The sequence below is a fragment of the Lissotriton helveticus genome, chromosome 2_1, assembly GCF_964261635.1.
Source record: "Lissotriton helveticus chromosome 2_1, aLisHel1.1, whole genome shotgun sequence".
In the NCBI taxonomy this organism is placed as follows: Eukaryota; Metazoa; Chordata; class Amphibia; order Caudata; family Salamandridae; genus Lissotriton; species Lissotriton helveticus.
Window position 1 is genome coordinate 1,296,076,211 of NC_136059.1, and position 144,179 is coordinate 1,296,220,389.

The following is a 144,179-nucleotide window of genomic DNA, read 5'->3' on the forward strand; positions in this document are numbered from 1 at the left end:
AGGGTAAGAATGGAAATAGGCGCGGTAAAAACAGTGGTTGGTAAATAAGCAAAGAGCATTGGGTAATGGTATTCTTTGCCTTTATAGGATGTTGGAGCAGATGTTTAAAATGGGTTCATTTTGATACTTCTGGATGGTGATTGTGCTAAGTGAGACTAAGAAAATAGGTTATCCTGTGGATTGGGAGAACCCAAGGTGAGTTAGTTAAAGGGACTTGGGCGATTTCTTATGGCTTGATTGACTTTGAATAGCATATAAGACACGGGGAGTTAAAGTGGCGTTTACCATTGCTTACAGATAAGATACTGGTTACTGGATCGCACTAATGAGATTGCTAGTTGGAAGGTCACAGATCTTGGAGGAGTAGTGGCCATTGCAGTTCTACTTTGGAGTATTATAAAGTTTTTTTTAGGTAAGTGTAGAAGTGTGATAGCACATTTTTAAGAAGAGATTTATTTTTGCCAATTGGTGTAATTTTTTTTTTTTTTTTTTTCGTCTTTGGCTCGTTTTGTTTTTTGCTACAGTGTCTCGGTCACTGAATATTAGACCTAATGAAGCAATCCTAGAAATCAGAAGTTGGGACTGGAGTTAGGAGATTGACATTGTGAAGGTGAGATAGGATGTTTTGATGATACCGATTGAGTATCTTTGATGTTTTAAGCTTGATAGTTGAATATTCCCTTACCTAGCACAAACCAATCAGATTCATGGTTAAGTGTCCATTAGGATAGGCCACCCTATGGGAGATGCTTTTTGTTTTTTATGCTTTCATGTACAAGGGTATTAAAATGTAATAACTTAGATTGTTATATAGGCAGGCAAAGTCAATGATAATTAGAACGTTGTGTAGAATGGTATATGGGCAGTATATGTTCAAGAGTATGATCTGAATATTGTGTAAATGGCAGAATATATTAGTTATATTATGTTCTTTTATTTTTACAGCCCTGATGATGTCCCTGATGGGACGAAACACGTAGGCTGTTGCAGTAGAAATTATATAGAACATACAACATTGATTTGGAATGTGCCAATGAACAAGCGGCATATCAAATTGCTTTCATCTAATGAAACATTAAAAATTGATTATAAGAAGAACGTAAGCCTGCTTTTGAAAATGTTTTCATCGCTTATTTCGGATCACTGATAAATGGCAAAATCATTGCTAGAATTGTTTTTGTATAATAGATGCTCCTTTATATAAATTATCAAGTATTATGTTGGTATTATTCTTATTGTTAGTAGATATAATGGGGCCCTCTGCAGTATTGATTTTATCAGGATTCATGGCCTCTTCTACATTTAAAATGTGTTTTTCAATTGCACCCATTGCACCAGTCAGATAGTTCAATAGAGATAAACAAGGCCCTTCACCTGTTTTGCTCTGCTTCTTTTTTTGTGGTGCACTTGATGTTTTTCGTTTCCCCGTACTAAACCGATTATGGACTAAACAAGTCTAAACTATCACTATTACCATTTTAGTCCAGCTCAAGTCTGTCCCATGCAGGAACCCTTTAACAAGTTCCTAATCCAGGCGTGAAAATCATATGCACAGTACCTTCAACAATGGTATCAAGGCACACAGCCAAGAGCCGTGGCCCAGCCCAGCCTCTTCCGGGAAATGACGGGCCCGCCCTTGGTCCGGGTTTTGCCTGGGCGAGCCCGCACGCTTCCCGCGCCGTGGGAGGCCCAGCACGGCTTTATGGGCCGGCTGTTCTCCTGCCACGAAAAGTGCCTGATGCGGCTCCTGCCACACAAGTGCACTGGCCCCCCGGGAGATGTAGTCCTGGAGCAGTCCGTGCTCAGGTCTCGGCGTCAAGGCAGGCAAAGTACCCAGATGGGTTGTGGCTGGTAGCTGGTGGTGACAAGTAATGTAGCAGGGCTTGTGGCAAAAACAAACAGGTAAGGGTGTCCCGCCCCGCCGGAGGCCCAGCAAGGCTTTATGGGCCAGCTGTTCCCCTGCCGCGAGAAGTGCCTGGCGCGGCTCCTGCGGCGAGAGCACACCGGCCCCCTGGGAGATGTAGTCCTGGGGAAATCCGTGCTCAGGTCTCGGCGTCAAGACAGGCAAAATCCCCAGATGGGTTGTGGCCGGTAGCTGGTGGTGACAAGTAATGTAGCAGGGCTTGTGGCAAAAAAAAAAGTTAAGGGTGTCATGGGCCAGCTGTTCTCCTGCTGCGAGAAGTGCCTGATGGGGCTCCTGCCACGCGAGCGCACCTGCCCCCTGGGAGATGTAGTCCTGGGGCAGTCCGCGCTTGGGTCTCGGCGTCAAGGCAGGCAAAATCCCCAGATGGGTTGTGGCTGGTAGCTGGTGGCGACAAGTAATGTAGCAGGGCTTGTGGCTACATTTCCAATAATTGATAGGCTGACCTTAGACTTTGGTCAAATATTTGGATATGCTGTTAACAGTGATAAAACAGAAATCATGGCCTGGAAGATGAAGGAAGGGAATGAGTTGATCAAGAAGGAGATGAGGCATTTAGGAGTCAAAATAACACAAGACATCATGAGACTCTCCGTGGAGAATTTTCTAAAGGTAACAAAAGAAGTATGTAATTTAATGTCGAGCTGGTCCCATTTACCATTAACTATATTTGGAAAGGCAAATTTGGGTAAAATGATTATTCTGTCAAAGCTTACCTTTTTATTTCTTGCAACACCACTACCAATTAAGATTGAGTGGTTAGTCAAACTACGGGGGAAAGTCAACAGCTTCATGTGTGCCTCAAGGGGCAACATATAGCATGGAAGGAGCTATGGAGAAAACAAAATGAAGGCGGTCTAGCTCTTCCAGACTTGAGATAGCATGCTTGGGAATTCTTGTTGAAGAATAGGAAAATGTTATTAGATAGCCCAGACACTTAATAAATAGGCACAATGTTTAGAGCCATGTTGAAAGACACTCATGCATAATTCTGGTTTTATGTACAAATTTGGCAATCCCAAATACTATAAAAGGTTGAAACTGAAATTACTACAGTCCATGGCGGATATGTGATATCGTATTCACAAAACCACAAAATGTATTTTTGCCCTTATTTGTGAATTTCCGGGCTCTCCTGGACAGCCTAAGGATCTATTGCTAATTCCGCTAGAAGAGGCTGGCTTTCAAAAATGGGGCCATCTAGTCAAAGAAGATAGGTTGATAACATGGGATGTGCTATGTGATTTAAGGGATAATAGAATCTCAAAATGTAAATACCTTCAAATACAAAGCTGGTTTCTGACTCTCAGTACAAAGATTGGTGGATCGAACAAACTGGAAAAAAGCTGATTGAGGGTGTACCAAAGGTCAAGGAAATATCAACATGGTATTGGCTGATGATCGACCGGGCAGATGGGGTTTTTACGTTGCCAGAAGAGCTGTGGAAAAATCACTTGCCGGAGTCCAAACTGGATCGCTTATGGCAAGTAACATTGAGTTTGCTTTATTGTGTGGTTAAGTATGCAAATTTAAGAGGAACCACCTTTTCTCTCTCCATATGGTGTATTTGACTCCCTGCAGGCTGTTGAAGATGGGAAAAGGTGGAGTGGTAGCCTGTGCAAAATGTGTGTTAGAAAAAGCAGATGATGTGCATATGTTTGCAGAATGCCCAGGAGTGCAAATATTTTGAGAGGATGTGAGTAAGACTTTATCTGTCATCTTTGGCATACAAATAAGATAAGCCTGTCTCTTGTCTTCTTTTGGATTTTGGAAAAGCAAACAAAAGTTAGCAGAGATTAGATGAAATTTTTGTTTTATTTGATTCTGTTCATTCGCAGGGAGATTTGTAAAACATGGGCATGCGATCAACCTCTTTTGTTCATTGATTGGTTACAGTCCATAAAAGTTACTGTAAAAAAGAATGCACTGGATCTGGGTAAAAAAATATACAGATATTGGTCACCCTTGGAAAATTGCTGCAATTAGAGGGCTAAGTGTTCTAGGAGATATATCCCATGTTTATGTCTACACGGCTCTTGATGCACTTCATTACCTGGTCAATGATAACCATGGTATAAAAAGAAGAATGCAGGAAGTAAGCTATGGGCCAAGGGCCCCCTTCCTAGGCAAATGGCAAAAAAACAGTACTAAATAATCTATGGAAGGCAAAACTGTAGCAAATGAGGACAATAAAAAAAGAATTATTAATCTTTCTAAGTTCAGCAAAAGGGTTTCTGACAAAGCCCACATTAAGAAAAAAGATGAAAACTCAGCAACTGGCTCATATCTGGTTGGATGTTCAGAAAGACATTACATTTCCTTAATTTGTATATATTCACTGTTCTTCAGGAAGCCACCAGTTAACCTCAATACACATATTACAATATTTTACTTGTAGGTATGCTTGATAATGATGGGGCCATTAGTCCAAATAACTATTGCATAACCCAAATAATCAATGCAATAATTTTTTGTACTACTGATTAAAAATACACATTGAGGTAGATTAATGCTTTAGACTGTATTAGAAAAGGCCCCCATGTCATTGTAAAAGCTAGGGACCCATTCTGATTTGTATATGGTGGGGTCTAATGTGAGATGGCATGTTAGGTAAAAAAAAAATGGACTGGGCTGAGACCCTGATGAATTACTAGTGGCTAAAGTTAACTAATGTTATATGTACAGAGTCTCCCGTGGTGCTCTTTGTATGAAGTAGGAATCTTTTTGTGTAAATCTGGGGAAAACAACAGTGAATGTATTGCTCAGCTACAGAACAACTGTTCCCAACATTGGATGGTGTTGAACATTGATACTGCCCTTGGGGAACTTATCATACTCAAAGGACAGATAGCTAATCTAGAGGAAAAGATTAGAAAACGTGGGTTACTGGACAATGCCAAGGCAGCACTAGACTCGCTTCAGAAAACAATTCAATTGAGGAAGAAAATAGACAAAATACAGAAAGACAAATATAAATTCAGTATTGGGTCTGTATATCCCTATCTGAGACTAGATTTCTAGACTGCACTAAACAACGAGTACGAACAACATAAACCATAGAGCAGTGATACTCGAAGTGCGGCTCGGGGGCCGCATGCAGCCCTCCTGACCTTTAGATGTGGTCCCCTGGTAAACAGCACTACTGGGCTGCTGTTTACTCGAATCAGCCCTAAAAATTTTAAAATTAAATAACGGGGCAAGCATTTGTTTTCAGGTTAGTTGCAGTTATAGGAAGAAAGTAACTAAGTTTTCCTGCAACAATTAACTTTAGGAACACTTTCATTTTTAACCGCATGCGCGCTAGCGGTTTTCCCGCTGCGCGCTGCGATTTTAAAAATCCCGCGTTACGTGACAAAGTCAGCTCGTCATCCGCGTAGCGCAGGTTACGCCCATGACGAGCTGAGCTCGTCATGAGCGTAGAAGGGGTTAAAGACATCTTGCAACAAACCTTCTTCACAATTTCAAAAGTGTCTTTCGGTAACATGCAGCTCAACTGATGACACCAGATTATGTCAGTACATTTAGAAGTGTTTTTTAAGAGATGTTTTTCAAACATGAATTTTAGAAACATTCATGGTTCCCTCCACCCAAACTGACAAAACGCAATAGTGAACTACGAGGCAAGTTACTTGTTATCTGCACTCTTTGGGTGGCCTTGGTTGTTATTATACATGTCAAGGAAAGAGAGATGACCTCACTAGTTCCAGGGAACAGGGTGCTTAAGACAAATAAAGTCAAAAAGGGAAATCCCTGGAACCCACAATAGATCCTGATTCACATCATTCTCTCAATCTTTCATCCACCGTATTGTAGAACCAAATTGCCGTCCCCAATATATTTGCCAACTAAAATGTAGCGTTTACAATATCTTTTATTAAATTTTTTTAATCTTTTCTGCCAATTTTAAAATTCCGGAAATATTCCGAAAACATCTACAGCAACAATAAACAATAAAATACAGTACATGTCATAGGTACAGTTTATCCATTACATTTCATCATAAAAAGCATTTATAAAAGAACATTTTCAACATAAAAATATACGACACAAAATCACAGTTGATTCTAGTTACCCCCTTCATTAAGCAATTCTAATGCTCTTACTAGATCTTGCTCAGATCCAATAGCCCTCTGTACTTTGTATGAAGCCCCCAGTACCAGAATTCCTGTGTATCTGAGGCTTCCTAGCCTTTGTTTGGATTCTTTATACAAAATATATGCATCAACGCGTTTCGGTGTTAAGGGCCAATAAATGTGGGACCACCTTCTTCAGGACAGTGATTCTTATGGGGTCACTTTTCTGAATATATGCGATTCCTTCTGTATATATAGAAAAACGAGAATAAATATTGAATTGTAGCTAACAGCCATCATGTTACATTTGACCTGAATAAAATCATCAGTACATTATTTTATAATACATTCTGAACTAGATACACACTTTATACTAATTACTTCATGGTGTACATTTTGTATTTCTTTAACTCTATACCATAGTGGGAGATCTCTGGTATGCATATCTTAGGAGTGCAGCGGCCTATCAAACCACCTGGCCTTCCATCTGGGTAACAATCCTATTCCAGGTCATAGATTTCACAGTATATGTTACCTTTGTAATGAGCACTTACAGACCAACAGTTTGTAGAACATTTCCTTGCCTGTTTTGCCCATGATAGCATCTCTAATTTTGTAACATCAATTTTATGCGATACAACGTATTATTTTTTTGGTAAAAAAAGAGAGAAACACAGTTTCATTGTGCACTTGCTAGTACATTGCTCCCATTGTTGCTTTAACAAATACCTTTCAACCTACGTTACATTTTAATATTCGGCAAATTATCTTACTAATTTATCTTACGTGGCTCTTTCCATTCATACCATTTCTTCTCACATCCTCACAGTACATTATATATATGATACTAACCTCTTAATTATGAGACGATATCTTTTGGTAAAGTGCAGTTTTTATCTGGTTCGGGACGATATTCCACAAATAGATTGTATGCACCTAGTATGGAGGGGACATGATATTCTATTATAGTCTTTTTCACCACCTTTTGCCGTGCTGTCAATCATTAAATACTTATTGTTGTTACCTTAATTGAAATGTTTTGAGAAATCTTTTACTTTTCTTCTGGCGAGTGCTTGTTTTTTTAAAACAAATTATGATTTTGCCAGCGTGGAGTAATATTACCCATCTACATCAATCTATGGGGGAAATATGACATATAATATTTCTGTAAGTCGATGTCCCTCTTCATAGTTTTATATCCCACTCTCCTTGGATTTCACTTTTCAATTTTACTCCCTCTTACCTCATAGTGTTAAGCTTGTATTAGCCCAGTAGATAATTCGAGGTTAAGGTCTCGGGATATATCATGGATTTCATTTTCACTTTTCTCCCGGTTACTCCAAACAGGTATATGTTCTACGAGTAAATGCGTAAGATTAGCTTAAAAATCTGGGCAAAGAATATATGCTTTTTTCTCTTCTTTTAACTAATTCCCCTTACGTTTAAACTTATATGTTGTATCTTTTCCAAGGGGCTCTAACCTCCTCCCTCCTCTTTTCAAATCGGTAAGGTAGGATGGCTCTAACATTCCCCAGGTGCCACTCTCATTGTAGCACTAACCAGCATTTAGTCGTACACCTCGCTCCGCTTCTTGTTCTTCCGTTACTGAGAGCGGGTCATCATGTGCTCATTTTATCCTGCCTATAATTGGTCTTAATTGCCAATTATTCTAATTAAAAGACCTTGCGCTGCAATCTCTCAGTTAATGTTGCGGGGGACTGGCGGACAGCATGAAGACAAAAGTCTTGCACTAAGCTTTCGAGTTGTCCACATATGTTCGCTTGTTGGCTTGTTCCACTATATTTATTTGGCGATTTTATTAAATCTTATATTCAGCTAGCTTCAATCTGTATTTCTTTTTGCCCATAGCGTGTATTTTTGCAACCTCGATACTACGGCGCAAGTATGGCGGCCATTTTAGATCGGGTTAACGATTTCAGAGTGGCGGCCATTTTTGAACGGATTTGTTCTATTTCATTGTCGATGATCGACTATAATCCAATTTACTCATGATTCTTTACCTCGTAGTGCTTCACACGACACCTATCCGTCTATACTCATAAAATATAAAATATGAGTTTAGTCATACGCACTATGTTTTACAACTTATAGTACTGTTTGTACACTAATTCTATTGATTATATTTTTATAGGGATTTTTTTAAATACTATATTCTATTCCTTGGCCGTATTTATATGGACTATGTACACTGCACATGTACAATAAGCGATAAATAGGATCAACCAAGCTTGTTTTTGGTTTTTACTGATTCTACCTCCGTATGGAATATAAAGTATTGTATCACCTTCCCTTGGGTGGGGAGTACAGTTTCATGATTTAAAATAGAGTCTCCCAATCCTCCCTTGAATTTAGGCAACATTTGATGGTATTAAATTTGACCATGAACCATTGTTCTTGCTGTTTTCTTCTTTTAGTACTATTGCCCAATCTCTTCTGTTCCTTAATTTTTTCTAGGACCACCCATTTTATTTCTCTTGCGTTGTGAATACGCCAGAATATGATGAAGAAATCATGAGGCAACTCACTGACCCCAGACACTAACAAAGGATAACCTGTGACCCTTTAAAAAATCCATGAAAAGATACATAGAATGCACTCACAGAGGGCATCCTCAATGTTAAGAAACATGCTTACCTCAAAAAAGCACACCCTCACACTCCAGTTATACACACTCTGCCTAAGATTCACAAGAGACCGGACAAAGCACCTGGGTGCCCAATAGTCTCAGGTTGTGGGTCGATGCTTGAATCGGTCTATAGATACGTCAACACCCACATCAGAGACAACGTCACTAAAGTTTAAACCATGCGTTAGGGACAGTATGCAATTTATCAATGAATTTGAGGTGACCCCGTTCATAATGGAACAGGACATGCTGGTGACTCTAGATGTTGAGTCACTTTACAACACCATTCCACAGAACAAGGCCAATGAAGTAATACAGAGAGGGATAGGGACACCTGTTGTTTTGTAGATACGCTCATGAACATAGCTCTCTAACAGAATTATTTTATGTTCAGAAATGAGCTCTTCATCCAAAATATGGGTGTTGCCATGAGCGCTTGCTTTGTGCTAAGTGTAGCTAATCTGTTTGTGGGCAACTTTGAAGAGAGGGTTCAATATCACCCCAGCAATCCTTTCAAAGAAAAAATATGGGATTGGAAGCGATATATACACAACATCTACTTATTTGGTGTGGCCATGAAGATAAACTCAAAGATTTCATAGAATTGATCAACCTGCAGAGATTAGATCTCAAATTTACAGCTAATTACATCATTGTAGAGGTAAGCTAGCTAGCTCTCCTAGTCAGACATGAGAGTGGCATTTTGTACATGAACTTGTACAAAAAATCACTAACACTAATGCACTATTGAGGTACAAAAGCTACTACTCTCGGGCCCTCAATGACAATTTACACTATAACCAATGTATATGTCTTCACAAAAGTTGCAAACTGATGGAAGACTTCTTCAAGGAAGCAGGCGAACACAAGGTCAAGTTGTAACAGAAAAGACACCCCAAGAAAATAGTGACCAGGGCCATGAAACAAGAATGGTTTTGCCCCAGGGAAGCTACATTAACACCTAGAACAAGGGACAACAATGAAGGGATTGTAATGGTCAGCCCCTTTCTACCAATGAGCCATGAAGTACAGGAAATTGTCAAAAAAAATTGGCCATTGGTAAGTGAACCGTGTAAACAAAGACCCTTGTTTGCGTTCCAACGTAATAGAAACATTACGGATCATATTGTCAGAGCACACAGGGATCTGCCAAGGAACAGTGTCATCAGGACAATGTGGGTCCTCCCACGAATGTAGAGGATGTGCAGTCTGTAATTTGACTGCAAACCAAGATTTCAGAAACAATTGACAGAAATTTCACTCTTACAGTGTTCTCAAACTGTAATACTAAGAATGGAAATTATTTGGTCAGATGCCCATGCATGTGGACAGACATCACAGGTGATCACACAGCACATCGCCCAACATAAGAGCAGGATTTGCTTCACGGTGGAAGGAGCGCCTTTTGTGCATCATTACCAGGAACAACAACACACTGAGAATGATCTATACTGGCAAGTGGCAGAGGTGGTGACCAGGGATACCTGTGGAGGAAACTTGACTGTAGAAAATGTAAATGGATGGACATGATCAAGAGCACAACTATTGGACTCAGTGATGTGTATGAATTGAGAGGACTCCCAGTCCTTCTGACATAATGCGTTCGGTTGGTATCCCTAGTTTTCCATTACACTGTTGTAGATTATGACACCTCCTTAAGCATGACATACGTATCTGTACACCTTAAAGGTATGTATATTCACTACGTCTATAATGTTTTGTTAGCACATTAGAGATGCTCATATACATGTGCATGAGTGTTCCTTACTATGGGGAAACACTGCCTCATATTCCAAGATTGGACACACATGCCTTTTCCAATAAACAACTCTGTTATTCCACATCATGGTTTGACATTGTGTTTCTACTGACAATAGTGGCATAATCACAGATACAGCAAGGGAAAACAAAAATGGTTATATGAACTGAAGGTTTGGTTTTCATGATATTGATATCTGTGACACAGGTATTGGTCACTCCTCCTATAGCATTTTAGATGTTGGTACTTTTATGAGAACTACAAATCTAATTCTCTCCGAATTGATTGATTTAGCAATAACACTGGTGAATTAGTCACAAGCTGGAGGCAATATTTATGCTCAAGATGGAGGACGTAGTTGGCTGTCTAGTTGTTATGGGCACCGTGGGAGATAATTAGTGGCTTCTGCCGCTTCCTCCCCGGCTGCACGAGTGAATCAGTATGCTTCAGTTATGTATTCAGACCATCGCACATTGAATGCAAGGGAGTTCTCTCCTCCGATGTACTCAGCGATTGCTTAACTATAATGTTTGGCAGGTACAGCAATAGAGATATTGTTTGTCTTTCAGCAGATATTGCACAAGATTGGGCCTAGCATGTGATGTAGCAGATTTTGTTTCAACTAACAAATAGCATTAGATGTAAGTGAAGGATTAAGTACGAATTTTACATGTTCACGAAAACATTAGCAGTAATGTTATACGCACAATGTTGGAAACTGAAGATACAGCATGTGTTCTACACTCCTGTGGCCCGCATCACATACACAAATATATGGGTTGGTTTGTCCCATGACTCTTAGAAAGTATACTGCACAGAGATGTGGTAATTAAGGTGATTTTTTTCATGAACTCCGCATAGCTAATCACTTTGCATGCGCAGCTACACACAATAGGGGTGATTACTTTCTGAAATCATGTTGCGGGTTTACAGACCTTTTGCTCCCTGTATGGCTTCTGTTTATACAATTGTGCATGGTTATGTGAAAGAATTGCCTTGACAATAGGGCGTCTTTGTAAATACCGCTCAATACCAACATGGATTTTGGGAATTGTTACAATGCGACTTATAAGACTTACATGTTTGAAGCTCACGTTAAAGCACAGCAGCTCCTGCATGTGTTCTGTCCCTCACACTGTGGTGAGGGTGATGCCCAATTGGTAGGGTGGTTGGATTGTTATAGAATTGAGGTATAGTTTGATAGTAGTTTTATATGTTACAAATATCTTCAGTCCAGTGCACTTGAAGCAGAATGATATGGTCACTCTATTGATAGGCTTGAAAGTGATTGTGCAGTGAACATATATTGTGATTGGTGGTCCACACACATCTTGCTTTACTATTTATGAGTGGCTCTATTGAGCACACACTTAGGGCCTGATTACAAGATTCGTGGTCCAACCACCCGAAAACTGCGGCGCTGGCCTCTAGAGGACCACAGTGCCGTATTACGAGTTGATTGCGGGGCCTGAGGTATGGCTGAAGAGGTCTTTTGGTGGTGGGGAAATTTTTTTCATATATATCAATGTCTGTGTGAGCATTTCAAGTGCATATGTGTTGAATGTACACATATGCAGGATACATGAGGAAAAATACCATCTACCTATTGCTGGAGACCGACCCATATGTGGGCAGTCCAGGCAATGTGTATATGGTACAAAAAGTACTTACCTGTAGATTGGTGCAAACAGGGTCGTACTCCTTGGGGTGATGAAGCTGCTGAGAAGGGGGACCTGGCGAAAGGGATCCATGTCAAACAATGCCTGAAAGAACAGGACAGGGGTGAGTGATTATGCAGCCCACATCCTTCATTTTCACTGACCTAAGATGGTGTTGCACCTCCCCGGTCGGCTCGTCGGAAAGCCAAATTGTAATACGGACTGTAGTGAGACTACTCAGTACCACCCTATGGCAGCTTCTTTTCCCCAACCGCAGCTGCGGTGGTCTGTGGATGTCTGGCGCTGTCGGCAGTTCAACTACAGTCTTTGCAAAGTCAATCCAACAATCTCATAATACGGTTGTTAGACTGCCAAGCTTGTGGCGGTTGGACGACAACCGCAGGTACGGCAGTTCCCAGACTCCCAAACTTATGAGCAGGCCCTTACTACATGATACAGCTACATATGTGTCTGATGCAGACTGATGATTGGTCTGCTTTCTGTCTCCTGATATAGGCAGATATTGAGCCAGAAAGTTTTGTCTTGAGGAGACCCGTTCACTCACAAGGGGTTAAAACATCAACATATATCTCCTTCGATTCCTCAATTATCTGTACATCCGCATTGTGCTACATTGTACACACATGTATCTTTGAACAACTTGGCTTAGGAGGCAAGGAGCACTTATGGTGTCTTTTGTATATATTTTAAATGTATATGCAGACACTTAGGCATTGAGTTGTCTGCACTTTTTATGATTCACATTGTCATTTGCATTTGTATTGGAGGAGAATACATAACACCAAAATTATGTCAGTCTCATTGTATCTTTTTTTATGCAACCCAAACGAGAATTTACCATTAGGATGTGCAAACAATATATTCACTGTTGGTTTCCACTGATTTACACTAGAGGATTACTACTCTGTACAAAGAGCCCCACAGTAGAATCTGTCCAAATAAAGTATCCCTACCTTGGTCCCCATAGGCATACCGGGTTGTCCTTGTGACACTATACACATAAAGTTAACTAAAGCATCACATCCATCTCATTTGCATTTACTTTATTTTATTTTATACCAGGTGCAAATAATGTATGTTAGTGTCATGAAATTAGACAAAGCCAAAACGAACTTTAATGGGAAGAAATCTGAGATGCGGACTAGTGTTAGAACATGGTTGGAATATTAATTATTGTTCTTCTAAAGAATAAAACGTGTATAGTATGTGTATAGTATTTATTTCGATTTCTGATTTAGAATAGAACCAATTGAGTATAGATTACAGAGATAACAGTACTTAGGGCCTGATTTTGATGTCGGGCGAATTCCTTCCCCCCAACATCGACTCGGTCCTGGGATCGACCGACACCCGCTGGGTGGTCACGACCACCTCATTAGGATGCGACCAAACACTGTTCGGTCGCATTCCTATATTTCACTGTGGTAGCATGCATTATAGCTGTAAACGGGTCGTAATGCATGCTCCCATGGTGAAATGGGAGATGCGGTTAATCCCTGCACCCCGTGGCAGGCCCCTCAAAGTGCCTGCCACAAGGTGCAGTGATCAAAAGGGGGGCACTCTAACCGGAGGCCGTGCGCTAAAGAGGGCCATGCTGGGGGCCCCCAAACAAGCTTTCCGACATGTATTTATTTATTTAAAGAGTTTTATATAGCGTTGGCTAGACCCGGAGGTATCAGAGCACTTTACAGTAGGTTCCACAATGTAACAGAATATGATAACAATTACACATTATGTAAAAAAATAAGCAATACATTGATAGAGGAGAGAGGAAGAGACAGAAGTAGTGGAGGGGGAGGGGAAGTGTGAAGAGGGAGGATGAGGGCACAGACGGCAGGAAAGACGAAAGGAAGTCTGTCTAAAGACTGACTGGGTAGGTGACGTCCAAGGAGGAAATCCACGGCTCGTCGCCCCTATAGCTAAACAAGGTAGCTCCATCGGGCTTAGTCAAAATAGCTAGGTCTCAGTTTACGAGGAAAAATTTGCAGATAAACAGGGAGGGGGCAAGGACAGGTGAGGGCAAATGATATTAGCTGGAAAGAGGGGAGGAGTAGAGCAGAGAGGGGTAGGGGGTAGGGGGAAGGGGGAGGAAGGAGATAAAGTCAGGAGAGACGCAGGAGGGTTTGCCCAATGACTGGCTGGGTAGGTGATGGTCAAGGAGGGAATCCATAGCCCATCTCCCCTTTAGCTCGCTAGGTAGCTCCACCAGGCATCAGTCAAAAAGTTTAGGTCTCAGCTGTCAAAGGAAAGGGTAGGACCATTATGAAAAGAGGCAGTCTCTAGAGTGGAAATACCACTTGAGAAGCAGGCACGGCAGGCACTTCGAGAACCAACAAATGGAATGGGAAAACCACTGCATAAAGTGTGGTATTTTGGCATATATAGCCGGGCACGGAGTGGTCATATATGGTGATTAAATGACCCACCCGAGGATGGCTACCATAAGTGAGTGTGGGAGTATCGGGAGTGAGTGCCCATTCCAAGATGGCCACCATAGGTTGGTAGAGGGGCAGGCCCCTTTTTAAGTCCATGCCCTGCCGAGCATCGAGCCCAGGGAAGGGGGCGCCATCTTCAGATCCGAGAGGGATAGAGGGGGAGAGCAAGTCAGCCAATACAAACAACAAAGAATAGGCCAAAAACAAAATGGGAGCTGATAGCACCCCCGAAACAACAGCCCACAGGAAGATGAAATTCACGAGGGGTAAGTCCGAAGGAGTACTCTCCACATCAATGCCACATCCACTGTTTCCACCAAAAACACTGGAGACATTTGCGCCACAGTGCCCACACACAAATCCTGGTTTCCATGTCAGGCAGTCCAGCAAGGAAACCATGTCGGAAACCGTGCATTGTGATCTCCACGGCAGAAAGGCTCGCCCTTGAGATTGCTAGCTGGCTTTACTGGTGGAAGGGCTCTCTGATCCCGTTGGAAGACAGACGGAATGGCCGGCTACTTTAATTTCCGACCGCATCCATCATAATGAGGCGGTCGGCAAGGAAAGCGAACGGCCCATTACGATGCGACCCTGAAGGCTCCACCCGTAGGTAGGAGACTTTAAGGGCCACATAGTAATCGGCCCCTTAGTTGCTTCTTCATTTCTGTCTTGTTCCTATATTCAAACTAAGAGGATCAATACATACTGTTACCTGCATCAAAAGTTGTGTTCTGGTTCTCCCCTCAAGGTCTTACTTTAATATTCTGGTTTAGTTTAATATTTTTTCTAAATTCTATATGATTTGTTATCATGGGTGGTTCTCAGTCCTATACAGGGATGAGCTATGACCACTGGCTATTCATGAAGATTTCTAAAACAAATAAAAGACAATAAGTGAGTAGATTCAGCCAGAGAAATTATTAAAACGTTCATTGAGCATTCTAAGTAGAAGATAATCTCCCTCATGATATGTGACAGTCTTTCCTGTGAAGTATATTCAAATCTTAGGCATCATGTGAAAGACGCAAATGTGTTTCAGATGATTTGGTTGGCTTCATTATAACCAACTGTTGTGGACCTATATGTTCGAAGATTACTCTGTGAGATAGGGAAACACTGATCAGTGTTTTTTCTGTGGGTTATGTCAATTAGGTCTACAGGGGGCCTGTACACTACAGGTGTGTTACCAACCCCTTGCACAATCTATTTCGAGTACCGAATTAAGGGAGGAATATGCAAGGGAAAGGGCATTTTGGAAGGTCAACAAAAGTTTATGCACTAGGATATTCAGTATTTTTGAGCCTGAATTTCCCAGATAGAGTGGCAGACACCAGAAGTTACAGTTCTGGGGTAATTGGAATGAGGGGGAAAGAGTTCCACAGGTCAAAGCAGTTGACATCTAAAGTTAAGAACCCTTTTTCTGGTTAAAGTGGATGGGATGATAGGACTCTTTTTCATTATCCAGGGACATACAGATAATGACTATTATCACACAGACGTTTTGACTATTTTCTATTCAGGGTGTAGACGCAGCACAAGGGAGTCTCTAGGAATTTAATCTCCAGGTAAAAACAGCCATCTTACTGCTTTGATGCCCCTATCAAATAGAACACTTAATAGTCTATCTGTTTAAGATAGTTCAGATGTTTCATGAATGGCCAACACTAGGAGATGATTGTCATTACCATGAAGGCTAGGAGATATTATGATTGTAGACAAGAGGAAAACACAAAGGTGATGGATGTTTGATTGCAAAAAGTGCCAGTCACTGGCAATTTCTTGGGCCTGCTTTCGAGTGCATTGTTTTTCACTACCTATGCCATTCGAAGCAGATACTAGCTGTGTGCAGATCAGCCTTGGTCTTGCTCCAATAGGAATATTTCAGCCTGAACTGCTGAACATGGTCAGCTATGAACAGTACCACAGCTAACTCTAGGAGGGTTTGGAGCTACGAAGGTATCTTTTGTGAGGTTTATCCTGAATCCTGTGACAGAGTGAGCACCCACACCTGAGCAGAACCATTGAATTTAGGATGCCTCACTGAGGGGACGACAAAGGTAATGAGTGGAATGTTTAAATAGAACCTCAGCTACTGCATTCCACTTCAACATTTTGAGTGGGATCCAGCTCAGTGGATTACTAGTGGCTGAGATTAACTCAAGCAGTCCATCCATCTCTTTCTTTGCTTTTCTCATAATTATAGGGAAGGCAGTTGTTTCGTTACATTTTGAAGGCTTAATGGCACAATGTTTAAATGGCAAAAGGAATTGTAGTGATACTGGTGACATGTAAAGCAAGCGATGGCAAAAACATAAACGTTTTGGGGATATAACATCATTTTATCGGATCACTGACTAAATATCGAGGGACAAAATATAGACTACCCAAAATATAGATTCCAAAACATCGACGGTCAAAATATCGAATTCCTATCTACAGACAGGTAAGTACCAAAATATCGACCCCAAAATATCGTTTATATATATATATATATATACATTATAAAAATATCGAATTTCTTAAATTTTATGTAAAATTTTAAAAAAATTAAAAATAAATAGCTAAAATATACTTAAAAATACTTAAATTACCTTAAAATTATTAAATAACTAATTTAACTTATAAAAAAGAATATCATATCTGTTAAAACATATATATATATGTATATATTAACATAATATTAATAAAAAATACACAATATTATTACCGTAGGATAGCGGAGGTGTAAAAATTACTATTCCCACTCCTGGAAGTGCAACAGTAGGGAAAGCGTTGGATAGCGTAGGGGTAAAAATTACTATTCCCACTCCAAAGAATGCAACAGTAGGGAAAGCGTTGGATAGCGTAGGGGTAAAAATTACTATTCCCACTCCAGAGAGTGCAACAGTAGGGAAAACGTTGGATAGCGTAGGGGTAAAAATTACTATTCCCACTCCAGAGAGGGCAACAGTAGGGAAAGCGCTGGATAGCGTAGGAGTAAAAATTACTATTCCCACTCCAGAGAGTGCAACAGTAGGGAAAGCGTTGGATAGCGCAGGGGTAAAAATTAATATTCCCACTCCAGAGAGTGCAACAGTAGGGAAAGCGTTGGATAGCGCAGGGGTAAAAATTACTATTCCCACTCCAGAGAGTGCAACAGTAGGGAAAACGTTGGATAGCGTAGGGGTAAAAATTACTATTCCCACTCCACAGAGTGCAACAGTAGGGAAAGCGTTGGATAGCGTAGGGGTAAAAATTACTATTCCCACTCCAGAGAGTGCAACAGTAGGGAAAACGTTGGATAGCGTAGGGGTAAAAATTAATATTCCCACTCCAGAGAGTGCAACAGTAGGGAAAGCTTTGGATAGCGTAGGGGTAAAAATGACTATTCCCACTCCAGAGAGTGCAACAGTAGGGAAAGCGTTGAATAGCGCAGGGGTAAAAATTACTATTCCCACTCCAGAGAGTGCAACAGTAGGGAAAACGTTGGATAGCGTAGGGGTAAAAATTACTATTCCCACTCCACAGAGTGCAACAGTAGGGAAAGCGTTGGATAGCGTAGGGGTAAAAATTACTATTCCCACTCCGGAGAGTGCAACAGTAGGGAAAGCGTTGGATAGCGCAGGGGTATAAATTACTATTCCGACTCCAGAGAGTGCAACAGTACGGAAAGTGTTGGATAGTGTAGGGGTAAAAATTACTATTCCTACTCCAGAGAGTGCAACAGTAGGGAAAGCGTTGGATAGCATAAGGGTAAATTTTACTATTCCCACTCTAGTGAAAATAAATTAATATAATTCACATAATTATCAATTAATCAATTAATAAAAATTAATTTTCAATTAAGAATTAATTAATTATCAATTAAAAATTAATTAACAATGTGTTCAAAATAAAATCCAATAAATTAATTAACATATTTAATTAATTATAATTAAATTCCTTCCCACCCTATTCCCCTATAAACCTACAACCCGCTACAGAAAATAAATTAATAATATTCACATAATTATCAATTAATCAATTAATAAAAAATAATCATTTAAAAATTAAATAATTACCAATTAAAAATTAATTAACAATTTAATCAAAATAAATACCAATTAATTAATTAACATATTTATTAATTATAATTCAATTACTTCCCACCCTATTCCCCTATAAACCCACAACCCGCTACAGAAAATAAATTAATTTAATTCACATAATTATCAATTAATCAATTAAGAAAAAATAATTATCAATTAAGAATTAATTAATTACCAATTAAAAACTAATTAACAATTTATTCTAAATAAATACCAAATTAATTAACATATTTAATTAATTATAATTAAATTACTTCCCACCCTACTCCCCTATAAACCCACAACCCGCTACAGAATTAAATTACACAATAATTAAATAACATAAAATTAATGTAATTACTTAAAATAAATTACAAAAATATATACACTTTTCACACACATACTAACATAAAAAACACTTTAAAAAATTCGATATTATTAAAAATTCGATATTTTTAATAAACTATATTATGTACTTCGATATTTTGACTGTCTATATTTTTAAAATCGATATTACATTACTTACCTTCAAAACGATATTTTTGATGTCTATATTCTGTCCATTCGATATTTTGTCCATTCTATATTTTGGACTCGATATTTTGGTTTGTCTATATTTTGGAATCGATATTTTGACCATTTACCCATTTTATCTATATACTAGATATTTAAAACGTTTCATGCATTTAGACATAGTTGCTTCATAGTGTTTTGGGATGTCTGGGATGGTAAGAAGCAGACAGTGTGCGAATACAGAGTTAGCAAAGAGCCTTGCTTCTCTAGGAACAGTAGGATCATCTTACAGTCTACCAGGTAGGTAGACTGTATGAACATGAACATTAATAACGAACCCTTAGAATTTCCAGGAAGGTGATACTGATGGATTTGAGTGGCCAGGGTACAATATCATTGCTGTTCTTGGGGGGATCGTGATGAAGATTCTTGTGGGTAAACAAAGAATTTTGAATTTCATGTATTTCTCCAAAAGTCAACCAAAACAGACTTTTCAACACTTCTCTGGTAGGGTCCTGATAGTTGGGAATTAAGAGTTTTCACGCTTTACTTTGTGTGATTTGAAATTGGTTGCTGAGTGTGAAATACTAAGGCTGGCATGCTGATGGTGTCATCTCATGCACTGCTGATCAATCAAGGCTGTGTTGCACACAACATAGTCTCGAACCATGGAGAATTCAGTGCGCACTGCCCAGTAGTGAAGTTGTACTGAAGGCATACCCTGGCAGCACAAATTACTATATGTAAAAAAAACTCTGAATGTTCCTACACATTAGGTAGGAGCTATGTACTGCAGCATGCAAGCTATGTGTTGTTCTTATTGAGCCAAAACCACATTTTTCCTTGTTTGCAACTTTGCGTATCCTTTGATTAGCTCTTAGTTTGTGATGCAAAGCCCAGTCTGACTATCTTAGTAGATAAGGTCTGCATCAAAATCTATGCACCGAGCTACCCTAGTAGTACCCTATAATACCCCCTTGACACGAAATAAAACAAAGCAGAGCAAACTGATATTAGGCTTATAAAAGGGCCTCTTCCTGCGCAAAAACACCTTTTGCTCTGGATAATAAATAGTGCATGCCACTTTGCATCAGTTTGCATCACTTTGGGTCATGCTAGTGCCAGCTTAAAGCGTTAGTAAAATTGGCGAAACAACGCTGTTATCTGACAATGTGGGCTTTTATAGGAGTGAACAGGAATGATGTGAGCTTTGTGAGGAGAAGGTGGCACCTGCAAAATTTAATGAACTGATTGTTTTGATACTGAAGGGTAGATCCTAATCAAACCAAAAAATTACATTTCAAACCTTCAAAATTGGAAGGCTTCTAGCAATAAGGAATTCATGCGATCAGCTGCCTTTGGACTTTGGGCAGTGACTAGTGGTGAATTGCAAGACTAGTCTGCTGTTTACTAGACTCAGCTCTAACCTTCAGAATGGTAATAACTAAGTTGCCCTGCACCACTTTTATTAAAGACAAATGTATAAACATCTTACACCAAATGTGTAAAAATATGATAGTCTCTTCAAAATGCGTGCATTCTTATTAACATGTAGAACTTTTTCACTGCTTGACAACCGAAGAAATCCTGCATTGAGATTTTTTTTTAAATGATAGTTTTCAAACATGAATTTAGAAACATTCATGCTTCCACCGACCCTGACAATAAGGACAATAGTGAACTAAGAGGCAAGCCAGTTGTCATGTCTTGCTATTATAAATGGACAACCTCATAATTTATTAACACAAGAGCAGGAAAAGAAAACAAAGTGAAAAAAACCAATTGCCTAGGATCACACAATTTGGTCAAGTGAGGGAAGCAGCCATTAATCCCAGGTTTTCAGATTTAGCATTTTGCAATTCCGCCACTACATTTACATGCTACGTTTCCCTCACACCCACCTTACAAACCCAAATTGCAACACCGCCAGCCGGCTGGCATCAGTGCGGCTCTCCGTCACACCACAGACCATACTTTGTGGCGCCTAGGAAAATGTTTGTGAGTACCCATGACTTAGAGGGTGCCAGCCTATTGTTCATTGGTTGCAATCTATTGTTGGGCAATTGACTCTTAAATTGGGTTAAATCATTCACTGGTTAATGGTGAATCCTGGAGTGAATGGGAATCTGGATTTTGTTAGCAGATATCTGGGCCCAGATGTGTTATGTTTTTTAACACATCCCTGACGCAAAATAATTTGTTGTATTTACAAAGCCATGCAAATGTTGATTTGCATGGCTTTGTAATGAAAAATAACTCAACACAGTGAATTGCACTGCCACGAGTGACTTTGTGTCAGGTAGGCATTCCATGGATGGTGCATGTGTGTTCCCATGCATCCATCCATATAGTTTAATGCAAACCCATATTTGCAGATAAGGGGGTACAGAGAAAGGTTTGAACCAAAATGGTGCCAATGCCTGACGCAAACATACTGAGTTGAAATATCTTAAATTCTTCGCATTATTTCCATCTTGCATAAATACAGCACCCATACAAAGAGGAAATAGCCACATAGATAGTTTTTGTCCAGGAAGTTACTCCTTCCCTTACAACCACTGTCCTGACTGGTATGCAGACACCATTTCACTGGATACAAGGGTGCCTGTCTTGGCACAAGTAGTCCAAAGTGCACCAATGTATGAAGAGAGTAGAACTGTCTCATTTCTTTGAAGATATAGCACAATTCTGCTCTCTCCAGGAGATACAATACAACACAGAAACTTTACTTGCTGATCTGCATTGTGCCACTACTTTGTAACTATGCCGCATGGTGTTTAGAATGATCACTATCCTGTTAAGGAAAAAAGAAAGAAAGAAAAATGGATATGCAGAAATGAAAAGTAATTTGTGAGCGAACCATTGTACACCATGGCCTTAGATGTCAGTTGCACAGTGATTTAATTGCATTGTAAAATCACATGCGTATTTATTTAGGAGGGGGATGGATCCTGTGCTTGCCCATGTTAGAAAAAAAGTGGGTCGAGACTTGGCTGCCCGCAGTGGGCAAAGTCTTGTTGTGTTGTCAGCGATGGTGAGACACTACGCGAGGGGGACAGTCAGAAGTATTTTATTCACTTTCTTATTTTTTACTTTCCAGAGCAAGGTAGCCACAAGCTACACCTTGACTAGTCCAGTTCTAAAACCCCCTTCTGTTTCCTATTCCCTTAGTCACCACCCACCTCGGCTCAGGCTGTTATGACACAACTGGTCAGAGGTATAGTCAGGGTCTTAGTGAGCCAGATTCTACACCTCCCCTCATTTAAACACGTCCCAACATTCTTACAAAGTCAGATGTCTTCAATGAGTCTACGAGGTCTAGACAACCCTTGACCAGACAGGGTCACCAGTGTTGGAGAAGTGAGCTCAATGTACCTCTGGTCACTCAGGACAAGAGCTGTCACATCTGGTATCGCTGCCGTGGTTGAGAGGTCAGTAGTGTCTTGGCTGTGTTCAGTGGACCGGAAGTATGATGCATTTAGAGTTACAGACCTTCCAGGGTAAGCTACTGTGATCATGCTTCCTTTAACCTTTGTGACTTGCAATAGTTGTTTTTACTTGGTACCAACTAGTCACCTGCTTCAAAAAGTGTCTCCTGCATCCATCAGCATGATTCTTCATCTTCATTTTCTTTGTGCAGTCGGTGTTTGACTACTTCAGAATTTATGTGTCACTCTCACATTCGCTGTGGTAACTTGGTATGAACAGATCGTCCAAACAAAAGTGTGGCTGGACTTTCTCCCGCCATTGAGTGTGAGGTGATCCTGTTTTCTCTCAAAACTGGACAAAGAGCTCTTCCAGCACAAGTCCCTCTTTAGTGGTTCCTTGCAAGTTTGTTGAAAAGTTCCCATAAATCGTTCCACAATTCCACTGGCTTTAGGCCACAGTGGGATTATGCATCGGTGTTTATTTTCCAGGCATTACAGGAAATGTTGCAATTCTCTACAGGTGAATGGTGGCCCCTTGTCCAGTTTCAAAACTAACGTGGATCCCTAGGTTGCAAAAACGTCATTGAGCTTAGCTGCGTTGGTGGAGGAGACTGTCTTGACCTGTGGGAATATGGAGTATTATTTGATTGTTACCAGATTCAAGCGCACCAAAATAATTGACATCCACCCTCTTCCACACACCTTCTGGTATCTCTGACATTTCTTGTGACAAAGGGTGTGTGACTGAAGCTAGGCAGATGCATGTGTGCCATTTCAAAAGTTATTTTTCCACCATGATATCTAGGCCCGGGAACCACAGTCTATCTCAGAGTACCCTCTTTGTGACAATTGTCCCTCTGTATCCCTTGTGGGCTAGGCCAGCAGCATGTTTGTGGAGTGTTTCAGGGATCACTATCCATGACCCTCTCAGGATCAATCCTTCACAAGTCACTTCCAGTTAATTCTGATGTGGTAGATGGCCTGATTTCATCACTAAACTCCTTGCTGTGCTTCCACTTGTTTTTTAACAGTGAGGTGCCTTATGAGGGTCAGGGTGCTATTGTTTCTCAAGGCTTCTGCTATTTGCGGAATTGAGAGGGTATAAGAAATACATATACTGACTATGAATTTGAAGTATTCCTCAGCCATGGATGAGTGTCTTTTAGACGACTCTGGGAGAAGTAGTCAGATGGACTGTGCTCCTTGCCAAGCTTGTGAGAGAATATGTAGCCATATACTTGGAGGCGTATTCCCCATCATTCTATCTTGGGAGGCATCTTTTCTTTGGGATCCCCAAAGATGGTTAGAAGGGCCAGGCGATCAGTGATGATGATGAATTATTTCTTGCCATATAAAAATAAGCGGTAGTGTTCACAGGCACATACTACCACAAGACTTTCCTTCTCAGTTTGGAAGTGTGCCTTTTCAGTATCTGACAGACTTCTGCTGACATATGAGACTATGTTACATTGAGCCACTGAGTTTCCTGTGGTTTCAGCCAGAACTGCACCTAGTCCTAATGGGCTTCCATCTACTGCAATTCCAGTATGCCGTTTGGGGTTGAAATAGGCCATGACAGGAGCCTTGGCCCGAGCAGACCTAATTTGATGGAAGCTCTTCTCACAGTTTGGAGACCACTGGGAGGTCATTCCTTGTCTCGTGAGGTGTCGAAGAGGGGCACTGATGGTGGCATAGTGTCTGATGTACCTGGTGCAGTACCTGCCCATTTCCAGGAAAGAGCAGGATACAAGGATGTCACCTGGTGGACTGTCAGACTTGAGGCCAGTGACCTTGTCTGGCATGGGTGTCATGCCCTCTTTCGGGAAGAGGTGTTCTAAGAAATTCCGCTTGGTCTTGTAATATTCACATTTTCTGGAGTTGAGGACAAGACCAAAATCACAGAGGTGATGGCAAACTTTGTCTAGTGCACCATCATGCACTTTACAGGTGGCCCCAAAGATGAAATTGTCATCGCTGGATTGTGCATGGGCTGAATGATTTTGCAGATGTTCAGCTGTGAATGAGTTGCTGAAATTCAGTGTTTTTAGTGGAATAAACCCAATTGAGCAGTAAATGTTGTGGTATACTGACATGGTTCCTCCAACTAAATCCAATGGAAGCCCTTATTAAGGTCTAGTTTGGAGTAGAGTTTGGAGCCATTAAGTTGGGTGATCATGTCTGCAATATGTGTGGACATAGATGGCACTTTCATTGTATAGCTTCATTCAGGTGGCACATGTCTGCGCATATACGGACAGCCTCTGTATTGTGCTTCTTTGGGACAACTGTAATGGAAGACACCCATGGCATAGGGCCCACAGACAGTTCAAAGATCTTGTGGCTGAGGAAATTGCCAATTTCTCTTTCTGTCGCTTCTAAAGATGAAAATTGATGGCAATTAGTCCAATAGCTTCGGCTGTGACAAGCTGAGAAGACAAGCGCCAGACGTCTTTCCTTGTATTACATGAATGGGAGCTGTGATTGATTTCACCCCATGGGACAAGGTTGCAGTCAAGGAACCATGCCTGTGTAATGGTTTGGATGTGGCCCGGGTGTGGACTTTCACAGATGTGTGTTTGAGGTGATATGCTTGGTCAAGCGCAGTGAATAGATCATAGCTCATGACTTCGATTGATACTCCACTATTGATGATGAAGGGTAAGGATTGCACATTCAGGAGTAGGTGGATGACTGGGCAGGTGCTAAAGGTGAACCTGGTGAATGATTTCAGAATTTGCATGTACTTGGACGAGTCTTATTCTGGTGGCAGTATCTAAACAGAGGACCCTGGGGAACAGTTACTCAACAGACCAGAAAATATTAAGTGGCATCACTGCTTTGTGATTGTGGCCGCGAACAACCGCAGGCAGCATATGGGTGTATCTTCTCCACAGACATATATCATCCTTCGTGTATCAACCAACTGTCCACAGCCTTGGAGAGTCGTGAGATCTTGTCTACTGATGGTATTGATAGCGGTGCCACTGTCAACAATGAAGTTCAGGAGAGGCTCATTCAGGGAGAGGGTGGCGGTAGGCTGCAGCATTGTGGGTCTGCTCGTTGACATCATTCTCCTCACTATCACTGGTCGGTGATGTGGTAGAGAAAGAGGACAGTTAAGCGGGCACCTGGGCTCTGGGCATGGTAAGAACAGTTTGCAATTGAAAGCATGTTTGTCGCCTGATTTGGTGCGATGGCGGAGCTCACTGGTCAGTTTATCACAGTGTCTGCAGCGATTGGAGGAGTGTGTTGTAACTGTGCACAGCAGACAGATTTGTATTGATTCTCCTTGCCACAGCCTAGGCACACTTGCCCAATACCAGGGCACTTTCCAGAATGTGAGAAAACCAGACCACACCTGAATGTCTGGGTATCGGACTGTCGGTCTTGGGTTTGTCTCTGAGTATGGGTTAGCTGTTGTGTATAGCCGGTACAGACTACACAGTGCTCGAACCAGCTTTCATTTTTGTTTCTTGCTTCTCAGTATGTTCTTCAGTGGAGAAGTGTGGCTCAATGGTTAGAGCGGCAGACCCTGATGCAGAGGTCTAGCCCGGGACCAGGGTTCAATTCCCCGCCTCGGCGGGTCTTGGGCTCAAAAATTCCACGGACCTGATAATTCTCGCCTCGGTGCCTATTCCAATCATGGAGTCCCACTCTGCAACTCTGGGCAATAGCTTGCTTAATCTCCACAACGGCCCCCACAACGCTAAGGATGCCTGGCCTCCACCTTGGGGGTGCCCAGGAGTGGACACCTCACAGGGAAAGCCAGGATGGGTTCCACAGCGGTATTCGTACAAGCGCCTTGAGACCCTTGCGGGTGAGTAGTGCGCTATACAAGTATCAATTTACATTTACATTTACATTTACTTCAGTGCGGCTGTGGTGAGCATCCTGGTCAGAGAGTGAGTTTCCAGAAGCATTCTCCTCCATAAGGCTTTGGATTGACAGCCATCAATGATGCTGACATACATGGCTTCTTAGTTGAAGAAATCGGAGAAGTGATAGTGTTTGAAGAGGGATTCCAGATGCTCAACATAGTCGTCCATTGACGCACCTAGCTGTTATTGAGCTTTGCCAAACATGTATCATAATAGTCTTCAACCATTTTAGCGAGTTTATAGTTTGCTGTAGGTGTTGGCTTCTTCTTTAATTTTCTCAATAGCTTTTTTAGGTGCCATCCCCTGACAGATTTTTCTATTATCAGATGATATTTGTGTGATCAGACTTACCTAGAGCCTCAATGAATTCGTCAAATTTCTCAATCCAGTCAGCCCATCGCGCACCTATGTTGTGTTTCTTAGACTTGTTAAATGAGGGCGGTGGCTTCAGGAATGCCGCAGCATCATATGTATGTCGCCTGCCAGTGGACATGCAACATGCAGTGGACTGGGTATTCACAGAGCAGGAGTGAAGATATGGTGAGTGAGTGCTAAACTTGATGTAATAGCCATCAGAGGGCGATGAATCACAAAGTGAGACAACCAGAAATGATGTGAAAGCAGGGATGATGAAGCAGTGCAGTGTCAGGTGTCAAAGAGCAGCCAGGTAGAGTAAGTGAAAATTCTGGGAATTGAGGGGTTTCCCAATCTAAAATGGCCAACAGTGGTAGGTAGGCATGTTCAGACGGCAAAATGGTGAGCCACCCCAGGCCAAAATGGATGCCTCAAGGAAAGAAAACAGTATGCCTTGGGGAGGTGTCCCAATTCAAGATGGCTACCAGATTGGTAATGAGGTCCAGGGCACTGATACTAGTGTGCCAAATTTGCAGCTACTGCTTACCTGTGCCACTCAAGTAAAGTGGTTGAGTACGCAGGACCAGGGCGCTCATGCTGGTGAGTAACTTACTTTCTCTGAAGGCTGCACAAGTACACTGCTCTTGGGGGGGGGGGGGGGGCTGGCTGATGTTGGTGCACAGCATGTGCTCGATGCAGGCAGCAAGGGTCGGAGCGCAGAGTGCTCAATGTGAATGAGGAGAGGGGTCACCAGGTAGAAGATGCCCGGTTCACTGCGGAATGCTCCAAGGTCGGTCAGAGCATGCTGTGCTTGCAGGGAGTGAGATAACAGGTCGCCGAGAGAGCCACATAAGGCATGAGCTGACCTACTCATCACCAGTTGTTGTGTCATCAGCGATAGCAAGACACAGCACGAGGAGGGGGTCAGGAGTATTTCATTCGCTTTCCTACTTCTTACTTTCCAGAGCAAGGTAGCAACATGCTACACCTCGTCTAGTCTGCCTCTAAAACTCCCCTCCCATTTCCTGCCGCCTTTGTCACCACCCACCCACCCCGCCTCCAGCTCAGGCTGTGATGACACAGCCCGCCGGAGGTAGTCATGGTCCTAGCGAGCTCGACTCTACAAGTCTCAAGTGATTTTTCTGGATGGAAAAATTGTGTTAAGTTTGTCACAGCCAGGAAAACGCAACCGCTAATAAGCTATCTGAGCATGCATTAATTTCCTCTCATCTGATTTGTACTAAGGCTGTATGTATGTACACGTGAAAAAGCAGCATTGCTTTAGCCCGTGTGTAATTGCGAATTCACATGCATTTTACTGAAGTACCCTCGAAAACCTTATCAATTGCAAAAAAATGTAATCTACAACCAAACTTGGAAGTAAACATGCAAGTGTAAATTCACGATTTATTAAGAACCTGTTTCAGGGTGTGCAGCAGTCAAATATCTTTTTACTAAGCATATATCTGCACTATTAAGTTAATATGCAGCCTTACAGTGCGGCACTACCATCATATTTAGTAAATTTATACTTTCTATGAGTGGTTGTCAAGTTTATTAGCGAAATTTATCAGCGCATCCACAGAAAGCTTTGCTGCTGGCTCTCATTTTCTAAAAATTAATAGGCATTTTTATTGCAGCTTTTCATAATAGCAATAATGTTGCTTTATTGGTTGGTAAGCTTCATTTATGACCTGCAATGCCTTATATAATTTCACAGACTGGTGTTAATGACCTCTTGGAGATTACATTTAACTTGAGATATGTGGGAGGGAAATGGGAAGACAAATGTATGGATTTTAAGTTTCATATGTTGTATACTTTAAAATTAAAAGTGCGAAACAATTACCTTGAAAAGGAGGATAAAGAATGTATTATTATTTCCCCCCGAATGCATAATGAGAACGACACATATGTATTGCTTCAAATGCTGCCTTAAAAAGTTAATAATTTTTCATGATTTAACTGAACAGAGATACTGGAACATTTCAGTGCAAACTGAGCAAGAAGTTTATAAGTACTGTAGTTCAACGTTAAATATTGGATCGCTGTGAGTAAAATGCCAAATGCCAAATGGAGGAGAACATGGTCATTTGCTCATAGTTTGTTACCATGACTTCTTCTCATTAGCAGGCTTTTCAGGGCTCATTCTTCCGTGAAACTGACGTCTAAAGCCAGTTTATTGTGCTCAAAGCGAGACCAAGCACAGAAACAATAAAATGCTGTTCCCGATGATAAAATAAGGGAGGGTGAAGGGCTTTTTGTTTTTATTTTTTTAACGCAGCTTTGGTAAGTCTTATGTGAGTCACTCCTGCATTTAAAAAACATGATTACAATTAACACTAGCCTTTTTGCAGATCCCCAGGATATAGCGGCATTGATTAGCAAATTTAGCGGCACAAAAATGGATATTTAGCGGCATAAATATCGAAATTTTGCGGCAATTTTGCGGCACTTTATTTGGCCATTTTTCCTACAACAAACACAGATATCTTTGTTTTTTTAGTTATTAAACAACATGAAACTATGTATAGTTGGTTTACTTACAATGTAGACACTTTGTTTGGCTTCAAGGCTACATATAGGATATAAACATGTTAATGAATAAATGCCCCAAAAGCAATGCCCCCCAGGGCCTGCCACACTCTGGGCACGCAGCGGGCCCACCAAGAAACATTTGTAAAAATCGCATTTTGCACCAGTCAAGCACATTGCAGCCCCCGGTTTTATCTCCCTGACCCCCCTCCCTCATGCAATTTCCGATTATCTGGCTGCGTTACCTGCAGGTGAGAGCGGGAGTCCCCGATTCCAGTCCCAGCACCCCTATTGATATATAAACTCATCTCCGGCTAGTTTCTGTGTTCTTTGCACCTTTGTTACTCAGCTATCTGGGATATTTAGAAATATTTTTTTATCACGAATCCATTGTAAATATTAGTAACTTCATATTTTTACTCCATGCATTTTATTTATATTTGTGAACGTTACTGGGGTGGTTCTGTAGCAGCCGTGTTACTTTCCATACACAAATCAACTTACCGTGCTCTTTGGTGTTGCAGCAACCTGAACCTCCCTTCCCCTCCCACAATACCTTGTGTGAGGTGCTGTGCCGAATTTCATGCTTTTGCTGTACTTATTGATGGTGAGATTTGTCACATCAGACATTACTTGGGCAGCAGCAACAGCCCCAGCCACCGTCTGCCTCAGACCTCCCTTGGAGCTCATGGTTGAAATGAATTGTGCTCCATGCTCCGCTCATGTGTCACTTGAAACACTGACCCCAGCGCTGGGCAATGAAGTATACCATCGCCCTAATAGCTGAACTGTAAAGTGCTCTTGGTGGCCTGATCCCGGAAGTGAGGGTTTGATACTCATCACATGACCAGTTATTGGCCGATCGAAAACAATCAAGTTTTAGGGCTTTCAGTTTCCACCCTAAGCGCGACGCCCACTTATCCTTTCCCTTTGAAAGGGCATATAGCCACACACACAAACATATGCACCCTTCAGCAACCGATGTCTTTGATGAGGTGTTCTTCAGACACAGAGGAGGTCTTTGAAGTAAGTATGTGTACTGTATTCTTCCCGCCAGCTTCCTTATTGGGCCTGTCTTTTAATATTGATAGGCTGTCTCTTGAAGGGATACGTTAAGACGTGTCGCATATTGGCTCGTACCACCCCCCCCGCTGCTGAGTGCTGCATTAAGAACTAAAGGTTACTAGTTGGGACGCCGGTTCTCCCTTACGGTCTCAGTAGGATTTTAAATTTAAGAAGGTAAATGAAGTGACACTCTGATTGAGTTGAATCACCTGGAGCCGCCTGGAATGAAGTCAATGTAAGAACGTAGGGTCTTTTTCACCTTGTGCCCATGTCTCTTAAAATATTATTTGTGGGTCCTGATGAGAAGGTCTTAATCCACCTTACACGTCCCCTAATGCACACGTCTTTCAGCAGTCTTTCTGTGTCAACATTGAGATGTCACTGGATTTGAAATCTCATAACCTTTCATTAGCCATCCATTTCTATTTTATTTTAATATTTAGCAGATGCGTTCAGTTACTTAAAGGTGATACACCTCGTGGGTGACTGGAGGTTTCCACGCAAAAGCTTACTGTATAGGTGTCACATGCTCAAACCAGCCTGCAACCCAGTCAAGCTGCCATTAAAAATAATGAATGGTTCCGTCGCTGCCTGCAGTATTATGGTCTATGTTTTGAGCAGCAGCGGTGGCCCCACTTTCTTAGTACTTGGCCCCAGATATTCCTCCTTCATTTCTGATGTTTCTACAGGCCTTCTTTGTGCCACCAAATTCAGCCAGAGATATGAAAAAAAATCAAAAATTTGAAGAAAAAAAAAGCTAGGAACATTTTGCAAACTGTCCAAGATCTGTAAGAATCTGAAAAATCCACAGGCATACAAGAAGTACATTTTTTCCAATGAGCAAAATAAGCCAGACTACATTGATCCTACTGGTACTAGCATTTCTACTTCAGGTGTGTGTACATATACACTACACTCATGACCTGAGCTGGCTCTTAAATGAACAACGATGATTGTGACCCGCTTCCATCGTGGCACAGTCTATCAGTCTGAGACTCCATCATTTATTTATTTATTTTATTTTATTTATTTCAGACTCTTATATAGCGCATGGCTACTCAGGAGCATCCCAGCGCTTGTACGGAGCCCAGAGGGTACACAGCGACGGGATTAGGAGCTATTTACATCACTGTATAAATCTAGCTTTATACTCTGCTGAAAAGCCAGGTCTTCAATTTCCTTCTAAAGATCAGCAGGTTGGGTTCATGTCGCAGCGGGGGGGGGGGGGTAGCGAATTCCACAGCCTAGCTGCGTTCAGAGAAAAGAGACGACCCCCGGTCCTGGATCTACGGACTCTCGGGATCTCAGCTAAATTCTGATCGTCTGAGCGCAGGTCTCTCCGGGCCTTATAGGGCCTAATCAAGGTCCTCAGAATGGCCGGACCCTGTCCATGCATGACCCTATGTGTAATACATAAGGCCTTAAAAGAAATCCGTTCCCTCACTGGGAGCCAGTGGAGCTTCTTCAGGGCCGGTTTGGCCGACATCCTGGGGCCAGTGCCTGTCAGGATTCTGGCTGCAAAATTTTGTGCGATCTGGAGCCGCTGGATTACCCCTGCAGGGGCGCCCAGGTAGATGGCGTTGCCATAATCTATCCTTGATAGAACCAGAGATTGGACAAGTGTCCTTTTTGCTGCCTCAGGTAACAGGGGGAGGATCTTACGGATCATCCTTAATAATCCAAAACAAGTGGCCGTGGTTTTCCTAGCCTGATAACGGAAGGAAAGCTCCGTGTCAAGCCAGAAACCAAGGCTCTTGATCTCTGGTTTCGGCAATGGTCCTAATCCCATACAGAGTGGCCAAGCCTCTGAGTTATCGAGGGAGGCTCCCTTCCCCAGGAGCATCACCTCAGTTTTTCCTCCATTTAGCTTTAACTGAGACTGGTCCATCCATCCCGCGACCACCTCAAGGCACATCCTCAGATTAACAGAGGAGGACCCGTTCCTGTTCAAGGAGACCACAAGCTGGGTGTCATCAGCGTAGCTCACCAGCTGGATCCCGAATGGTGCTACTAGTCCCGCCAGGGGAGCCATGTACACATTAAACAGCGTGGGGCTCAGGGAGGATCCCTGCGGAACCCCACACTGCAATGGTACCGGGCACGAGGAGATGTTTTCCTCGAACACCTTGAAGGCCCTTCCCTCCAGGAAGGATTTGAGCCAACTCAAGGCGCTCCCCGTGACTCCCAAGTTGTTAAGGCGGGCCAGAAGGGTATCATGGTTCACCGTATCGAACGCGGCGCTGAGGTCCAGGAGGATAATGGCCACGCTCCCACCAGTGTCCAGAATCCTCCTGGATTCCTCCATCACGCTCAGCAGCGCCGTCTCGGTACCCTGCCCTCTCCTGAATCCAGTCTGGGAAGAGTGAAGCAAGTTGTTGGTCTCCAAAAAGGAGGCCAGCTGATGGTTGATGTGCTTCTCAGTAAGCTTGCTAATGCCCGGGAGAAGAGAGATGGGTCTATAATTGGAAAAATCACTGGGGTCAAGTGAGGGCTTCTTTATTAAAGCTTTTACCATTGCCAGTTTCCAATCCTTCGGAACGACTCCTGCCGTAATAGAGGAGTTCATGAGATTGGCAATGGGTGTGGATAAAGCAGGAAGCATTGATTTTATTACGCTCATAGGGGCGGGATCAAGTGGAGACCCGCTTTTAACAGAATTAATAAGAGCCAGGAGGGCTTCCTCCTTAAGGATGTCAAAGGCCTCGAGTTGTGGCCTGTCGTTCCCTCCCAATATATCGGGGCAACCGGCTAAGCCAGCTAAGGAGACAGGGGGAATAGAAATCAAGATTTTTTTGATTTTAGTGTCGAAGAAAGTCGCCAGATCTACGCAGCGGGTGCCGACTTGATCAGGGGAGGAAGGGGGATCAGGAGTTTTTAACAGTGACCTAGCAATCTGAAAGAGCTCCCTTGGAGCATTTGAGGCAGTTTCAATTCTCTGGGCATAGTAAGATGCTTTGGCCCGAGTAAGCGCCGCTTTGTAGAATTTAATGGATGCTCTGTAGATGTTCTTTTTCTCAGAGTCGAAATCTTTGCGCCATTGGCGCTCCTCTCTTTTGCACGTTTGTTTCAAGGTCTTAAGCTCGGCATTATACCATGGTTGGTGATGATTGGTTTTTTTCTTGACCATAGTTTTTACCGGAAGTACCTTATCCAATGATTGAACAAGCCACTGATTAAAATCTGTGTTAGCCCCATCCGGATCTGCATTAGACGGGGGGGCCGTGCTCCTAAGGTTATTTGCCCACTCCTCTCTGTCCAGCTTGGACCAAACCCTGGTCGAGAAAGAGTAAAGAGGTGGGGTGGGGATGCTTAAAGGCAGCTTCCAAGAGAAGCAAATGACTGAATGGTCGGACCAAGGGACTGGGAGGGGGTTACTTACTGAGAGCCCTATGGAGTTGGAAAAGATTGGGTCCAGAAGATTGCCACCAACATGCGTGGGGCCTGTGACCCTTTGAGTCAAGTCCATGGCCTCCAGGTCCTTAAGCAGATTAGTGGCTGTGGTATCTAATACCTGGTTGAAGTGGATGTTCAAATCCCCTAGAACCAAGAAATTGGAGGTTCTACTTGCGAGATCCATTGAGGTCTCTATAAGCCCCTCGTGGAATCCGCCCAGGGAACCCGGCGGCCGGTAAATCAGCAGTCCGGATATGGACAGGACTGCGGATAGAGAGCAGAAGAAATGGAGGTTCTCGCAGTCTGGGATGGGGGTATCATACACTCGACAGGTTATGTATTCCTTGTGGAGTATAGCAATTCCACCTCCCCCTTTAAGTCCTCTATCCTTATGTTGGATCAGATAGCCTGGGGGCAAGGCCTGTACTATGTCTGGGGCTGATGTAGCTCCCAACCAAGTTTCTGTTACAAACAGAATATCAATGTCCAGATCGCTAATTAAAAGGGAAAGGTTGGTGGCATGTTTAGGCAGCGAACGACAATTAATTAATGCCATCTTCAACTTTCCCTTAGCGTCGTCAGCTGTCTCCTCGATTTCTGAGAGCTTGAAAGGGCAGTGAAAACAATGGGTTTGTCCACTATTAAAGTCCAGGGCATGCTGACAACTCGGTGATAGCACTTGCCTACAGGAAAATAGGTCCTCCCGGGAGTAATGGGGGCTGGGGTTGGCCTGAGGGGCAGGGGTTCTAAGCCCTGAGCGCGACCCAGCGCGAACGGGCGCAAACGGGCTTACCTCTGGCGCACCTCCGGCGCTCATTCGGCGCTCCCGCTGCGCTCGACCGCTGCGCGTTGTCATGGTCCATTTTTGTCGTCTCTCCTCCCTCTCGCCGTAGCGCTAGAGCGCAGACCAAGATGGCGCCGAGTAGCGGCACGTCCTCACCTAAGATGGCGCCTGTATGATGATTGGCAGTGACAGGGGACCCGCTAAGAGCGGTGCTGTGGATCGCCTAGAGCGAATTTTACAGTGCGGGCAATGAGGGCAGTAAGCGCTTCCTAGCGCAGTTTAAAACCAAGGTAAGAATAAAGTAAAATAACCAAGATATTAGAAGGAGGAAACAGTTAAAAATACGCTTCCTGATGCGCATAAACTCGCGCTGTGATCCCGAAGCGCTGCACCCAGGGGGCGCCTTTACCAGGCCAACCCACCTGAATGAGGCTCTTTTGTAGTCTCTCCTCCCTCTCGCCGTAGCGCTAGAGCGCAGACCAAGATGGCGCCGAGTAGCGGCGCGTCCTCACCTAAGATGGCGCCTGTATGATGATTGGCAGTGACAGGGGACCCGCTAAGAGCGGTGCTTTGGATCGCCTAGAGCGAATTTTACAGTGCGGGCAATGAGGGCAGTAAGCGCTTCCTAGCGCAGTTTAAAACCAAGGTAAGAATAAAGTAAAATAACCACGATATTAGAAGGAGGAAACAGTTAAAAATACGCTTCCTAATGCGCATAAACTCGCGCTGTGATCCCGAAGCGCTGCACCCAGGGGGGCGCCTTTACCAGGCCAACCCACCTGAATGAGGCTCTTTTGTAGTCTCTCCTCCCTCTCGCCTTAGCGCTAGAGCGCAGACCAAGATGGCGCCGAGTAGCGGCGCGTCCTCACCTAAGATGGCTCATAATCCCAGTTTCCAAACTGCAGCTCCTTCAATAACACCTAAAGGCAGCCGCAGTCAATGCAGTGCCGATTTCGCGGGCACTTTTGTAAAAATTGCGGTATTTTTACAAAAGTGCAGATTTCACGGAAAAACTGCAAAATCGCAATCTCCTGGAGGGTCTAAACAATACATTAAAAGGTATTCTTCTACTGAAAGAAAGCAGTGAACATCTTTAAAGAAAGAGGTCAAGTTGCAAATGGAGGCAATGTTTGTAAAGTTGTAAATGGCTTCCAGACGTGCCCATTCTACCCAAATTCAGATCCATGTGGCATTGGCTAACTACTGTGACATAAATTACAGAAGTGATTGTACCACAGTTTGGTTTGATCGTGCCTGCTGTCACTTTCACCCCTACACACACTTCTTCTGTGTCTCCAAAGAAATGAGGAAGATTATGATAAGAGTTCTGGCTATCATTAAATCCTCTCCACTGCATGGGACTTTACAGACACTGGGAAAAAAGTGTGCTGTGGTATCTCCTTTCACCAAAGTTTCCTGTCTTTCATGTACCGCCACACAGCAGCATGAAATGGGGGGAGGGACAAGTCCAGGGGAGCCACATCCTGTAGTGTGTGCAGTCAACCCCAGGTCTATAGTGACCGAAACGTCTGTGACTCTTTCTGCGCAATAAATTTGTAAAGTACCTCGAGGTCCGTGTCCGGTGTCTACTTGCTGGCAGAGGAAGCTGCATGTGCTTGTGAGGAACGGAACTTAGGATATATATATATATATATATATATATATATATATATATATATATATATATATATATATATATATATATATATATATATATATATCGCACCACTCTCCCAAAGAAGAAGAAGAGACCACAAGCGGGGAATCTTGGAGGCCTTTATTTTCTGGGGTAGAACCATGGCAAATGCATTTCGGCTTCTCTCATAAGCCTTCTTCAGTGCCGGAAGTGTTTACAGGCAGCTAGCGTCTATTGCCGATTTAAATATCCCGCCCTGACCTGTAGCTGGTGGTTGGCCCGCCTCCCAGGTGAGTGTGTCTGCGGCTTGATGTAACGAGCCTGCAAATCCCAGAATGCAATGTTCAGGCTTAGGATTAGGATGTTGTCGTTGGGGAGGATTGGCACCACATATTACAAACCCTGGATGAACGTTCTCTGCCCACGAAAGTCAAAGTCTCCTTGGGTCCCCTAGACCACATCACCCCCAATCCAGCGGGATCCTTTAAGGCGGGGGCTCGGTAGGACTCCACCTTGCCCAACGTGCAGCTGAATGGCGGCAACACCGCCCCTACTTTCTCCCAGGATCAGGGGGGACCACGGAAAATCCATTACCCTGGAGACAACAGCAATCCGCCGAGACGGTGAGCCAGCAGTCCCGTGGCCAACTTGACGATGTGGGGGTCTCTTGAACGTGATACTGGCAATCACGTAATAATATCACACCACTCCTCCCAAAGAAGAAGAAGAGACCACAAGCGGGGAATCTTGGAGGCCTTTATTTTCTGGGGTAGAACCATGGCAAATGCATTTCGGCTTCTCTCATAAGCCTTCTTCAGTGCCGGAAGTGTTTACAGGCAGCTAGCGTCTATTGCGGATTTAAATATCCCGCCCTGACCTGTAGCTGGTGGTTGGCCCCGCCTCCCAGGTGAGTGTGTCTGCGGCTTGATGTAACGAGCCTGCAAATCCCAGAATGCAATGTTCAGGCTTAGGATTAGGAAGTTGTCGTTGGGGAGGATAGGCACCACATATTACAAACCCTCGATGAACGTTCTCTGCCCACGAAAGTCAAAGTCTCCTTGGGTCCCCTAGACCACATCACCCCCAATCCAGCGGGATCCTTTAAGGCGGGGGCTCGGTAGGACTCCACCTCGCCCAACGTGCAGCTGAATAGCGGCAACACTGCCCCTACTTTCTCCCAGGATCAGGGGGGACCACGGAAAATCCAGTACCCTGGAGACAACAGCAATCCGCCGAGACGGTGAGCCAGCAGTCCCGTGGCCAACTTGACGATGTGGGGGTCTCTTGGACGTGATACTGGCAATCACGTAATAATATCGCACCACTCCTCCCAAAGAAGAAGAAGAGACCACAAGCGGGGAATCTTGGAGGCCTTTATTTTCTGGGTTGGAACCATGGCAAATGCATTTCGGCTTCTCTCATAAGCCTTCTTCAGTGCCGGAAGTGTTTACAGGCAGCTAGCGTCTATTGCGGATTTAAATATCCCGCCCTGACCTGTAGCTGGTGGTTGGCCCCGCCTCCCAGGTGAGTGTGTCTGCGGCTTGATGTAACGAGCCTGCAAATCCCAGAATGCAATGTTCAGGCTTAGGATTAGGATGTTGTCGTTGGGGAGGATTGGCACCACATATTACAAACCCTCGATGAACGTTCTCTGCCCACGAAAGTCAAAGTCTCCTTGGGTCCCCTAGACCACATCACCCCCAATCCAGCGGAATCCTTTAAGGCGGGGGCTCGGTAGGACTCCACCTCGCCCAACGTGCAGCTGAATGGCGGCAACACCGCCCCTACTTTCTCCCAGGATCAGGGGGGACCACGGAAAATCCAGTACCCTGGAGACAACAGCAATCCGCCGAGATGGTGAGCCAGCAGTCCCGTGGCCAACTTGACGATGTGGGGGTCTCTTGAACGTGATACTGGCATTCACGTAATAATATCGCACCACTCCTCCCAAAGAAGAAGAAGAGACCAAAAGCGGGGAATCTTGGAGGCCTTTATTTTCTGGGGTAGAACCATGAATAATGCATTTCGGCTTCTCTCATAAGCCTTCTTCAGTGCCAGAAGTGTTTACAGGCAGCTAGCGTCTATTGCGGATTTAAATATCCCGCCCTGACCTGTAGCTGGAGGTTGGCCCCACCTCCCAGGTGAGTGTGTCTGCGGCTTGATGTAACGAGCCTGCAAATCCCAGAATGCAATGTTCAGGCTTAGGATTAGGATGTTGTCGTTGGGGAGGATTGGCACCACATATTACAAACCCTCGATGAACGTTCTCTGCCCACGAAAGTCAAAGTCTCCTTGGGTCCCCTAGACCACATCACCCCCAATCCAGCGGGATCCTTTAAGGCGGGGGCTCGGTAGGACTCCACCTTGCATTTGCCATGGTTCTAGCCCAGAAAATAAAGGCCTCCAAGATTCCCCACTTGTGGTCTCTTCTTCTTCTTTGGGAGGAGTGGTGCGATATTATTACGTGATTGCCAGTATCACGTCCAAGAGTCCCCCACATCGTCAAGTTGGCCACAGGACTGCTGGCTCACCGTCCTTTAAGGCGGGGGCTCGGTTGGACTCCACCTCGCCCAACGTGCAGCTGAATGGCGGCAACACCGCCCCTACTTTCTCCCAGGATCAGGGGGGACCACGGAAAATCCAGTACCCTGAAGACAACAGCAATCTATATATATTCACTGAAAAAACCATAGGTTTCACATTTGTTATAGTTAGGAATTACCATTTAAAAACCTTTGAAATTCACTGAAAAAAACATAGGTTTCACACCAGTTATAGTTAGCTGAACATTTTACTCATACAAAACCATTGAAATTCCCACGTTATAGTTAGTTGGACTCACTATAACTCGCGCGCCCGCAATCCACTGCTTATGATGTCACATATTACATCATTCATGATTCAAAGATTGTGGTGAACTACTTTGTTATGGTGAACAAAGTATTATGAACATTGTCCGAGCCAGAGAAAATCACCGCTGCTGTCCCCAGCACTAATTTTGATTCTTTTTTTTTGCTCCTGTTGAGCAGTTTCACATTCCCTGTTTTTGTTTTTGTTGAGAAAAAAACGAAAAAAGAAGAAAAAAAAAGTTCTTTTTAGAACTACCTCCAATTCTCAAAAAAGAGCTGTATTCTTAAAAAAATCAAAAAGAGTTACTGAAGTGGAGTGCAGTGAGAGAGGAGAGGAAAATGAGTGAGAAAGCAAAGAAAGGGACGAGAGGGGAAGGGAAGTGAAGTGGGTGGATCGAAAGAAGGTGAGTGTGGGAGGTGAGTGAGGAGAAGGAGAGTGAACATGGGGATTGAGGATACGTGAAGACAATGTAGTAAATGAACGGGGTGTGGAAGGGTAAGAAAAGAGCAGTGATGTTGAGGAAAGAGTGGAGATACAGACTGGATAAAGGCAAGTGAGTGTGAGACAAGGTGAGTAAGGGACTGCAGAGATAGAGAAAGTGAAAGAAAAAGTGAGAGTAGAAGACTGAGTGAGGGAGGAAAGAAACATAAGTGAGGGAGTGTGGCTGTGTTATAGGGAGTGAGCGTCATAGAAGAGGAGTGACAGACTAAGGGGTCAGAGAGAATGAGGCTAACAGAGAGAGAATGAGGGAAGGAGAGTGTAGAAATAAGAGGACATAGGGAGTAAGAGAAGGAGTTAGTGAAGTGGAGTAAGGAGAGTAAGGAAAGAGAAAAGAGTGAAGGAGCAAAAGAAGGAAAGAGAAAGGAAGGAAAGTAAAGGTTAAGGTCTGAAAGAAGGTGAGTGTGGGAGTATGGCTGAGTTATAGGAAGTGAGCGTGACAGAAGAGGACTGAGAGACTAAAGGGACGGAGAGAATGAGGCTAACAGAAAGAGAATGAGGGAAGGGGAGTGTAGAAGTAAGAGGACAGAGGGAGTAAGAGAAGGAATTAGTGAAGTGGAGTAAGGAGAGTAAGGGAAGGGAAAAGAGTGAAGGAGCAAAGGATGGGAAGAGAGAGGAAGGGAAGTAAAGGAGAAGGTTTCAAAGAAGGTGAGTGTGGGAGTATGGCTGAGTTATAGGGAGTGAGCGTGACAGAAGAGGAGTGAGAGACTAAAGGAACGGAGAGAATGAGGCTAACAGAGAGAGAATGAGGGAAGGGGAGTGTAGAAGTAAGAGGACAGAGGGAGTAAGAGAAGGAATTAGTGAAGCGGAGTAAGGAGAGTAAGGGAAGGGAAACAGTGAAGGAGTAAAGAAGGGGAAGTGAGAGGAAGGAAAGTAAAGGAGAAGGTCTGAAAGAAGGTGAGTGTGGGAGTATGGCTCAGTTATAGGGAGTGAGCGTGATAGAAAAGGAGTGAGAGACTAAGAGGACAAATAGAATGTGGGTAACAGAGAGAGAGTGGGAAAAGGGGAATGAGTAAGTTAGAGGACAGAGGGATTGAGAGAAGGAGTTACTGAAGTAGAGTAAGGGGAGTAAGGGAAGGGAAAAGAGCGAAGGAGCGAAGGATGGGAAGAGAGAGGAAGGGAAGTAAAGGCTGAAGGTTTCAAAGAAGGTGAGTGTGGGAGTATGGCTGAGTTATAGGGAGTGAGCGTGACAGAAGAGGAGTAAGAGACTAAAGGGAGGGAGAGAATGAGGCTAACAGAGAGAGAATGAGGGAAGGGGAGTGTAGAAGTAAGAGGACAGAGGGAGTAAGAGAAGGAATTAGTGAAGTGGAGTAAGGAGAGTAAGGGAAGGGAAAACAGTGAAGGAGTAAAGAAAGGGAAGTGAGAGGAAGGAAAGTGAAGGAGAAGGTCTGAAAGAAGGTGAGTGTGGGAGTATGGCTCAGTTATAGGGAGTGAGCGTGATAGAAAAGGAGTGAGAGACTAAGAGGACGGAGAGAATGTGGGTAACAGAGAGAGAATGAGAAAAGGGGAGTGAGTAAGTTAGAGGACAGAGGGATTGAGAGAAGGAGTTACTGAAGTGGAGTAAGGGGAATAAGGGAAGGGAAAAGAGTGAAGGACAAACATTGCGCAAGCGGCTTGTAAATATACCAATGAGACCATTACACTATCTCTGTACCAGCATTAATGTCAAACATTGCGCAAGCGGCTTGTAAATATGCCAATGAAACCATTACACTATCTCTATACCAGCACTAATTTATGAGGTAAAAGCGAAGTGATTGTAGTATAATGAAATACTTATAGTATAGAGTGCACAATTTTTATGTTACATAGTAAGTTTACTCATATTTACTGCCCTTCTCCCACTGTATTTTTACCAATGTATATTTGATATCTCTTCTTCATCTCCTGCCTACTTTCTCTCACTATCTGTCTCTGATACACCCTATCGCCGCCATTTTGTGTAGTTTCAGAAAAGAGTGAAATGTAATACTTCAAAACTTGAAAAGAGAGCAGGGTAGAGTGCCCCTCACCCCAATTCTTTTTTTAAACTATTTTCTTTCACTGTTTTCCCCTTGGTGCGCTCAGGGTGCGCGTACCGGAGAGTGCACCTGGGAACGCACCCAGCGCTTACCCCGCGAAAATTTCAACAAAAAAAAAGTTTTTTTGCCCTTCAGTGCCCCTCACCCCAATTCTTTTTTAAAACTATTTTCTTTCACTGTTTTCCCCTTGGTGCGCTCAGGGTGCGTGTACCGGAGAGCGCAAAATAAAAAATAAAAAAAAACGTTTTTCTGCCCTTCAAGGTCCTTCTAGGCCCCCCTCAGAAAACCTAGGGGGTCAGGGGGTGTCTACTCTGCCACCTTTTAATTATTTTCCCCTATCTTTTTCACCTCTTGTGTCTCGATTCTACCGAGACACAAGATGGCGGACTCTCCGGACTGTTTAGAATGTTGACAGACACCCGACAGCCAATCAGCTTCCCGCTCGCACACTCCCGTAGCGCGCCGGGTGCGCTCCCCGGTACGCATACCGGTGAGCGCTCGGAGTGCGCCTATAGATATATATATGTTTTTGAAGTTACATTTAAAAAAAAAAACACTGGAGCAATTTCCACCAAATATAGCAAAGGCACATCTGCGTACCAGTCCCTACAATTTTGCCAAGTTTGGCGTAATTCCATTCAGCGGTTCAGGCTGTAGACTTGTCAGACCGTCCTATGGAAATGAACATGGGGAAAACACGTTTTGGGACCCCCTTTTTTCTCAGCCCCCACTTCACGAATCCCCCCGAAACTTCCAGGGAAGGAGCGGAGCGGAGCTGGCCAAAATTTTTGAAAATTACACACAAATTCCTCAACCGGCGCCAGAGTTATTCCCAATAGAATGTTGCAGATTTCCTATGGTAGCTAGGTCCTAACTATAACTACCTACTGGCGACCGCCAGTAGGTAATATATATATATATATATATATATCTTGAGATTCTCTCGCCCCAGCTTCCCTCTCTCGGCGGAATCACGGCACAGCAAGCAGGTAATTCTTTTAAAAAATGTGTTTTATTCACACACCATGTGCAAAGATACCGTGCAGTAAATTGGACGGCCTACGCGTTTCGGCTACTCCTAGCCTTCCACCGGACAATAGAGTCCCTGGAGTCTAGACCATTTTTAAAGTGCTAAGTGCAGTACCCTTTTCCCTTTCCATTACTCCTCTAGACTGTCAACCTTGCTTACAGTCAATGGCAAAAGGAAGTCGCCATTTTCTTAATGTATCTCATTGCTGTGAAGTACATTTAAATATGAGAATATTGAAAAATTTACAAATTATTTTTCTCTGCATGTTAGCAATTCATGATGGGAACATAAGAGATTTATAAGAAACGTTTTGATTCATAGTAAAGTACAATAGTGATCTTTGTTCCTGGTTTCTTATTATGTTCTTTTTCATCTTGCTCCTAAGAAGATTTATCGGATGATCTAATCAGGGTTCTATTTATTTGTTGCCTCTGTACATTATATACAAGATTTTATAATCTCCTCCATCAAATGTTTCCTTCTCACGGGAGATTTTACAGTTCTCTATTATTATGTACAATATTTACAATTTTCTGCATCCCTGCTTGGAATTCCAATTTCAAGTTTTAATCCTCTTCCTGTTCAGATATTCGCAGTCCATAATGTGAAGTACCTTTTTTATGGTACAGCAAAACCATCTATTTTTGGAATCCACTTCATCTGTTTGTATATCTGTTCCTTCCTTATCCACCAAACCAATTTCTTTTTTGTTCAACATGCTCTTTTTTGTGGGTGTATGTATATCAGTTCATTCAGTATTTATCTGGCAACTTCCTCACTACTCCACAACCTATTTACACCTATATACAGATAAATACAATTCGCCTCAAGTTTAGAGTTCAAGTCTTTCTTCATTCTGTTATTTCTTTTTCATCTTCTTGGTTTATTTTTTGTGGGTTGTTTTTTGACAGTTTCCCTCAATCACTTATATTGCAAATGTACAAACAGTTTGGCATCCTAATTGTGTCCGTATGGAACTTCTGTTCCCATTCCCAGGATCATTCTTGATTCGAGTTTGCGTGGTTGTATTGTACGATCTACCCCTCTCTCTGAAAGTTTACTGAGTTTGATCCCTGAGTATTTCAATTAATTGGGGTTGCTCTGATGACAATCGGCAAAGTGTATGGCCATTGGGTAATTGGGATCCTTTTTCTTAAATGCACGTAGATGTTGAAGGATCCTTAATTTTAGTTTATTAATGGTTCTTCCTATATAGGACTTCCCGCATGGACACATCAGCCTGTAGACCACATATTTTGACTCACATGTTATGTGATCCCTTATTTTTTCTGTTCTTCCATTCTGTAATTTGTATTCCATGATATTTGTGCCATGTTCACAGGCCTTGCATTTGGCGCATTTCCAAAATCCAGGTGTTGTCAGCCAAGAGGTCTTCTTTGGTGGTGTGATTTGTAAATGGCTCTGTGTTAGGATATCACGTAGGGACGATGTTTTTCTATATGTGATACTTGGAGATACTGTCAAAGTTTCTTTCAGAGTATCATCCAGGAGTAAGATGTTCCAGTTCCTCGGTAGAGCCATTTTCAGTTCATTGCTCTAATTGTTGTAGTCCATGATCAGGCGAGTTACATTGTCAGACTCTCCTGTTCTGGCAGTTCTGGTGATCGTTTAATTCGTCCTGTTGCTTCCCGGTACTAAGAGATCTGATCTGTTTTTCAGTTCCATCCTTGATTTGGCTGTATTGATGACTTCAGCTGGATAGCCCCTTTCCCCGAATCGTTGACTCATCTCTTCTATTTCTTTTTCTAAGACATCTTTTTCAGAGCAGTTTCTCTTAGCTCGTAACATTTGACCATATGGAATACTCCATTTTAGTTTCACCGGATGCCCACTGTTAGCATGAAGCATGCTGTTACAAGATGTCACTTTCCTGTGTATTTTGGTGCAAAGCCGGTCTTTCTTCACAAAAATGTCCGCATCCAGAAAAACAAGATTTGTTGGACTGAGAGTAGATGTAAAATGGAGATTGTATTCATTCATTTCCAATCAATCAATAAATATCTGGAGCTCTTCCTCACTTCCGTCCCAGATGACGAATAAGTCGTCGATGAAACGACACCAAAGCTTGATTTTTGAATGTTTCTTCTGTTCTTGGGTCACCACCTCGTTCTCCCAGGCGGCCATCACAAGATTCGCATATGTCGGGGCAAAAGATGTCCCCATTGCCGTCCCCTGCCTTTGCCGGTACACGTCTCCCAAGAAAAGAAAAGCATTGTGTGTCAGACAATAGATTAACATGTCATCAACATTCCAGAGTGTTCCAGATGGCTTACTGTTCTCGTTTCCAAGATTTACCTGATGGCTCTGATCCCATCCTCATGGCGTATTGAGGTGTAGAGGGAGGCAACATCTATCGTTGTCATAAGATAGGTTGCTTTCCATTCAATTTCTGAGATTTTGTTCAGAAAGTCCATTGAATCCCTCAGATACGAAGGTAGCGAACTTACATAGTTCATTAGGAATATGTCAATGAATCTCGATGTTGTTTCTAATAACGATCCTATGGAACTCACGAATGGTCTTCCAGGTGGTTTCGAGAGAGCTTTATGTACTTTCGGTACAAAGTATATGGTGGCTGTGATAGGGTTGTCTGTTTTCAAATATGAATATTCGTCGAAATCGATCAAGCCTTTGTCCTTCCACCCCAACAGTAACGAATGGTATTCTTCTGTCCATTCTTCCATTGGGTTCTTTTTTAGTAATTCATAGTAATCTTTGTTATTCAGTTGTCGTTTAGCTTCAGCGATGTAATCCATTAGATTTTGCACAACAACATTTCCTCCTTTGTCCGAGGACTTTATTATAATAGTTGGATCGTTCTTTAATTCCGACATCGCTTGGTATTCCTTTGGTGAAAGGTTGTTTCTTTTCCAAGCTTCATCTTTGTTGTTGGTATTTTTGCCAGAGATTCTCGTAATTTCCTCCACCATAATTTCGTGAAAAAGATCCACTTTGTTCCCCGGTGGTAACTGTGGGCAGAATCATGATCGCTTTTTCAATCTGCTTTCACCTCCACTGTTTGTGGGTATGCCAGATTGGTTGCAAAAATCAATGTCCAGTTGAAATGAGTTCTCATTAGTCTCTTGATTGGATGATGTGATGCCCCCACTTGACATTAGTGCTCTCATTGCCGGTAAATCCTGTTGGGTGATTGGGGACAAATTAATTTTTTCCAATTGGTGTTCTGGTTTTCGGTGTTTCTTCTCAGAAAAATATTTTTTCAGTTTGACTTTCCGGCAAAACTTGTATAGGTCGATGCGAGCATTAGGTACGTCCATGTTTTTATTTAGGCAATAGGATAGTCCTCTGTTTAATAATTTGAGAGGCATATCTGAAAGCTTTTTACTTGATAAGTTGATGACTATTTTATCAGTATTCGCTGTTTTTTTCTTTAATATTACTTTTGCTTTCATCTGCCTCACTTTATTTTTGTTCCTCCTTCTGCCCCTTCTGGTTGTTGTTTTGTTTGGGGTTTTGATTGTTGTCTCCCCCACATATTTGCTCTGCCCCTTCCCCTCTGTCGCGTGATCTTTTGGGCCAATTGCATCTCCTTGCGAAAATCCAATGGCATGGTTGTCGTTTCCTCATACGCTGAACTGATTTCTGAGCTGTCTACCACATATGCATTCTCTGGTCCCGCATTCTTGTCCATCGCCACTCGACTCCGTAAAGTATCATACTTGCCAGCAAATGTGTAAATTCGCCTGTTTGCATAGTCCAGCCTGCCTCTCATGAACTTATTGGCTTTCCGTTTTTCAACTTCCAATTATATATATATTATATATATATTCACAGAAATAAATATAGGTTTCAGGGACTTTATATTCAGTTGGGCATTTTACTTTACAAAAACAGGGAAATTTGAACGTTATAGTTAGTAGAGCTAACTATAACTCGCGACCCCGCAATGCACTGCTGATGACGTCACATATTACAGGACTCATGACATAGTCATTGACATCACTGATGACATCTCAAATGACATCACTGATGACATCATCCAGTGAATGTGTGTTTCACTAAAGTTTAAATATATTTTATATATGTTAATGCCAAGGTGTATTGAAGAAGGAGTAGGTGTATACGTGTCTGTGTTGTATGCCAATTTAGATTCCGAATGAATTTCCTGATTCATGCCCTTATATAGGTACAATTTGTGCTGCCCTTATATAGGCATATAAATCCAGTCCTTATTTAGGCATAGTCCATGCTACCCAAATACAGGCATGGCTACTTCCATCCATTCATCTATGTCACAACGATTTCTTGAAAACCAGACACTTAAGCAGAAGGGACTTCCCCTAGCCTGGATATTGATTTTTTCAAGAAACTCATTATTATGCTTGAACAACCATTTCTTAGGGGTTCATCCATGACGTTCATATCCAGACTTTTATGTCAATACAGGCATTCCTAAACACCTTCAAGGTATAAATATACCTTCACTTGTTATAGCAAAACATGGTGTGGTTTGGTGCAGTTTGACTACCTACTTGGCCGACGCAGCTCTCTATAGCAAGTGCTGAAGGAAGCCGACTCTCAAGCTGACGTACTGACAAAAAAGCTGACGGTGTTCAGAAATCGAGGCCCGAGAAAGAGATACCAACCTCTTTCATTCTGAAGGTTTGGAGCTGATTAGAACCTAGAGAAACATTTGGCAATTCTTGGCAGAACTTAAACTTATGCTAAGCAGCACCTACTTCTTCCCTGGTATTAGACCTAGGTTAGGTACATTGGGGTAGGCGTATTTTAGAAGCACCAGTTGAATATTTTAGTCTGTGTTATTTATGTATGTATTTTTACATGTGATAGCAACAGACATCGCTATTACAGTATTATTTTATTTTACTGTTCTCGCTGTACGCATTATACTTTGCATTCTGTCTAACCATTGTAACAGTTCACCTCTCTTACATGAGAAAGAAGACTGTTCAATAAATCCCTTTTATAGAAATGCCCGTCTCTCTATTTCTGTGCAACTCTGTTGAAACGAAGCATGCACAAATGCCTGAGTAAAATAGTTATCTATTGTTTCCACGACTCTGAAGATATTTGTTCCAGTCCTAGGGAAACAAAGTTGTCATGTCTATGCGGTTGTCAGAAACTAATCCCTGCTTGTTTCTTCGAGAAAGTTTCTAGTGACCACTGAGTTAGTCGGCACACACAATTAAGTTTAATATACTCAATAGAGACATACTGACATCAGTCCTATAGCAAATCTATAGTGTATATTATTCCACTGTGCAGAGCCTATTGGGAATATAGGAACTACACTACATCTGGGTGGAGGATTTAATAGGTGTGTAACTGACTGTATACGTGAGTGATTAATTGTGTCTTACAGAATGCATGGGTTAGTAACTAAACTGTGTGAATGTCTGTATCAGTTTCTCTGTTGTTGTGAAAGCTTCTATATGGGTTGATGAGTAGGTACATGACTGTCTATATGGGTTACTTATTGGTTGCATGAGTAGCTGAATGGGTGCCTCAGTGTTTGTTTGTGTGAGTGGGTGGGGTGAGTCTGACTTTCTGCCTACATGTGTGAGTGGATAATTTACTGGATGTATGAGTTCAATAGTGCATGTGGAAATAGCTGTATAGGGGAGTGAGTGTGTGTATCAGTGTGTTGGTGAGTAAATGTATGTCTCAGTGGTATATGTGTGAGTAACTACGTATGTGAAAGACAGTATATGTGAGTGTTGGGGTATATAAATGACTATATGTGAGAGTGAGTAATTGTGAGAGTGGCTGTATAAATGAGTGTGTGCTTGTGTCAGTGATTGTATAGGAGAGTAAGTATATGTTAGTATCTGTATCTGTCTGAATAGGTTAGATAGTGAATATATAGCTGTATGTGTGAGTAAATGGCATTGTTATTGATTCTTTACATGACTAGCTAGGTCTTTACATGGCTAGCTAGGCCTAAACTGAGGTCAGCAGAGCTCACAATTAAAATTGAGTCTTGATTAATTAATTACAGAGTCATGTAGGCAACTAACTACAATGTCTCGAAAACCTACATAATATCCTTTTAGGATCCTTGCTTCAGGAACTTGTTTTATATCAGTTATAGCTTTACTACAATGACCATATTCCTCTGGGAAGTCCAAACGAACACGGAATGACATTCTACACTGCAGACAGCAGAGCTCACAATTTGAACTATAACGACCCTGAAACTTACATATTTTGACAATGTATTTCATACATATTTCATGTTTTCTTCCATACGCCTACACTGCGGTCAGCGAGCTCACAATTTTAATTCAGTCTTGTTTTATTAAGTGCAGAGAGAATTGTGCTCTATGTCCTCAGATTTTTTTATAGGATTTGACAAAAACCATTCCTCGATGTCTGTGCTGACTACTGCCTTCGATCAACACTGCGGATAGCAGGGCTCACAATTCACATTGAGTCGCAATTGCAGTTGAAGCAGTCCAATAGGCAACAGACATTGCTCCCAGTGTGGCTCGCCAGCACCACGCATCATCGCTAGCTGCACACGCGCTAATTGCTTCTGATGCCCCTATCTCAATGCAGCACAATTTATTTACCCTTTATGATACAATGTTTTGTGTATAATTTCACATCAACTGCCCCTACCTCGGTGTACCACAATTCATAGACCTTTTATGACAGAATCTTTTGTGTATTATTTCACATCTGCAGCCCCTACCTTAGTGCAGCACAAATCATTGACCCTTTATGATTGAATCTCTGTGTCTCATCCAATAATTACTGTTGTACTTGTTACCAGCACCAACCATTCCCGGAGGGCTGGCTTACACTCACTCCACACGCATCCAGCACAGACGTCACTGGACATGTGACCCTGGTAATAAAAAGAAGTTGAGCGTACGTGCCCGTACCCAGTTCTACTATCTATCTGTGTCTGTGTGTTCATTATGGATGCAAGATTGTGCCCCTACCACATTACATTGTGCTGTGGACAGCGTATGCAACCATGTTACCTTTGGCAGCGGGGAAAAACTACGGTTATGTAACTTTGTCTCGGTTATTGTACAAGTATGTACGTAGAGACTGGATCCTTAGAGTACTGCAAAGATAGTGTATAGTGTATTTATAAGTGCTTGAGGATTGGCGAAGTGATTGTATAACTACATATGTTGGCACAGCCTAACCCCGAACACAAGCTTGGCTCTAATTGGCTGCCCTCCATGTGCCAAAAACTGAAACTTGAACTTTCCATGGCCCTGTATTGCTACAGCTGCAACACTCCAATGAATGTGCAATAAACATTCATATCCACACAGATGTGGCATGTCCACCATGTTCATGTGTGGAACTATGGATGAATGTAGGGTCAGTGATTCCCCGTACCTTCCATGTTGGCCATGTTGTGGGACTTGGCTCACATTGGCACTTGCGACCCAGGTGATGGCAGCATTACAACTCAGACACCCGCATCAGTTGATTATTCATACAGGTCACGACGGAGCCACGCCCATAGCTCCAGAGTCATTCTTCACACCCTCACGCAGGACTGGCATACGCTAGGCCAGCCCACTCTGCTTACGCTTACAGAGAAGGACAACAATGCTCCATGGCCCCAGTTTTCATTGCAGTGATCTGCTGGTCACAGCCTAGTTGTCAGTACACCACCGCCACTCCCTCATGGCTGGTATACACCCACACCCCACCCATCCGGAACAGGCATCACAGGACACGTGACCCTGCCAATGAAAAAGACCGGACGCATGTGTTCTATGCCATTTCAGATGCACTGCGGCTGGCACAGGCACACCGCACGGGATGGTGACTTTCGGTCCACTGAGGTACGGGTACCTAAACTGCTGAGCAGGTGTGCAGCCTGTGGTGATGACCCATCCCAGCAGTTTGGACAGCTCAGAATTTGTGTGTCCTGCTGGACCGCATTGTAGGCCTGAACCATCAGACAGCGCAGGCCTACCGCCATGTGGAGTCGTCTCGCTAGTCACTGAGTTAGTGGCACCCCAAGGGCTCAGCGGGTATGCAGCCTGCGGTGAAAAGCCGGGTACACTGGTATGTCCTCTGCCATGGCGAAATCAAGATCTAGCACCAAATGTGAGACCTGGTGGCCTACGGAGCGGGGCTGCATGATATGCAGGCTACCCTGTCTGCGGGACCCGGGCTTGGGGCGTGCAACGGCATGTGGTAGGCCCTCTTTTCTACAGCACACAGGTTGCAAAAGTTGAGCAGAGAGGCTTGTTTGCACAGCAGCGGGCAGTCACCTCTGGGCAGTGTGAGTGGTTGGGGCTCAGCAGCCTGGGTACGCAGCAGCGGGCAAACACCTCTAGGCAGTGGAAGTTGATGGGGTGCAGCAACCTGGGTGTGCAGCAGCAGACAGGCACCTCTGGGTAGTGCAAGTGGATGGGGTACCCTAGCCTGGATACACAAAGGCGGGACAGCGATTTAGGCGTGTGCAGTTGTATGTACTCTTCCATTACTAATTCCATACTATGTTTCAGATGACTAAGCTTGAGGGCTGCCCTATATCCTGGCACATGGTTGGAGACACACCACTGGCAGAAAGGTGAGCTGTGAGGATTTTCTCCTCAGTGTCAACACTCACACTCCCTCTCCATCGCTTCCATTCTGTCACTCACACTCTTACTCTTTCTCTTTTTCTCTCACTCTCTATCTCTTCCTTTCTCTCTGTCACACTGTTTCTCTCTATTTTCCTCTCTCTCACTCTATCTCTACCTCTCTCTCACTCTTTCTCTCTCTCTCTTTCTCTCACATTGTTGCTCTATTTCTCTCTCTCTTCCTCTCTCTCACTGTTTGTCTCTCTCTTCCTCTCTCTCTCACTCTTTCTCTCTGTATTCCTTTCTCTCACTCTTTCTCTCTCTCTCTCTTGTCCTCCCTCTCTCTCTCTCTCTCCTTTGATGGACACATGACGCACAATCTTATCTTGCTTTTTGTCTAGTAGGCCTGCGATGATGTGTGGCCATTCTGCAATCAACACTCATCCTGAATTGTGAGCTCGGCTTCACCGCGAGTACACAATGGGTGAGGAGTTTGCTTCACCACGTGGTGGACCCTCTTCGACACACGGCGGTGGCGGAAGGTGAGCAGAGAGGCTTGTTTGCACAGCGGCGGGCAGTCACCTCTGGACAATGGGAGTGGATGGGGTGCAGCAGCCTGGGTGCGCAACGGCGGGCAGTCACCTCTGGGCAGTGGGAGTGCATGGGGTGCAGCAGCCTGGGTGCGCAGCGGCTGTCATACACCTCTGGGCAGTGAGAGTGGATGGAGTGCAGCAGGCTGGGTACGCAGTGGTGGGTAAACACCTATGGATAGTGGGAGTAGATGGGGTGTAGCAGCCTGGGTGTACAACAGCGGGCAGATACCTCTGGGCAGTGGAAGTGGATGGGATGCAGCAACCTGGGTGCGCAGCAGCGGGCAGGCACCATTGGGCAGTGGAAGTGGATGGAGTACACTAGCCTGGATACACAAAGGTGGGACAGCGATTTAGGCATGCGCAGTTGTATGTACTCTTCCATTACTAATTCCATACTATGTTTCAGATGACTAAGCTTGATGGCTGTCCTATATCCTGGCACGTGGCTGGAGACACACCGGTGGCAGAAAGGTGAGCTGTGAGGATTTTCTCCACATTGTCAACACTCACTCTGCCTCTCTTTCTCCTCCCTTCTGTCACTCACACTCGTTCTCTCTCTCTCTCACTCTCTATCTCTTCCTTTCTCTTTGTCACATTCTTTCACTCTCTCTTCCTCACTCTCTCTCTATCTCTTCCTCTCTCCCACACTGTTTTTCTCTTTCTCTCTCTCTTCCTCTCTCTGTTTGTCAGTCTTTTCCGCTCTCTCTCTCACTCTTTCTCACTGTCTTCCTCTCACTCACTCTTTCTTTCTTTCTATCTCTTCCTTTCTCTCACTCTTTCTTTCTCTCTCTCTCTCTCTCCTTAGATAGACGCATGACGCACAATCTTATCTTGCTTTTTGTCTAGCAGGCCTGCGATGATGCGTGGCCATCCTGCAATCAACACTCATCCTGAATTGTGAGCTCTGCTTCACCACGAGTACACAATGGGTGAGGAGGTTGCTTCGGCACATGATGGACCCTCTTCGACACATGCCCGTGGCAGAAGGTGAGCAGAGAGGTTTGTTTGTGCAGCGGTGGGCAGTCACCTCCGGGCAGTGGGAGTGGATGGGGTGCAGCAGCCTGAGTGCGTAGCAGCAGGCAGTCACCTCCAGGCAGTGGGAGTGCATGGGGTGCAGCAGCCTGGGTGAGCAGCGGCTGTCATACACCTCTGGGCAGTGGGAGTGCATGGGGTGCAGCAGGCTGGGTGTGCAGCAGCGGGCAAACACCTATGGACAGTGGGAGTGGATGGGGTCCAGCAGCCTGGGTGTACAGCAGCAGGCAGACACCTCTGGGCAGTGGAAGTGGATGGGATGCAGCAACCTGGGTGGGCAGCAGAGGGCAGGCACCTCTGGGCAGTGGAAGTGGATGAAATGAAATGAAATGAAATGTGGGTTTTTGTAGAGCGCATGTTTGCCGTTACGTCTTAGCGCTTGCTGCCATAGAGTGTAACCGGAAAATCAGCCAGCTGATTAGGTACAAGTAAATACCCAAGTTTTAGGTTTCTTCCTGAACTGTAGTAGGTTGTTTTGGGTTCTAAGGTGCAGGAGCATGGAATTCCATAGCCTTGGGGCTAAGTGTCGGAAACGTCTGCCACCCCATTTCAGCGTTTTTACCCTTGGGACTACTAGCAGAGACTCTGATGTGGAACGGAGGCATCCCTGTGGGGTGTAACACTTAATGTATTAGCTGAACTGTACGGGTCCCACCATATGCAAAGTCTTGTGTAGAATACACATAGATTTAAACTGGATCCTAGCCGAAATGGGCAACCAGTGCAGTTGTTCTTGAATGATTTAAATAATGGGACTAAATGTGGGTAGTTTTAGTAACAGACGGATGGCAGCATTTTGCAAAGTCTGTAGTTTATGTATCAAACTCTTTTTGCCTCCAAGGTAGAGTGAGTTACAGTAGTCAATGTTTGACAAAATCAGAACCATAACGACCATTTTCCTAAGGGGCATTGGGATGAAAGGGATGATTTTACGAAGGATTTTAAAGGTGTAGAAGCAGGATGAGGTAATGCTATTGACCTGGTCTGATAGAGAAAGATGATTGTCAATCAGAACTCCAAGGTTTTTTACCTTCTGTACGGGCTGGGGGCAAGGCCCTGCTGTCCCGGGCAACTAGTCAGAGTTCCAGAGTGAAATGTCCCTTCCAACCATGACCACTTCCGTCTTCCCGGTGTTCAATTTTAAGAAATTGTTCTGCATCCAGCTAATAATATGGCTCATGCAAAGGTTAAAACGTGCTACCACAATCTCTGGTTTGGCGGCTAGTGAGACAACAATTTGCGTGTTGTCAGCATAGCAAATGGCTGTGAAGCCAAGGGAGCAGATAAGTTTAGCCAGTGGGGTAACATAAACGTTAAACAGGGTAGGTGAAAGTGCTGATTCCTGAGGTACCCCAGATGGCATGATGAAAGGGGGAGATTTGTGCTCATCTAGCATCACAGATTGTTGTCTGTTAGTTACGTATGACCGAAGAATGTCTGTAGCCTTTCCAGTAATTCCTATTTCCGCCAACTGCTGATGAAGTATGTGGTGGTCCACCGTATGGAACGTGGCGGATAAATCAAGCATTATTAGTATGGCCTTCCCTCCCTGATCTAATTGCTCAAATAAACTTTCGGTAGCTGCAATCAATGCAGATTCGGTGCTGTGCCTGGCCTGAAATCATGCTGTGCTGGATGAAGGTTGTCGTTTGATTCTTTAAAAGACCGCAGTTCCAGGGTACACTAGCCTGGATACACAAAGGCAGGACAGTAATTTAGGCATGCGCAGTTGTATGTACTCTTCCATTACTAATTCCATACTATATTTCAGATGACTAAGCCTGAGGGCTGCCCTATGTTCCGGCACGTGGTTGGAGACACACCGCTGGCAGAAAGGTGATCTGTGAGGACTTTCTCCACAGTGTCAACACTCCCTCTCCAGCTCTTTCTTTCTGTCACTCACACTCTGTCGCTCTCTCTCACTCTCTATCTCCTCCTTTCTCTCTGTCACACTCTTTCTCTCCCTCTTCCTCTCTCTCTCATTCTATCTCTTCCTCTCTCTCACACTTTCTCTCTTTCTCCGCCTCTTCCTCTCTCACTCTTTATCTCTCTCTTTCTCTCTCTCTCTATCGCTCTCTGTCTCCTTTGATGGACGCATGATGCACAATCTTATTGTGTTTTTTGTTTAGCAGGCCCGCCATGATGCATGGCCATCCTGCAATCGACACTCATCCGGAATTGTGAGCTCTGCTTCACTGCGAGTACAGAATGGGTGAGAAGGTTGCTTCGGCACGTGATGGACCCTCTTCGACACATGTCGGTGGCGGAAGGTGAGCAGAGAGGCTTGTTTGCACAGTGGTGGGCAGTCATCTCCGGGAAGTGGGAGTGGATGGGGTACAGTAATCTGGGTGCGTAGCGGTGGGGAGTCACCTCTGGGCAGTGGGAGTGCATGGGGTGCAGCAGCCTGGGTGCACAGTGGCGGGCTAACACCTATGGACAGTGGGAGTGGATGAGGTGCAGCAGCCTGGGTGTACAGCAGCGGGCAAACACCTCTGGGCAGTGGAAGGGGATGGAATGCAGCAACCTGGGTGCACAGCAGTGGGCAGGCACCTCTTGGCAGTGCAAGTGGATGGGGTACACTAGCCTGGATACACAAAGGCAGGACAGCGATTTAGGCATGTGCAGTTGTATGTACTCTTCCATTACTAATTCCATACTATGTTTCAGAGGACTAAGCTTGAGGGCTGCCCTATATCCCGGCACGTGGTTGGAGACACACCGGTGGCAGAAAGGTGAGCTGTGAGGATTTTCTCCACAGTGTCAACACTCACTCTCCCTCTCTATCTCTTCCTTTCTGTCACTCACACTCTTTCTCACTCTCTCTCTCTTCCTCTCTGTCTCACTCTTTCTCTCTCTCTTCCTTGTATCTCACTGTTTCACTGTTTCTCTCTCTCTTCCTCTCACTCTCACTCTTTTTCTGTCTTCCTCTCTCTCACTCTTTCTCTCTCTCTCTCTCTCTCCTTTGATGGACGCATGACGTGCAATCTTATTTTGCTTTTTGTCTTGCAGGCTATGATTCACAAATGGTCCACGGATGACACGCCATGGCTGTACATAGTTTTATTTGTTGTTGTTTTGTTTAAATAAAATTATTTATATGTAAATCCATACATGACTGTGATTCTTATTTGTCCAACCTCCCATACATCTTCTTAATTATAATTGTGCGACATCAGCCAATTTGTTATGTTCCAGATTTCCTAAGGTTGCTCCCACATTTGTTTGTGTGGTGGGTGAGGGGGGCGGCGGACAAGGGGCTAGTGGCAGGGGGTGTCGGGCAATGTTTTAGGGTTTAGGCCAGTGCAGTAGTGTTTGGGTAGTGTAGGGGATCGTGCTGAGGATAGCGTTTTAGGGATTAGGGTAGCACAGTAGTATTTGGGTAGTGTAGGGGGTTGTGCTGGGAGTAGTGTTTAAGGGTTTAGGGTAGTGCAGTGGTGTTTGTGTAGTGTAGGGGGTCATGCTGGGGATAATGTTTTAGGGTTTAGGATAGTGCATTGGTGTTTGTGTAGTGTAGGGGGTCCTGCTGGGAGTAGTGTTTTAGAGTTTACGACACTGCATTTGTATTTATGTAGCATAGGGGGTCATGCTGGGAGTTGAGTTTTAAGGTATAGGGTAGTGCAGTAGTGTTTGGTCAATGTAGGGGATCGTGCTGGGGTCGTGTTTTAGGATTTAGAGTAGTGTAGTGGTGTTTGTGTACTGTTCGGAGGTTTGTGTTGGGAATAGTGTTTTAGGGTTTATTGTAGCACAGTGGTGTTTGTGTAGTGTAGGACGTCTTGCTGGGAGTGGAGTTTTAGGATTTAGGGTAGCGAAGTTGTGTTTGTGTAGTGTAGGACGTCATGCTGGGAGTAGTGTTTTAGGATAGTGCAGTGGTGTAGGAGGTCGTGCTGGGAGTAGTTTTAGTGTTTAGGGTAGTGCAGTGGTGTTTGGGTAGTGTAGGGGTCATGCCGACGGACTAACTCACAAAGCTCCAAGCCAACGGACTGGCTTCTAAAGGCATAGCCACAACCTGGTGATGTGGGGAGAGGCAGCCTGAAAGAGGTTTCTCACACAGACACACATGCAGAATATTTTCAGTGTGGCCTTACACAGGTGGAACTATAGACCCGATGGCTTGTAGAGGGAGAGATGCAAGCTCCCAACCTGAGTCACAAAATGTCTGACAGCTTGCAGACCCAGAGCTGCAAGCAGACGCACTGACTTGTAAAACCATAACTGCGAACTTGTGATGTGAGGAGAGGTACCGTGAAGGGGTATCTCGTGGAGACAGAGTTGCGATATATTTTCAGTGCTGCCTCGCAGAGGTAAAACTACAAACCCGATGGCTTGTAGAAGAAGAGATGCGAGCTGACGGACTAAATCACAAAATGCCTGCCAACACTTCTTAGTTTCATCAGTTCACACCCAATGAGCCGCAAGCTCGTGCTCGTAATCCCTCAGTCAATCAGATTTCAGAATTCTCAAATATCGAAATCTGTGAAATTTGATATTTCTCAAAAACTACTGAACAGATTTACACCATTTAAACAAAAGCGTGCTTTCTGGACCAAGAGCTTTCTCCCTGCCAAATTTGGCGTAATTCCGTTCAGCAGTTTGACCTGTAGCCTTGTCTAAAATTTCCAATGTAGATTGCATTGAGAAAACACGTTTTGGGACCCCCTTTTTTTCTCAGCGCCCCTTGACCAATCAGCCCCAAATATTCAAGATAGTAGCTGTACAAAAAAGAGAAACTTTTTGGAAAATGTTGTAAAGATTCATCAAACTACGCCAAAGTTATAAGCACATGGAAGACTTCAGGAGTGGGACCGCGCAACCCCCCTCCCCACATGAGTGAAGCCCTGGGGCTGCAGTGAAGCCCCGGGGCTGCAGTGCATGAGTGAAGCCCCAGTGGGCCCACGCAGCCCCAGCAAACCCTTGCTATTATTTTTTAAGAAATGCCCCCGGAACCTTGCCCGCCCAGCGTAAATTGCGCTGATTTAAAAAAAAAGAAAAGAAAATGCTTTTATTGGCCCTGGGGGTCCTTCTGGTACCCCCTGAGCAGGCCTAGAGGGTCAGGGTGTTTCTACCCTGTCCCTGTCTCTTGTTTTATAGCTTTATTTCTCTGTTTTCAGGTGACTCGCTTCTGCCGAGTCACAAGATGGCTGCCAACACTTCCTGGTTTGGAGTGTTGGCAGCCAATCACAGTGAAGCTCATGCTCGGGACTTAGGCTCCACGAGACACCGAAACTTTTATTTTTCTAATTTGGTATAATTCCGTTCAGCTGTTCGGGCTGTAGCCTTGGCTAAATTTTCCTATGGGGATTGTTTTTTTGACTCTTAATTTTTAATTTCTCAAAAACTGCTGAACCAAGCGGGGGCCGAGAAAAAAGTGGGATCCAAAATGCATTTTCCCCGAGTTAAATTCCATAGGAAACTTTAGACACGACTACAGCCAGAACTGCTGAACTGAATAACACCACATTTGGCAAGAAGGTAGACCTTTTTCTTTTTTTAAATGGTGTAAATCCGTTCAGTATTTCCTGAGAAATAATAAAAAATATATATATCGATATCTGAGCACAGAGGAGGAGTTACGAATCCTCCCGGGCATGAGTTTCACTCTGATTGGCTGCCAAAATTCTAAACCAGAATGTGTTGCCAGCCATCTTATGGCTCGATAACAGAGTCACAAGAAAACAGTGGAAATAAGGTTAAAATAAGAAAAAGGGGGCAAGGTAGAAACACCCTGACCCCCTAGGCCTGCTCAGGGGGTCCCACAAGGGGACCCCCTGAGCAGGCCTAGCAGGCCTAGAGGACCCAAAAAAGTCATTAAAAAGAAAAGATTTGGCTGAATTTGTACTGGGTGCATGAATCTGGCCAAGAAAATAAAACAAAAACGGAACATGAGCTCCCGTGCTTCGTTAACCTTAAGCCCCCGGGTGGTCCAGGTCCCGAGGGCAGTATTCATAATGTATGTGGGGGCCTGCAGGGGCCCCTGCTGCCCAGGGGACCACCGCCTCCCCAGGGCTTACTTAATTATATGCGGGGGCACGTAGCCCCCCGCAGCCCCGGGGACTACCACCTAGCCGTGGGTTCTTTAAATAATGAGGGGGGCCTCCCAGGCCCTCCCAAGCCCCGGGGACCACCACCTCCCCAGGGCTATATAATTAATGGGGGACCTCGTGGGTCCCCCAAGGTCCACCACCTCCCCGTGGGTATACAAATGAAGAGAGGGGGCCACACAGCCCCCTCCTGGAGCCCTTGATGGCCCTGGGGACTGCCACCCCACAGGGCCAGCTCCTACAATGTCCTGGGGTGCCCACCCCCAGAACATTGCTGTTTGCTATGGCAGGGCTGGAGCCGTGCAGCTCCTGCCCTGCCATAGCAAACTCTGCTTTGCTTTTGGAAACCTGCTCTCACTTCCAAAAAGCAAAGCAGATTGCTTTTGCACAAGGAGAGCTGCATGTCCTTGGGGGCCAAGTACCCCACTTGTTACCTCCAGTAAGTCCCACACAGTAGGATTGCTAAGACGTCTTCAGAGGCCATGCCCCCTTTCTCCACCACTCAACAAATGCGCCTCCTGGCAGACTACGGGATGGGGTGAAGTTCACTTTACTCTGAGTGACTTTGGGGACCAAGAAGCCCTTCTGGTACCTCCTGTAAATCCTATGCATCGGAATTCCTGAGCGCTGGTTGGATGCCCAGCACACTTTCTCCACCACTTTGCAAATGTGACTACTAGTTAAAGTGTTTGCAATGTAATAGGTTTTGCATTTGCGAGCGTTTGAGCTATTGGCGCTGTAAATGTAAATGTTTTTTATTGATGTTTTTTGGAGTTGATATACATTGTGTGTAGTGGAATTATGTTGTATGTTGTGCATTGAAATTATGTGAATAGAAAATACGTGGTATTTAGTGTATAGGAATTATGCAGAGTGGGATTATGTGTTATGGAGAGCAATTATGTGGTATGGTAGTCTGTGTTGTGGAGTGGTAGACTCAGGTTTAGTTTTCCTCGTTTTCATAGAAGCTCAACTATGAACTCAGTGAGACAAAAAAAGAATCACTAAGGAGCACTAGTGGACCTAGTCAGAGGTGTGAGCAGGGCTACTGGAATAATGTGACTGTTTGGCTGCACTGACTTTGCACTAGCCACATAATTCATCTTCTGCTCCCTAATCTGCAGATTTGAACAAAAAAAGCCTTGTTTCTAGCTCAAACGGCTCAAACGTTAACAAAAGTGCAGCAACAAGTGTTACAGCATGGTGGAAGGCCCTTTGCAAACCTAGAATAATCACCTGTTACTTATTGCTAAATGTGGGTGTTAAATTGGTACTAATGGTGTGCAAGGCACTCTTGCTTCCTTCTGCGTCTCTCTTGCCTCTTTCTGCATTTCTGTTGGTTCTTTTTGCACATTTCTGTTTCTGCACTTCTCTTGTCTCTTTCTGTAAATCTCTTTTACTTTCTGCACCTCTCTTCCCTCTTTCTGCATGTCTGTTGACTCTTTCTGCACCTCATTTGCTTCTTTCTGTACACCTCTTGCCTCTTATTGCACCAATTGTCCCTCTTTCTGCACCTCACTTTCTGTATCCCTCTAATGTCTTTATGCACTCTTTTTGCCTCTTTCAGCAACTCTGTTACTTCTTTCTGCACTTCTCCTCTATATTTCTGCACTTCTCTTGCTTCTTTCTGCACCTCACTTGCCTCTTTCAGCACCTCATTTGTTTTTTTTCTGCAGATCTCTTGCCTTTTTCTGCACCTCACTTGCCTCTTTCAGCACCTGTTTGTTCTTTATTTACCTCTGTTGCTTCTTTCAGCAATTCTCTTGTCTCTTTCTGCAATTTTCTTCCTTCTTTATGCACCCTTCCTGTCTCTTTCTGTACGTCTCTTGGCTCTTTGTGCACCCCTCCTACCTTCTTCTGCATCCCTTTTGCTTCCTTGTGCACCTCTGTTAGTTTTTTCTGCACTTCTCTTGCTTCTTTCTGCACTTCACTTGCATCTTTCTGCACTTTTCTTGCTTTTTTCTACATTTCTGTTGCTTCATTTTGCACCCCTCCTGCCTCTTTCTGTTCCTCTCTTGCCTCTTTGTGCACCTCTTCTACCTCTTTCTGTACCCCTCTTGCCTCTTTGTGCACTTTTCTTGCTTCTTTCTAAACCTCTGTTGCTTCTTTCAGCAATTCTGCTGCCTCTTTCTGCACTTCTCTTGATTGTTTCTGCACCTCTCGCATATTCCTGCACCTCTGTTGCCTCTTTCTGCAATTCACTTGCTTCTGTCTTCACCTCTTTTGGCACATCTGTTGCTTCTTTCTGCACCCCTCCTGCCTCTTTCTGCACCCCTCTTTCCTATTTGTGCAACTCTCTTGCCACTTTATATACCTCTCTTCCCTCTTTCTGCACCACTCTTGCCTCTTTCTGTACCTCTGTTGCTTCTTTCTGCAGTTCACTTGCTTCTGTCTTCACCTCTTTCGGCACATCTGTTGCTTCTTTCTGCACCCCTCCTGCCTCTTTCCGCACCCCTCTTTCCTATTTGTGCAACTCTCTTGCCACTTTCAATACCTCTCTTCCCTCTTTCTGCACCACTCTTGCCTCTTTCTGTACCTCTGTTGCTTCTTTCTGTACTTCTCCTGCCTCTTTCTGCACCCTTCGTGCCTCTTTCAGTACCTCTGTTGCTTATTTCTGCACTTCTCTTTCTTTTATCTGCACCCCTCGTGCCGCCTTTTGCACCTCTGTTGCTTCTTTCTGTACTTCTCTTGGTTTTTCTGCACTGCTCTTTCCTCTTTATGCATCCCTCTTGCCTCTTTGAGTACCTCTTTTGCTTATTTCTTCATTTCTTTCTTCTCGTTCTGCACCCCTCTTGCCTCTTTCTGCACCTCTATTGCTTCTTTCTATACTTCTATCCCCTTTCCTCACCTCTATTGCTTCTTTGTGCTCCTCACCTGCCTCTTTCAGCACATCTGCTGCTTTTTTCTGCAGATCTTGTGCCTCTTTCAACACCTTACTTGCGTCTTTCAGCACCTCTGTTACTTTTTTCAGCAGATCTCTGGCCCCTTTCTGTACCCCTCTTCTCTCTTTCTCCACCACTTTTGCCTCTTCCTGCACCCCTGTACCCTGTTTCTGCACTTTTCCTGCCTGTTTCTGCACATCTCTTGTCCCTTTCTGCATCCCTCTTTTCTCTTTGTGCACCTCTCTCACCTCTCTCTGCACACCTGTTCCCTGTTTCTGCACCTTTTTGTGCCTGTTTTTGGACTTCTCTTACTCTTTCTGCACCCTTCGCGCCTCTTTCAGCACCTCTGTTGATTCTTTCTGTACTGCGCTTGCTTTTTTCTGCACCTCACTTGCCTCTTTCTGAACTTTTCTTCCTTCTTTCTACACCTCTGTTGACTCTTTCAGCAAATCTCTTGTCTCTTTCTGCACTTCTCTTCTTTCTTTCTGCACCCCTCTTGCCTCTTTCTGTACCTCTCTTGCCTCTTTGTGCACCCCTCCTACCTTTTTCTGCACCCCTCTTGCTTCTTTTTGCACCTCTTTTGGTTCTTTCTGTACTGCTCTTGCTTCTTTCTGTACCCCATTTGTCTCTTTCTGAACTTCTCTTGCTTCTTTCTACACCTCTGTTGCTTCCTTCAGCAATTCTCTTGCCTCTTGCTGTACTTCTCTTCCTTCTTTCTGCACCCCTCCTGCCTCTTTCTGTAACACTCTTGCCTCTTTGTGTACCCTTCCTACCTCGTTCTGCACCCCTCTTGCCTCTTTTTGCACCTCTATTGTTTCTTCTGCACTGCTCTTACTTCTTTCTGCTCCTAACTTGCCTCTTTCTACACCCCTGTTTCTGCACCTTTCCTGCCTGTTTAATCACCTCTCTTGCCTCTTTCTGCATCTCTGATTTAGAGGTACTGTAATCCCCCTGCCCTATTATGTATTAGGGCCTTACAGAGGAGGTCAGGTGTATCGCAGGGATACCCCAACCCGTAGTGTACCTTAGTGTATGTAGATGTTTTCACTGTATTCTAAGTGTCTTTCAGTATAGGACTGGTTCCGGGCCTGGTTAGACAGAGTCAGTTACCACCAGTACCAGTCAGTAAAATGGTGGGGGCACAGGATGACTTTGAAACAAGGCCTCTTTCTGCACCTCTGTTGGTTCTTTCTGTATATCTCATACTTCTTTCTGCACTTTTCTTCGTCTCTCTGGACTTTTTCTTACCTCTTTCTGCAAATCTCTTGCTTCTTTCTTTCTGAACCTTTCTTCCGCTTTCTTCAGATGTCCTTCCTCTGCAGGCATAGTTAGAAATTAGCATTTAAAAACCACAGAAATTCTCTGGAAAAAAACATACGTTTCAGGGTTGTTATAGTTAGAAATTATCATTTAAAAAACCACAGAAACTTGCTGGAAAAAACATAGGTTTCAGGGAAGTTATAGTTAGAAATTAGCATTTAAAAAACCTTCCAAACATTAGGAGAGGCCGCGCAGCCCTACCTCCTGGAGCCCTTCATGGCCCTGGGGACCACAACTCCCCAGGGCCAGCTCCTGCAGTGTCCTGGGGTGCCCACCCCCAGGACACTACTGTTTGCAATGACAGGGCTGGAGCTGTGCGTCTCCCACGGTGTCATTACAAACTCTGCTTTGCTTCATTGAAGCGAGATAAAGGAAACCTGCTCTCGCTTTAATGAAGCAAAGCCGATTGCTTTTCCACACGGGGAGCTGCATCTCAGCAGCTTCCCATGTGGAAAAGCACTGCCGGCTCCCATCGGACGCGGGGAGCTGGCGAGACCGTGGGGGCATTGGGGCTCCCACCACGTTCCCCAATGGAGAGGGCCAGCCCCAGGAGATGGGGTCCCTGGGGCTAGAAGTGGCCGGGAGGGGGGCCAAAAATAAAATAAAGATTGGTCCCAGGGCCAATAGAGGCCTCAGGAGGGGGGCCATGCAGCCCGCCTCCGCAAAAAAAAATATATATATTTAAGTGGCCATGCCCCGGGGGATGGGGTTCCCAGGGCTGGAATTGGCCGTTTAATTTTTTTTTTACATGGGGGTAGGGTCCTGGGGGATGGGGTCCCCAGGGCCTAAAAAAAGTTAAAAGAAGGGAAGCCACACAGCTCCCTTCTAGAAAAACATAATAATACAAAACACAGCGATTGTGCCGGAGGCCCCGTCCCCTCCCAGCAACACAATGGGGAATTAATCTCCCTTCAATACTGGGGTCCCTGGGGGCCAACAGGCCCACCAGGTACCTCCAGTAAGTGCCACAGGGTGGCGTTGCAGAGAGGTGGTCCAGGACACGCCCCTTTTTCAACGCAGTTCTGTGGCGCTTACTGGAGGTACCTGGTGAGCTAGTTGGACCCCAGGGACCCTCAGGATTCAAGGGGACTTAATCCCCCAACTTAAAATGCACCACCGGGTGCTTTTGCACAGTGGTAAAGGGAGCGGGTGGGGCACTTTATAGTTAGAAATTAGCATTTGAGAAACCTTTGAAATTCACTGGAAAAAACATAGGTTTCAGGCATGTTATAGTTAGAAATTATCATTTAATAAACCTTTGAAATTCACTGAAACAAAACATAGGTTTCAGGCACGTTATAGTTAGAAATTATCATTTAATAAACCTTTGAAATTCATTGCAAAAAATCATAGGTTTCAGGGTCGTTATAGTTAGTTGGACATTTCACTCGTACAAAAACATAGAAATTCCCCTGTTATAGTTAGTTCAGCTAACTATAACTCGTGCCGCCACAATGCGCCGCTGATGACGTCACATATTACATCACTCATGACATGGTTAGTGACATCACTGATGACATTACTGATGACATCTCAAATGACATTACTGATGACATCACTGATGACATTCTCCATGTGATAAATTCATGCATCTTCTCACACCCTAATATAATGTTTGATACACCCACTCTAAATTGCAGACTGCCATTCTCAAAACCATAGACACTCCAACAGCAATACCTACATACCCACTCACTGATTCTTAGGTCTACACACACATCCACTCACTCACCCATACAGTCACTCATACATACAGTCACTCAGTACAGGACTATCATATGCACGCATACACCTATATAGACACTCACACACTGCCACTCATTCATAGAGGTACTCACACACCTAGTCAGTTATGCAAATAATTAATCACACTCCCATTTACTCACCTATACAGTTATACACACACCAGCTCACTTACTCATACAAATACTAGCACATTCTTACACTCTTATACAATCACTGATACAAGCACACATACATCCATACAGCCACTCTCACAATCACACACTCTCACTTATAGCCATTTATAAACTCTGACACACATGTATACTACCTTTCACGTATGTAGTTACTCACACATGTGCCACTGAGATATACATTCACTCACTAACACACCCATATACACACTCACCCACCCATAAAGTTCATCACAGATGCACTCTTGAAACCATGCACTCAGTGAATCACCCATTCAATCATCTATGCACAGAGTCACACACACCCCACCCACACTCAGGCGCCCATACAGATACTTAGACAAACAATCAATAACTCATATAGACACTCATGTAGCTATTCCCAAACCCATGCAGCTGCTTACACACCAACAGACATACAGATACAGACATTAACACAGTTTAGTCACTAACCCATGCATTCAGTAAGATACGTTTAATCATTTACTACTAGAGTCAGTCACGCACCTACTAAATCATCCATTCAGATACTTATACACCCACTCATTCTTTAATACGCCTTTCCCTATATATATTAAACATATTTAAACTTTACAGAAACACATAGTCACTGGATGATGTAATCAGTGATGTCATTTGAGATGTCATCAGGGATGTCATCAGTGATGTCACTGACCATGTCATAAGTGATGTAATATGTCACGTCATCAGCAGTGCTTGCGGGGGCACAAGTTAAAGTTAGCTGAACTAACTATAATGGGGGAATTTCTATGGTTTTATACGAGTGAAATGTTCAACGAACTATTAAGCCCCTGAGACCCATGTTTTTTTCAGTGAATATACATACATATACACCAAGCTCTGCAGAGGCCCTGTCACTCTGGCAGAACTTAATTTGAGTACAGTGGCTCCATTCGGTTTCTCAGACATCTGGAGTAGCCACCGCCCAATTTTTGTCATACGTGGTGAATGGCTGTGTGAGATGGCAGAGACTGGCTGGAAGCAAGGTAGATTCCCATTTCGGGAGCATCCTAAGGAAGGTGAAGTACGAAGTAGGTTAGGTATATTTTTGCCTGTGCATGTGAGAAAAAGCAAATAAATATCATTCATTGAGTGTTTGGCATGGATGCCCAATAATTCCCCATATTACCCCTTATTTCACTAGTCTATGGCAACAACTCAGGCTTAAGGGGTGGAGGAGGTAGGAATGATGCTTGAGTGCCCATACACTACATACAATTGTACATTGTATGTGTTCAGCAAGAAATATTTCACCTGAGTCAGTATCTCAAATACTAATTATGTTTTGCTCTTGCCTATGTTGCCTCACAATATTTCGCAATGCCAAATGCCATCAATGTGATCCATGTCATTTGGCATTCTCCCTTTTATGGCATATTTATCTCCTCATCGCTGTGGTATAGTCAGCCAGTAGCACAAGGTAGGCCTATGTAGATCAATGCCAATTTGTATGAAGGCAGATTATGTTTACAGACAGACAAAACTAAAATAAAAATATGAATTGATTGTCATTTCCACTTTCAATATAAGGAACATGTCTTCTTTCTAGGCAACACCGTATCCGTTGACATCAGGCTGGCCTATATGTTTCATCCTATGCACTCCATAAATCATGATTTCTCCGTCAGCAAATCCCAACAATAATATCATAATCCACATGCTACCAAAATCTACATTTCAGCAGCACACATTAATCAAGAGAACAAAGTGCATCCATTTCAAACCATAGAGACCTTATTGTTCGTAAGCTTAGTCACCCTTGAGGTACAATGGGTGTTCATGATCCAAACTTCCTCTGCTAATTAGAAAATGTATCCAGAACCACTTATCCAGTGAGTTGCTTAGAAACCCAACTCTAACTGCAGTCTTTAAATGTGAATATTTCGTTTTTTAATACTACCCCATTCCTTCTGCCTTTACTGCTGTTATACTTTTTGAGGTCCTTAAACATGCCTTCTGCACATGCCCAGAGATCTATAGTACAACTCAACAATGCTTTCAAGAAATCCATTCACAAACTGACGTGTCATACCCACAACTATGTTTAGGGTTACTCTCTTCTGTCTTCACGATCTCATCATATTTAACAGATAGTGGAGTTAAACAGCTTAAAAACTTGCAAGCACAATTGGTACTGTGCTCTCATCATTTCAGTGACATGATTGGAAACATGCTAGTTATAGTGTGGGGAGGGATTCCTTTGCCCTAAACCTTAGGCTCTTCTTCTTTTCTCTGTCATCCCAAAGGTAATAAAATACAAAAACTAGTTCTTAAACAATGATGAACGGTTGACTGGTGAGATGACTGGTGAGATGGAACGGTGAAATGAATTGAATTAACGTTTAGCAACAGTTGTTTTTTTCTCAATGTCCGCGGTGATGTTGTGGATTTGCTCATCCAAGTACAACCAGTTTGGTGTGATAGTTTATTGGGAACAATAGGCAATTTCTGCACACCACCAACATTTAAAAAAGGTCTCATGATAGCCAAGGCAAACAGACTGGAAGATTTAAAAGGAACTTGCACTAGCAATCAACGTATTTTACATACAAGTAGCACCATATTGTCAGCAGCACAAGAAATTCAGTTTCACTCATTTGTTCCTCCCGATTCTTCAATCAGGAAAGTAATAGGCCTAACACACTCACTGTTTATTTACTCTTTTAGTATGACTCCTCTCTAAAGGAGTCTTACACGTCAGCAACACAGTGTGTACTCTTATTCCTTTCAGGGAAACAATCTTTACGCTTCTCATACAATTTCAATTCAATACATCAAAGTTTTTTTTGGTGACGTTCAGGACGTTATGGCCACCCCTGCACCACATAATTATCCACTTACTTCAATACCTAATGATCCAAAAATCATCTACCGTCCCTTTCTTGTCACCATCATGCTCCTTTGGAAAAATCAATAAACTAGCAACTGATACCTCTTGTAGATGTGGTCAGCGATCTACAATTTACTTACATCATTGCACCAAAGCAAAAAATACAATTTTGTGGGATTCACTATCCCGCCACCTACCCTTCTCTACCCAAATAATGGACTCACATATCCACTACTGAAATTACTTCATATTTTACAATACTAATTTTCAACACTAACCCTTTATGAGTTCCGGAGTGGCGTGCTACTCGCCAGAAAAGTGCTTCAACATCCATCAGGGGTAACAAGTGCTATATGAATGCAAACCTTTCTTCCCCTTTTATCCCTCCGCTATCCTTCTCACTCCAAATAACTGACTAATATCCACCACCAGCTGCGGTCGGCAGTAGGAGTTCCTGCAGGGCGGTGACGTGGGGAGAGGGACGGGCAGGGTGGGGGGTAGTAATGTATGGATTACGGAGTTTAACAGGTAAGTAAACATATAAATAAATAAAATAAATTTTGTTGTGCGCACTGCATCACCAAATGCGATGCAGTACGCGCAACAAAATTTGTTGTATTTATTTATATGTTTACTTACCTGTTAAACTCCGCAATCCATACATTACTACCCCCTACCCAGCCCCTCCCCCTTCCCATGTCACTGACTTGCAGGAACTCCTACTGCCGACTGTCCACCACTGAAATTACTTTCATATTTCACCATAATAATTCACCACTAATCCTTTATGGGCTTCCGGAATAGCATGTTTCAACACCCCATCACATCTGCTATCATTCCAAATCCAAAGAACTGACTAACGTATCTACCACTTAAAATGTGATTGCATGTTTCACTATACTAAGTAAACACTAATCCTCTATGGGTCCCGGAGTAGCGTGCTACTCGCCAAAAAAGCGATTTGACACCTTGCCAGGGGTAGTAAGGGCTATATAAATGCAATTACAATACAATACAATGTTCTTTAGACCATGAACATGTTAGCGTATCCCTACCATGTATTGAATAGTTAATCTCTGCTTCTTTCTTTCCTTCAGCGCCTTTAGAAAAAGTAGTACCTAGATTTTTGCACTTCCATTCCCAGTTTCACCACCTATAAATCTTTTTTAACAATGTAAACGCATAATTTCCTTTTTATTACCATCAGCCGATGACTGAATCTCTGACCACACAAATCTGAGTTTCTTTCTTCCTTAAAAAACAGGGCCATATGTACGACGAAGTGACGGAGCATGTCGTTAGCCTCCTGGGCTTAACGACACGCTCCGCCACTTCAGAAACGCAAGGCTGCACCGTATTTACAAGGATGTGGTGCAGCCTTGCGTTTCCCCCTGCGATGGTGCTATTTATCACAAGTTAGCAAGGATGTCTGTGTGCAGGGGGAAATTGGTTATGTGTAGAAAGTGGTCCCTTCCTTTCACATAACCAATCATAAAATGCCATTTTGTAACTTTCATGTGTGCTGCATAAAGCAGCACACATAAAAGTTACAAAATGGCATTTTTAAAAAGGTTTGTTTATGTACAGCAAGGTACACCTTCCTGTACATAAACAAACCATGGCATTTTGCTTTTTCCACGTCTTCTGCACAAGACAGCACACATGGAAAAAGCAAAAACGAGGATAAATAATTCATTTCTCCAAGTTTCACCACCTTAAGACCAGGGTTTTCCTGGTCTTAAATTTGGCGCTGCCTCCTATGTACGCCCCCCTTGTACATATGGTGCAGTGTCAAATACAATGGTTGTTGTGGTGGAATGCCCACCACAACACCCACTGCACGCCCCTTCACGCTAAACATAGCATGAAAGGGTGCCTTATGTACAAGGCAGCGTTAAGCCACATTAAGTGGCTTAACACAGCCTTGTACATAAGGAAAGTCCCTATCGTGCTGTTCCCGTGGTGATAGGGGCTTGTAAATATGCTCCACAATTTGTTAATGAGCCACTTGAGCAGTAAGAAAACTACAACCGATATCTGTACTTCCTCTCTTGTTCGACAGTTTGTTTCCCAATAAATTACTAAAAGTTAGTTGATGTGACTTTTCCTGTTTATTGGTTAGCCCTCAGCTGTACCCCCTCCTCAATAATCTCACTTAATATTTGAACATATTTGTCTCAACCATATGCATGAAGTAGGGTATTGACTTTGTGAATTGTGGGACCAATCTACACAGTGTTTTAAGAAAACCAGAAGTCTACCAATTTCTTTATCAGTCACCATAAAAATGTCATTCCTGAAACAGCAAGAAAAATTCTCTATCCATGCTTATATCTGAAGGAAGGCCACCACTGTAAATGTAACTTGTGTTGATCTAAATATTACAGCATCTGTTAGAAATGGTATTTCTGGTTGGCTAAGGCTTGCGCTAAAGCCAGGCAGAAACCACCACTCTAGTCAGGGCAAGGGAGTAACACGCCAAAAATAACCCCTGCTCACCCCCTTGGCACGATTAGTAAGACTTATCCAGGAGGCAATGTGTAAAGCATTTGCGTACGCACACAGCAACAACATCCCAGGCACACTACAAAAGCAACTCCACACAAGGTTATATAAAAATAGCCTTTGTATTCTCATAACACATTAGAATAGTAAACACATAACATACGCTGTGCCAACTGGCACGGGCAATATTCACAAGGGATTATTTACATAGGACAGGTCCACGTGGGCCACTGTCAGGATCAGCACTTAGCAGAAATTGGTAAAAGTAACATGGATCATAAACATACAACCAGTAACCACTAGAAATCACTGTACTCCACCTAAACCTGTAACATAACTCACATTATGCACAGTCACATCAGGTGTGAATTACATTCTGCGCCAACCTCACCAGCATAAACACATTATGCAATCTCCTCACTAGTCTAAACACATTAGACCCTACCTCCTAAGTATAAGTCACATTAGGAGCGTAACTCACATAGTGAAAAATAATCTCACTAGCATAACCACATGACATGCAAAATAACCTCATCATCATAAACCACAGTTTAGAGGTATGAAATACAGGGTGTGCAAAACATACTATACACAGTACATTTCCTAGCACCACATTACTTTTGCGCATAATCACATTAGGGCCTTGCGCCCTATCCATCTACCAGTCCCCCTGGACAACTGGCCATCTCCAAAAGGGGGGCTCAAATACCCTGTGTCCAGAACGTCAGGGCGCGCTGCCAATGCAGCGAAAGTCAAGGGTGCGCCATCTGCGCAAACCTAAACGTTGCAGCTGCCCACTACTTGCTGGGCAGCTGAGAGCAATACCTGGGGCCTAAACGCTGCAACTGGCACTAAGTGCTGCGCAGCTGTGGGTCACGCCTGGCACCTCTGTGCCACTTCTGTCCCTCTCAGGGACTCTCTGAAGAATTGCGCCTAACCGGTGCAGCTGCCCACTACTTGCTGGGCAGCTGTAAATAACCAAATGAGGCAGGGCACCACCGTGCCGCTTCGGTCCCTCTCAGGGACTCTCTACATTACTGTCAAAACCTGGGCACCACAATCAGGGGAAATCACTGTGCCCATCGTTGGAGCCTGCGGGCTCAGAAACAAAACATGCTCCCCACGAGTCACTGGCACTTCTTTAGGAAAGTACGGGCACCACTGGCCCTTGGGATCCACCCTGGGGCCCTTCAACAAGATATACCCCCTACGTTGCGGCCATCTGGCTCTGACTACCAATGCCAAAACGGTGGAGCGGCCCACTAGACGGGGCCGCTCTTGACTGCCACGGGCCCTCTCTGGCCCCACAAGGAACCTCCATGCCTTAACCTCGCTGGGGCGGCCCTCTGCAAGGCGGGGCCGCCCAGTACACCCACAGAACCCCCATGACACTCACTGGGTCGGGCTTGATCGGCGGCGGTCTCTCCTCTACCTACGGGAGCTCTGCCTCACTTCGGTGCCATTCATCACCCGGTCCCACATCTCGGGGCCGGAGCCTCAGTACGGAGCCAGCGAGGCTCCAGGCTGCCTCCTCTTCCGGGGCTCCCTCCAGCGCATGGGAGCCCCGCAACACTCGTGCCATTTTCTACTGGCGGCCCCGGGGCTCTCCACAGCTCACAGGAGCCCCGGGCCGCGGGAGGCCATAATTCGGCCGGTTTCCCTTTGGTTCTCCCCATGCGCGGGGCTTCGACCAATCCCAGCGTGGCGGCGGGCGTGGGACTTCCCTTCCAAACCGGAAGTCCCACCCACCGTCAGGCACTACTGTGCCTGACTTCCTGTTTGCCCGAGGCTGCGGCGGTGAATCTCGGGGTACAACGAGGGGTAGGCTCCCTCTATAATTCAAAACTGTGCTGCGGGGTGGCACCCGATTTACTTTTCCATAAAACACAGCCAGAATGCAGGGTGGGCACCTGCCATTAATTAAAGTATATAACCCTGATAAAGCGGGGTGGGCACCCGCAAAAAGCCCACAAGGAGGGGGAATTCCTATGAGGGGGATTCCCTCGGCAAGGGCGGCAGTGCCGCGCTGCCCAGCCCCCAGGCTCTCCCTCGCTGTGGAAAAGTCCAAGAAGGAAAGCAACGAGCTCACAGGGCGCTGGGCAGCCTAAAATCCATAAGGCTTAGAAAAAGGGAGAACAACAAGGATTCAAGAAGTCCTCCAGGCATCCAGGGGCAGGGCAGGGCCCAGGGAGGCAAGCCTTCCCCTGGGCCCCAGCAGCAGCACGCCCCTGGTTGTTACAAGTCAAGAACAATAACACTTTACCCGGGGTCACAGCCCCTTTTTATACACACTTTCCCTTTGTTTAACAGGGTGCAGGCAATGGAGCCCAGTCCAGATATATGGAGTAAATTGGTCCAATTGACAAGGTCAAAGAAATTCTAAATCTGAGGAGAACCAGCTACAACTGGTTCAGGGGAACTCCTCAGCACTTTGTTTTGCTCAGCCCCTCTCTCCCTTTCACTGGCCAGGCTAGGGACATCAGACACACCACAGGGGGTGGAGTCAGCATTGTGGAGGGAAGGCCCAGTCCTATTCAGGTCCCAGGTGCAACTCCTCCCTGCCATCAACATGCAGATCTCCCCATTCACCACCGGGCACACCCATCCTGACTCCTGGGGCCAGGCACACCAGCCTACTCCAGCCAATCACAAGCCAGACAGTCAATTCACATTCACTGCACAGACATGTCAACTTCTAAAAGTGGTACTTCTCGACTACACACAATAAATCTGCGCACATCATCGCGCAGCATTTAATCTCACGAGTTAACACATACCAAACTCGACCCTGCACTCCCCACACATCAGGAACTACCTTGGACACATATATCCCTATGCATTCCAATGGGAGGGCAGGCTACTCTCACCACACATACACAGAGAGAGCACGCACTTTACACTGGCCCACAGTGAAAAAGTGCGCAGAGGCCTAAAATCACCAACACCAGGTTACTGAAACAGGCTCGGAGAATGCAAAAAGTTTCGGGGTGAACCTGCCGAAAAGGGCCAAGACCAACAACAACTAATTTACCAGCATCTATTCTAGGAAGCAAAGGTTAGGTGGTAATAAGATATCAATTAGCTTATACAGATGTACTTTCATTGGAGTTTTTTAACAGGGGGACTACTACACCCTGTTTGAATGTTAAGTAACTTCTCTACAAAAAGGATTAATTTGGTAACATAATGTATGTACAAAAATTATAGGAATCTCTCAGTGGACATAGAGGAGTGCTAGGTTAATTGCATTTGAATTGGACACGATTTTCCAAGCAGTGTGATAAGTGTGAGAAAGTGTTTTTTTTGTTGGGGTACACTAATGTCCACAACAAGTAGCAATGTCACCATCTTGTGAGGTCAATCGAAGGTTGCAGTTGGCTAAACCTGAGCTCAACCCCAGAAGATTTGGCACAGAGCAGACAGACTTAATTAAAATGTGCAAAGTATTTAGAAGTATTAATGTAAAGGAAATCACATTTTCCTTGTAGGGGTGCCTTATAATCACAAGTGTAGAGTGCATATATGTTGTTGTATTAACATGAGGTGTTAGAAATCTGAAATATATTAACCTGGAATGTGATGTGCTGAGGCCATTGAAAAGTAACATGGAGAAATAATGTAGAAAGTGAATGTTACTAGCAGAAAATATTAACGTTAAGAACTTGTGTTGTGAGTTCAACAATTATTCATGTGCTAAATGTGCTTATTAATTGTGTAATTTTACATGTAGGTAAATGTATTAATTGAAAAAGCCTTATTTGTTATGCCATTCTTAAAAGCTCATATGCTGTTGTCTTATGTTAGTTGAATCTTGTAGGCCCGGAATGCAGTTCCCTGGAAACTTTCGCTTTAGAATTAACAAGTCAAATTTCATGTGTGCTGCGGAATTTGTTCTTTCTCATGTTTTGTGTTTCAGGTGAAGGAAGCTCCTTTGTTAGCTAGAATAATGTCTTTGTTTTACTAGTCATGCAAGGAGAGAAGAAGTTGCAATCATATGGCTTGAGTCGATAAAGTGAGGTCGTTGTGCTCCATACAGAAGAAGACCTGGGAACTAAGAACACATTGTTGCAAGAGATGAACACCATTGACACATGGAAAACTACTTTTAGGACTGTACCCAGAGCAGATGGTGTTACCCGCAATGAATCTTGGGAAAGTTACTTGCATTAATGTGATGTTCGGAGTAGGGAAAGATCCCTCTTCTTCTGCCTTCAGAGAGAGAGCATCTGAGCACAAGCTCTGTCTCGATACATGACCCATGACCCTTCTTAGGAAGACTCCACATGATGTCACCTTTATTCTTTTCCCTGAAGATGTTTGCGTAGGAATGTCACTTTAGTGTTAGTATAGTGATAGATTAATGCTTTTTACTCATCAACCCTTGATGCAGGGAAATTTGGGATCATGCTTCCTGATCCTCTGCATTTTATTTCTTGAATTAATTGTTTTACTTATGCTACATCATTTCAATTGTATCCGCAGATTTAGTCTTATGCTAATTCAGATTTTTTTTACACTCTTGTCTTGAGGTGTCTATATGTTCAGTTATTTTTGGCTTTGTAATAAATTAACTTGCCTTACCTAGTGGTCTGTGGTTACTTTGTGTCCAAAAAGAATTATTGATTAATTGATTGGAAAATAATGAATCTTCTCCCCTCTATGCTTCCATGCTGCTGAAAAGAACCATCAGATTGTGATTCTTGAATAGATCCAGAGCTAATAGACCCGGCCCTTTCAGCATCAAAACAGTTAAACATTTAAATAAACATTACAATAAACATACCACTTCAATTTGTAAAACAAGAGAAAGAGTAAATAAGCAAAATGACACCAACATGACAAAAACCCATAAAGAGAACATAAGATTAGAATTTTTAATCATTAAAGTTGAAAATAGCACCAAAAAGTGCAAATCGACAATGTTAGTCAATGATTATGATACTCCACGACGTAGGTGCAAGTCGAGGTCAACCACAATGGAGCCCAGTCCAGATATATGGAGTAAATTGATCCAATTGACAAGGTCAAAGAAATTCTAAATCTGAGGCAAAAAAAGAAGTCAGCTTTGTTCTGAAGAAAAACTCTTCTTTGTACAGAACTAAGCTGAAATTGAACTCAATGCTGTGGAATTAAAGGTCTGATATGCTAAGCTAGTTGTTCCTGCTGGAGCTTTTTTTTGTGATTTTGGTTAAAAATGTTTCAAACGCTAAAAGTTACTTTTTTGAGAGGTGTGCTGATCTTCGAAAGGGACAAACCTGAAATTCCATCCAATCCGGTGAATGCATGTCAGATACTTTGCGTGGCATTTCCTCCTGAAGCTCTGAAAAAAAAGATTGTCAGAATTATCTAAAGTTTTCATTGGGCCCAGATAACCACAGAAGTACACTTATAAGTCCATCAGGACTTCGGAGGGACACTTAGAGAATCTTAGGGTGTCATGTGGAGCCCACCAGCAAACCCAGTCCACATTCCAGTTGCTACTGGTTAGCTGGGCATTTCCAGGAAAAGACCACCTATAGCTCGTTGTGTCTCTGTATCAAACTAAGAGGTCAGCCAGTGAACATTGTAGTCCACTTCTTTGTCCTGGATACAAGGCATACCAGCTCCAGTCCTTCAAGGCTCCTCTCAGGTTGCAGACATCAGGTCCAATCCTCCTCTGTTCTTATGCAGGTCCAGTAAGTGTTCTGAGGAAGGGTTGATGAGGGTGCAGCTATATAGCGTTCACCAGACAGTGGGTGGGGGATCACCTAAGACACTCCTAGTCCCTTTCTGATCAATGAAGTACATATTTCTATACCCTATAACCTTTACAGCAAACAGGCCCAATTAAACTACAATATGTCAGGACAAACTTAAGGCAGCCAAAGTCTTCAGCCACATTAAACTTGGGCTCTGAAGTCTGGAGTTGTGTGAGGGACTAGACTTAGGAAATCACCAGTGTCCACCCACAACTAAAATTAAAATCCAGTTTGAAGTAGGCCCTGTATCCACAACAATCCTGAAGAAAGACATCTGCAAGGGCAAAAATGGGGTCCTTCAGCCATACACAGGAGATACACAAGAAATGTTCCGGCATCCTATTTGCTCTCTTTGAAGGGCGCAGACATTATACAAGAACCTCATATAGACATGGCATGTAGGATTTGGCATGTAGAATTTGACACTGCGGTGACAACAGGATGAGAACAGACCTGATCCTTATACTGGCCTTAAAGAAATCCTTCCTGTCTACTCTGGATAACCTGTCTATGATAGTGGCCTTGTTATGTAGCTCCTGGGTGGAATTTCACACCTCATTCAGGCAAACGGCAGTCTGAGGAAAGCTGGAGAGCTAATGCATATTAGCCTTTAAAAAATTCAAGCAGGGAAAAGGTACATTTGCTTTAAACTTAATAATAAATCTGACTACAGTGATGAGGTGAATTTTTAATAACTATTAAAACTAGTGGTTTAAATATTTTTCCAGCTGGTCCCATTCTTGAGATAAAGTATTACATTTGTAATGTGTACTCTGATCTTCTACATAGGACAGCTAGGCCTACCACAGTCAAAATGGCTTATAGTTCACAGACTTGTCACTGTAGGAAAACTGTAACATTCATTTTCTACATGTCCCACTTTGAAACACCATGTACCCTTTATTGTGGGTTACAAGGCTTACATAGTTGTGACCTACTAACATGTAAACGGGAGGTGTTTTCCTCTCAGAAGAGGGTTATTTTAACAGGTCACACTTCAGGTGTTACACTTCAGCAGTCAGCTTACAATAGGTGGTCTGAAGCCATTGTTTTTCCTTTGTCACACTAGTGGATGTCAAGTGCTGTAGTCCACGGGTGGCATTTAACTTTTTATGCCATATGTTATACTCACATCATATTCAGAAAAGTTAAGTATGCCAATTGGGAATTCAACAATCTGTTCCTATTTTAGAGATCAGAACACATACCCTGGGCACTAGCAGACAGTGCCCCGTTGTGCAGAGTCTAATAGCCAGCACCAAATTTAGCAGAAAATGTGGGTGACCATGCAGAAGGAGGTATTTTCCTGCAATAGGGGTATCCTAACAGTGCACAAAAGAATGGAATCTGGCAAATATAAACCTTGAGGAAACTTTGGATGGCACTGCGCCCTTGACAGCGCACTGGTGCACATATTAGTGGCCACAGGATCTGCATTATTGAAAGCCCCCCACTAGCACCTCCTGTCCCTCCTGTAATACAAAAGTGGCTGGGGTTTCAGAAGGGGTGCAAATGCCTGTTGGAACCCTGAGGGCTCTTTGTAGAATGCAGCGCCTAGGGTCTCAAGATCTGTGAATTCAGCACTAGATTGGTACATCTTGAAATAACATTTCAACAAAAATCATAGACAGACCTTGAGGACAGGAATTTAAAGGAGCTCTCGACACCCCTAGGGAGGTCTCTATAATATTAGGGTTTTGTTTGGTACAGCTGAGTACACTACATAACTCATACTACTTCTAAACGATCCTGCTAAAAATGGGCAGGGATGCCTCCAGTGTGTGCTTGCAGTGATGCAGGCAAACAGGCTCCTTCTTTCTCATTTTCTGGGATCGCGTGGTAATACAAATCTTTTGGACAAAACTCACAAATTGTATTCAATGACTGGGAGGAGGGGGACTAACGAGGTCAGCAAAGTGATGTGTGCTTAATGTATGGGGGAGAAAGGGTACTTAGATTTCAGAATGTGTGAATCACATTGAGTCTAAGGGTAGCGAAAGGAATATTGAAAAATACAGGGGGGCTGGAACCTCTCTGGATCTGGAAACCTGGATGTGGGATATGGCCTGGTGTATGCAAACGGGAATAGTGATCTATGAAGGCAGAGGCTGCCCTAGAAAATAGGAAAAGATCTGGAGTAACTGGAACTTCTCTTGTAGGAAGGTAGAATCTGACTGCATGGTTATCCCCACTTTTTGCCTGATGTTTTACTGGTTTTTGACTCGTCTGACTGGGATCCTGCTAATCAGGACCCCAGTCTATCTGGTTTCTTCTTAAAATTTTATATCATGTATTCAGGTACACTCCAGATTGGATACTTGGGTATCCTTGTCAGTCCATAGTATATGGAACACATGTACCCAGGGAATAGGTACCCCAGAGGCCTACCATGGGCTGAAGCATGTATTATGTCACCCATGAGAGGGCATGCAAAATGGAACTACAAACCTGCCATTGCAGCCTATGTAAGATGCTGCATTTACCACTTGCTTTAGATATAGGTTTCCTACATCTATAGGTCAATACACTTAAAAGCTATAAGTCACCCCTATGTCAGGCCTTGACAATCCTGAAGGTAGGGTGCTTAGTTTTACGTGAGAGGGTGCCCCTGCATTAACAGAGCCCATCTCCAGCCTTCGGAGACCTTTTTTTCAGGTTATCGGTGACGCAGCCAGACATATAGGTGTGATGCATTATATGCTATCTCGAAAACGGCTACAACAAAACATGTTGTGTTTGGTATCAAACACCTTGGAATCATACCTCCCCACTGGTAACCAGTGTGGAAGTTATGATTCCACCCTTCAGTACAAGCTTAATGGGGTCCCTGGTCTTCCCGGTCCCAGCCTTCTCGACCCAGACAACACGAAATAGTTGCTGCCGACCTTAGACACATTTCTGCCTTCCTGCTGCTGAGCCAAGCTCAAATAGAGGGAAGCAGCACAATAGGCATCCTGTCACAGGGAGGTATGACCACCTCCCAGACAGGATTTAGGGGCAGATTTACAAGCCCCTTGCGCCTGTTTTATGCCACCGTTGTGCCACTTTTGTGACACTGCGGCAGCGCAAATCCAGTGCCATGGTGCGGGGTACTTACAACGTGCCGCATCTGGGAGATACGTCACGTTGTAAAGCCCTGCGCCACATGTAGGTGTTCCTGTACAGGGGGGGGGTGTTTCCAGAGCAGGAAGGCCTCCTAAACGTGGCTGAGTGAAATCTACGGCCATGCAGCGTCAAAATCCTGCGCCTGCTTGAAAGCAGGCATATGGATTAACGCAGCATTGTAAGGCTAGGGCACCCCCGAGCCTTGCTGGAGCTGCGTGGCGCTTGCGACGCAACTCGAGCAATGCGCCACCTTTACGGCAGCAGATGCGTCACACATCTGTCCATTTTTGCCCCATGGTGCGCCGCATTGTAAATGCGGCGCATCCATGGAGCCATGATGCACAATAACTGACGCATCCCTGCTGATATGCAGGGATGCGCCAGTTATTGTAAATCTGCCCCTTTGTGTATTGTAGCTGAGTGGGTGCACTTCCAAAGTGCCTGAAAGTCTGAAAGAGGGGCACATTTGGTGTCCTTGTGCATAGTCCAGCTAAAACCAGTTCTGGGGGCTGTTGGCTCTTGCTCTGGCACAAAACTGGGCAAAGGACATGGGAGTAACCTCCCCACTTTCCTGACCTTCCCCTTGGAGCGTACCCTGGATCTGTCAAACCCTCTCCTGTGGGTACAAAAGGGATTACCTGGCTGTAGGACCCTAGATTCAAGGTGGACAAGATTCAGAACATGAAACCACTGACCTTAGATCGTCTGGACACTGTGGAATTCGCTGGACTTTGACTGGGGCCGACTTTGTCTCCCTCTCCTTCCAAAGCATTGTCTGAGCCAGTGCACCATACTGCCTGTGCAGGACCTGTGGAGCATCAAGGACGTCCAAAGTAGGTCCCTTGGAGTGTAGGAGTCACTCCCCTACATTTATAGGCACCGTAATGCAACTGATTGGTCTGCTGATCCTGAGCTCCTGCAGACTCTGAAGGTTCCAGCAACACAGGAGGTGGGTTCCTAAATTCCTTGAGGGTGACCTGCCCCTTCACTGAGTTTGAGGCCAGTATCCCTTGTGGGGACTGCATAACTCGAACTCCTGTGCACCACGTACTTTTGCAATTGCATATGCTTGTTGGTGTTCCTTAAATTTGTGCATTGGGCTATCAATAGCCCCAACCTCTTTTGTACAAAGAACTTTGGCCTCCTTGCACTCTGGGACCCGCAAGCTGATACTTTGTGAAACTGCTAGAGGTCCCCTCGCGACTCCTCAGCCTTTGGCCTGTGGGTCCATTTGAGGGACAATCCAGATTTTCTTAGACTCCCCTGGTTGCTCCAGGCCTGCCCTTACTCCCCTTGCTGTGGTGAGTCCTCTGGTCCTTGCTGACCAGACGTAACCTTCTTAGACCTTCTTTGTGAGTTGCCGTTGCCAAGGCTTGTTAGTGCTCCCGCCGTATATCGACCCCATAGCACTCGACATCCTTTGTGGGACAGCTCGTATCTTGCTCCTGGTCATCTTTGATGTCTCCTGGTGCCCGTGGCTGCAGAGTCAAAGTCTTCTACTTAGCACCTGAAGCACCTGAGATAGGTGGGCATTAATCTACCGAGCCCCTGGGCACTTCTGAGTGACCCAGATGCTGTCCCCACTGATTTCAGGTTCCTTCCATCAAGAATCCACCTGCAGATTCCACCGGGCACTTTTCTTCTTTGCAGCAGTGGCATTTCTTTGAAGACTCCCATTGAGAATGACAGTGGTTTCCGACGCCATTTCAGGTAATCTATTGGGAAGGATCCTTAAACTTTAAAATTGCAACAACGACTCTCCTATTGAATTTTATGTAGAACGCAGTCATGTTCTCACACTGCACCCGTCCTCTGTGGGGTCCTTACTTACTCACCTTGGGTGGTTCCTGGGGGTCCCAGCGATTCTTCAACCTCTAGACATTGTCTTGACTCAAATTGTGGTTCTTATACCACTCATTTGGCATATGGTTTGGTCTACCCCTGAAGCATACTGTGTATTAGTGCTACTTATGTTTGTTTCTGTACTACAGTATTGTGTGCTTTGTATTTATCTGGACGTAGCAGATACTGTGAAATATTTATGGTGTTAGAATAGTAAATATACATTCTTATAACTACTGTGTAACAGTAAGGTGGCATTCTGGTAAAACAAGCTGCTTAACATTTCTTCAAGACTAAGCTTGAAGGGGGCGTGGCTTGGTACCGAAACGGCATGGCGGTGCTTCCTTGAGGCTCCGGGTCTGGGGCAGAGGTAGAGCGCATTTCTTATCTCTCGTGTGGAACCTCACAGCCGTAAATGCACATGAATTGAAGCTCTCCCAGGCGGAAGCAATTTCGTCATCTTCCGCAATGTTGTTCGGCTGTTTTTCGCAGGTAACGAAGCCACTCAAGGTCGCGCTGCGATAGCGGCCATTTTCCCTTCCTGAATCCTGCCGTAAGCAATTCCTGTCACTGAAACCCTCGGCGGCGCTATTTCCAAGCCCATCTTTAGGGCACCTATGGCCTCTTGATATTTTAATGCCCGTTTTTGGATCTCTTTCAGGATAACTAAGCAGCATTAGTCTACTGCCTCAACTTTGCACACATTTTTGGGGGAATGTATTTACGGCCGCCATTTTGAAGATGCTACTTACTTTCTGCACGCTGCTTCACCATTGATAATAATAACACAAGGAGGTTTGGCTCTAATCAGTAAGGCTGAGCCTGATCAGGTTCAACAACAAACGAAAATGCCAATACTGATAAGTTCTTTAAATATCAAAGTCTTCCAAAAATACACAGACCACCGTTCAATGCATTTGGATGTTATTTAATAGCTATTCATGGTGAAGTAACGGGTATGGAATAATGCCTTACCCATATCGGATTGAATCGACGATCAAAGAGGTGTCTCAGTGGCTGGGAGACGCCAACCATACAAGCCATTTTATGTTTATGTTATGGCGTGTTCCCTTGGATGTTTTGTCTGCTCCATGTGGCTCCACCCTCCCCCACTTTCTTCTTCCCTTAATGTAGGTATGTCTTTCGTTTTGTCTTTTGTTTTTTGTTTTGTCTTACAATTTTTCTCTTTTTTCGCTTTTGGTGCCCTCTATAATCTTATCTTCCTCTCCTTCACACAACAGTACTCATTACCATTATTCTCAATATATCTTGCTTCATGTTTCCTCATCTTCTTACTATTAACTTTATTCTTCACCTTTTTGCTTACTCCGTTCTTTATGCATGGTCTATGTTTTCCACATTTTATATTCCTCTCTTATCTAAACAAATATCCTTATTTGAACTCTTTTTACTCCTTCTTGTTAATATCCTCTGCTTTATTGCTTTTATTGTATTGCCTGTATTTTCATTGTTGTATCTGTGACTGCTGTTGTCTGTCTTCCCCCACTGCCTGTACGAGGTCTGTGCCCCTTTTTCTTCCCGCTGTACCCCTTGCTGTCCCTGTGCTCTCTCTGCTCGCTCTTTCCTTTTGTTCCCCTCGCTGCCCCCTTGCCTCTCTGCCTGTTCTGCCTTCTGTTCTTAGCTGCCCCTGTATTTCTGTGTTCTGTATTTTGCCTCTGTGCCACTCGTTTTTCCTGTATTTCTGTGCCCTTTTGCTTTCTGTGCCACTCGTTTTTGTGCCCCTTTTGCCTTCTGTTCCACTCGTTTTTTTGTGCCCGTCTGCCTTCTGTGCCACTCGTTTTTTCCCTCTTTTTGTGCCCCTTTTGCCTTCTGTTCTATTTGTTTTTTCCGCCCTTCTGCCCTCTGTGCCACTCGTTTTTCCCTCGTTTTTTGCCCCTTTTGCCTTCTGTTCCACTCGTTTTTTTTGCCCTTCTGCCTTCTCTGCCACTCGTTTTTCCCTTGTTTTTGTGCCCCTTTTGCCTTCTGTTCCACTCGCTTTTTGTGCCCGTCTGCCTTCTGTGCCACTCGTTTTTTCCCTCGTTTTTGTGCCCTTCTGCCCTCTGTTCCACTCGTTTTTTGTGCCCTTCTGCCCTCTGTGCCACTCATTTTTCCCTTGTTGTTGTGCCCTTTTGCCGTCTGTTCCACTTGTTTTTTGTGCCCTTCTGTCCTCTGTTCCACTAGTTTTTTTTGTGCCCTTCTGCCCTCTGCCACTCGTTTTGCATCCACTGTGGCCATGCCCCCTGATGGCCCACTGCCTATTCGCTGCCCCCTCCTCCCGCCTCCCAGCTGCTCCTTCCTCCCACCTCCCCATCTATGCCGGACGCTGAGCGGCGGTGCCGCTGGGGCACCTAAGGCAAGCCCATCTGCGCCCGTCCGCGCCTGGACTGCGCCCAGTGCCAGAAGCCCTGGCCCGTCCGCACCTGCCACAACGACTGCCGCCTCTACGACACCAGCACTCTGCATGCTCTCAACTCCGGACATAGTCAAGCCTGCTTCAAGGCCATCCCAAAATGCACACACGGCCCCTTCACCTGCCAGAACTGCAGCTACACCAGTCTAGGAGCCGACAAACCACCCGCCAAGAAAGACCCCAACCACCTCGGATGCATACTACTGAACACCCGCTCTGCACGCAAGCATGCCGTCGAGCTCTGGGACCTGCTCGACACAACATCCGCGGACATCGCCTTCCTGACAGAGACCTGGTTTAACGACTTCTCCACACCCGACATCGCCATAGCCATCCCGGACGGCTACAAGATCACCCGCAGAGACCACACCAACGGAATCGGAGGAGGAATCGCCATCGTCCACAAGAACAGCATTAGGGTCTCGACTAGCATCGGCGACGTGCTCAGCACCGCCGTACACATGCATTTCGAGATCCACACAGACCCTGACTCCACCATCAGAGGCACCCTCGTCTACCGACCCCCCCACACCCTGCCCCCAGTTGAGCGACTCCATCACCGACTTGATCAGCATGCACGCCATGACCCCCACCGACTACATCCTTCTCGGAGACCTGAACTTTCACCTTGAGAACAACAACGACAACAACTCCACAACCCTGATCGATAACCTTGCCAACCTTGGACTGAAGCAGCTCGTCACAACGCCCACCCACTCCATCGGCCACACGCTCGACCCCGTCTTCTCCTCAAGCCTGCACGTCTCCGTCAGCCACACCACCGAACTCCTCTGGATCGAACACCGCTGCATCCAATTTGCCTTCCAGAAGCCCACCACACACCACTGCACCCAACAGATCCCCCTCCGGGGCTGGAGCAAAATCACCAAAGACCAACTACAAGAAAACCTCGCTCTCAGCCCACCCACCGAACACTCCAAAACCGGCGACGCTGCCCACAGACTCAGATGCTGGATCAAGGACTGCGCCAACACCCTCGCACCGCTAAAGAAACCCCCCCCACAGACACCAGCAAGAGGGCCAGCTGGTTCACCCCAGAACTCCTAGCCTCCAAGCAAGCCTGCCGGAAACTAGAGAAGAAATGTTACAGTGAACAACCTCTGGACAGCCACGCAGCACACAAGGACGCCATCCGCAACAACCACTACCTCATCAGGGTGGCCAAGAGGGCCGCCTCCTTCAAAGACCGCCTCGACAACAATGCACACGATAGCAAGGAGCTCTTCAACATCGTGAAGGAACTCTTCAACCCCAGCTCCAACATCAACGACATACTGCCGTCGCAAGCTCTGTGCGACTCCCTCGCCATCTTCTTCCACTGCAAGATAGCAGACATCCACGACAGCTTCAACAACCAGACAGCCCCAACAGACATCAACACAACGGACCCTCTGCACACCATCGACCATGACCCCCTGCTAGCCTGGGCCAGCGTGAGCATCGATGACACCATCAAGACCATGCGCACAATTCACTTCGGCTCTCCATCAGACCCATTCCCGCACCACGTCTTCAACAGAGCAAGCAGCTCCATCGCACCCCACCTGCACAACATCATCAATCTCTCCCTCGTGACGGCAAACTTCCCAGAGATCTGTAAACACTCTGAGATCAACACCCTACTCAAAAAACCTAAGGCAGACCCAAGAGACCTCAAGAACTTCCAGCCAAGGTCATCGAGAAAACCGTCACCAGACAGCTAACCCGATACCTCAAAGAAAACAGAATCCTGGACCCTTCCCAGTCAGGGTTCCGCAGCAACCACAGCACTGAGACTGTCCTCATCACCGCCACCGATGACATCAGGACCCTGCTGGACAACGGTGAGACCGCAGCCCTCATCCTCCTAGACCTCTCTGCCGCCTTCAACACCGCCTGCCACTGCACACTAAGCGCACGCCTCCATGCCGCAGGGATCCGAGACAAGGCTCTGGAATGGACCACCTCCTTCCTCTCTGGCAGAACCCAGAGCGTCCGCCTCCCCTCATTCTGTTCCAACACCTCCAAGATCATCTGCTGCATACCCCAGGGATCTTCCCCCAGCCCGACGCTGTTCAACATTTACATGGCCCTGCTCGCACACGTAGCCTGACAGCACGACCTCAACATAATCTCCTACGCCGACGACACGCAGCTGATCCTCTCCCTCACCAAGGACCCCACCCCATCACCGCCAAAGTCAACCTCCACAAACGAATTAAGGCCCTCGCCATCAAGATGAAAACCAGCCGTCTGAAGCTGAACTCGGACAAGACAAAGGTCTTCATCCTCTGCCCCAACCCTTCAGCCTGGGACGACTCCTGGTGGCGACTGCACTGGAGGCAGCCCCAACACCCACCATGCATGCAACCTGGGAATCATCCTCGACTCAACGCTCTCAATCACCAAGAAAGTCAACGCCGTCTCCTCCTCCTTCTTCAACACCCTCCGCATGCTCCGCAAGATCTAAAGATGGATCCCGACAGATAAAAGAAAGATAGTCAACCAGGCCCTCGTCAGCAGCAGACTCGACTACGGAAACGGCCTCTACACGGGAGCCCTAACCAAGCTCATCAAACAACTACAACGCATCCAAAACGCCTCGGCACGACTGATCCTCGACATAGCACACCAAGGTCACATCACCCCACCTGAGAAACCTGCACTGGCTCCCTGTCAACAAGAGGAAATCCTTCAAGCTCCTCACCCATGCACACAAGGCACTCCACAAGACCGGCCCAGCCTACCTCAATAGATGGCTCTCCTTCTACATCCCCAACCGCCAGCTACGCTCCGCCGACCTCGCACTCGCCACCATCCGGCGCATCCGAAGAACAACCACCGGTGGGAGATCCTTCTCCCACCTCGCCGCCAAGACATGGAACACCCTCCCACTGAGCCTATGACAGACCCAAGACTTGCTGACCTTCAGAAGGATACTCAAGACCTGGCTGTTCGATCAGTAGCACCCCCCCTAGCGCCTTGGAACGTTCTGGGTCTAAACTATCCTATGAAGAGACAGAGAGTCCTCACCCACTTAGCTAAACTAAATGTTGACCTGGAGTTTTTCCAAGAAACTCATCTAGCAGACACTAAATCATTAAAATTGAAAAGAGGTTGGGTGGGCTATGTTTTTTCATCTCCTTGGGATTTGAAACGAAATGGAGTAATGATACTTTGTCGCAAGACACTTCCAATTTTACTCCTGTCGCAAGATTCTGACAGTGATGGCAGATGGCTGAATGTCAAACTGTCGCTAAAAGGTGTCCCAGTTTCTCTCTTTAATGTCTATGCCCCCACAAGTGGTGAACCCTCTTTTTTGTCCATACTTGCGAAGCAAATTACACATTCTATGGATTTTATATTAGCTGGTGACTGCCATCAGGTTTTTGATCCATTTGTTGATAGGAATTCTAGATTTCCTTTTGTTCCTAATAAATCCCATAAATCCTTTGTTCACACTGTTAGTCAACACAAACTTTTAGATGCTTGGCGTTTATGCAATCCAATTACCAGAGAGTATACCTTCTTGTCCCCTACTCACCACTCCCAATCTAGAATTGATTATATTTTTGTCTCTCACAACATATCTCAAACGCTCACATACGCAGAAATTGGACCCATTTTAATTTCTGACCAGGCTCCTGTTTCAATTGGCATCGATATTTTACCTAAATCCCTACCTCCTAAAAGATGGCATTTTAATAATGCTCTTCTTTTAAATTCAAAGTTCACTGCTTCTTTTACCAATTTTTTATTTGGGACGCTTTTAAAGCTTTGGCAAGAGATTTTATCATCGGTTTTGTTGCTAAGCAACGTAGAATTGCCCGTCTGCACACTGAAAAGCTCCTCCAAGACATCAAGATTGTAGAGCACTCTTATTACACTTCACAATCAAAAGATTGCCTAACAGCTCTCATAAATGATAAATTGCAATTTAACAAAAAGTCGATCGATGATGCTTCATTATACCTGTTAAAATCCAGTGCAAAGTTCTATGGAGGTCAAAATAAAGCTGGCAAAATAATGGCCAATTTTAAGATACTGAATTCTCCCTCTTTTACAAGTCTATATATTCGTCCGAAACACAACCTACCCAGAATTATTTTATTTGAAAGATTTTATAGAGCGCTGGCTAGACCGGGAGGTATCAGAGCGTAGTTGCAGGTTACATCGTTACAAAGGTTACACAGTTATTAGAGTATAGCTACATAGTTACATGTTAAGTCAAGACAAACAATAAGGACATATGCGTAAGGGAAAAAGCAGGCAAGGGGAGAGGGGGTAGGAGCAGGGGAAGTAGACAGCGAATGAAGGAGGGAAAGAAGAGGTGGAAGGTGAGAGACACAGCATGAAAGAAGAGGGGGAGGGTGACCGGGCCACAAACTGGTAGACGAGTAATAGTTGCGTCCAAAGTCCAGTAAGCTGTGATCACAGGGGCAGTAGTATCATTTCCCCAACTCTGTTGCGAGAGGCTTCCTTAACGCAGTGGTCTCTCTCAGAGGGGTCTCTGAGACTCCAAGGCCTAACTACTGGATCTTTCCCCAAAAAGGGGAGAGGGAGTGCTTTGGCAAGGGCGCCATACGATACCTCAACTGTGAGTGGCTCCCTTGGAGCTGTGGACTCACTCAGAGGAATCACTGAGACTCCAAAGTATAAGTAATTGGATCCAATAGAGGACAGAGGTAAAAGAAGAGGGGGATATAAAACAATCCAGAGAAGGAGCTGGGGGCTGCCATTTAGGCTGCAGAAGAAATGAAAGCAGAGGCGGACACCATTTTAAGGTCAGGCACGTCATGTCCAGGCCTCTGTAGGTCCCTGTGTAGAGGTTGATGCGGTAGTGGGTCTCCGCCATGATGAAGCCCTGTTCATGGGAGGCAGCAGACAACTCTGACCCCCTGGACGCCATTTAGAAGCCACCCCCCCTTTTTCATATCTGCAATGACCGACCAATCATGTTTGCCTCGAGTTGCCTCCCGTGTTAGCCTATAGCCCCTCTCCACAACCGGCCAATTTCACCAACCTCTGGGATAGTCGACGCTTCGGTCTCAGCACCAGCACCTCAGGCAAGTCAGTGGCACAGGCACTCGACACCTATCAGCTGCTCTTTGAACTGCTACTTTAAACTGATGGGTGCAATCGGATGGGATAGTTCCACTTATGCTGCACTACCCACAAGACTCCAATACAGCTGTTCCGTGCCATGGATAATGTGGAGGACAGATGCCCGCCCAAAATGCCCACTGCACAAAGACCCTATGCACCTAAACCAGATTGAGGTGTAGACAGGGCACTATATACCCCAGACGAAGTCATAACCTGGAGTCAGCCATCGTCAAAAGCGGAAGTTCCTGCAGCCTCAAACCTCCACCAACTAAGCTCAGGCGCCCTCTAGGTCTTCTTGTGTTCAACACTCGAAGCAGATGGCGAAGGGGCACCACGCTGCACAACAATGGCTATCCCGATGTGGGTTAGTTCCTGGGAATCATCATTTCGTTTGCTGCACCCAGATTCGATAATATTCCAGGGGGAGGCCTATCACAGTGCCCCCAGGCCCACCAGTGATCACCAGATGTCAGCCCCCGCGTTTCAACGTTACTTGTGCGTATACCGGAGCCCACCCGGCACAGCGCCGTGCCCACCAAGCAGCCTCGCAGGCAGACAACAGACAGGGGACACCACCGGAGCTCCGGCCTTCCCCGCAGAGTGCCAGGCATGCCATAAGCAGAGCGCCGCCCTGCGCCCGCAGGTCCCAACAGCTGGAGCGGAGATTTCGTGATGCGGCTCCGGACATCCTCCTGGCCAGCGCGGCCTCGGTCCGGAGTCGCAGATTATGGAGGGTAGAGCCCCTACTCTCCTCTTTAGATCTTTCTTCCTTGGATTCAGATATTACCCAGCAAGAACTATTATCTGCGCTTCAACATCCTAAAAAGGATAAGGCACCGGGTCCGGATGGCTTTACCGTGGAATTTTACCTACATTTTTCCAAAATCCTTTCACCTAATTTATACTCTTTAATTAATTTTTTTAGTTCTTTAAATAAATCTTCTGGATCTTTTTCAGAGGCACACATTTGTCTTATGCCTAGGGGAGGGAAAGAATCTAAATTCTGTAAGAATTACAGGCCCATTTCCTTGGTTAACATTGATTATAAAATGTTCTCAAACCAACTTTATTGGGAAAGGAACAGTCTGGCTTTGTTAAAGTACGTTTTATTACATATAATACCCGACTTCCTTTTAACATCCTGTCCTAATCATCCCGTCTAAAACATTCCTTGACAGCAATTGCATTAGATGCGGAAAAGGCGTTTGACAGAGTTGAATTGACTTATCTGTTTTACACCCTTAAGTAGTTTGGCTTTGGTCCCAAATTTATATCTCTGATATCTCTTCTTTATTCCAATCCCTGCGCTGCTGTCTGTGCTAATGGTGTCGTCTCCCCATTTTTTGATTTAGGTAGGGGAGCCCGTCAAGGTTGCCCCTTATCTCCCTTTTTGTTTTATCTAGCTTTGGAACCTTTCCTTTCCAAACTACGCCAAAACTACATGGTTTCCAAATGCCTAATTCTCACATCAAACTCACATCAAACTCAAACTCGCTGACGATATCTTGCTTTTTATCTCTAACCCAAGATAATCAATTCCTGCTTTTCTAGCTGAAGTCCAAACGTACTCCCTCATTTTTGGATATCAGCTTAACAATGATAAATATGAAATTTTACCCTTAACTAAATAACTTTTAAATCGGACTTTACTACATCCAATTTTACATGGAGCCCCAATCATATTAAATATCTAGGACTATATGTTACACCTAAAATTTCAGATACAGTGGCATTATGTATGAATAAATGTACTTAAAAGCTCTCAGACCTGACCACTATATGGCATCCTATTTACTTATCTTGATGGGGACACTTAGATACCATTAAGATGATGTTGTCACCCATAGTTTTATATACTATATCTAATATACCACTTCCAATACCCGTTAAATCATTTATCAAGGTTGACTCAATTCTCTCTTCCTTTTTATGGAACAACAAAACACCTAGAATGTCTCTGAAGAGACTAATTTGTTCCAAGGATAAAGGAGGAGTTAACTTTCCGGAATTTTTGACTTATCACAAAGCTGTTCTTTTACGTTAAGCAACTTTTTGGCTACTTGAGCCTACGGATTACCTTCCTTTGTGGACCTCAATTGAACGTCTTTTTCTATCTCCCTTTTCTTTTCAGGAGTACCTTTCCTACTCACGCAAACCGCAGACTCTTTCTACCCCATAATCAAATTAACCTCCAAACTTTTCCAGTTATCATCTCCTCCTGTACAGCACACCATAGACTCCTTCCTCAATTTAACTATTTCTATTTAGCACAATAAAACTTTGCTTATTCATAAAAAAACCTTTTATTGGAAAACTTGTAGACAAAGAGGATTAATCTGGATCCACAAGCTATTCTCCCAATCAATCTTTTTATCCTTTCCCTCACTCAGCCAGCTGTTTAACCTTCCCTCTTCATTCACCACCAAATACAATCTATTAACCCCTTGGGCACGGCCGCGATTCTACGCCTGTGTGGCCATTTTTAAGAGTGGGCGAGATCATGACGGCCCCCAGCCGTCATCAGCACACGCCCACCGTGATGCATGACGGACGGGGGCCGTCATCAGCATAGAAGGGATTAAAGGAAGCCGTGATGAATACTTATACCCAAATTTCTAAAGCACCTGCTATTTCAAATGACCCTGACTCCATCTCACATTTGCACACTATAATAAAAAACACACCTAAAGCTTTCACCATTTATGGTTTTCTGCGAGGCACTGATATTCTCAGGCAGAAATCTAAAATAGGGGTAGCGTGGGTACATGATTTTCAGACCTCTTGGCCAATTTCTCTATGGAAGAATTTATGGATTAAATTATGCAAATCCTCCAGAGCAGCAAATACAACGCAAACACTGTTTTTTGTATATAATAGACTTGTATTATCACCGCATGTTTTAAGCAAACGTTTTTCAACTGTATCAGATGTTTGTTGGACATGTTTATCTTCAAATGCTGATTTATTCCACATGATGTTCTCTTGTGAATTTGTATGTAACTTTTGGAAACAAGTATGGACTCAAATTAACCTAATTTTCGGTACATTTCCCTTTTCCTTCACTAATGTCTTCTTGGGGAGCCTCTCACCTGTTTGGGAAAAGATGACATTGAATGTTAATATTCTTGATCTATTATTAGCTATCGCTTTTCAACAAATTACTACAAACTGGAAAGACTTTACAAAGATTTCTTATAGAGCTTTTTGGTATGCTATCTGCCACAATCACAGGTTGGATAATGCATTTGTTTACCCTGTTAATTTGTCAATGAAGCGTTTGGATTTATGGTCACCTTTCACAATATTTCTTGATGCGAGTGCTAAAAAGCTTTCTCAAACACAACCATCACAACAAGAATTTCTTATACCTCCTTGACCCCCCAAATGTTCTTACTTTCTTTTATAATTTATTGTTTTTCAGGTTACATATGTATTATTTTCATCTCATTTATTGCTGTTTATAAATCTAATTTGTTTATTTGCAAATATGTTTACCCTGGAAATTTTGATATGAGGCTAATACTATGTACTCTTTATTGACACCTTTATATTTATCAATAAAGTTTTCTTTAACTTAAAAATAAAAGACTAAGCCTGAAGGCTGCTCTCCACAGCTACCACTTGGATAACTTTCTAAGGTTATCTATCACCTTTTAACTAACCAGAAGGACTGTTTGGACTGGTGCAAGGTGCCCACTTTAATTAGTGTGAAAGAAACAATTGATGGACGGAATGCTGAACAACACACATTCACCCCCAGTCACAAGGATCTGGGTTAAATCCATCATTCTTTTGCTCATCACACCATCCCAGTTTGGACCCAGCCATACGCAAATCAGTCTTGACCCTGTTCCTTGTGGGAACAGTCCAGCCCGAACTGCCAAGCCAGGTCCTCCCTGGACCGGAAACAAGCAAAATAACAATGGATTTAATCCAGATCTCTTGACTGAGGATGAATGTATAATTTATTCAGCATTCTGTCTATCATTTGTATGTGTAGCACTTTTCACCCTAAGTGGGATGGGTATGCCCAAATGTGGGTCCCTTGCTCACTGTACCACTGGATTCAAGCTAGCCTGGCTGTTGAAGGTTAATACCCAGAAACTGCTCCCTGGATGCTATTTTCAGGTCCAGGAGGACCAGGCTAAGCAGTTCGGTCTGGACTCTTCCCATGAGGCAAAGGGTCAAGACTGATTTGCCTATGGCTGGGTCTAAACTGCAGTGGCGTGGTGAGCAAAATAACGGTGGATTGAACCCAAATCTCTTGACTGGGGTTGAATGTATGATTTATTCAGCATTCTGTCCATCATTTGCTTGAGTAGCACTTTAATTAGTGGACATCATATACCAGGCCAACTTCTCACACCTATTGTGGGCTGATTCGGACAGGTTATGAACTGCTATCCCCAATCAACTGCGGTGGCAATCCCACTTCAATGGAGTAGGGGAAAAAACAATGAGTTGGGGGAATAAGCCTGGTGGTTCAAAGATGTCCATAAATACAAATATTGTGTATATGACTGTGAAAGTTGTAATTGTCATTGTTTATCTGTGAAATCTATAATAAAAAGATGTAAAAAAAATTGGTCCTGTCAATAGGAATACTTGAGTCTGAACTGCCGAAAAAACTCCCCTTTGAATAAGAACATATGCAACCCAAGGCTGGTTTTGGCCTAGTTAGGAGTAGCCAAGGGGACCAGAGAAATACGTGTGACTGAGATTAGTTCAAGTATTACACCCATTACTTGTTTGTTTTTCAATGGTTAAGAAAGGGGTCTTGACGTTCAGGACAGTATTTGGCAAATGTGAATATAATTTATATTGTCTCAAATATCCATACTTCATAATATTAAATGGTATTTTTCGATTGTTTGGAAGCAGGGTGAGTCCTTAGGAATTAGGATTAAACCCCAATAGAACATGAGCATATGTTTCACCCTATGTCTGGTGTGAGATCTCCAGCCACTGCTCTCGTCTCCACTAACATAACTTTGTATGCTGCTATTTCTGAGCTCATATTTATGAAGTAAAAAGCAAAACGTCAAGTCTCAGAATGTAATGTGTTGTTGGCCATTATGTAAAGACTAGTTAAAGGCATATTTCACGAGTGACTCAGTCCTAACACTCAATGTGAAAAACAGTAATTAGTTTCGCTACATTTAAATGTACTGAATTTGTCAGCCTTAAGGGAAATGAAAGGCCGACTTTGACTTTATAGGATTCAAAACTGAGACCTATAGGTTACACAAAGAGCACTGCAGTAAACTATACCTCAGAGTTTTTACCAAGACTGGAACTTGTTGTCGGAAGGGAACAAGGAGAATTGTGTAGCAGTCCCATTTATTCATGCGTTGTACTAGAGGCTGTATAAACTGTAACTAGGGGGTAAACCTGTTCACTAATAGAAACATTGAAAGCTTGGAGTCAGGAACATTGAGTGAGTAGGTTACACCGATCATAGCTGCTACGTGGCCCTCTGGGATGTATGGCAACTTCAGTCAGTCCTGGTTCATTAACTTACATAATAATTGGACTTGCGGAAGCAAAATCGGAAATGCTAAATATCCATGTGTGGCTGAAACTGACAAATGTTACCATTTTACCGACTACCTCCACCTCATATTTAACGCACTAAACCATCTAGGCACACTCAGCAAGGACAATATAAGCTAAACCTGTTTTCTAATGAAAAGCATTAGTATTCCGTCTGTAGACCCCCTTAAGGGACTCACAGGTCCCGCCAAAGGATGGAGAGAAATGTACTTCTCTTCCAAACATGCTTAACAAGTACTTGGACTTAATTCTACAGGAATTTAATACATTTTTCAGCCAGCGCCTGCTATAATGACATAACCAGGCCAACCCAAATTAATTTCCATTTTCCGAATTTACATACCAGCTGGTTATTTGGATTGTCAAAAACTTCGAATATTCCCCAAATGTCTAAAATCTTTAGTGATGTACTTTTCACCAACCGGAACCTTATCATAAAAGTTACAATGTATTAGCCAAAGTAAATGTTAACAACAACTATTTTTGAATAATATATATTTTATTGTTATGGGAGTGATCTGCTTAAAGTGGTGGTTGAACAACACGATTATTACTACTCGGAAACGAGTTTCCTAAGCAGTTATTTAGCATCTGCTGTTTTTTCCAACATAATAATTTCTCACTAAGTGTGTTGTCAGATTTAATAACAATGCTCTATTTTAGAAATTCAGATGTTATGGCTGAGTTAAAGGCCAGTGAAAAAAGGTATGTGCACATATATAGCAAGTAAAACAAGAATGGCTAGGTGCACAGCGAATGTTGTTGGGGAGTTTGTAAAAGGGGAATAGCTCGGTTTGTAGATTTGGGTACTGCAACAGGTGGCGTAACCGTCCCGATACGTTGGGAGATATATGTAGAGTGGCGCACAAACAACGTTAGTGCGTCCCTGTTATGTAAGCACTCTGTGGTGGTTCGTCTGAATAGACTGACTCCAAATGTAATTAGACAAAGTTCAAATGTTCAATTCTTAACGTGTTTTATTATTGTTGAAGATAAATTCAATTGATCAATTTTAGTTCATATTTTCATCAGACATAATTCTTCAAAGAAAATACAACTGCTCCAATGCATTTCGGGCAAAGCCCTTTTTCCGGGAGCTCGGGTCTTTCTTTGGTAGGGTATCAAGGTCGATAGAAAAAGTTCATGACGAAAACGGTGTCACCCGTTGAAGGCGACACCGTTTTCGTCATGAACTTTTTCTATCGACCTTGATACCCTACCAAAGAAAGACCCGAGCTCCCGGAAAAAGGGCTTTGCCCGAAATGCATTGGAGCAGTTGTATTTTCTTTGAAGAATTATGTCTGATGAAAATATGAACTAAAATTGATCAATTGAATTTATCTTCAACAATAATAAAACACGTTAAGAATTGAACATTTGAACTTTGTCTAATTACATTTGGAGTCAGTCTATTCAGACGAACCACCACAGAGTGCTTACATAACAGGGACGCACTAACGTTGTTTGTGCGCCACTCTACACATATATAGCAAAACATATAGCCTTATATGCAGGGTAAGTCTGGATTCAATCTTCTAACAATAGATATTCTCCCAAGAACACTCGGGTTTTCTAAAAGAGGAGGGTCTTGCACTGGCAATAAAGACAAGACCCATAATTTTCAGCCACATATTTCAATGGTGCTAAAATTGCCCATGCTATGCTGACTGCCAATGAAAACTTTGCCACGGAACACGTTGGGCCTGTTGAATAAAGGTAAATGTACACATGTGGTGGCACTCACGTATAAATATGCTATGCATTCAGGTGTAAATCTACCCGTTTATAGTATGCAGTATTTCTGAGGTTACATTTACATTTAAATGTAGTCTTACCTAACTCACCCACTGATGGAAACTCCTACAACAGGATTTAGGAATGTAAAGTTAGTCCGTGGTGGTTCTCTCCCTATGGAAAATTACTGAGAAACATATATTAGTTTATTATTCTTCACCAATTTTTTTTTAATATTACAAAATATAAATGTGAATTTATTTGCACGTATTTACCTTATTAAGTTAAATATTGAAATTACTAAAATATATTTAATTAATTATAAAAATATTACTTAAAAAATTATTTGAAAACATCCACTAACATTGGCAATCGATATTTTTACTTAATATGTTTTACATTTTTTTTAAAGTAATGTGCAGAATCAATTTAAATTGTATTTTTTATAACTGATTAACATTTTAATGTAATTTTATTTTGAAATTAAGTTTATTATTAAAATGTAAAATAATCAACAAAGTGATAATTACGTATAATTGTTTTAACATTGAACACATAGACTCACACATACATGGAAAAACTGTTTTTGAAATTCAAAATAATTTATGCAAGTTAACTTTATTTCCTCTGGTGGGTTATTTTTAAACTTGCCTCCATCTGGAATGTGTTTCACAACCAGTGAGTTGCCTTGTATTGCACGTGATTTACTCCAGGCTTGGATGTAGTGCATTTACCGTTTTGTTTTGTCACCTTTAGGGCAGTAGTACCTTTCAAAGTGTAGTTTGTGAATAGCATTGTTCTCACTCTTTTGATGGTGTGTTTTTATTAGCGTGTAACTCCCTAAAACCCCTACCTAAATATCCCCTAAACATCTCCCATTTTCCCAATTTGGAGTAAGTATTAGCCACTTTCCTGCCACTCCCTCTTCTGCATCCCTCATTTACTACTAAAATGTAGATGAGTGTGGATAGCTCCTTCACCGTGTCCGAGTTCTGTACACATGTGTTAGGAGAGACAGAGTCGGAGTCCCTGGCAGGAAAGTAGTGAATAGCATTTTGTAGTACAAGAGTAGTATACTTCACATACTACAACATGCAGTTTGTGACTAGGCCCGAGGACCTATATGTAAGTGCACTTTTCGCCTCTTTACACTCTTTTTGTAAAGAGAATGGAAAGAGACAGGTTCAATTTAAAAAAGATTAAGAAAGAACAGAAAAAGATACATGAGAGAGGATCGGAGTGAAATATACAGCGAACAGCTTTCCTTTAATGAAGTGCTTTTGAACATATATTTTTTAAAACCCTTCGAATTCAATCCTTTTAAGATTGAGTCATATAAATATGTACACTGTGGGACAGATTATATATTTTTTTTAATTTTGCATGGGTTCTCACTTGATGCAAAGTGACAGTTCCCAAATCAACATTGTTTTATGCTGGAGATTGTAGTTTGTGCAGCTGGAAAACTAGTTTGTGATGGTCTATGCAAAAGAGACAAGTGTGTCACAGACTGTAATCTTAGTATTCTTGCAATTTGTGTTTAAGGGGAGTTTAAGAATCATGCACCTTCAATATCACGAAACTCGAGCAGAACAGGTATATTTGAAGCATGACACATCAGTTAGCCTTCTTCTCCCGTAACTGAGTGGTATGACGTGTTCGAATATGAATTTATCCCACCACTAGACACCACCCACCTGTACTGCAATAGGAAGCGTATTCCATCAATGTGCGGATCATATTTGATGACACCAGTGTTGGGGCAAAATACCTTGGCCAGTTTCATGATCCTTTCTTCTTCTGGCACTCCACTTTAAATATACAGTTTGAGAGCAGGATGTATACTGGTGGAGTAGTGCTTGTTAAGTGCATATGGAATGTAAGTCTGTAAATTACAACATGTACATATAAACATGCTTGGGGGGCTTGCTGCCTATTTTACATCAACCTATGATATCCTTAACTTACACCTCTATGGAATGAGTAGCATGGTGCCATCAGGGACTGCTACTCAAAATGCTGCAAAGGGTTTCATGCAACAATCATTTATTTTCCAACAGACATACATTTCGTTATATATATGTCTCCATGTTTGCTGGTGCTGTGAGAAAACCTTGCATCAGAATGAGTCACCATTAAGAAGAATTCCCTCAATGCCTTTTTGGCATCTTCAATGAGATGTTGTTGAGATATGTTGCACAGATCTTGAGCCCTTCCAACGACCTGCTGGAGTTCAGCTATTTTCGCCCGTTATACTTTTGGCTGAGAAGGAGATCATTTGTCCTCGAACAGCAGCCTTGAATTCCAGTTATAACACACACAATAGATCCTGAGCTGAAAGAGATGAAGTCAATTCCAAATATCAAGTCCCAATGTTTTAAATGCTCTTCATTTTATTCTTCATAAAATAATTTTTTCGTTCTTTGATAGAATCCAATCTTCACACATTAGAGAGAGAGAGACAACCGCTGCCAACACGTGTTTCGTCTAGGTCGTCAAGACCAACAGACTTCGTCAGGGCTGTAAATATTACAATAAACATAATCATTATCTGGACGGGTACTGAGATCCAACTTTTGAATTTTTTTGAGTACATGAACAACAATATGTACTATATGACTTTCACTATGAACTACAGTCGCTCTGAAATAACTTTTCTGGACCTGAAATTCTATGTACACAATGGTAAACTATGTAGCACACTTTTCAGAAAAGAGACCTCATGTAATGCTGTGTTACACGGAAGTAGTGCACATCCCAAGTCACAGGTCAATTCAATTCCGTTTGGCGAATTCTACAGAGCTTGCCGTAACTGTAGTGAAGATATTTGGAATTGACTTCATCTCTTTCAGCTCAGGATCTATTGTGTGTGTTATAACTGTTTAACTGTGGCCCTTTGGTGTCACAGGTTTTGACTCTGGTGGGTTGACCAGAATCTGATCCTTCTGAGCTTATCAAATATTGTGATTGAATTAATAACTAACTCTTCCCAGCGCAAATTATCCTCTATCACCCTTTTTGTTGCTGTAGCCTTGAATTCCACCCAATACTGCGAAGGGTTCAGCTGTCCCCACATTTAGCCTGAAATATTCAAGACTCCATTCTCTTAGGCTCTCGACCCATTGTTGACTGTGAAGGAGGAGATGATCCATCTGCCAACGGGATGGCTCCCTTCTCTCCTCGTCAATTTCTAGGTCGAGCTTAAAATATGAGTGGTCAGAGAAAGACCTATCCCTGATGTCTGCCTTTAAGATATTCAATGATCTGGAAGTTTTAAACAAATCAATGCGAAATGTCGTCTGGTGTTGGCGAGAGAGGCATTTATAACTATTTCTGACCGGGTTGGCATTACACCATGGGTCTAGCAGCTGATAGTCATGTTTTATGACTTCTAATATTTTTTTTGTATTTGGTTTCAATTGTTTTTTATTTTTATTGGAGGTAGCTGTTTTTTAGATCCTGGATATAATTGAAGTCCTCCCCAATAATGATCTGTCCAGGGGCTTCCCATAGCAGCTCGTAGATCTTAGCCAGCCCAGAAGCATCATCCAGAATCGGACGTTAATAATTCAATTCAATTCAATTCAATTTTTTCAATTTCAATCTTTATTCGGTTAAAAACCTTGTAAGATACAATACATTTAAAAAAAAAAAAAAATACAAACAAATGCAAAGTCACAGTTAGATTTGAAGACAAATAGCAGCACATGATTCTTGTAACACGAAAAAAAGAAAAATATTTACATGTCCCAGGGATGTTTTTCAAATGGAAGACAATACATTACAGTCGGCCTGTCTCATCTAGCGGGATCACTTATTGAATAAAAAGTATAGCACAATGGAATAAATACAGTTTAAAAGAAGCACCAGGATCACTAAAAACAGCAGTACTTTAGCGTATAATGTAAGACCAATTCTATTTTCCTCTGTGCTTAACATGCGGATACTATTCTAGCCACCAGTAATCCATGTGAGGGTAAGTAGAATTAGATTTTAAAACCTTTTCTCTTTCTAATCAGGGCTACACATAAGAGGAAACGGCTCAAGCTAAACACTATTGGTTGTGAGGTATCACCCTTGAATACTCTAAGCCCAACCTCAACTTGGCGAAAGCCTAACAGTTTACATATAGGCTTTAGCCATTTTTTCCTTGCGCTAGAATAAGCAGGGCATATAAATAATACATGGGATTCGTCCTCTTTCAACCCCATTTCACAGAGCTCACATAAGTTAGAGTCAATATTCTCGTTTGCACTCTTATTACAATGCCATTTGGCTGTCATGGCCCTCGTTTGTAAAATGCCATACCTAAATTTTAGATATAGACTCTTGGCAAACGGGGGATACATTTCATCCAAAAAAGGCTCCAATTGCATAGTCATTTTTATTTAAAAAAATGTTGATGTCAAAGTTCCTATGTTGGGTTTGGTTAACACGGAATCATTTATAAACTCCCAATACCTTTGTTTCAGGAGTTTTTTTGAAGAATTGGTTAGCGATTCAGGGTCAAACCAGAAATTACTCAGGCCCAATTTCCCAAACCATTTTTCGACGTACACTAACCATGGCAAATAGGTAATGTTTTTTATAGCCAGTATCTCCCTCAATGCTTCTCTATAATCCACCAGCTCCTCTGTAGACCACAGACGAACCCAATAGAGCAGCGGGCGAAGGGAGGCATAGTCATCAGTGCGTCGAAAATGTAGGTCCCACAAAGCGGGAGTCAATGGTGTGGATCCCGGTACACCTAGGAGCTGTCTAATGAAGGAGTTCTCGCGTACTAGAAAAGTATCCTTCAGTGCATAGCCCCAAAGGTCCGCCCCGTACAGACAAGATGATTGTACTTTGCCTTTGAACAGTTCAATGGCCGGAGAGACAGCTTTAAAGTGACTGTTCCTATGTTTTTTTACAATCGGAAACTGGTTTTGGGTCAGCCTCAATTTAGCATTTTCAAGTTGTGTTTTCCATGTTAATTTACTATCTAAAATAATACCCAGGTATTTAAAATTGGGGACTTCTTCAATAATTTCATCATTTATTTTAAAAACCTTGTTAAAACCCTTATCGGGATTAATTGTCATGACCTTCGTTTTTGAGGAATTAATTTCCAGTTTCTTGTCATGGCAATACAAATTAAATTTATTTAAAAGATTCTGAAGTCCTCTAGGTGTCTGAGAGATTAAAATCGTGTCATCTGCAAATAACAATGCCGGAACGGCTTCACCACACAATTTGGGAGAGTCATGCTCGCAGCCCAAAAGGGTGTCAGGGATATCGTTAACATAAAGGGAGAATAGGGTGGGTGCCAGAACGCACCCTTGCCTTACCCCTTTTGATATATTTATTTTCCCACTGAGCTCCCCATTAGGTCCCCATCTGACTTGTGCATAGTTGTCCTCATGCAGTCTAATTAGTAACTGTAGAATGTTTCCGGGGACACCCATGTTATTTAGTGTCCTCCATAGGTCTGCCCTAGGGACCATGTCGAAAGCTGCTTTCAAGTCGACGAAGGCCACATATATGTGGGAGCTCCTTATCAAAGTGTATTTCCAGACTAAACATAAAAATCTAAAAACCTGGTCCACTGTACTTATTTTAGATCTAAAACCAGCCTGGTACCTCGTAAAAATGAAGTGATCATCGATCCATGAGGCAAGTCTACTAAGAACTTGACGGGCGAAGATTTTTTGCAACACATCAATCAAGCTGATAGGACGATAGTGTGCAGGGTTCGACCTATCACCTTTTTTGAATAGTGTTACAATCTCCGCCCCCTTCCATGTTTAAGGGACAAGAGCGCCACTAGCAATTTCGTTGGATAGTAAATTAATGTAGGGAGCCCAGATATAGTCCTCGTGCTTCCAGAGGTCTCCCGGTATTCTATCCGGTCTGGGGGCCTTTCCTGGCTTAACAGCTTTAATTGCTGAGATCGTTTCATTCAAAGTGAATACAAGCGGGGGTTCACGTAGTGCCATCTCTAAAGACATGTTGGTCTGGTCTTCGCTATCACCTGAATCGGCGCTAGCATATAATAATGAAAAGTGCCTAACCCAGGTACTCTCTTCGAGAAATCTATCTTTGGTGTCTATTGCCCCTTTGGTGCCACTGGCAATAAGGCTCCAGAAAGTGGTCTGGTCCTTGCGCTTGCAAGCATCTAACAGGTCAGACCATACCCTCTCGTCCCATTCTTTTTTGGCCAAAAGTAGACATCTTTTGTACTGGGCTCTTTTGATATTAACATTATCTGATATATTTCCCCTGACTGCAGTAATTAGCTCTGCTTTTGCTCTCCGGCATTCCTGGTTATACCAAGAATTACCCGCTGTTTTGCATTTATGGGAGGTATTTGATCTTTTTACCACTCTAGTCAAGATCTCACTAAGCTGGCCAATTAAATGGTCATGGGATTCTATCAAGCAGGGGTTGTGGTTTCCAGGCCTATTCTCCGTTAGGGGGGACATGTGTCTGACAAAGACATGGTAGATCTGGCTAACAATATTTGCATTTCCTAAGACTGCTGGCCATTTTAGGGACCTGCGATTATTAGCTTCTAGAGGCCCTTGTTGTAGGGAATTTTGTCTGACTTTCTTGTTGGTAGAGTTGGTAAGCAGACTCTGCATAGAAAGGGTCAAAGGATAATGATCACTCTCCATGCGAACATCCACCTTCAAATCCACTACTATAGGCCATAGATGTTTAGAAATCATGAGGTAATCTAAATGGCTAGAGCAATCCCCTCTGGTAAACGTTGGATTGCTAGGGCAGTCTGAGGGCAATCGCCCATTACATGCACGCAGCCCATACTCAAATGTTAGGCTCAGTAATTGTAGGGCACTCGCAGTGCAAGCTACTTTATATGTAGTATCAACCAAGGGTATATTATTGGCGCTGTCCTCGTCTTTATAGATGTCTTCGAGACCTAGTATCGGCTCGAAACTTCTATTAAGATCGCCACCTACAATTACCGTTGCATTCTGGTCTAACCCTGCCATGATGTTACCTAAGTGGGTTATGACTGGCGATTCTTTATGTGCTTGATGGGGTCTGTTATAAACATTGATTACATAGATGATCTCTCCCTTAGGCTTCCTTAGTTCAATCATCAGGAGGTCAAGGTTGTTAGTTTCTATCTGCTTATAACTTATCCCCCCTGTGATTTTTACCCATATTGTTAAACCACCAGATGGTCTCCCTCCGTTGGTATTTGTTGCAGGGATGAAAAAGGACCTATAATCAACCTTAAAGTGATTCTCTAACCCCCAGGTTTCCTGGAACAGGATGAGGTCCCCGTTATCGAGATATTGATGCCAATCTGGATCAGATAGATTTTTTCTCAGCCCAGCAATGTTCCAGCAAATTATTTTGTCTATTTCTAGGATTTAATGGTTTGCCTGTACATGGGGTTGTATAATGATCTCAGGGGAATCACTATCCAATGTTCGAATCACATCATTTTGTGTAGAAGAACAGTCGGATATCGATTCTCCCGTGCAGACCAATACATTTTTTTTGGGCTCAGCTTCGGTGTTATGCCTAATAGTTATATCCCCTTCTTCGTTAGAGTGTCCACAGACCATGAGTCAGTCGCAATCGTTAAGGCCAGCCAAAACCCCAAACCTGTTGGTGGTACTGACTCCACAGTTGTGCGACGGAGCTACAAACCCCCATCCATTTATAGCTGGGTTCCATCTGGACACTGGGGTATTAGGGTAATGTAAGTTCAGCTGGTCACCTAACCATCCTCCTGCGTAATTGTCATTTCGTGTTGGCGCATACATATTAACATGATTGTACAAATCCCGTCTATTCACCATATTCCAATTTGGCCCTTGGATAGTCAGACAGGGCGTTTTTTGGTGGTCGCCTAACCATGTACCAGCCCTATTGCTAGAATCAAAATGCATTTGTCCCCCACCCCATCTTTTGTTTCTCGCCATCCATGGTGACTTTAGAGCATTTTGTTTTGATACTTTTTTCAAGTCATTGTAAAAAAATTCCAGTGTAAGGGGGACTATGGTACCACTTCTTCGTTGGGGTGGTAGAATGTTCGGCAAAATGTTCAAAAGCGTGGCTGAGTTATAGAAATTTAGCACAACACAGTCTCCCTTCCATTTTTTGGAATTGTTCCCAATCCAGGTAACTCTCCTTGCCGTTTTGACTTCATCAGCTAACTGCTGTTCTCCCCCCTGTGCCATCCTCATGTTATTGGAGAGCCAATGTAGTGCCTTACTTGTTAGAGATGAGGTTGATTCTGTATGGTCAGGTGGTAGGATGGGGACATTTGCTAATACTAAAATCAGAGGCGCAGCTTCTAGTGCAAATTGTGAGGAATCACTCTCAAGGCTATAGGGAGCTGGAGCAGGCGGTGGGTCTGTAGGTACCTCTTTTTCTGGTTCTTGGATGGTAGGACCATTTTGTTGATTCTCAGGGGGAATAGTCTCTGTTGGTGATGCATTTGATTCTATCCCACCCTTATTATGTATCTCTTGGCAGACCAGCTGTTTTGTAACACTCTTTGAAACGATACCTATTGCATCCGCTAATGTGTCTTGAGTACCTCCCAGTTTTTTTATAGCTGCAGTGAGTTTGTCAATTTTGCTGATCAGAGGCTTGATGAATGTCTGAATTTTTACCTCTAACATCTCTGAAATTTTGGACAATAGAACTTCATCCAATGGCTCCCTAGTATTTTCCTCATACTCCCGGCATTTATTTGTAGGTTTTGGTGATGGGGTAGGTTTATTCTTCCCTTGCCTTCCCCCCCCCGCGATTTTTTTGCATTTTTCGGCACGCTCTAACTACCCTGGTTACCCGCTTTACAGACGGTGTTCTTCCTTCACATTGTCAGTGTGTATATCCACATCAGTGTCTGTATGAATCTCCATGTCGGCCCCATTTATCCCACTTATGTCCATACTTGCATTGCCTATAGAATCTGATTCACCAGTAAGGATAATGGCATCTTGTTGTATGGCATCGATTGTTTGTGGGGTAGCAGAGGGACTCATAGAGGGGAGGGTAGGAGACTGGTATAGGCCCAATGATTGTCTACGATCACTGTTTATCTTGCTTACCACCTGGACGAGATAGCTGTCCATAGTGTTCTAAGGTGTATCCGGTGCCTTCGGAATGTTCTTTTTAGACATAACTGTGAAGCAATTAGAATCTCTCTTATGTCTATAGAAGGTAGCAGTAAAAGGACACTTAAGATAAGAAAATCTTACTGTGATAGCAGAACAGGTGGCGCTTATCTCTTCTTCCTTTTTTTTCTTTTAGTTGCTGTACTGAAGATGTGTAGACTTTTTCTGGGCACTTCCTTGCTGAGCCAGGCCGTACTAAATATTAAGGGGGTGGCCTAGCCTGGCCTCCTCTGGCCTCTGAGGGCCACAGAGGGCCCGCCCTTTGCCCGGGCTCAGCCCCGGGCGCTCCCGCGACGCGGGGGTGACGCGCTCTTATGCGCCGCCTGGCGCGATGTCAGCGCCGTCTTCCGCTGCGGGGCAGGCCGGGAAACGTAGTCCTGTGCCCCCCTCCGCTCGGCGGCCGCTTCAGGATGGTAAGTGCGGCTGCAGGAGGGGGACCAAGACCAACAGGCTCTGGGGTCCAGAAAGGAAGATCAGCAACGTTTGCGAGGTAGGCTCTCGCTCCCTAGGGGTCCGGCTTCCTAAGGAGAGTCTCTGGGGTTTACACGGCGTCACCCGCTCCACCGGGGTGACGCGCTCTTAGCGCCGCCTGGCGCGATGTCAGCGCCGTCTTCCGCTGCGGGGCAGGCCGGGAAACGTAGTCCTGTGCCCCCCTCCGCTCGGCGGCCGCTTCAGGATGGTAAGTGCGGCTGCGGGAGGGGGACCAGGACCAACAGGCTCCGGGGTCCAGAAAGGAAGATCAGCAACGTTTGCGAGGTAGGCTCTCGCTCCCTAGGGGTCCGGCTTCCTAAGGAGAGTCTCTGGGGTTTACATGGCGTCACCCGCTCCACCGGGGTGACGCGCTCTTATGCGCCGCATGGTGCGATGTCAGCGCCGTCTTCCGCTGCGGGGCAGGCCGGGAAACGTAGTCCTGTGCCCCCCTCCGCTCGGCGGCCGCTTCAGGATGGTAAGTGCGGCTGCGGGAGGGGGACCAAGACCAACAGGCTCCGGGGTCCAGAAAGGAAGATCAGCAACGTTTGCGAGGTAGGCTCTCGCTCCCTAGGGGTCCGGCTTCCTAAGGAGAGTCTCTGGGGTTTACACGGCTATGAAGTACACCAAAAGGATGAAACTATGTATAATTAACTTTTATAATAATGATTTTGTTACCCGTCCCAATGATAATTTTATCTTATTGTTTAATTTTATTGATGAAATTATGGAGGGGCAGAAGTATGGGCCCTTTGATGGCATTTGCATTGGAGGGGATTTTAATGCTCATATGTATCGTGACAGCCCTGTATGTAGAAACGGTGAAGAGTTGAAAAACCATCTAGCCTCCCGTGATCTAGTAAATGCAATGGAAATTGCTGGTTCTAGTCTAAACAATATACTAACACCTACGTATATAGGCCAGGGCTGCTCCTCCACGATAGATTATATTTTTATTTGTCCAATATTGAGTGACATAATTTTTAAAGCAGAAGTCATCTGTTCCGCATATAGTGACCATTATCCGCTTAGAATATATATTGACAATCCACAGAACCCGAAGGCTGCAGTGAGAGTAGAGACTGGGGTACAAAATTTGTCATTATCTACTGATAGACTAAGATTAATATGGAAAGGGGTGGATAATAAAGATATCTTAGCTAGAGTCATCAAAAAACATCCCAAAACAGTAGAGACTTGTCTGTCGTACACTAGTCCAGGCAACGACGTGGTTGTTGCCTTTGGTAATCTCTGTGGGGCTATTAAAAGAGAGTCCTCTAAACGAGCTAGGCCTAATATAGATCATGGCCCACGCTGGTTCGACTCCTCTTGTTCGAAGGCTAATAGGGACCTGAGGGCGGCCTTAAAAATTCATCCCAGGGATGTCCAACTTGTGAGAGAATTAAGATCAAAATATAAATCCGCGCTATGCACTAGATCTGAGGCCTTAGTGATCAATCACTGGGAAACTCTCACACGTACTGCCACATTAAAAGATACGACAGGTTTCTGGAGAGAAGTCAAGTCCCTCAGATCTTTTGGCTCTAACATCCAACCAATGCATCCATCCAATAATAATTCACAAAATTCTAAATCCTCCCATTAACTTTCACCACTACCCATAACCATCTTCCTTGGGGATCCTTGTGAACCGGTTTAAATTCCTAAGATACATTTCTAGAAAAGTAAATAGCTACACCTTTCATTACTAACGCAGTAGATGCAAAAAAAAGCATCAGAGAAAGTTCTCGGCAGACAGAGCTTGGGTGAGTTAGACTTCAGGTGTGTTTCTTGAAGAAAAAGTACTTGGGGCATAAAGGAGGTGAGTCATCTTATAAGCCCACCATATTTCTGTTTGTTATGCATGCCATTCACGTTACATGACAAAATACTACAATTACTAGCTATATCTATCACTTAGACAAGTATGGTATTTTAGCAAGTGCGAGATCCTCTTTTCTCCTCCTTTGTTCCCTTTGCCACTGCTCTTTTTACTGCTGAGTAATCCCCATCCCATCCCCCACATTCTCTCCTGCAATGTGGGGGCCAACCCCCCTGAAATGTGAAAAACCCCGCTAACCATGCTAACCACATTTCAGCCCCCCTTGCTTTCCTATTAGGCGTCATGGAACTACACCATTGGTTATCCTCCCTCCCCCAGCAATAGATTATTTTTAGAGAAGCAATCTATTATAATAATTCCTGGGCTTCTTCTATGCTTGAGATCATATGGAATTTTCCTCTCACCAGCCCCCTAAGGTTTGATTGCTGAGCAAAAGAAGCCTGCGCCCCTTGAGCTTTGAAAAGATACAGGAGTTTCCCAAACTCTTTTTGCCTGCGTTCGGCTACCGCCGAAGCATCTGTAAAAATACGACATTTAGACCCCTAGTTGATGGAAAACTGTCTCTGCTGTATAGCTTTAGCCAAAATGTTCTCATCCACACCTTAGTCTGCGAAATTAGTCAAAATGGTACGTGGAAACTTGGGATTAGGTAGGGGACGAGCTGGAATGCGATGGGCCCTGGTTAATGTTAGCTATCCAGTGAACTCAGGTAACACCTTTTGTTTAAGAAATGATTCCACCCACTGGAGAACTTTGGCTCCCTTGCTTTCCTCAGGTACCCCCACGATTTGGAGATTCAAACGACGAGATTGGTTCTCCAGTTTCTCGAGTTTGCTCTCCAGAACCATTTTGTCTTTCATTGCTGTGTTTACTTTCAGAAGCATGGAATTCATCTGGTCTTCTAGCTAGGGATCCTTGATTTGGCTTCTTGCATTCTAACAGGGAAGCAGGCCACAGCTTCCTCGATTTTCTCAAGCAGATGATGTAAAGCAGCAATCTCATTCTCCTGAGATTTCTTCATGTCTCTAATCTCATCCAAAATGAGATTAAGCATGGCTTTATTTCAAGCTGTTGCGTACTGACTCCTCCACTTAGTAGTTTGGGTGCTTCTTGTTGAGGTTTGCCGTCCGATCTGGCTAGCTGGTCTGACGGTTGTGGGCCCTCTTTACTAAATATTCTGAAAGATACCTGAGACTGCACCTTACCCTCCAGCTGTTGTTTTAGGGTATCTTCTGCATGGGGAGACTGAGCAAGAGCCGAAAGATGAGCTGAAGGCATTGATGGTGTACTAGCCTGGTTAAATTGTTAGCTGGCTCCACAAAAACTAGACAAGAAGTGGCCCTAATTTCAAAGGTGGTGGATCCCAAGACTGGATTTGTAGTGTCAAAAAGTGATGAGATCACTCAGGCCTTTATGGAACAATACCAACAGCTGTATACAATGGAATACCCAGTTGGCAAGATACTATACATAATTATTTTGACGGTGTAGATCTCACGAAACGGTCTGATACCCTCGTAGAAAATCTAAAACTAGACATTTCTAATACAGAAATTCTGGCAGCCTTGAAATCAATTGCTGGAGTCAAACCTTGTGGAGAATATGGGCTGCCTATTAAATTTTATAAGGTATTTGCCAAATAATTGACTCCACCTCTGACTAAGCTATTTAATTATATCCAATATAGCGATATGGTGCCCACGTCTTTTAAAGAAGCGATAGTTGCGAGTTTTGTGAAAAAAGGAAATGATCTAAAAGATGTTAATTCCTATAGACCCATCAGTCTCCTTAATGCTGATTATAAGATCCTAATTAAGATCTGGCCATAGCGTTTTATACCTGTTGCACAGGAAATAATCCATAAGGTTCAGTCCAGGTTCATAGCAGGGAGATCTATGTCATCTAATAAAGAATTTTTAATAGAGGCTCTTGACTATTGTAACACTAACTTAACCCCAGCCTGTATCATGATGGTCGATGGCAAAAAGGCGTTTGATCTGGTAAATTGCAATACCCTCTTTTTTACCTCGACAGGTTTGGATTCCCGCCCTAAGTTATTTGAATGTTTATGAACATCTAGGGGGCTCAGGCTCAGGTGGTTATTAATGCAAGTCATGTGGGTACAGTAAAAATGAACCCGAGGACATGACAAGGGTGTCCACTTACCCCTTTAATGTTCACTTTTTTCATTGAACTTTTAGCCATCCGAATGCGAACAAATGTTGCAATCAACGCTCCAGTTCTGGGTATGCCCAAATTAAAGATATTTGTGGACAATATTATTTTATAACTAAAACGTGATAGTCAGAACCTGTAACTGATCTTAATGGAATTCTGTAAATTTGAAAGAACTGTGGGATATAAAATAAATCAAAACAAAACAGAAATCATTGTACTGAATTCTGACACAAATTTTCGCCCAGTCAATCTTAAGTACCAGGCTGCTAAGCCTGACCCTATACCTTACTTGGGGATCTATGTCTCTGATCAATATCAACAGCTATACAAGTTGAATTATGTAGTAATGCAGGGTAAAATCAAGAAACTGCTGGACAACTGTTCGCTGTTACCCTTAACGTTGATAGGTCGAGTATCCCTTATCAAAATGTCCATACTTCTGTTACTTGTTTTTCTCTTTATAAATATACCTATTAAACTTAACATTAAGTACTTTAAGGAGCTGGAAACCATGTTTAGACAGTTTGTTTGGGGGAAAAAGACATCAAGGGTTAAGCTTTCTTTACTACAATTAGATATTAACCAGGGTGGATTGGCCTTACCTCATGTTCGCTCATATTATGAAGCAGCCTTTTTAGACTTAACATCTCGTCTATTAGTTTCCAATGGCTTAATGACAATTTTATTGTGGATAAAATGGTGCAGGAAGCGGGTTCAAAGATTCCAACATTTAAAAAAAACTCTAAACTCCCTAATAGGACAAGATATAAGACGTTGAAGGATTATTCCATCAAACTTCAATCCTTTTTTAAGAGGGCTGATTACCCCGGCCTCAACTATTTAAAATTAGGAGAATGCAAACTACTTGACCTACAAATCCCATCTAGACATCTGAGAAATTGGAAGGACTGTGGGTCTGAAGAATTAAGACATTTCTTAATTCAGAACAGGATAATTACCTGGCAAGAGGTGCTAATGAGGAGTGGGGACCGGAGGAAGCCAGTTTTTTTAATTTCTACAGATTTTATGTTTCCTGACCAGACAACATTTTATTTCTAGTATGCCAACTGGATTGATGACAGCCCTTTTTGGAGCAAAGCTAAGAGGGTGGGTAACTGGTTTCGTCTCTTGCACAATCATGGCCAACCCATACTGGTTGAGAAGCATCTAGAAAGGGTAACTCGGGAAACGCAATGTACACTCTCTACTCAAGAATGGCAAGTCTTATGCCAGTTTGGTAGTAAGGCCCTAAGAGCCGCTAATTTTAAAAGAATGGCCTTCCTAACCCGGTGGCTGGCATGCTTTACACCCAAAGCACTTAATAAGAAATACCCAGAAGTTAAAAATAGATGCTTTCGTTGCCAGGCAGAAGGTGAAGGGGCGTGGCTACATATTTTCTTTATGTGTCCTAAATAAGGGCCCTTCAGGAGTAAGATCTTCTAGGCCTTAGATAGGGCAATTAAGGAGAGGGTCCAGCCAGAGGCCGAGGTTGCTCTTTTTGAAATTAGTAAAAATAGGGCAAGACTGACAAAAGCAGAGGAGTCTTTTCTCTCTATCTCTTCCCTGGTTGCCCGCTCTTTAATTCTTCAGTACTGGAGGTCGTCGGAAGTACCAATTTATGAAAAGTGGTTAAACAAAATGAAGGGGACTAGGGCGTTTGAGGAAGCATATGCAAGGCGAGTGGGTGCTTTCAAAAAGTTTAATGAAATCTGGAAGTATTTTAGGAGTTTGGATAATCCGATAGGTTAGTGATCTTGCTACGAAAAGATAGTTAGGTCCGCTTGAATTTTAGAGGTTGATGGAATATGGGGTATATGTTTAAGGGGTTCGGAGATTGATTTCTGAGATATTCTTGCACCTTTGCACTTTAGCACTTTAACACTTTCATATATTAGCACTTTAAATACTTCTGCAAGACTGAATGACAGACATTTTAATGCTGCTCGTCTATTAGTATTTATGTAAATGGCGTTGTCCTCGAACCTCTGATAAAAAAAAGATTTTTGCACATATTTTATGCATTTATGTACCGTTTTTATCCATATATTGATCTATTGATATTATCCTGTTCTAATCTTCTTTTGTGATGAGTTATGTTCTCGATGCCCTGCTTAATAAAAACATTTTTTTTAAAAAGAGAATGAGTCACCATTAATGTGCCACATTGAACAGGTATCATGAACAACTGAAGTGGTCTCAAACATGCCCTGGGATACACTACTAAAATCTAACCTATAGGCTGGAGCCCAGAGACATACCACAATCAATGGAATTTGGATGGTATGCGACTCTGACTTGTAAAGACAACAACTGTTTCAACCTACTGATAGTAGCAGTAAGAAAGCTTTATTGGTTGATGGACCTGCTGCTAACTGTGTATTTTTTACATTTCTTTATGTGTGTTCATAATGTCACATGTGATATGAACTAAATGCCATGCCCCTCAACTTAAACAACAAAAAGGTGATGAACATAGTCACCTTAAACTATATGGGACCACCAGATGAATCAGATGTTAAATAATACCTGCAAATGCTTCTTAGTGGTGAATGATTATATCCCACATCATTGTTCATTGCAATAGTGGAAAGCCAGTATGTGAGCAAGGTTCCACTGCTTCCATATGTTTTTAGCGCCCCAGGTGTTGGTGATATAACTGAGAGTATGTTACCTTTTATAATAAATTATAGACTAACATCCAATCACCTTTGTCACTAATAGTAACACATAAATGAAGATACTGCTCCTGTGGTTTCATCTGACATGACTGATAACAAGCTTCATGCAAAACATATGTCTCTTCACATACCACAGGTGAGAACTACTACATCACACTGGCTGATTTATGTTGCTTGTAAAAACAAGAAATTAGTTGTGGAGGGTGTGTAGAAGTTGGGGAGGGTGTGATTCCTTCCTAAGTTATAAATATAAAGTCATGTCAGTTCCAACAAACAAATTCAATTCATTAACCTGGGTTCAACCCTTCGTAGCTATGGCACAGAACTAATAGGCTGTAAAGCATTTAGTAGTACCAAAACAATTAAAACATCAAAGCACAATGCAATAAAAATCCCATAACCAAATTCTTAAACACTGCAAAAATTTGAAAGAGAAAATGACACAAAGAACATTCAAATCTAACAAGGGGATACCCGACATATGAATTTTTTAAGTTTTAAGGCAAAAGCACCAAGTAAAGTTAATGTAACAATCATAAGTCACTGCTCTAGTTTGACCATGACTGAGGTGCAATTTCAAGCCGACCACAATGTCAGATAGGCTACAGGGTTGTCCAGGTCGAAGAGTATAACTTCTGACTTAGTGGAAGTGTAAATCATGCTCCACTTAAACTGTTAGTTATGTCTGGAACATTCAAATTTAGCAGCGTCTGAAGTCCTTTCATCAGTCAGATACTTTTTTTTCCTTTGCACAGTTAAGAATTCTTCCTTCAGATTTAGGGTGTCATATAGAGTGTTGCAGATAGACCATCATTATTGCATTATGGTGGACCTGATCCTTCCAATAGGCTAGTGGGTATCCACCCTCAAAATGTATGGTGTGGTCTGATGGACCGCATTTCATCATGTTGGAGGCAGGTCTGTTAACTAAAATTTAGTCCTCCATTGTCAGTCCCCCTTTCTTTTGTCGATGGCCAATACTCCATCAGCGTTGGTATGGCAGACATAGGACTGCTATAGTTAGAGTTGTCCACCCTCAAAGTGAATGGAGGGGACCATCATAAAAGAGGTCAGCAATGGCAGACAGGATTTCCAATTGTAGACATGCCTGTCAAAATTGACAAATATCTCTGTTAACCCACACCAAATCAAAGTCTACTGAACAACAACACTATCAGTTGATGCTACAAAGGGCACAATAACCACACAAATTATTCACTACTAACAACACAAAGGACCAGCCACAGATCTATGTCGCATATATTGTATAAAATTCCTACAAGATGACAGCCCGGATTCTCTGAAAATTAGTTAACAGTGATGTTGGATAAGACAATGAAGTTGTGCCCCAGATGATAATCATGAACCTGAATGGGGAAATGTGGGCCAGAATCCTACATACGGTGAGTGCTGAGGAAAAACATCTCTTCCAGGGCACAGCAAGTTGTCCTGGCAACTGTTGGTGGGTCTTCAAGGCTCCCCAGCCTCACTGCCTGGAAGGAGAAGTTGCTGTCCATTCTTCACATTGAATTCATTGCAGGAATGACAGGCAGAGTGGAGAGTGGTAAGTACAAACACTAGCTCTATCACAATAACTAATACATCGCATTCTGCCACCCCTACTCCCTAACTCATATCTGCACATTAATCCCAGCCTATTCACCAAAGTATGCTACCTGTTACCTCTCACAAATGACTACATTATGTATGTGTTCCTAATCTATCAGTTACTCTCGCTGGTAGAACATTCTCTTTAGCACAAACCATATCGAAACACAGTCCAACTGGTGTAACATTACATTTAGGCAACAACTGTAACCCTCCAATGTAACAACAAAATCTATTGAGTTACTCATAATGATGTACACAGAAACCGCATACATTCACTTTAGATCTGATATATTATCATATTTAAAATTTCCAGTCGCACAAGTCAGAAGAGATGAATGTGTCACCAGGACAAACAACCCTAAGTTATGGCATTAAATTAGCATGTCACCGCATTTTGGGAGTATATATATTTTTTCTATTTTTCAAGACTATTGACCAAAACACACGTGACTGAAGTGATACATTAAAGCTAAGAAATAGGAAATGGTGTCATAGTGCAGTTGAACCATTTTGAGTACTATTATATCAACAAACACACATCCATTGGCTCATGTACATTGAAGTGAAAATCTAGGGATGCCCATTTAAATCACTCAATGTACTGAAAAGTGGCATGTGTCTGCTGATCTGAGGGATTCAGCTGTTTCACTCTACAATGGCACAACATACCTCTGCCAACAAAAGACTGTCAGTGTATGGGACAACCACTGCCAGTTGAATGGAAAGTTGTTCGAAAAAGACTAATTTCATATACAAATTTTATAAACTTTTTAAATATATTTTCCTTATACTTTACCATAGGGAGATCTCCACATGAGTGTGGAGTCTACCTATGATAAAGTACAGGAAAACGTAAAAAAAAGTTTCTTGAAGTAAAAATAAATATGAAAAATATGTTTCATGTTAAATATTAATGTAAATTAATTTTAGATACTTATTTTAGAACAAAATAAAAATAATGCTATAGCAGTACAAACATTTGTCACTGAAACCTTCAATTAATTTAAGTATATATTAAATTTAAAAAATCTGAAGTTTAAATAAAAGAATAAATTAACACCAAAAAGTAAAAAGACATATATATTAACAATTAATAAAATAGATCTAAATATGTCTTGAAAGTAATTTAATTATATTTCAATAAACATCATATTACATAATTTCTAAATTCTAATTTTTTTAAAAAAAATGGTCCATAATTAAAATGAAATTATTTTTTTGTGATAGTTTTAACTATTTGAATACAATTCATTTAAATTTGAATTATTTTCTTTGGGATTTTATTTTGAGTCCCTACCTCCATTAATTTCTGTGGGGGGTGTTACAGTTTAAATTGTTGGCCATGTGTGGTGATGGACTTACTCTAGCTAAAATCTGGAGGAATGTTATTCTGTTTTGAGCTCCTTTTTAGCTCTAGTAATTACAAAGTGCAGTTTCTGAATATCAATGAGCCTACTCTTTTTTGGGGGGGTGCATGTCCCTTCCTAAACACCTCTTTACTCCTCCGTTAACACCTCCCATTTAGTAGAAAGTATGCCCCTTTTTCCAGCCTGATCCTTCCCACAATTACTACTAAAATAGAAGAGGTGGAGGTGGCGATTTAACATTTTAGGTTTGTGAATAGTATTTTTCATCACTTTATAGTACTAATAAACTTACTACAAAGTGCAGTTTGTGAATAGGCCCCACATTCTTTAAGTAGGCATGTTCTTCTCCTTCCTGCCAGGGGTGGCTGATTGACATCTGCAACATGTGTGTGCAATGTACAAATGTATTTGCTTCATACATGTTTGATAGACATATTTAAAAATACTGTACTTAGGCACACGTGTAAATGTAAAAACATATAACATGGCAAGAATGAGAATAGTGTATGTGATTTTTGTAGCATAATCTTTTTTAACAATGTCTGTTTTTTTCCAATCATTACTTTTTCCACCAGAACAGCAATTAAAGATATATATATATTTTTTAAACTTTGTTTTCTTGAATGAAATCACAGTAGCATATTACATGATTGAACGACATATTGCATAGTACCATCAACAAATGACAAATCAACGTCAGTCAAGAATACTCAAGACATATCTCCCATCAGTCTCCCCTGTCTGCACATTTCCATTTCGATCGTGGCCGACACACTTATGTCTCCTCTATGTTTGTTCCAACGTGACCACTTCCTATCCCATTTCTTAGGGCACCCCCTTGCCTTATAGACCTGTCTCCGCCAGCATACACCGGTCCATTTCTTTGCCCCACAAGGTGACACGAGGCAGATTTTTGTCCCCACAACCCCTAGCCACCTCTCTCTTCACCAAGTGTGTAACCCAATGTTGTAAACTGTTGTTCGATTTCCGTTAAGTAAGTGGCCTCCTAGATGTTCAGTAGTTCGAGTTGTGGGGTTAGAGCTATTTCTTTTCCTACTGCAGTGGACATATGTGTTGTGGCTCCCTTCCAGAGGGGGTGTACCTTGGGGGCAAGTCCACACGGTGTGATAAAATGTGGCTTGATGGCCACACCCCCTTCCACATCTATCGTCGGGTTTAGCCCCTATTTTTGCCAAAACTATCCCCGTTATGTATGAGCTGTGAAGTATTCTAAGTTGGATCAGGCGGAATCTCTGAGTGATGGCCACCTCACGTGGGGACATCAGTGCTGACTGCCAGTCTTCTTCCTCCATAGGACCCACATCACATAGCCAGCACTCCCTGAGCTTCGGGAAGTTGTCTGGAAGGTTGTTACTCAATTTCTTATACGGTAAGGAAATCGCCTTCGAGCTGAGAGGTCCATCGAGCAGGCGATCTTCCAGAGGGGAAGGTTCCGGTATATCCGTAAAAGATGGAAAGGCTGCCTGTAACCGCATCTGATTTGTAAGTATCAGTAAATTTCCCCCTGAGTCAATTGATATTTGTCTTGGTACCCCCTTTTTGACCAAATCTCCCGCTGTTGGCAGCCCGATGAGGTCCCTTTTATCAAACCAAGGCTGATTCCCTAGCCTTCCAATTTTTGAGCGAACCAAAGTGGCGTGGCCAATGATAGTGTGTCTGTCCAGCCCAGTCGAGACGTGACTGCGCCAAATATCAAGCGTGTGTTTGGTCGGTCCAAAGAACTTGCCTTTATTTTTCTTGTCAGTGGTATATAGAGCCCCCAGATATCCCGAACGGTCAGTCTGGTATCTATGCAGGGCATATGCTGGGTCATCTGGAGGGTAATACAGCCAACGGTTTACAGTCACCAGGTGTGCCGCCCAGTAATAGCGCTGCAGGTGGGGGGCGCTAGAGGGCACCGAGCAAGATGGCCGCATGTAAGTGAGGCTCCGCCGAGACCATCAAACATTTGTTCATTTATCCTAACTAACCCGCCTAACCTGAACCCCAGCTATGGGCCACACGCCACCCGCTGTCTCTGGGGATCTGATGAGGTGTTTTTTGTCTGCCCGAACGCTGGTGCGACCATTTCTGAAGTCAAGCTGTCCCGCGCGGTGATCGCGCCTGTGGAGAACCGGCCTCCCGTCTTGAGCCCGCCCTGAAGTCGACCGGACTGGGAGCCTCCTCCGCTGCCTACGGAGGGAATCTGGAGAAAGCAGCACCTGTGGCCTGGGGCAGCGGCGCCTGTGTGGATCACGCTGTGCGGCACCTGGAATTCGAACGGCCGGACCCGGCCCTGCTGGTTGTGGTGAGTGGGGCGGGGTACTACGCGAGCCCGGGGCTGCGGAGGCGGCGCTGGGCCGCTCTGGGCTGCGCCGCGCGAGCTGTAGCTGGCGGGGGTACGGGGGAGAGGCCTGCATACCGGCGGGGTGGTGGCGCTACGATCCCCAGTTGAAGAGGGACCACCGGACGAGCTTTCTCCACATACGATTGGCGGCTGGGGGCATTGACATTTTGGCGCACTTTCGCCATCAGGTGCCATTACTGCTTCTATCCCGGGCTGGGGATAGTTGCGGGCCTACAGACACTTCATTTGGTGAGGGGCCACCGGTGTGTGCTTTGAGACTTCCTGGGGCGCCTTTCACGACATCCCTCCTATATAATTGCGGTGCCTAGGAAGGGGTACTGCACTGTTCGCCGCCATGGGCAGACCGGAGAGAAACCAACCGAAGATAACGTTTGAAACCAAAAAAACGGCGCTCACGTCTCCACAGGCGCCACCTGACTCTGAGCTAGGGGGGGCAGTTGGGGGCGCCCCGACTTTGGAGACTACATTGGTGGCCATGCAAAAAACCCTACAGTCCATCGAAGGCACCATGGAGTCGTTTAATCACCGCCTTGACCAAATGGCAACTCAATTCGACCGCCAAAACGAGCGGATGGGGGAAGTGGAGCAGAGAGTGTCTGCCACGGAGGATGGACTCACCACGGTCATGACTAAGGTGTTTAATATGGAGAGGGTGTTGGCGGTCATACAGGCGAAGAATGAGGAGTTAGAAGGGAGGTCCAGAAGGAACAATATATGCGTCACGGGCCTGCCGGAGTCCACAAATGTTGGCCGGATGGAGGACTTCATGGAGCGTATGCTGGTGGACATATTTGGGGCGGACCAGTTATCTCACGTCTTCATCGTGGAACGCGCCCATCGCTCCCTGGCGAAGCGGCCAGTGCCTGGGGCGCAACCACGTCCTATTATAGCTCGGATCCTGAACTATAGAGACCGGGATACTATACTACGCCTTGCAAGGGAAAAAGGCGCCATTGAGTACCAAGGCAACAAACTGCAGTTCTATCCTGACTTTACCATGGCGGTCCAAACGGCGCGCAAAGAATTTGCCACGGTGAAACAGCTTTTACGCGCCGAAGATATCCAGTACGCCATGTTGTATCCTGCACGGTTTCGGATAGGGCCTCCGTCTGACAACAGAATCTTTTCCTCCCCTAAGGCGGCCATGGATTAGGCCAAACAGCAGAAAAAACGTAAAAGAGACTCAAATGGACATCGGGATGGGGAGGATGATAGACAGGACGAGGTTGCCTGATTTGTTGCACATAGTTCACTGAGCGCGAGGCGCAGCCATGACATCCTGATCTGTTACACACAGTCTGCTATCCTGCTTGTACATACTGCCCATCCCTAACGTGACCTGCTACCTGGGTTATTAACTGGCGTCCCCGCGCATGTTGCTGCGTGATATGCATACTGGCCCGTGTTATTGACATTTGCTAAGCAATGTGCGCTATTGACTGGGCCAAGCATCCTACAGACATCGTTGGGGGCCTAGCCTGGTGGCTGCGGCCGAAGGGGGATGAACATGCGCACTGTGGTATAGGCTTGTGTCTCTATCCACATATGTTGGCGCCTCTCCTGAGCCATGAGTGTATAGATAAGAGTCCTATGGCGGTGTGTTGATACTTGCCTGCTGTTTGTTATTCATATGACCATGCAGATGGGGTGAATGGGTTGGGGTTGTTCATTATTGAGCATGGTCTGCACTCTCGTTAGTTTCTGACGGGAGTTGTGTGCCGCTGCGCCCCCGGATATGGGAGATCCCCACAAACAGTTGTTTACAATGTTGGGGTTTGTAAGAGGGGGGGGAAAGGGACAGCTTTGGCAGGTTGGGAATGCTGGAGTGGGTGGAGGGATGGGGGGGGTTTGTCGTTTGGGGTAGGGTTGCTGTATTTCCTGGTCGTTGGTGGGGGATCTGTGATGACTAACAGATATTTTGAACATTGTGGGTATAAGTGCGGTTTAACTTGCAAAGAGGTTCATGACATTTCTGGAGTGCTGGGTGGCGGATGCTGGATTATCGGGAGGGAGTTGGGAGGTGTCTACTGGCTGCTGGGTAGCTTGAAGGTCTGGAAGTATGGATAGGGGGGGGAAGCTCACTTGTGTTACTTGGAATGTTCGGGGATTAAATCGGCCGCAAAAGACTAGACAGATGCTTGCGTTCCTGAATAGACAAGGTGCACAGATAGTTTTTCTTCAGGAAACGCACCTTCGGGGAAGGGCGGCTGAAATTGTGGGTAAGCAGTGGGCGGGGGTACGGCTTGCTACGGCCTATTCTTCTTATGCTCGTGGGGGGATGATCTTGATTAAGAGAAATGTACCGTTTGAAGTACTCCATGAGGAGATTGACCAGGAGGGTAGATATATCATTGTGCAGGGTAAATTATGCGGGACGCTGGTCACCCTCCTTAATGTATACGGGCCGAATGTGGATGATCCTGACTTCTATGTTACACTTTGGAACAAAATCTATATGCTTCCCCCGTCGGCTGTGTTATGCGGAGGAGATTTGAATGTTACGTTGGATGTTGAATTGGACAAGAAACAGGATAGGCCCTGTGTGCGAAAGAAAGCGGCGGCTGCGGTCTGTGAGGGTATGCATGGGCTAGGGTTGTTGGATGCCTGGAGATTGAGGCACCCGGGCAGACGGGAGGGAACATGCTACACCTCGGCGCATGATACATGGTCGAGATTGGATTACTGGCTGGTGACTCGTGATGTGAGTGGATGGGTAATGGATGTGGAGCATCTGCCTCGTACTATCTCTGATCATGCCCCGGTTCGACTGGTGATGCAATTACCGACACATGCACCGGCTCCTTTTACCTGGCGCCTATCCCCTGGTGTGTTGTCTGATCAGGTACTGCGTGAGCGATTGCGTCAGATTATTGAGGAGTTTTTCACTAACAATGTGGGATCTGTTGATGATGTGAGTACAGTGTGGGAGGCCTTTAAGGTGACTGTGAGAGGGGCGTGTATTGGCCTCCGATCAGGGGTGCTTACGTCACTGAGGGACTCCATGGCCAGGTTGGAAAGAGAATTGTTGGTTCTGGAACGACAGCTGGAGGAATGCTCGGGGGACACAATATTAGCCGACATTAGATCGAAAGTCACTGAATATAACGAGCTGGTGGAGCAGGAGGTGAAATGTCTGTCCAAACACACTAGAGCTAGATATTATGGTGAGGGAGGCAGACCGGGGAAGGGATTGGCGGACCGGGTGAGGGATCCTTGGGCGCGTCAATGCACTGTGCAAGAAATAGAAGACGGCGAGGACGTCGTGACTAGCCCGGATGGTATTCTGGCTTGCTTCACAAAACACTACGCACAGCTGTATGAGCACAGGGACACGGCAGATGAGGAGGAAATAAATAGGTACTTCGAGGATGTCGCTTTGGTGTGGTTATCAAGGGGGCAACAGGAATTCCTTATGCAACATATTACGGAGGAGGAGTTTAGAGAGGCAATAGCCGCTCTCCCAAATAGCAAGGCAGCTGGCACGGATGGTTTGCCCTCTGAATTCTATGAAGAATATGCAGATCAGTTGATACCACACTTGGCGATGGTCTTGGAAGAGGCGGTTGACTGCGGCCGGCTACCAACCACAATGAGAGAGGCGCTACTGGTAGCGCTGCCTAAGCCGGGAAAGCCCCCGAATAAATATGATTCGTACCGTCCTCTCTCCCTCATGAATACAGATGTTAAAATAATAGCTAAAGTTTTGGCCACGAGACTGCGCTTACTCCTCCCAGTCATGGTGCTGCCGGATCAATCGGGATTCGTACCTCTCCGATCCACTACTCATAATCTGAGGGCTCTGTTTGCTGTGCTACATCTGCTTAAGCCGGAGCTAGCTGCGGTGGCTGTCATGCTTGACGCAGCCAAGGCCTTTGATTCAGTGGCATGGAGATATATGATAGCCATACTACACCGAATGGGGGTGCCTTTTTTCTTTACATCATTGGTAACTCTACTGTACACTGAGCCCATAGCAAGAGTGAGGGTCAATGGTCATGTCTCCAGCCCATTTCCGGTTCAGAGGGAAAATGAGGTACTGGGTTTTTAAGAACCGGTACAGAACCGGTAACCCAGCGGTGCCAGGGGATCAACACACCAGAGACCTCGGGTTCTCCTGAGTCAGACCCACAGAAACTTCAGAGTCTTCCGGGTGAAGTCAAAGATTAGTTTATTGGCTGCAACCAAGGTGACAGGGTCCTAGAAGTACAATACCAGTATATTCAGGAGACTGCACACTTTCACAAAGTCAGGCTTCTCTTCTTATACACAATATTCACCCTTTGGCAAAACATTCCTTGGGTGCGTGGTATTTCATTTATGGTTACTGATTACAAAAGAAAAGCAGAGTCATGATGACATGTACATATTTCACGTCGTGCTGCCCATAACAAATCATCCGGCAAGGCCCAACATTTCATCAGATATCGATGGACCCCTAATAAAAATGGTCACCTCCCCACCATAAAATAAGTGAAGAAAAGGAGTGGAGAAAGATGTGAGCGAGATATGGCAGGTGTGCGCGCTGAAATGGCTTTATGGCCGGTTGGGCCTAGATACTATCTTGCTCGGCCACTGGGAGGGAACTGGCCTAACGAGCTCGGCCTGGGGCAATGGTTCTAACTTGTACTGGGGTCAGGAAGAAGTCGATTAAGGAGTATGTGTCCTTGTGGAATCAAATTCGACTGGATTAAGGCCTATGTAGAGGGCAACATGCAGCTAAGGGTTTAGAAGGTAAATGGCGATTTCGAGGTGAAATCGTCACTCGAATATGCCGAAAATACATGTACTTGATGTACTCGTCATTCTCGGTCTTTTGATACCAAATTCGTCCTATTTCGACGAAGTTTTTATTCTCGAGTCCGGTACTATTACGGATCCATATTTTTCAGAACCACAGACCCTCCTTTTGCCCTTACATAGGCAATTAATCTATCCTCATGTTAATCTGAGTCCAGATCTATATTCCTAAAGTCATTGAGATGTTGCTGCAACATCATTCTAGTGCTGAGTTCATGTCTTGACACAGGCTTCCTTACACATGATGTAGCACAGAGGCCACATATTGCAGGAGCACACTGTATACATAGACAGAACAGGAAAAGAATGGCTAAGACCATCCCAATGACCATCAGAATTTTCCATCCCCAGGCAGATATCAGTCCCCAGAACCATCCCATTAATGACCAATCTCCTTTATCCACATGAATAGATTCGGAAATCTTATGCAGTTTGGAGATGGCCCCGTACACTGTTGGAGCATTATCTGGAATAAAAATGCAACAACTGGACTGGATCAATTTGCATACCCCACCCCGGTCCGCAAGTATTACATCCAAAGCGACCCGGTTCTGAAGGGTCATCAGTCGATCCGACTGGAGCTCAGCAGTCAGGTTACTAAGGGCACCAGCAGTTTCAATCACGGTGGATTCAACTACCCTTGTCAATTGCCTTATGTTTCTGCTGTTAACCATGGCTCCCCAGAACGGCAGAATACCCATTGCAAAGTCACCAAACTCTTGACCAGCAGTGTCTTCTTTACTAAAAACGCCTCTAACAACCCTTGTCCGATGGTAATCCGCCGCTGCTGTGTAGGTGGGAGGTAGCAGAAATGAAACAAAACATGAGCCCGAGAAGTCAGGGGGCAACCATGTATAGGCTCTATCGTGGCAGATAAAGTAAGTACCCTTTGCGGCTGAAAAGGCAGGGGAAGTCTGAGATCCAAAAACGTACGTTTCTGTGCAGACACTCTTCCCTAGCTGAGCTCTGGGATTCCTACCAATACCTTGCAGACACAGGTGACCTTGATGGGGTACGATCCAGATAGGGGACGATCTCTTAGCTTGCTGCTTCTCACTTAATGTAGCGCCATATCCGGTCACATTCCAACCTACATATGCAAGTATCTCATCATCCGGGGTATCTTCGTAAGAAGTTACTTCCTTGATCATGTCAACTATACCCTTGACTAGGGCGCTAGTCTTGAGGTTGTCTTTTACCGAACGTAGGGGTTGGATTTCTCGTGCATATATGAACATTGTTCTATATGCCCATACTGACCCATTGCGACTAAATGGCAGGACCAAATAGGGGATACCTCTATCCGTGGTGTGGGGCATGAGACCACACACCCAACAGTTGGTTGTGTTCATTACAAGTTGGTGTTGGTGTAATAGCTGAACGAAGGAGTTATTAATGAACTCTAATCTCCTACTTGATTCGTGGTCAGGCAAAGAGTGGAAAGAATGAGAGGAAACAGTAGGGGGAGGTATGGGCGATGCAGTAGGCGTGAATGTCACATGAAAAGAGAATAAAACATAGCTTATCAAAAACACCATTACGCTAAATAGCATAAAAATACACATTATTATAAAAATTTTCTTTCTCATTGTTTTCAAAAGTCTCTGCTTAAAGTTCATTTGTTTGGCAGTTCTCTCCACACCAGGAAACTCCATCCTCTCTAAGGTGCTGCCCGCGGCGGTAGGTTGTTTCTGCTAAAGGGCGCTTCCGTCAGTCTAGGGTGGCTCCCTTCGACCAACTGGAACCAGCAACCTATTGTTGTCAGCTGCACCCAAAAGTCTTTAATCAACCGCGACCCTAGCAGCGGAACCCGGATGGCGGTTTAAGAAAAACAAAAATAAGCAAGTTACCTAGACGGGAGAATCTGCACTTTCAAAATAGCATTTTGGAAGGAAAAACTTATTATTTTATTAGTCCACAGGTTTTTCTCTCGGATCAAAAAAAATAAATCACTTTTACTTTAGTCTGTTTTTCTCGGTCGGAAATTATAGCGTCTTTTCCCGGGTGCTGTCTGGTCCGGAAAGAGTAGCTCAGGTTCCACAGAATTCAATTGTTCTGATGGCGGCGTAGTTTCTTGAAAAATGTTCCCATTTTCACAATCACGTTTGGCGTCTTTTACGCGTTCATCAGTTGTGCGCTTTGAGTCAGTGCCTCCTGTCCGGACCCATTGGTCATGTGGCAGAGGGAAAGGTATTTTCTTACAATGGATCCCGTGGACCCAATTGGCCTTCCCCTCCACTCTAACGGTCGACCTTGTAGACAGGAGAACGAGGTGTGGTCCGGTCCATCTGGGCTGGTCGTTTCTTGTCCTCTGGAAATTCTTGACCAGTACCCAGGAGCCGGGGTCAATGGAGTGACCCGGTGTCTCGGAAACCGGAGGCAAGGTGTTGTGGACCTGTTGATATAAAACACGCAATTTAGCCGTCAATTCATACAGATAGTCGAGCAAAATGGGGTGTTGTAGCTCGCTAAACTTCGTGGGCCTAGGCACTCCCCATATGTTGGCTGGCCGACCAAAGATTATTTCATAGGGGCTGAGTTTCATTCGCGAATGCACAGTCGTTCTGGTGGATAGGAGTGCTAAGGGTAGAGCGTCAGGCCATTTAAGACCCGTGCTCGCTTGGATTTTGGCCAATTTAAGTTTAAGCGTGCCATTGTAACATTCCACTAATCCAGCTGATTGGGGGTGATTTGCAGCGTGGAACTTCTGACTAATACCTAGCCCTTCACACACTCTTTTCATCACACAACCCACAAATTCACTTCCATTGTCCGACCAGACCATTCTAGGCATTCCGAACCTGGGGAAGAACTCTTTCACAAGGGCTTTCGCTGTGGACAAGGCGGTATTGTCCCTTAGGGGATAGGCTTCTACCCACCTTGAGAAGGCGCAAACAACCACGAGCACATATTTTAAGTTGTTGCACCTCTCCATGTGTATGAAATCTAGCTGCAAAACCTTGAACGGATACGTAGGAGGTGCAAAATGACCAGCTGGAGTTGGGGTCCCCCTACCAGGATTGTGCTTCAGACATACCATGCAATTCTTGACAACATTCTCTGCACACTTGGGAATCCCTGAATTCTTCCACACTGGGGCCAACAAGTCGCAAATCCCTTTTGCGCTGATATGGGCCATCCCATGAGCCATTGTAACCACTGCAGGCACATATGCATCGGGTAACATCCATCTTTGTTGCTCTGTAGATTCAATCCAACAACCATTTGCATCCATTCTCCCTGTACTTTCTCTCCACATGCTTAACTCTTTCTCCGTGGCCTCAGCTTGGATGGACTTCACACTTTCTATCGTGTCTTCACATATTCCAACATCACCAGTCCATCTTTCTGGGCTCGCAACATACATTCGGCTCATCATATTCTTTGCCGTTTCCTTAGCAGTTTCATCAGCAAATGCATTTCCACGACCAACATCATCAATCACTTTCTTGTGTGCACTACATTTCACGACCGCTACTTTCAGGGGCAACGTCAGTGATTCAAGAAGCTCATTCACCAACTGACCATGCTGAATCTTAGCTCCATGCGACGTCAGGAACCCACGTTCTCTCCACAGTCGTCCAAAACTGTGAACCACTCCAAAAGCATACTGACTGTCGGTATAGACAGTCACTTTTATTCCTTTTGATAACACACACGCTCTCGTTAACGCCACGAGTTCGGCAGCTTGAGCTGAACCATGTGGTATTCGCGCAGTCTCAACGATTGTGTGCAAAGTTGTGACAGCATACGCTGTAGTCACGTTACCATTTGGGAGTTTAAAGCATGAACCATCCACCCATAATGTACCATCACATTGGGCGAGAGGAGTATCGAATAGATCAACTCTCCCTTTTGTCTCCTCCTCCGTTCTGAGGAAACAATCGTGCTGTTCTGAAGCATCCGATTCCTCAGCAATTGGTAACAAGGTGGCTATGTTCAGAGTACTGCATCTTTTGATGTGCACATGGCTTGCTAGTAGTGTCAATTCATAACTGGACAGTCGAGCACTAGTTAAGTGCTGTGTCTTGGTCCTATTTAACAATGTGTCTACTGCATGCGGGACCATCACGATTAGTGTATTATTCATTACTAGCCCTGCAGACTGTCGAATAGAAACAGCTGCTGCTGCTGTGGCCCTTAGACAACTTGGCAATGCTCGTGCTACCGGATCCAAAGTTGACGAAAAATAGGCGCATGGCCGCTGTCTATCTCCGTATAACTGAGTCAGCATGGACAATGCACAACCCCCCTTCTCGTGGACATACAATGTGAAAGGTTTACTGTAGTTGGGGTTACCTAACACAGGGGCCGAACATAATGCTGTGCGTAATTCGAGAAAACTTTTCTGACACTCATCGGACCAAGGAATGGGATTGGGTGTATTTGTACACGTTAGTGCCAATAAGGGTTTGGCTAATAACGAAAAATTTGGAATCCACTGTCTACAGTACGATGTAATGCCCACGAAAGCGCGTACTTCTCTCTGCGTCCTTGGCACATTCAATTTCGCTATTGCCTGAATTCTTTCTGGGGTCAGTTTCCTTCCCTCCTTCGATAAGAGATGACCTAAGTAGGTCACTTCTTGTCGGCAATATTGGAGCTTGGAAAGTGACACCTTGTGATGTAGATCACATAGATGACGCAGTAGTGCCAACGTGGCCATTTTACATATTTTCTCAGTATCCGCAGCTATGAGCAAATCGTCCACGTACTGTACGAGGGTGGAACCTTTGGGCAAAATCATTGCGTCGAGCTGACTTTTCAGAGCTTGACTGTATATTGAGGGGCTTTCACAGTAGCCTTGAGGAGCGCGTTTAAAGCGGAAACTGCGACCACCTAAGCTAAAGGAAAAAATATCCCTGCTTTCCTCAGCAATCGGGATACTGAAGAAAGCATTCTTCAGGTCAATCACCGAAAACCAGGATGCAGAGGCTGGAATCATAGTCAATAATGTTGTAATGTCGGGGACAACTGGGAATTGTGGCACCACTATCTTATTTACTTCCCTAAGATCAATCACGAATCTATACACAGGTGGCTGAGAAGGGTCAGTTCGTTTCAAAACAGGCAGAACAGGACTATTGCAAACATTGCCTCGTGTTTCTTCAATTATGTCTTTTTCAATCAACTCGTGAACAATTGCTAGCAAAGCTTTTTCGCCCTCATTGGATATTCTGTATTGGGGAATTCGTGGCATTTTGACATTCGACTTCAATGTTACAACATATGGTGGAATTTCTAAAAGACCTACATCATTCGGACCAGTTGCCCAAAGAATATCCGGAAGGAGTGCCAATTCTGCTGGAAGCGTATTTCTCGACAAATACATGGGAGAAACCACTTTCTTGCCTAAAGTCAGTTGTACTCCTGAGGGAGAACAGTACAAAGTCGCATACAATCTTTTTAGCAAATCTAATCCTAGCAAATTTTCACCACAACCTGTTGTCAAAATAAGGGGTGCTTCGAATTCACAAGGACCAACAGAAAGAGATAAAGGGTCAGAAATCGGATTTCTAACCGGGGCGCCAGAAAAACCTACGGAAACGTTCATTTCGCCAGACAAAGGTGCGCCAGGGAGTTTGGAGTGCATAATAGAACTCTTTGTAGCACCAGTATCCAACAGAAAAGGTTCTGACACACCCGATGTAATCACCTCAACGTAAGGTCCACTCTGATCTACTGGAACTGAAACAACTCCCTCTCCTTGTCTAAGGCTATCCTAGCAATCATTACTCTCCCACTGCTCATTTTCTGTGTAATACTCATCGACGTAGTATTGAGCTGTCCTGTCAGATACGTTATTTTGCTGGTCAAACCTGTTCATAGAGTTTTGTGGTGGAAGGGGACGTGCGTCCTGAGGGGCGTTTCCACGCCCTCTACCTCTAGGCGCTTGCTGACTACCACGACCTCTTACGCCAGAAAACTCGTTTGTACGTTGCGGCAGGGCAGGACAGTCATACTTGTAATGACCTTCTTGTTTGCAGTATAAACACTGATTGGGACCTACGCGGTTTTGATCGTACTCGAATCTCTGCAAGTTTCTCTGAGGCTGCTGAAAAGTGTTCCGGTAGTTATTCTGACCATTGTTATGTTTATTACCACCACCTCGTGGTGGATAGGCTTGCTGTAGCAAAACCTTCGTTTTGAGTTCTCTAGTTTTCTTCTCTACTTTATCTTTCTCATCCTTGTCTCTATTCTCGTAGTACTGTGCGGTAGCTAATATCTGGGCTGAAGATGAGACTGCCCAAGAACTTTCTGAATCTTTCAATTTTCTACACAAGTCTGGAAGTAGATTGTGCACAAATTTATCGACAAACAATCTCTGACCACCTTCTGTGGTCATGTCTTGACCGCTGTGGTCAATGAATGTTTCTTCAAATCTGGTGAAGAAATCTGACACAGTTTCTTCTTTCTTTTGCTTGCATGCAGATAACTTATCCCAATTTACGCGTATTGCAGGCATTATTGTTTTCATGTAATCTACTATTCTACCAGGTAGTTCCGCTATCAGAGGCTCAGGCTTGGCACCACCAACTTGTCGTGCGTCTGCAGTAGTAATATTAGCCCACGTGTCACCTAATTCCTGATCATGATCTTCATGACGAATTTTTCCCCATAAAGGCTGTGGAACAACGTTCCCGAATAACATATCGATATCGGCTAAATTCATAATGCATGACCCAGCAGTTTGCGACAATTCTTTATAGTACCCTGCAGGATTTTTACGCGGATCTGGTAGTGTTTGTTTGAGTGCTAAAACTTCAGCTCGCTTCCATGGAACATGTACCCATACTCGGTGAAAGTGGGGCAGGACAGGTGGGACAGCTGTCGCGTCACCCTCTCTCCATTGTGGGGGAACTTCTCTCATAGGGTATTGTCGTGCCTTTTTCCTACTAGATGCACTAGATTCCGATGGTGACCCAGAAGTACTTCCCTTACTTCGATATGATAATAGCATTTCAACTGCTCCTTCTACATCGGGACCTATAATCATACCCAGACTAAACTTAAACCTTATACGACACATCTCTTGTGGGAGGCAATCCTGATCATTGTCCTCTAAATCTTCGCCAAGAAAGACACACATTTGTTCGAACACATATCTCTGTGTCGCTGTTTCCCATTGATGGAAAACTTCCATGACAGACTGTAAATCATATTTTGCAGTGTCCAAGACCCATTTCCGAGCTAAACTATTCAGGGAATCTCTCTCCTGATAATCGGGCAGTTGACTTCGCAACTGTCTTCTTCCTATGTTAGGGGTCGTAGCAGGCGACCCGAAAAGGGGTAAAAGAAGATTAGTAACAGTACTGGCCATTTTCTGCCGAAAGGAAGGTGAAACGGAAGAACAAACAGATGAAAGAACGGGGTGAGATAAAGCGGATGCAGAGATGGCAGAAGAGGTATGAGGAATAATAGATGTGGTACTAGGCAAAATCATAGAAGGGGCATTTGTAGAAAGTACAGTAGGCAAAATCGTAGAAAACACAGGTGAAACAGAAGTGGTCGGTGGGCCTGGAGGAGGCTGCACCGAAGAAGTAGGAGCCAGCTGAAGAACAGCTGGTGGGTGCTGTGGAAAAGCCAGAGGCGCAGCTTGTGCAACTAAAGGTTGCGGGGGTGCTGTAGCATTCTGCGCATAGGGCGGTGGTGAAGTTAATAATTGCGACATTAATTGGTCTTTTTCACGCTCTTTTACTGTCCCTTGCTGAAGAGACGGCAAAACTGGATAGCATTTATCTATTGCCATTTTACGTTGCCTGCGCAATTGTTCATTTATCTGATCTTCCTCATTATCTTTAAACTGCACGGCAGCTTGCATTACTGAAAGTCCCTCTTCTCTCTTATTTTTCTTAGCTAATTTAATTTCTTTTTGTTTGGCTTCTTTGCGCCATATGCGGAAAGAGTCAAACATCGCCGGCCGGGCTTTCTTTTTGAAGAGTTTAACTTCAAGGTTGTCTAAAATGTCAGAATCAAAGCTACCATATTGGGGCCATTTTAAAACACCGTCTTTCCTAGTGTATTTAATCCATACCTCGTTGTAAACGATGGGGCCTACTCCATGTTTAACGTATAGCTCGTAAGTCGGAGTTCCAACTGGAGGAACCGGACATGAGTCCTCCAATCGGGAGTCCCTATTATTATTACCAAGACAAAACAAATTCCCGAGTCTAAGACTAGGCATCCTTTCTCTCTAGTCTAGTTCCAAAACTTCAAAGGAGTTATCGATTACGATATTGCTCGTGAAAACACGAATCCTTCGGTTATGGTGCTTGCAAGAACCAATAAAAACCTTTATGTATCTCTAAGATAACAAAAAGTAAGTCCAGCTAAGGACTAGGAGACGCTCCGCTTATACTTAACTGAAAAATATCGATGGCTTCACCAGAAGACTCGTCTCAGCGTTTCGCTCTACCGAAAATTTCAAGGGTCCAACATCAGGGCGATAGCCAGGGCAGCAGTCCTTGTAGCCGTCGAGAAGCGGGGAACCTCGCAGTAAAGACCTTCGGACCACGTCGACATGCAGGGGTCGATGAGGTGGTGGGCCCTCCTCCGGAATTTTCACACGAAGCTCCTCACGATCTTCAGGCTGATTGGTACCACTGGAATTGCCCCACGTTGGGCGCCAAATGAGGTACTGGGTTTTTAAGAACCGGTACAGAACCGGTAACCCAGCGGTGCCAGGGGATCAACACACCAGAGACCTCGGGTTCTCCTGAGTCAGACCCACAGAAACTTCAGAGTCTTCCGGGTGAAGTCAAAGATTAGTTTATTGGCTGCAACCAAGGTGACAGGGTCCTAGAAGTACAATACCAGTATATTCAGGAGACTGCACACTTTCACAAAGTCAGGCTTCTCTTCTTATACACAATATTCACCCTTTGGCAAAACATTCCTTGGGTGCGTGGTATTTCATTTATGGTTACTGATTACAAAAGAAAAGCAGAGTCATGATGACATGTACATATTTCACGTCGTGCTGCCCATAACAAATCATCCGGCAAGGCCCAACATTTCATCAGATATCGATGGACCCCTAATAAAAATGGTCACCTCCCCACCATAAAATAAGTGAAGAAAAGGAGTGGAGAAAGATGTGAGCGAGATATGGCAGGTGTGCGCGCTGAAATGGCTTTATGGCCGGTTGGGCCTAGATACTATCTTGCTCGGCCACTGGGAGGGAACTGGCCTAACGAGCTCGGCCTGGGGCAATGGTTCTAACTTGTACTGGGGTCAGGAAGAAGTCGATTAAGGAGTATGTGTCCTTGTGGAATCAAATTCGACTGGATTAAGGCCTATGTAGAGGGCAACATGCAGCTAAGGGTTTAGAAGGTAAATGGCGATTTCGAGGTGAAATCGTCACTTGAATATGCCGAAAATACATGTACTTGATGTACTCGTCATTCTCGGTCTTTTGATACCAAATTCGTCCTATTTCGACGAAGTTTTTATTCTCGAGTCCGGTACTATTACGGATCCATATTTTTCAGAACCACAAAACGAGGCAGGGCTGCCCACTCTCGCCCTTGCTTTTTGCTATTGTGATGGAGCCGCTGGCCTATATCTTGAGGCAGAGGTATGCAGAGGCGGCGCTGAAGTTCCCTCTCCGGTCTTTAGCAGTGTCCATGTATGCCGATGACATGGTCCTTTATGTGCGCGAACCTGCTCTACACCTAGAAGCCATACTCCGAGAGTTTATCAAGTTTGGTCGCCACTCCGGTCTGACCATCAACTGGGACAAATCTGTTGTGTTGCCCCTCACGGATGCTACCTGCCAGATTCCCTTAGAATTTCCGTTGGAATGGGCGACAGAGTCAGTTCGGTATCTGGGTACATAGGGACAGCCAAGAAATTATAAGGGCTAATTATGGAGTGGCCAACTCTAAGCTGGAGGATCAGGTGGAGCGTTGGATACGACTCCCTCTGACTCTGGCGGATCGAGTGTCTTTAATTAAAATGGTGGTGTTGCCGAAGTTTCTTTATCTTTTTGTCAACATCCCTGTCCCGCTGAAATCGTACTTTTTTGCCAGACTAAGGTCCCTACTGATTACTCTAACCTGGGCTGGTAAGAAGCCGCGTGTAACATGGGAGGTACTGACCAAACCATACGAGCTGGGGGGCTTTGCTGTACCAGATATGAAGTTATACTATTTGTGTGCGCAAGCACATTTTGCAACCTACTGGCTGTATGCTCCTCCATATACCCCGCATGTGGCACTCGAAGCCAGTGCTGTTCTGCCGAAGCCGCTGAGGGCCATGATAGTTAATGATCATTCAGTGTTTGATGAAGGAGAGGTTGACACGGTGAAAGTCACGGCGACCGCCTGGCGGGAGCTGGGCAGACGAGCAGCCAGGATGCCGTTATATGCACCTGCTATGCCACTTCTCTATCACTCAGAAATCTCGGTGTCGGGCGAGATTGGAGGTTTACAGATTTTGCGGGGAGCTGGGCTACATACTATGGGGGACCTCTTCCCTGGGGCCTCGTTCCTCTCCTTACAGGCTATGACAGACCACTCGGCTAATGCAGTTATGTCTACCTTTACATACGTCAGGCTTCGGGCTGCTGTTCATGCTCTGTACCCTACGTATCCGGAGGAACTGTTGACACTTGGAGCTTTGCAATTGCTTTACACCACTACAGACAGGGCTAAGTTGCTTTCTAAACTGTACCAGGCTGCGTAGGAAGATGAGGGAGGTGGCGCTGTTCTGGCCAGGGCTCGATGGGATAGGAGTCTCCCAGAACCACTGAGTGATGATGAATGGACCGAATGTTGCTCTATGACTGGAGGATACGTGGCCAATGGCAATTTTTGTCTTCTTCATTATAAGTTTGTGCATCAGTGGTATTACACGCCGGTCCAGCTGGTTCGATATGGCCTCCGAGTGAGTGCTCAGTGTGTCCGGTGTGGAGAGGATGACGCTGACTTTGTGCATCTGGCCTGGGGCTGTTCACCTGTGTATGCCTTCTGGGGGCCTGTCTCTGAGGCGCTCACTGCCATGACGTCGACTGAGGTTGTGTTGGATATACGCCTATGCCTCCTGGGAATAGCCTCTGGTATAGCTGCGACATCGAGACGTCTCATCGTGTTGGCACTCCAATTGGCTAAACGAAGGGCTGCTATGAAGTGGGGGGGGAGGAGGGCACCTGATGTACAATTGTGGCTGAATGACATGGCTTACTGCAGAGATCAATTGAATTGTTACTATGAGGGACTGCCAGCGAAGGCACGACCACGAGATATATGGGCTCCGTATACGCAATATATGCTTTCCCTAGCTGATGATGATAGCGCCGGGAGTAGGAGTACCGGATCATTGGGCAGAGGGGGTGAACCTGAGTGAGTGTTTCCCGCGAAAATTAATGCCGTGTGTCGTGCTTAGTCCGAGCGATCCACGTGTCTGTCTAGGAGGTCCACATGGGCCTTGAGAGTTTATCACAGCCCGAATGCCATTTGTGTACCTGCTATTTCTTGTAACATGATGGGAGTACTTGACAAGTCTGTATGCCCTGTCTGATAACTTTCTTGCCACTCAAGGGTTGAGTGTATCTTTGTCATTCTACCTCACAGACACGGAATACTCACTAGGACCGGGAACTAGGATCGACTAGGTGGGAGTTGGGGATTGTTGTTACTTGAGTTTGTTTCAAAAAAACTGTAAAATGTGATCGAGATTCTATAAGAGCGATGTGGCTGCAGTCTTATAATGAACACTGAACATTGCCTCTTGACGACTTGGTGTGCCTTTCCGTGCTGTGCCTTTTCATGCTGTGCACTTGTGCTAATGATGACTATATGCGAATTCAGCTACTTCAGCGGATTGGTGTCACTACAACGCATGCTTTTACATCGCATGCCTTTACAACGCGGTTTTTACATCGCATACCATTACAACGCATAATGCTTTTAGGCGCTGGATAGTGAATTATTTAATTTACTATTCCAACTCCAGTCCCCGTGGATAGCAGGGAAGGTGTTGGATAGTATATTAAATACATTCCCTATCCTAGAGCGCCCCCCAGCGCATTGCGTTGTAATGGTTTGCGTTGTAATGGTTGCGATGTAATGGTAGTGCGTTGTAAAAAATTCGTTGTAAGTGATGTTCCCCACTTCAGCTGGTGCACTGATTGCGGCCGGCCCTACCAGTGGGTTGTAGGCACACCGCTGTGTATATGTATTATGTGCAATAAAGGTCTTTTATAAAAATAAAAAAAAATAAAAAAAATAAAAAATAAAAAATAGCGCTGCAGGTCTGGGAGGGCTTTGCCCTCATCATACCAACTTTTTGTCAGTTTCTGCCTAGCAATCCTAGGGGCCTTCCCGTCCCAGAGCAGCGTGGTGATCTCACCCTCAACAGCTCTGAAATATGAATCTGGGACTTTGTAGGGGAAGTTATGGAGAACATAGAGGTAGCGAGGAAGGGCCAGCGTCTTGAAAAGCACCGTCCTCCCCACTAGTGTCACGGGCAGGGTCCTCCAATGTTTAACATCTGCACGCAATTGAGCCAAAGGCGGGGCCAAATTTGAGTTATAAAACAGGCTGGGTCCGAGGTAACAAAGATCCCCAAGTATCAAAAACCGTCAGTGGCTACCGTTAGCAGACATTGTGCTGGGAGACACAACACCTCTTCTTTCAGCATGAACAGGACTGATTTGCACCAGTTTATTGCAAACCCAAAGTTCGTTAATATGTCTAAGACAACACTGATCAATCTATATGGAGATGCCAAGTAAACAAGGATATTATCCGCGTAGAGCGATATGCGGTCTTCCACGCGCCCAGCGCATGCCACGCACCATCATGTTTCTTCAGATACAGGCCACGAGTGGCTCCAGTATGAGGGAAAAGATCAGCAGGGGTAATGGGCATGCCTGCCTCCTTCCCCTACAGAGTTTGAACCTCCGGAAAATGAAATTGTTTACTCTCACCTGTCCCAATACCCCAGTATATAAGAGGCACCCCCCAGCCACATATTTGGGGCCTAATCCTGCTCTTTCCAGCACCTCGAATAGATACAGCCATTCTATGGAGTCGAACGCCATTGAGGCATCAAGGGACAATATCACCGCGTCTTCTTCTATGTACTGCCTTCTAGCCATGACGTTGTGTACACGTCGCAAGTTGAGAGCCGTGTTGCGCCCTGGCATAAAGTCAGACTGGTCCAAGTGAACTAAGGAGGTGATAACCGTCGCCAATCTACTCACCAAGACTTTCGCGAATATCATTGTCTCCACATTTATCAATGAGATCGGCCTGTAGGAGCTGCAATCGTCGTTCAGTTTACCCTGTTTATAAATAACTACAATAGTGGCTAGGCGCTGATCATGGGGCAGCTGGCCCTTCTCCAAGCTCTCCTTATACATGGCTTTCAGATGTGGTATAGTTAAAGAGGCTGTAGCCTTCATAAACTCCACTGGGACTCTGTTAGGCCCCATAGCTTTCCCTGATTTAAGTTGCCCCAGAGCCTTGCCTTTTTCTTCTGTGGAGAGGTCAGCCTCCAGAACGTCTCTATCTGTCTCCGAGAGGCAGGGAACATCGCTGTCTTTGAGAAGCTGACGTGAATCGTTTGCAACATAACTAGTAGAGGGGGAGTACACCCCTTCAAAACTGTTGGCAAATTGTTCCACAATGTCTTTCAGGTGCACTACCGTGTCCCCATCTGGCGTCGTCAGCCTATGAACCCATCTGGAGCCTTGCTCCCACCTCTCCAGCCACGCCAGCATCCTGCCTGTCCTGTCCCCTAGCTCCTAGAGACTGTGTTGCGTCGCTTGGTGCCTGGCCACTGTCTGCTCCCTAGATTTTAACCAAAACTCATCATGTTTCAGGAGAAGCCTATGACTGGTGTCAGGCGAGGGATCCTGCGAGTGCTCACGCTCCAGGTCAATAAGCTAATTTTCCACCTGAGCCAGGAGTTCTTGCTTTTTGACAGTGTAGCCCGTCTTTAACGACCTAGCTAAGCCCTTAATCACCACTTTGAAGGCCTCCCAGTTAGTTTGCGTGGTGTCAACAGAACCCACGTTTTCCATAAAAGAATTTCCCTGTCTGCGTACAGAGTTCGGCTCCAATGTCGGGGATGCGAAGGAGACAGGGATTAATTACTATTGTGTCGGGCGGTTGACTTTCCCATTGCGTATATTCCATCCAGATCGGGGAGTGATCCAAGATCCCTCTAGGCAGCACTTTATATTGGGCAAAGTTACCCACTGAGGACAGATGTGTAAGGAAGCAGTCAATACGTGACAGACTACGTTGGGCATTAGAGAAAAAGGTAAACATTGTGTTGGTGGAATGAAGTGCTTGACCCACGTCTGCCAGACCCAGTGCCCGCACAAAGTCGGGCAACAGGTTGGGAATTAAAGATATTATATTGTGGACAATTTAGATCCATTGTTTGTAAGGGGGGGGTGTTATTTGTTATTGAAGGAATTAATGCCATATATGAATAATGCCTCAATCAGTAATGTTCTACCTGTCCAATATTTTTTTGCCCACAACCAGTGCTAACATGTGGGTTCTTGATAGCAGATGCCTGACGTATCTGTCATAGACAATGTGTGGTCTGATACTACATTTTCTAATGGATGCGGTTCTGGATTGGTTAGAATGGTCCATGAATGATGGAATCCAATATCTGCTAAGCAAACATCGACTAATAGCTATTCCATCATGTTTTATTAACACATTTCTAAGCCCACTAGGTGACTTGTTTCTTATTTTTATCTATAGCACATCGCCTCTACTATTGCTGCACACTTAATTTTGCTGGGGCACACCTTGGCTGAAGGTGTAGGTAACAGTTCCCCAGTCTCACTTGCTAGAAATTGGACATCCTTGCAGAAGTGGTCCTGACAGAATAAAGCCAGCTATAAGGCCAGAAGAGAATCAGGTAAGCTACATTCATGAGTATCAGTCTGTCAAAACCCCTTTCAAAGAGTCACATGGAATGAAAGGGTACTTGGCCCAACAGTGGAGGTTAACTCAAAGTATGAACACTAACCCCATTAAGCCGATTATTCAGTAACATTCTCACTTTAATAATAAAAATAGCATTTAATACAGGCACACAAAATATATTGTTGGAACTGGCACTATATGGTTGGCTGAGGAGATGCCCCAGCCAGGCAGAACCTACCACTCCCATCAGGGGCGGGTGATTACACACACTGTGTAACCTTATGTAGCTTGGCACTAGGCTTATCACAGAGGCAATGTACAACGCATTGGCACAGAACTTACTTCCAGTAAACATACAGAGCGTCACAACAGAAACTTCACACGTAATGTATGTGAATTACATTTGTATGCAACACACTCAATAATCAATACAACATGAACATCATGTATTTCTGGGCACAAATCACACTTGGAATTATTACTAGCAATACTAGGCCCAACTGTGTTAAAATTGCACCAGTAATATGCACACTTTAGGAAAGATCCTCTTCTACACCCCCTGCACCCTTCTGTGATGCAGCACACTGTCCACGCCAGGATAACACTAGCAATTCTTATAATTCAATACAACAAGATTATAGGATGCACCATGGGTCACAATAATATCAGTAACATTTACATACAAAGAATTATAACACTTTGTAGCAGCACCAAGGGCCGAGGCTGTATGGGTAAAACCAATGTCAAACATAATGTTCTTCTGGCAAAAAATCAATGTGTAAGGCAACATCGTCGTACAGTGTCGTGAATCACTGACTTTCCACAGACTGTAACTCTTATACACACACACTCACTCCACAATGCTATGCAGTGCAACCGATATCAGGCAGGTCTGTATGGAACATGCTCACACATATACGCACTCAGCACCCTAATGTGGTGCAGCTGATATCCAGCAGGGCAATTGTTAACACATTGCAGACCCCATGGTCCAAGCCTCCCTCCACCCCCCAACTAACTCTGATTATCACTCGCACACAGATTGGAGATAACCAGTACTCCACCCGGACAGTAGGCTGCACGCGGCTGAAGTCTCACTTAGTCAGGGTCCCAGGGAAGCAGGTGGGGTTAGGTAGCAGGACTAATTAGGAGGTAGTCATCAAACGGGGGGGTGGAAGTGCACCCACAGGATGCAGAGTAGAAATGAGGGCAATCGTCTGTCACTTAAATGGGTTCCACAAGAGCCTTCCAGCACCAGGCCAGTTCTGCGAAGCACAGTGGGTTTACGCAGTCTCCAGACCCCTTCTAATCATTCACTGAAGTGTTCTTCCATCCCAGTCAATCACTCTTGATAATATATTTATTTCTCCTTGTTTCCTCTTTCTCAGTATGCTGCATTCTGCAGCAAAATGAGAAAGAGGAAAATGCATCTGAGGACTGTTTTTGTGCAGGGAGGTGCCCCTTCCTATACAAACACAATTCTGCTTACAATGCAGGCACCCTTGCACGGCGGCACAAGGGTGCCTGCATTGGCGCTAAGCTACCAAAGGAAAGGACAGCAATGTAATGTAATGTATGTATACTTGTAAAGCGCACTGTTACCTCGTTACGTGGCGTCCTTGCGCTGTATACCGCTGGGGAACCCGTCCTGGCTTTCCCTGTGAGAGGGGACCCCAAGGTGAAGCCAGGCATCCCCGGCGTTGCTGGGACCGTTGTGGAGATTAAGCAAGCTATTGCCCAGAGTTGCAGAGTGGGACCCATGGTTAGCGTAGGCACCTAAGCCAGAATTATCGAGTCCGCGGACATTGACCCAAGACCCTCCTGCGTCGGGAATTGAACCCTGGTCCCGGCCGACCTCTGCTTCAGGGTCTGCCGCTTCTAACCAGTGAGCCACACTTCTCCAATGTGCCATATAATGTTGAATATGGTGCATTTCTGCCCTTTCACACAGCGCAGCATGGTGACTTGTTGCGCTGCACTCCATGAAAACTTGATAAATGTGGGTCCTAAGTGTTTTTCAAGCAATAACACAATTTCTTTACTTGTTGCCATGTGAACAAAGCGGTGGTGTGTGGGCACATCTGAATCATGGCTTCAGTTTTCCTTTGGACAGCACAAGGCTCATACGTCTGTATATGGAAGAATGGATAGCATTCACTGGCAACATAGTATACAATTAAATTTACTGTCACCTATACCGTTCTCCCTGACTAATAATATGTACTCCTCATGTCACACCCTGACATGAAATGCACATTGACAACATACAGTATCATACATAATCTGCGTAATCCTAGTTATGCGTGTAAAACATATAATCTAGGTTTGCAAGGGTATTTCTCTATATAAACTTTGATGTGTTTAAAGCACTACATTTTCGTCGCCTACATATGAACTGAACAAGAAGGTAGACTAAACCACATCTTCACTGCGTTCTTATTAGTAACTTTTTTTTAACCAGTTTTAATTTTCATTAACAGCAGCACAGGCAGTTACATCACATCGTGTACAGTTTATATGTTTACATAGAGTGTCCCCATCACATTACTAGCGTCGACCATGAAATTAGAACAATACTGGTAGGAGTTCCCGGTTCAGCCAGTTTAATGGGGATAATAAAACTACCTTACAACCCAACGATATCATGCAGTGACAGCGCCTCAATCGGTAATAACACGAGTATCTCTGCTATCTTACTTACAACTTTTCCATTTCCATTCTAAGAGCTCCCAGGGAGACCAATAAGTAGTCCAAGCATCTAAATACGACTCTATATGGCTGCATGCCTACAAATCATCAACTGGGGGTTTGTAGCATAGGCACAGTGAATATATAGACAGGGTAGCTGGTATGGGGGGAACTGAAGCCCAGAGCAGATGGGGGTGCCAGAAGGGAGGCCCAAGAATTTGGATATATTAAGAACCTCTGTCCTTATTATACTAACTTGAAATTGCAGACAGGTGTATTGTAAATATGTTTATATTCTGTTTTGTCATTACAGCAGGTCTGTACCCTTCTATTCCTAATTTAACATTCAGGGCCCGTACCATATTGGCGCCTTCCCACCTATTTGCGCCATGGCGTCCCTTTAAACAGGTGGGCCGGGTGCAAACATGGAAAGTGCACCCTATTATGGTGAATGTGCTGCCCTCAGGGTAGCTGTGAAGCCACACTGCCCTGGGAGCAGCGTATTCACGTGAAATACGGAGAGGCTGCTTTAAAGCTGCTCCATGTTTTCAACCAGCCTGCACTTCCAAGAGGGGAGAGAAATTCCCTTGCAGGCAGGTGCAGTGACTGCCTGCACCCACCTGCAAAAGGATGTCTGGGGAGGGTACATTGAACCCCCTTTTTCCCCTCCAGAGGACTCCCTTTAGCAGGTTCACGGAAAGTGTGCCACCTCTTTGTGGTGCACTTTCAGTGCAACCCCTAAGGGCATGTTTGCACATTGATCCCCTCATTAGCACGGGATCATGCCCCAGTACAAATGAGGGAACACTTTCTAATGATAGCGATGGTGAAACAATTGCGACAGCGTTATCTATATTACAAAGGGGGCTGCACAAGCATCTGCGGCTTCTTCAGTGATACCAAAGTACCCTGCGGGCACACAAAGCAAGCAAACATGCCTGTTGCACCCGCGGGGCACCCTGTGTAATAGGGCCCCTGGTTTGTTCTACCCATGAAAGCTGTTCTTTGACATTGTTCTTTATAGTCCTGACACAGGCTCATAGCGATTATTAAGAAATCGCTATTAAAGACTCGCAAAACGGGACTCATGTAGAAATCGCAATTTTATTTGCGATTTCTACAGCTTCCTTATTTGCGATTAGCAAATTGCTCATCGCAAATAAGGAATGACTCCCCATTCATTCCTATGGGCCTAAAGTCCCATAGGAATGAATGGGGAGTCATTCCTTATTTGCGATTAGAAATTATTTCAAGTGTGCCAGGGGTGTCCAAAGGACACCCTTTAGCACCCCTGAAATGTAAATGTAGACTGATGTTGCGAACACACATGTCCAAAGGACATGTGTGTGTGTAACATACAACTTAGAAAAATGCACTAAAGTGCATTTTTCTAAGTTTTCGCTATTTACCACGAACTCAGACTTCGCGGTAAATAGCGGCCAAAAATAGCGATTTCGCAATTCAAAAATGGTTCATGAATTGCATTTAAGGAATCTCAAATAGAGATTCCTTAAATGCAATTCTACGCAATTTACCGATTTCTGAATTTGCGAATTTTGCATTTGGGATGATGAATCCCAAATGCAAAAAAAGCGCTCGCAAAGGGCCAGATTCGCAGAATCTGGCCCTTTGCGAGCCGATTCAAGCTTCATGAATCTGGCTGACTGTGCATTGAATATCATGGGTCATGGATGTGGTGAGGCACTATTGACCAAGGGACAATCTCATTATTTGAATTGCATAAGATGTATCTTGTCCTGTATGTGCGAGGGGCTATCAATGGAATTTTGCAAAATCGATAAAAGAACATGGGCACGAGCACATGCTAGATGAATCGTTTTAAAACTGAAGAAAGAAACATATACTTTTTTGCAAAAGACAGTTGTCGGTATGCAAACTAGCCACACGAAGCACGTGTGAACAAGGTTGGAAGGGACACAGCCAAGTTGGATATTTCTCCCCAGGTAGCATGGAAACACACACAAGTGGCATGCTGGGCTTATTCTAAATTTGGTGAAAGAAAGCATTTTTTAAATTAATGTTACATAGTAACACTCCCTTATTTAGGCTCCCTGGTCAAGATTGAAAACGTGTATATTTACTTATACATTTCACATGGGATAGCCTAGAAGCGTACATAAATAAGGCAGACACATAATCATACGTTCAGTTTCCCATGTAAGTCTCGCCAATAAATGTATGTTTTTTCAAGAATAGACATCGCTATCCTAATGGAGAATATCACATTAATTTTAGTATGAATGCCATCCATACTACTGACATTTTGTCGACCATAAAAGAATGTTTAAAAAAAATGTCATGCAACTAATATGTAAATTATATCTTTGTTATGTCATTATTATTCTGAGTTATTTTGCGTATACACTATCACTATTGTCACCTTGTTAACATCAGTGTGTGTACTCTTGTTCATAGACCCTTATTGTAGTTTGACAAAAATACGTCCAATGTTCATAGTGTAGACATGAACGAATTTTTGTTCCTGTCATGGTATAGCGTAATAGTAATTTGTTATTATATAATTAGATTGCCTTGCTACCAGCTGTCCACTGAATCATTTTAAAATAAATATAAAAATGAAATATGTAAGGTAACCTGACACCTTTGGTGAACCATTGTTGTAAATACATCGCCATGGTCAAGTTTTACTGCATCTCTGGTTCATTTTACTAACATTGTGAGTTATGTCCACATAAAAACATTCAAATCCCGTATACTGACTTTTTTCATGCAAAGTGAGATGAATCTGCAGAATGTGTTCCATTTTGTCACATTACCTAAACAGCGCGAGCCATGGAATAGATGCTTGTGGTGGCTATTTTCATTTGGGTGGAGATATTGGAGTTGTGCGCCCCCTCCAGGTCAGCAAGGTAAAAATGGGGTCGGGGTTACTGTCGCATTTCTGATGCAGCAGAGTTCGGGGTAGCAGAGACTTTGGCTGGCTGGAGACTGTGTGGGTGCATTGATACACCATACACGCCTGAATATGATGGAGGTGCGCACCCCACAGAAAACATCAAACATCATGGGGCGTAGAGTAGTACACACAGCAAGTGGGCTGTCACTTAGGGTGGCCAGGCGTCCCCGTTTAACCAGGACGGTCCCTGTTTTTAACCAGCCGTCCCAGCAAATTTCAAGAAATGTAGCTCATGTCCCCGTTTTTGGAGAGGGTCGACTGAAAACGGTGGGAGGTGTTTTTTATGTTTTACAAAGCATGGATACTTAGAAGTTGTTTCAAGAAAGCAATGAAATTAACAGGCAAGCTACTGGGCTTAAAAATTGCATTTTATGTATGTTCTTACTGCCTGTTCTGTTATTCTCTGCTGAGGAGCGCTCTCGTAGTTTGAAGTAAAATTGTAGTCCTTCTTCTATTTTCGTGAAATCTCCCAGTTTTTGGCTTTAGAATTAAAAATTTGCAAACATTCGTGACAAGAATGTTCAATTCTATTAAGGACACGGAGGCGAGGATTATGCTTTCTCTATTTCTTTACTACCAACAGCAGCCAATAGGAACATAGTAAAGAAAAAAGCAGACTACAAATCCCATGAGCCCTTAGGCAACCATAGAGACTACATACTATATAAGCAACCATAGAGGATAACACTTCCTCTTTCTTTGTCCAGGAAATTGCAAACAGTCAAAGTCATTGGAAAAAAGTACCGCCGACCAACTGGAAGGAGAAGAGCCGAAGGCAACTGCAAAAAGGGCCAACAGGATACACGGAATCATCCAAGAGCGAAGATGCCGTAGCAGGAAAACATAGCAGAACGAAGATCCAAATGGTGGAATCATTTCTGGTCTGAACCTGAAAGAAAAAACAGAGCCGTAATACACAACTCCAAAAACCCTGGAAGGTCGCATCACATAGGGTGGGGAAAAAATAATGCAAGAAACATTGCAGATCATAGCACAGCAAAGATGCAACATAAACAATGCAGTAGGATACAAATGGGTGGGATAATCCTCGCCTCCGTGTCCTTAATAGAATTGAAAATTCTTGTCACGAATGTTTGCAAATTTGTAATTCTATGGCAGGACAGGAGGCTCAGATTATGCTTGTTTAAAGCTTGTCCACCACAACAGAGGCAATATCCACAATGGGTTTGAAATAATACGTCTTAAACACAGTATCAGAAGACCAATCAGCCGTCTTCACAATGTCCTGCAAACTCACACCAACATGAAAAGCCTTAGAGGCCATGGCACCCCTCGCGGAATGAGCTCCAAAAATGGAGACATCAATGCCTGCCTCAGACATAAGCCAGCGCACCCAACGAGCAAGAGTAGGTGGCGCCAAAGGCTTAAAAGGCTTTTGCAAAGCAATCAACAACTGTCCAGACAAATCCTGACGAAAAGGAGCAGTACTCACCTCATAATCTTTTATGCACCGGACCACACATAACTGT